This window comes from Dermacentor albipictus, chromosome 2 (assembly GCF_038994185.2).
Source record: "Dermacentor albipictus isolate Rhodes 1998 colony chromosome 2, USDA_Dalb.pri_finalv2, whole genome shotgun sequence".
Taxonomy (NCBI): Eukaryota; Metazoa; Arthropoda; class Arachnida; order Ixodida; family Ixodidae; genus Dermacentor; species Dermacentor albipictus.
The window spans coordinates 181,110,100-181,254,278 of NC_091822.1; the positions used below are offsets into that span (position 1 = coordinate 181,110,100).

At 44.3% G+C, this 144,179-nt stretch overlaps 4 protein-coding genes across 5 annotated transcripts in view; 1 reads left to right on the forward strand and 3 right to left on the reverse strand.

Annotated features, from left to right (window-relative positions):
- Nucleotides 1-7,489: 7,489 nt before the first annotated feature.
- On the reverse strand, nucleotides 7,490-12,802 carry RpLP2 (ribosomal protein LP2). Its single transcript, XM_065453092.1, has 4 exons — nucleotides 12,648-12,802; nucleotides 11,518-11,689; nucleotides 9,193-9,294; nucleotides 7,490-7,624 (listed from the first exon to the last, which is right to left on the reverse strand). Exons 2-4 carry the CDS (start codon nucleotides 11,687-11,689, stop codon nucleotides 7,551-7,553), a joined length of 348 nt encoding a protein of 115 aa, XP_065309164.1. The 5' UTR covers nucleotides 12,648-12,802; the 3' UTR covers nucleotides 7,490-7,550.
- A 5,435-nt stretch (nucleotides 12,803-18,237) lies between these two features.
- Nucleotides 18,238-63,419, reverse strand: LOC135919336 (ATP-binding cassette sub-family C member 9-like). 2 transcript variants are annotated; one of them, XM_065453089.2, is made up of 32 exons: nucleotides 62,450-63,419; nucleotides 61,716-61,898; nucleotides 59,294-59,350; nucleotides 57,742-57,930; nucleotides 54,745-54,900; nucleotides 51,484-51,621; nucleotides 51,239-51,373; nucleotides 49,536-49,698; nucleotides 48,645-48,685; nucleotides 46,773-46,910; nucleotides 46,059-46,184; nucleotides 44,165-44,357; nucleotides 43,938-44,043; nucleotides 42,881-42,976; nucleotides 41,050-41,215; nucleotides 40,463-40,600; nucleotides 38,576-38,782; nucleotides 36,121-36,502; nucleotides 34,052-34,320; nucleotides 32,308-32,468; nucleotides 31,090-31,159; nucleotides 30,360-30,517; nucleotides 28,789-28,881; nucleotides 28,580-28,682; nucleotides 28,146-28,259; nucleotides 26,939-27,062; nucleotides 24,544-24,662; nucleotides 22,848-23,035; nucleotides 21,640-21,740; nucleotides 21,511-21,560; nucleotides 20,745-20,891; nucleotides 18,238-19,451 (listed from the first exon to the last, which is right to left on the reverse strand). In XM_065453089.2, the coding sequence occupies exons 1-32, from the start codon at nucleotides 62,993-62,995 to the stop codon at nucleotides 19,311-19,313; spliced, it is 4,998 nt and encodes a 1,665-aa protein (XP_065309161.1). In that variant the 5' UTR covers nucleotides 62,996-63,419; the 3' UTR covers nucleotides 18,238-19,310. The 2 variants fall into 2 exon arrangements, with proteins under 2 accessions (XP_065309161.1, XP_065309160.1); XM_065453088.2 differs by having other exon boundaries at nucleotides 61,716-61,913.
- An 86-nt stretch (nucleotides 63,420-63,505) lies between these two features.
- On the forward strand, nucleotides 63,506-117,856 carry spt4 (Transcription elongation factor subunit spt4). The gene is made up of 4 exons (XM_065453091.1): nucleotides 63,506-63,657; nucleotides 63,981-64,087; nucleotides 68,480-68,535; nucleotides 117,623-117,856. The coding sequence occupies exons 1-4, from the start codon at nucleotides 63,583-63,585 to the stop codon at nucleotides 117,739-117,741; spliced, it is 357 nt and encodes a 118-aa protein (XP_065309163.1). The 5' UTR covers nucleotides 63,506-63,582; the 3' UTR covers nucleotides 117,742-117,856.
- A 5,999-nt stretch (nucleotides 117,857-123,855) lies between these two features.
- The window catches only part of LOC139056362 (uncharacterized), a 109,943-nt gene continuing 89,619 nt past the window's right edge, over nucleotides 123,856-144,179 (reverse strand). The window contains exon 2 of the mRNA XM_070534544.1: nucleotides 123,856-125,235. Coding sequence (XP_070390645.1) covers nucleotides 124,078-125,235 — 1,158 coding nt within the window. The 3' untranslated portion in view covers nucleotides 123,856-124,077. The remainder of the gene's footprint in view (nucleotides 125,236-144,179) is intronic.

Sequence of the window (144,179 nt, forward strand, 5' to 3'; positions counted from 1 at the left end):
AGTCCGCTTTATCACATCTTCAGTGGCTTTCATGATGAGCGACGCTCTAATGGTACGGCATACATCCGTTATGCTTGTCTTGAGCTAATCTGACGTCCGTCTCGATCATGTAAGCACGATCTTTCTCATAACCCCAAAGTAAGAAATCGAGTAGAGAGAGGTCAGGTGACCTAGCCGGCCAATTTATAGGCCCACTGCTTCCAATCTGTTGCGCATGAAAAGTCGCATCCAGCCAGTTTCGTGCTCGGCTGCTGCTGTGTGCTGGTGCTCCATTTTGCTGACACCACAGAAGCGGAAAACATGATAGCGGGACTTCGCTGAGAAACTCATCTACCACTCCTTCAAGGATTTCGTCCACGTGTGGCTTTCTAGTTTGATCGAAGAATATTGGTCTGATTATAGCACCAGCGTAAATTCCGCAACCCACATTGCACGACCACTCGTACTATAGTGCCGATTGCGCTTTACCCAGTCTGCATTGTAGTCACTCCAATAGTGTGCATTATCCAAATTTACCTGGGCGTTTCTGCGAAAATTGGCTTCATCTGTGCACATGACGTTGCTCAAAAAGTCCGGTGACTCATCGGCTTTTGTCAGGACCCAATTTGAGAAATATAGACGATTCTACAGGTCCCTATCTTCCAAGCATTGGCACTGGTTGAGGTGGTACGGGTGAAAGGCCGTCGTTTAGAATCCTCCAAGCTGATGAGTTGGAAATTGGTACCTGGGCATCCACGTCCCGCACGTTAGCATGAGGTTTTGAGGCCATGAATGCTAAAACATCCGTGCGTAGGCTAGGACTAGATGGATTACGTCCCACGCCGCTGTTTCCTGAAGCTGCCGGTTTATCTCAGGTTTTCATCATTTCTGATGATATTCGACGCGTTTGGTCTACCGCCACACTTCCATGACTGATATATATTTACGGCCATCCTCTTGTTGCCATTTGCAGCTCCCGAGGCAAGGATCATGTTTGTTTTTTTTTCTGCTCATTAGAGAGACATGGCGACTGGGGCGAAACAAAACGCACCTTTAAACATTTGCACTAGCGTTGTCAATTCGCTTGCGTGGTGATAGGTTCTGAGGCAAAAAAAAAAGAAAAAAACGAACAATCTGCGCACATCATCTACGCTAAGACAACAGCTATCACAGCTTGTTTCTTACTAACCCCAAACACGACGTGTTACTTCGGCGGCAGATCAGGCATTAGCTCGATCTCGATGTTTTACAGCGAAGTTGTATGTGGCTAGCCGATTCGTCCATCCATCCGTCTATCGTATCTACGTCGAAAACTCCTCCGGCGCAACTCCATGCGAATGCACGAAAAAAAAAAAAGCGAAAGAGAGGTGCGCGATTGGCTGCACCAATAGTGATGTCGCTGGTCTCCATCGCAGCCGAGGGCGCGCAGCAGTTTCTCTCCGGCTCCGAAATGGGTAGGCCACGCGTCATACGTACTACTGAGGAGCAGGAAACTTTCGATAAGCAACGCCGTGAGCAGAACCGAAAAAAAGCTCGTCTACGCCGTCCCGATGCTGCAGCCCGGGCACAAGAACAGGCTCGTGCAGCCGAGCGCAAACAGCAACTGCGTACCAGGGATCCGGCTGCCTGCCAAGCCGCCGTTTAATGAACCGTCGGGATTAACCCAGTGATAAACAACGAGGCCCACGTTTCAGCTTCGCTGATTAACCATCTGTACGGAGTGCTTGGGCGGTGATTTTTTTTTTTATTTCCTTCATTTCGTTCTGGCTAACTCAGAAGGACCCTGTTCTATAGGGCGCTGCTTTATTATGCGGGTGGGAGCGCAGTCACGTGGTATTCACCATATTTCGCAAGGTTTATTTATCAGTCGGAAAACAGTAGTACGCAATTAGTATGTCGCTGAAAATACCGCAGTTAGATGTCCCTTGGCTGTGCCTACAAATGCCTCATTGACACTTTGATAATTATGATAGTATATCTCGAGTTGGGTAATTAATTACGTTTACCTAGTTTACTATCAGTAACGAAAAAATTACTGGCAACTACTCCAGTGTACTGGAAACAATATGCACTATGTTTTGTTCGAGTAACGCATTGCTTTCTTTTTTAAATCTGCAAAGCTGCAAAAAAATTTTAAAATTAGAAAAACATAATACACGATAATGTTGTGTTTACCATACGAGTGTACAGATTGTCGGCCTCTAGATACAGGACAATTGTCACAATTAGGTGCGTAATTAGCGAAGTTACGGTAATTAACTTTCTAATCATCAACAGTAGGTGGCTACAGCAAATGAATACTTTGGGGCCCGTCCTCGACACTACCTACCCCAACGATCAAATTTTGAATAGCGGATTTCATGTGGGATCTACGCGAACAATTAGTTCCCCTTGGAAGGCTCCTTGAAACCGAAACTGGCTGGAAAAAGAGCGTCAGTGTCATCGATGTACAGTACAGTAGCATGTTTTTGCTCGTCTTACTTTGAGTAATTCGCCGAGATAAATGAACCATTAAATATAGCTTGAAACGTTCCGACGTCAATAGGAAAGTTGTGGAGCTTCACAAATATTGCTCAACTCAGGTACTTAGAAGAAGATAGACTTAGCGTGGCCGTTCTTATTCGGGAAAAAGGAAAGCCCGCGGAGTTTAAAAAATACCGCGTGACAGCACGATCTGTGCGCCTGAATTTGCGGCGATTACAGCGCTCTCATGAGAGATTTGTAAAAACATCGCCAGCGCCGCGCCTTCCCTTGCGAGAAAGGGCTTCAACCTTTGCTCGACTCCGACATAACCGGCAGCGGCTGGCGATGGCGCTCCGAAAAAGCGCTTCGTCAGCAGCCGCTAGCGCCTGTCGCCGAAGAACGCGCCGTCAACAGCCGTTTATTCCGATATGACGAGATGAGCAATTTCTTTTTTTCCAACGTTCAACTCGATTCGGGAAAGAAAAAATACACACAAAACATGCATCAGACACTTGGAACATGTGCGAGAGAGAGTATTTGTTACAACGCCGCTTTTCTTCCAAGCTGTGCCAGCGGCTAGATGCATGTGAGCTCGACGGTCCATTACCATTACTGTCGTGCCGCGCAACCGTTTCGAACAATTTGTTTGCAGTGCCTAAATTATGAGGAGTTACTTGACACTGAAAGAAACAGGTAGCTTCAAGAAGATGCGGCACAGAAAGGGGACCATAAGTGAAGAGGCTGAAGGAGACATTCTGGCCTTCATGACTACAAACCCTCATTCCTACGTGCGTGCTGTGAGTGGTGAGGTCGGCATTTCAAAGTGTTCAGTGTTGAGTTCTTAGGAAGTCTGAAATGCATCCGTGTCACCTCCAACTGGATCAAAAGCTACAAGAAAGGGACTCTCAATGGCGGCTTGATTTCTCAAATTGGATCTTTGTGAGCAGTGACGAAATACCGGATTTTGTAGACAAAGTGCTCTGGACAGATAAGGAAACCTCCAGAAATTCTCAAGTCAACATCCATAATGCGCATTACTGGAGCGATACGAACCCGCATTGGGTGGCGCAGACCAGACACCAGTACCAATGGTCATTCATTGTGTAGTGCGGTATCTTTGACGGAAGAACAATTGGCCCCATATATTTTGACCACATGCTCACTGCTCAGCGGTACGTGAACGACATTTTGGAAGGCCCAAGATTTTGGCTATGATCTTCCTCTTGCATTTTTAAAGCGAACTTGGTATCAGCACGACGGCGCACGAGCTCACTGCAGCAGCCTTGCCCGAGCCTGGCTTGACGAAGCCTTCAAACGCCAGTTGGTCGGGCGGCATGGACCAATGGCACGGCCTGCAAGGTCACCGGACTTGACACCTCTTGACTTCTTGTGGGGACATGTGAAAGACCGAGTGTACCGCAAACCTACAACTACATCACAAGCGCTAAAGGCAGAGATTGCCGAGGCCTGCATTGAGATACTGTCCTGCATCATCAAAAAAGCTACATCGGACGTGCTGAAAAGGTGCCAATACTGCATTATGACAGAGGGTGACTTTTTTGAACACATTCTTTAGACATACATCACAGCCAATAATCTCTACAACCGTTATCCATGAAAAGAGCCATCTGCGTGAAACTTTTGTACGACGTGGGAAAGGCACGTAAGTAATATGAAATTACAAATTCTCTGCCAGCAAGGTACGGACAGGAAGCTAAAAAGCAACCTTCCGTTTAAGTTTACAATTCTTCCTTTTGTGACAACCAGCGCAATTCACACGACGTTATCAAGCTTGTTATAATGCTCGTTTGCTTGTTGGGGTCTTGCTCCCAAATTCGAACTCATGAGCTTGTCATTATTCCTCCGCATGCATTCTGCTAGCATGAGAGTGCAATTATCGCCGCAAAAACGGGAGCTGCGCTGTATTTCATCTGCCGCCCGAGCCTACTGGCGCTTATCTCGGGAACCAAGCGCAACGCGAAACTCTGTCGTGGGCAGTACGGAAGGCGCGAAGCGAGCCTTTTTCACAAAGCACGGTCGAGAGCGCTGTAATCGTGGCGCATTCGGGCGCACAGGGCGCGCTGTCACGCGGTATTATTTAAACTTCGCGGGCTTTCGTTTTTCCCGAATAAAAACGGCCACGCTAAGTCTATCTCGTTGGAAGTGCCTGGGTTGGGCAACATTTGTGGAGCGCCACAACGTTCCTATTGACGCCTGAAAGTTTCAAGCTATACTTAAGTTAATTTATCTCGGCTAATTACTCAGAAAAAGACGAGAAAGCAAATGGTACTGTAAGTTTAAATAAACACTAACAACATCCACGCGATTTTTGTTCTGAAGAACGCATGGTTTTTTTTTTTCTTCAAAATCTTGGTCCAAGTTAGCTGGGACACCCTGTGCATATATATCCTGCCGAAACGCCAGTAAAACATATGCCATTCCGTTCGTCTTTGTATATGTCCGCATATATATATATATATATATATATATTTACACACACACATATATATGGGCCCGGAAAGCTGGTCGGGCGCCACCTCCCCTTCCCCCCAATCGGAAAAATAAAAAACTTTCCGCTTATGCATGTAATTGCTTATAGTGAATTACATTTTTTTGGCAATTAACAATCAATAGACCACTTTTACATTGCAACGTCTACTGTAATTATTTTCTTTTGGTGGCACGAGCGACATTCTTGCTTCTTACGCAGCACTTCTGGTTCACTTCCAGAGACGGCCGGGGAGGAAATTCATATCAGAAAACAGAAAAGAAAAATAGTACAGTACAAAATTCGCGGGACTCATTAGATCTGCTATCAGAGCAAAAGTTTAGTTGGAAGTTGTTATTGAAGTGTCTAATTAGAAAGAGAAATCACTGGGACAACCGGGGACGAAATTCAAAAATCAGAACACAATAGTACAGTACAAAATTTATGGGTTCACACATATATCAGAGCACTAGTTCCAAGTTGAGTTACTGAAGTGTCTGGGATAATTAGAATTAGAAATCACTGATTACTGCATACCAACGCACAGAATCGTAGACTTTAAGAGACCCGCCATGCGAGCACAACTTTGGCGAAATTCCTGGAAACCCGTAATTAGACAGCGCAAGTAATGACGTCGCACACAGGTTGGCATATTTAGCCAGCAAATTCGGTTTGCGCTTTGCATTCGCCTTAAGTTAACCTAAAGAACACCAGTTGAGGTGCGAGTGCCACTGGGAGACATCCACGTCAAAAATTAGGGTTGCCTACCATTTTGTTTTGTGAACCGATTACATGCAACCAGTTACTTCACTGACAAGACAAGCTGCAACAAACGTATTTTTGAGCACTTGAACTTGGTAGGAGCTACAGTATAGAATGCTTACTGTCGTATCACGTTGCAACTTAGCGACTAAGCACGCTCACGGCTGCGAAGAGCAAGCGCTCAGTATTTGTTTCTCCTTAAAGGTGGGTCATGCTTCCTGTATTGCCCGTGACACATTCTACTTCTTGCGATGGTTTCAAACTCCTGTGTAGCACGAGTGTCATCGCGTTGTAACATGTGCTCGGCGAGCTTAGCCTTCGTTTTTTTTTTTTCACAGTTCCCCCATCTAATATCCGTGTTCAGTGTTTGTTACACCATTCCCTCCAGCGCACACACTGAGTGACCCTTCAGTGTCACTGCCAATGTATTCAAGAAAACAAGGGAAACCACTGAAAACTTTTAAAACCAATTGTTAGAGAGGACAAAGGACATGTGAATGGCTGCACAAGACGCATTTAAAGGGACACTAAAGGCAAACAAGTCAGGCTAAAGTGATAGATAAGTGCTCGAGATTCTCTAAGGTATCATTATTTTCACGAACAGAGCCTTAATAATCGAGAAATTGAGGTATATGCAGGACATGATTAGACTCCCCAGGGTTATTCAAAGTACTTGCCCGATGAAGAAAGCACTCCTCAGTTAAATTTTGTCACTAGTACTTAACCACTTGTAGCAAAAAACATCCTCGTATTGTATTATAGGTCAAAATTAATTGCTACTTGTCCAGTTCTATTTCATTTCTAGAAAAATGAACTGATTGAAATTACCCTTGACGGGTGGTCGAAAGGTTTAATTTTCGCTTGACTCCGCGAGACCCACGTTTCAGTTGTTTCTTTGTCGCATAGTGTTGCACTGGTTTTACTGGCTCGCAAAAATTGCACAAACTGCGAGTAAGCAGCAAATTCAACATCCATGTGATGTCGCGGGTTGCCCAAATGGCCTACACCACTTGACCAAAAAGCAGCTGCAGCGGCAAGTCTACCGCACTGTCTTGGCTCGGTACAACCATCTGTCTGCCGATGTTTTACTCAACGACAGCAGCAAAGGGCGGTGATGACGTATGCAATGTAACCACTCCACCGGTTGGGTGGCAGGAGATTTGAATTTCGAAAAAGGTATTCGGACCCTTCAGAAGTAATTTTCTCATATGGCACAAAACAAGCGTTGCGAGGTTTCTGGAATGGTATTTAATGGAATGGTTGCCTTAGTATTTGCCTATAGTGTCCCTTTAAACGAGCCAAGCCAGCTTGTTTATATGTACAGCATTTGTGCAATAGTAATAAACGTTCGGATGTATGTAGCACAAAAGCTTAAATTTAAATGAAATTCTGTGGTTTTATGTGCCAAAACCACAATTTATGAGATGTGCCATTGCGAGGGACTCGAAGGTAATTTTGACAAACTGGGGCTAATGTGAACAGGTGCTTTTGCATTTTGCCCTCATCGACATGCGGTCGCCATGGCCAGGATGCTTAGCCGTGCAATGCCATTGTCACTGAGCCACCACAGCTGGTATGTAATGCAATTGTAATTTTTAAATCCTTTTCTGTACCATGTACAAGTTCAACAATGATGCAACTAAAGAATGAACCAATGGCAGTGACTTCCACTTCCTCTAGGCCTTTTCGGTTTTCAGCAACTGGTGGCTGCTGTGAAAGACTGAATGGAAGCACGACTAACTGGCTGCAGATACCACAAAACCTGCAACCTACGAGATCAAAAAACAACGACAAATGTGCAGGAGAGCAACCATGAGTTTCATTTACAATGAAAATGGCACGTTTTAATGTTGCGACATTAATCGAACAGGCCGAAACCCATGTCATCATCCTCCTCAGACTCTTCCTTCTTTTCCTCTTTCTTGGCTGCTTCTGCAAAAGCAAAAGAAATAACGTTGCAAGGTGGTGAGATATAAGACTGGGGGGCATTGGTCGTAGAAGCAATGCTTTACCACATCAGCACAGCAGACAAACAAGAGGCTGTGGAAATGTCCACTGGAGATCTCTCACTGGCAGTGCATCTTATGTTGCATATTTTACAAAACCAGTACAGAACCGACTCGACCAGGGTTTACCAGTTGTCCAGATGGTTTTCAAAAGCCCCATAATTCCTAGTAATGCTGAAGGTGCAAATGGTCAGTTAGCTAGCTATGTGTCACATTTCCCCACTGTGATGCAAGCGCAACAACCCCATGTAGGACAATAAGCCAGTATCAGCTAAGCACTGAACTTTGCAGCAAAGGATGCCTTCCTAGAGGTGCAACAGTCGTGGTTCATGTGGGGACACATAAAGGGGATAGCTCCTTGAAATTCCAGGATACTGCATTTATTCAAATCTAGGCTGATAGTTTTTTTTTCAAATAATCATATTTCAAACTCTAGGGTCGGCTTAGATTCGAGGATTTTAAAAATTGCGCCAGTTTTTCATTGAAACTGCTAAATATGGTGTATGGCTAGCGCAATCTAGAAAAGTCAGTATCGCAGCCACTCCTAGCCATGCCAGTAGCCAACCGCACACAAGCGAGGTTGCCATTTTGACCTGTGTCATGTCGGCCGTATCGGTGTGCAGCGTGGTGTTAGCGCGATGGCACCAAGCAGGAGATGCCACTTCAGTGCCAGGTACTTTGACCGTGCGCGCCTTTAAAAAGTGCAGCATATCTACTGCACTTGACGGTACCGAAGATAGTGCACTGTTTGAAGGTGACAGTGATAAGGAACACGGCGACGACGACGTTGAATGAGCTCTGCATGTTCAGATTCAATAAATGCTGTTTGCATTTTGTGAATGCTGTCCTCGCTTTTTTGTTCAGCCTACATTCGAGGTAATATATTTTTTGTTGGCTTCGGACTTTAGGGGGTCAGCTTAGAATCGGGGTCGGCCTAGATTTGAGTAAATACGGTAAGTGCAGGGTACCACCCTTCGCCCCCCCCCCCCTTCCCCTCACCTTGTCGGCTTATTGTCCCAGTGGTAAAATCAATTTCTGTGGAATGTTACTACTTCTTTATAAAATTGGTCATCACAGTTTCTGTAATTGCACATGTGCACATTTCCACTAATGTGGTAGAACATTTGTTGAGCACTCGTCGCTGTGCCTTCCGCTGAATCTGATGGAAGAGTTGCCTTCTCTAACAGCAGTGTTTAACTCTTGATAGTGTTTATACACCATTCCTCGTAAAGCATTTAAGGAATGGGCAGCAACAAAGACCCAGCAGCTGCAGCAACAGCAAGCCAGAGCTCACTTTCTGAATGAGAGGGAGCAAGCGAGTGGAAGAACATGTGTTTGCTTAAGGTGCTTTTCGCCTGTGGTTATTTTAATTATGCACGCTATTTCTGCACCTCTGTCACAACATGAGTAACACCACGGAGAGCAGAAGATGAAGAGAACGAGTTATGTTTCTGCTTAGATTCGGGCGAGAGGAAAGCCAGAATGAGCACTCACCCTTTGGAGCTGCTGCACCACCACCGCCAGCGGCCGCAGGAGCGGGCGCTGCAGCAGCAGCTGCACCACCACCAGAGGGCATTGTAGCCAGCTTTTCCTTGCCTGCAAAGGGAACACAATCTGTTATAGACACACGTCTTTTCACATTGCAACAGTTGCAGAAGCAACCAAGGCACCATGCTTCTGACACCAAATACAGTGACGATTCATAGGAGCAGGTGCCTGCTGGTTCAACTATAAAATGCCATTTTCCCAACCATAACAAGAAATCAGTTCTATAAACACACTTTAGGGAAACCCAGATAGCCAGCCTTTTTTATCAGTGGTGTCTAATTAAATTAAATTATGGGATTTTATGAGGCAAAACCTCGATCTGATTATAAGGCATGCAGTAGTGGGGGACACCGGAAATTCAGACCGCCTGAGGTAACGTGAACCTAAACCTAAGTACACAAGTGTTCTCACAGTTTGCCCCCATCAAAATGAGTCTGTCGTGGCCGGGATTCGATTCCGCGACCTCGTGCTTACCAGCGCAATACCAGAGCTGCTAAGAAACCGCGGAGGGTATCAGCGGTATTATTCAGTCGGTCTTGCAATGTTAAGGAACATTTTGTTTTGCGATAAGTACCAACATGTCAAAGTAAGCTTAATTTTGTTCATGCTAATGTTAAATAAGCAGATCTATTGGCTTTATTTAAATTCTACTAAAATTTTACGAGAGTGCAGATAATTGATCCATACATTTGTTTGTTCTATAAGGAACATTACTCACCGTGTAGTTATGCAACAATGAACCCAATTTCCCGAACGAAACACAACTTTTCAATTTATGGTTCAGTACTTTTGCTGGCCAAAATGGAAAGCACTTTTTGACAATTCCAGCGCCAATAAGTTGCGACATATCAGAACTCTTATGAATGAGGAGCATATATGTTGTGCCATACTTAAGTGTAGTATCAAGGCAAAGTGCTCTGAAGGTAACTGTGGCATTTCCAAACTTGACAAGGCACAAAAATAAAGGCATAACAGCCATTCCAAGGACCAGACACTTTATAAGGTATTTTCTCAAACTACTTAGGCATATGGGAACGTGTATGTTAAAGAAAGCATAAGTACATATGGCACCATCTGGTGCGTGTACTGCAAATGTAATTGTCACAGCTACCAAGCAATTTTCTCTTTCTAGCAGACTTAAAAGAACCCTTTATTATAAGAGGAGATAATGCACATTTTTGCAGGGTAAGCAAACAGCAAAAGGCTGAATGCAAAAAGTTTGAAAGTGACACCAGACCAAAATTTACCCCATTTTCTTTTCAAAGCTATTGACTTACTTTGTTTACAGGAACCTCCCCGAGAAATTTGACATTAATCTAAGCATTTCTGACGTGCTTTTACTCTCTCCGCCATCGGCCATTTTTGGTACCATCACTCAATGGCGACTCGAGATTTTCGCATAATGGGGCATATAATTCTTTCAGATTAAGAGCAGAAACAGGGGTGTAGGGTTCTTACACTAAACTCTGAGAACTCGCGCAGCCATACTTACAGATATATATAATTAAAGAACAATATAGTAATAATAAGTAAACAAATATATAAATAAATGTTTGCTCCTACTGAAAATAAATATTGCACTGCAGTATGGCCCCAACAAAAGAGCGAATGATGGATGATTAAGGTAGTGTAACTGGCAATGAAAAGTCGTATACATAGCTTGCACATGACTTCGCTAGGGCAGCTTCTAAGCATGATGGTTCACCAACATGGTGCTTGAGATGACATGAGTATCATATTTGATGCTGTGGGTAACCTGCTTCTATGTAGGAAGCTTAGAAGAGGCCCCTGCACTACCAGTTCTGTTGGAAGAGTGTTGGAGCAACACAAGATGCCAATAGACGGAGCGGCTGAAAGTGCTGGTTCACCAACATGGTGCCTAGAATGATGACAGTGCAAACCACCTGTACCTAATATGCATCACCTTACCCTTACCCACACTTCTTCAAAGCACAAGCGTTGGCTAACATACCGCCAACCATAGAAGTTTACGGACAGCCATAGGATTTCAGAAAATATCCAATTTCCAAGCAGCCTGCAACAGTAGTAAGTAAAACAAAACATCAGAATGTTGTTCCCATATACTGGCAGAAGCTGTAAGCGCGAATACTAGGATGCGTTATGAGGCTGCTCGGAAATTGGACGTTTTCCGAGATCTCGTGGTCCGTACGATTTTTTTGGTTGACTGTACATGCTAGTACGCCGACTTCTGCGACATTGTGCCTACATAATTGTATTAATCTTCAGATTATATATGCTGCTGCGTCTCACCCTTCGCGATGACTTCGTCGACGGTCTTTCCCTTCAGTTCGCTGATCACCTTGTTGAGTCGCTCGCTGTCGGATTCTATTCCGACGCTGCCGAGGATCTTCTCGATGTCGGCGGCGGAGGGGTCTTTGTTTCCGCCCATGGAGGCCAGGAGGTAAGCGGCGACGTAACGCATCTGGAACATCGAATTACGCTGCTATTGACACGTTCCACGCATAATTTTATGTCGCGTCGGTCAACATGGCACCAGGGACTCAGCTACAGCAGTTCATTGCAGTGAGGCAGGTAATCCCACATCGATGCCAAGCCGATCATACACACTGGTTTGACAAGGCGACGTTTGGAAGTTCATGCTCGGGGCAAGTAGCATAAACAACTTTATAAAATTACCGGAAGACCGGAATTTGTGTTTCTGATCAACTAAATTAACTGTACACACCACTCACATACGAAATTACGTGGCACTGTGAAAACGCCGGTTGAAAGCAAATGCAAGTAAACGGCAGCGGAGCCACGTGCAGCAGTAGTCATATGGTGAATGAAGCAGTTAATCTTCAGCTCTGGGATCTAGTTTATTTTATTCAACGTAAATTACTGAACAGTGCACCGTTTTTTTAAGCTACCATCTGTGAACAAACGCGAGTTAAATTAGTCCAGCGTGTCTGTCAACGTCATTCTGCCTGTACTTGTTCCCTACGCCAACATGCGCTACGCAAACGAACAAATTACAGGATAAATGAAAGAAACCACCGAAAATCGCAAAAGCAAGCAATGAGCACGTCGCTCTCACAAGGATGTGTGCATGAGCGCCGGCTTCTATTTTCTGTGAACAGGTATTCGTTGTTTGCAACAACGGCGCTAAACGTAAAGCTAAACACGCGGCCGCACCCCGAGGAAGTGAAATCGGAAAAAGTGCCCACTAAGATCGCACGTGCCCACAAGGCACTTTACGCACACTTCCACACGTGTTGATCCGCTTAGGCTTAATGACTTGCACCGCGGCTTTCTTAATTTCCGAGGCGATGCAGTCCTAAATTACTCAATTGGAATACGTTCGCTTATTTAGGAATGAAATTCCTATCGCTATGACAACCAGTGAACACGGTGACAATAGCTAACGGTAATTTACTCACTTTTAAGTCTCGAGGACACGAAACGTCTTCTACACCGCAACACAAAAACGTGGAAAAGGAGGAGGAATGGTCAATTTCGACAAGATCTTGCAACACTCGTTCTGACGCTAGGTGTCGTGCAAAATAGTTGCAAAATGAAAGAACATAATACCATTAATTGAAATCACAAAATATAAATACAGAAAATAAAAAAAGATTATTGTATATTAAGAAAACGTAATTATTTGATTCTGATACGTTTGTTAGAACACAGTTGTTCTGTGGCGCTAGTAACAAGTTAATTTCACTTACAAGGGTGTCGCACGGCGCACTTTTGATCGCGAATGAGCCTGATCCGCATTTATTTCTCGGTCGCGATTGGTTCCTTTGCGCAAGCTGCGCGAGGAAGCCAATCGCGGTCGAGAATTTCGATCCGGATCGGGCTTGATCGCGATCGAAAGTGGTCGTATGACACCGGTATTAGCAAAAATTATTTTTGTTTTGTAGTCAGTTACCTGAAACTTTTCAATGCTTTTTTGTTGACTGCTAGTCCTAATTTTCGATTATTCATTCGTAGACTCAAAAGAATAGAAAATAATCTGAGGACACGAGTTGTGAATGCTAAAGCATTAAAGACAAAGTTTATTTTCCTTAATTCTCGATTGTTTGTTTTCCAAATGTAGAAACAGTTTATCTTACAAGCGCATTGTGTTGTCGTCTTCCTTACGTCCTTGTTTGCTGGCGCTAAATATGCTTTCAATTTACCAACACGCCCAACAAATGGCAATGCTACAGTTTATCTTAATTCCAATTTAGATTTCTGGGTATCACATGTGCCGCTGAGTGGTCCTTCGAGTTGAACCTGAACTCCCGGCGGGCAAGCGAGCGCACTGAGACGCTTGGCGCGCTTTGATTTGGCCTTATCGAGGCGCAGTTAGAACATGGTTAGAACGCAGGCGAGAGCTTGCGCGAATGACGTGGCGTCGCAGCAATGCCCTCACCCCTCGCCCAACACGTGGCGCACTATCGCGGTAGCACGTGTTCGTTTTGCCCGCTCTACTCCGTCGAGGCGCGCTCGTAGGCTTTGCAGCCAATGAAAATTTACCTGCTGTGTCGCTGGTACAGGCAACAGACGCTCGCTTTTTCGCTCAATGGGCCATTTGATGCTTTCGCATCAATAAAAGCAAGAGTGGCTTCGAACTATGGCACAACTAGGCAATAACCATGGTGGTAGTGCACATAATCCGATGTTTATGACTATCGTCACGAATTGAACATAGAGCTAACATAACTAATTCTGCGAACTGAAAACTGAATGGTTTCACTGGCTTACATCAAATGCAATTTAGTTTTGTAATGGTGACACCCAGTAATGAATACTTACTCCAAATCACAACTGAGCCACGACCACCTCTAAGGAACAACTGTAAATCTCTAAGTCTGTGCTTTTACTGGCTGCGTGCGGCAGAAGCGATTCTGGGAGCCGAATACACATCACCATGGTGGGACTATAAATAGTGACACAATCTCAGAAGCCATTGTTTTTGGCACACCACTACAGTAACGCTACAGTTGCAGCAGTCGTTGCGGTTCGTGCTTTGCATCCCAAGAATTGAACGAGCTGAAAACGCACACACACAGACACACACGCAAAGTTAATCATTTCCTCACTGAGTAGTTCTGGGTATTCCGGGAGAGGACAACACAACTTTGTGTAGGGAGCCAATTGGAATCCTGAAATTTGATCGGGATTGAATGTGCCATGTCACCACAACATGAGCTGCTGCTTTAACTCAGTGTGAACACCGATTTCTCTATTCGAATGCGGAAATGCTTTTATGAGACAACCGCTGAAATGGGCTTTGAATTAAATTTGTTGCACTTGACAAAGAGAGTTAATACATGACTCTAAATGCAGAATTATAATTTCGGACTTCAAATTTTTTTAGCAACATTGCCAAAAATAGGCAATTTTTCTGCACTGAAAACACATGTCATAGTTCTGTAAACTGCATCTGTTAAAGTATCTAAAGTGGACAAAGTTTATATGTGAATTTACAAGGGCCGTATTCTGAAATGATCCCTTTCGGCGATACTATAGCCTTGGCCATGCACGCCTTCGCCATTGGCGCACGCTGATTGGCTGTTTTAGCAAAATCGTATTAGCTGATTGGCTAATTGAGCACATCATACGATTTTGTTCAATCAGTCATTCATTGCATGCCTGAAGGCGATACCAACGCCTCGGTGATAGTATCGCCTCGGTGGATCATTTCAGAATACGTCCCCAGCTTACATAAAAGTGTTTCATTGTTAAAGAAGGTTTTACAAAAGTCCTAGTCACAATTGAGTTTTTACAAATTTGCCTGCTTTAGAAGTCCTTTAAGGCACATTTTACACAATTGTGATATCACTTCTATTGCAAACTTAACAGAGCTGTGAAGTTGATACTTGAATTTCTGGCAATTTTCAATCATTATTGAAAAAAGGGATACTACCTAGATAAAAAATACACTTGCTATAGCCACTACATTTTTACTTTTTATGGTAATTGCAACAGATCTCGTAGCATTTGGAGCGGTGGTTGCTGAAAAAAATAAATAAAAAATTACTTTTTTGTTCCCACTTATTAGGAGCTCACAAGCAAAAGCTAAAATTTTGTTGATCACATGATATCTTCGATCATGACTGAATGATAGGGTTCAAATTTCTGAATCACGTTAGGCTCCCTTCAGCAGCTTGCGCAAGGGAGACAATTGTAATAAAGAAATGAGGTTCCCATTGGGCTCGAGTGCGACTGAAGGTGCATCATGTGACCAGTGTATACGGGTATGATGAGGAGTAGTCAAAGAAGGAATGTTGCTTTGAGCAAACGTTTTGACAAGGGGACTTGTCTTCGTCAAGGCAGCGACAGCAACAAGTCCCCTTGTCAAAATGTTGGCTTAAAGCGACATTCCTTCGACATGTATCCCAGTGTAACACAGGCATTTTTTATTGCGATCGAGCCTGATCAGGAATGAATTTCTAGACTGCAGTTTTCTCCCTTGTGCAAGCTGCAGAAGGGAGCCAATTGTCATAGAAACTCAAAGTCAGTTGGGCTTGATTTCGATCAAACATGCCACATGGTCTGCACATTCTACTATTCTGTTACTGTTACATATGAAACTACAGTGACGCATAGTACATTATCTGTGTATATATAGGGTCCTTCATTTTCTGGTAAAACCTGATAATTCCCGACGTTTGCACCCCAAACAAAATTTATGCAAGTCGGGTTAAACCCACATTCCCTCCAAAGTTTTCACTTTCGTTAAGGATTATGATGAATGCAGCTGTTGCAAAACTAATCAACACTTCTCACCTTTTGTGATCAAGAGGTAAAGGTGCATGTTATAAATGTTATTACTATATCACTACAGTGTGTGCCTAGATTTTTGCACTTAACACTCAAACAAAAACCAGCATATATAAAAATGTAAAATGTTCAACGCCTCCCGGCGTTGTGTGAATGAATATAGTAGGTGGATTTATATGAATATACCAATGGCATATTGCATTGGATTTCCAGCAAGTTGCCTACGTGTTATCAGTGTTCATGTGCTAGAAAGGGAATTAATGCCACACTGATGCTGCTCTGCATTGCAAACAGTAGCTGTGATGTTGAGAGAACGTTTACCTAACTATATTACATTCAAAAGGTGGGCCACTGATTCGTCTGATGGGTTCTATATCACTAATTTTGTTGCAAGAGCATATATTGGGAATAAGTAAAACAGGACAACAGACAAGGATGAAAGGCCTGACAGGTCTAGGATGGAGAGAGAGATGTTCCCAGTGCATATGATAACGTACATAAAAAAGGGCTTGTAAGATAAGAAGCACCACACCTCCTGCAAAGCAGGGCAGTGTGCAGTACACGTTGTAGTTCCTCCTTTGCTGAAAAAGTTCAGAGAACAAAGTGAAGAAGGGTTTGCCAAACCAGCCGCTATTTGTTTTCGTTACTGTGGTTTCTTCTTAATGCATTAATTATGCTTTACAACAAGTATTTCTAGAGATAAATTTTTTTACATGATTTGCGAGCAGCTCCCATTGCCATTACATGTCCCTGTGAGTGATGTTGCTGGTTTAAATAGATAGAATGTTGTTGCGACGACACAGACGCTCCTTTTCTAGCCAGTTTCAGGTTCAAGGAGCATTCCAAGGGTAACTCATTGTTCGCGTAGCTCCCACACGAAATCTGCTGTTCAAGATTTAATCATTGGGACAGTGTCGAGGACGGGCCCCAAAGTACTCATTTGCTTTAGGCACTTATTGTTGATAATTAAAACGTTAATTACCGTGACGTTGCTAATTACGCATGTAATTGCGGCAATTGCTCTGTATCTAGAGGCCGCCAATCTGTACATTCGAATGGTAAACATAACATTACCGTGATTTATATTTTTCTAATGTCAAAAACGTGGTACGTGCAGCCAAAAAAAAAATCACATACACACAAACACACACACCCAGCACATTTCCTGCCCCCGCCCTAACTCCACCACCACATCTGGGTATACAAACAGAAAACCAATCACATATCTGGGAAAAGCAGCCAATCCTATCACAGAAGCCCATTGTTATTTGCATGGTTTAGCACCAGATGAATTACAAAAGCATTGATGTTAGGTAGAAAGAAATTAGCAGCCATCCTACATCCTTTATACCAAAGAAAATTATGCATTGACAGAAGCACAAACACAGCACAATATCCTGTGTAAGTAACAGCCCACATCTCAAGTTTGTGATAAGTCAGTGCTTTACAAAGGCACATGTTTCCAGTAACTTATAACAAATTATGGGCCTTACAAGTTTACATATTTAGGCATACCAAAGCTTATAAAAATTTAGGGGTTCCTTATTCTTGTTTTTACTGACAAAGACGAGATGTTTTGGTGGCAATGCATACAAATTTCAAAATTTTCTTTTTTATAGTTTCAAAATTTTTCCTTTTATTATATTTGTGGTCGAATCCCATACATGATTTTAGGGTAATGGGGGTCTTTATGGTTAGTCGTGCAAAAGCAACTACCCCCACAATTTTTTTTTCCATAACAAAATATTTAGCTTAGAGCACTCCATGCTCTGCTGCCCTGCACACATTTCTGCATGCTGCAGACTCCTGCCTAGACTATGAGAATGAGCTGCTCTTTCTAGAGGGCATCACATGGTCTCGTGAAAGGGACCATGCCAGCCTGGAGATATTCCTGAGGAGACGGGTCCGGTGCCGTGTAGAACAGCCCCGCAAGGCTGAATGCTGCAGTGCAAAGCTCCCTGCTGTGAGCCTCTGTTGTAAATATATTACTGTGTATTTTACATGCATACTTTATGTATAGTCATGTATTGTTTTTTTCTAGTGTGCTTCTCTCCCTTTTTCACTTTTTTCTGCATCTATTACATTTTTTTCCCTCCCCTATCTTACCTCTTCCCCTCCATCTTTCCCACAGCGTCGGGATGGTTGAGGTGTCCATTGGTGAGCGAGACAGTTACGATGCCTGTGGCATTTCGTTTCCTACCTTGTTTTTCTCTTTTCTAATAAAACTAACTACCACTACTAAGAATAAGCAAGTAATACCTACAGAAAAATGTTTATTAAATAACTTTGTCAAGAACATGTGTAGAAATGACATCGGCAAAAATAGAGTATTCCATCTGTGAAATAAATATCTCCTTCCATTTAACAACCTTTTCTCCATTTCCTAGAAAATGCAGTGCAAAACAGTGCAAAATAAAGAAATAAAAATAAAAACAACAATAAATAATCATAAAAGCTGCTCAGCAGTAGGTACAATGGCAAAGAACAATGACAAAAAGAAATAGTGTGGACCCTCTGGTGGGGCAAAAGGAATGTGCAACAAGTGCATTAAATATTTACACAAGCAGGAGGCGCATGGACAGTCGGCACTAAATATGCCTGATAAAAGAACACTCGTTAAAAGAATAACCCGCAACATCCAGCACCGGTATGGAATAACGCTGTTCTTACGTTTGGCACACAGAACTCCCCTTCAAGATAAGCCGAGAGCGGAAACCATGAGACACAGGTTTTGCACGGTAGCTGCCGGTGTTGCCGAAACGATTTCACACCGTGCAATAACCATAGTGTTAATGTGGCTAAAGTGTGCATTACAAGGCATCAGGCTAACTAATCAAAACAATATTGAACACATTTTGGTCACGGTTTGGCCGTGCTGATATTGTGGTCAATATGTGTACCACAAAACATCAGCTTTTACCAATAACTACTGGCGATTGCATTTTGGCTATGGTTGTGGCCGGTTCATTGCACAGCTAAACAGACGTGCTGACAGTAAGCCAAAAATACGTCGAATATTACACATGGTGGCTGCTTAAGACCTTGCCTCACAAGTACAGTTTTTGTAGATAACACCACAGGAAACTCTACCAGCTACAGCATGTCACTTAGTCATGTGCTCTCGAAAATAATTCTACTAAATAGTTTTCTAAAGCAATGGAAGGTCATTATGAAGATGTAGCAGTGGTCGCAGTTTCAGCACCTTGTGTGCTGCTCCAAATAAAATTGAAGCTGTGAGTGGCTGGGGTATATAACATGCAAGCGGCCCTTCCTGGCCACAATGTTATCCAAATTCAAAGACAGCTAGCAACTTCTCTGTAAAAATGTTGCTACTGCTCAGCTTCCTTCAGAAGAGACATAAATATGCTTCCTCTCTTCTGCTTTAACTCTGCTGGAGAGCCGGACTCGACGATGTGACCAGCTTCAAGAACGATGATCTTGTCAAAGTTCAGCAAACCAGTCACCCGATGCTGGGAAGGAAAAAAAGAAAGGAAAGAAAAAAAGAAAATGCCATCACCGTCTGTGCAGATAAATAATGGAGGGTTGCTCTGACATTCACTGGTATGAGCTGAAGTGGATCAGTACTGTACAAACATCACTTGTGCTTGCGTCGTATTGGAGACAGTCCTAGCATATCATACAATGTTTCGCATAGTACTGCAATGTCTTTTATGAGACGCACTTAAATTACAGTTCTGAATTGTGGCAATGCGTATGTGTGTCCTTGCCAAGAATCTATGACTAATACAAATTTACATTCCAACAATCGTGAGTGCAACACCTAATGTAAACATAGCTTGAGGAAATTCATAGGTAAAAGCTTAGGTAAAATATGGTAAAAGTATTATATAACTCAACCAACAACTGAGAAACATGCATTGGAGATCATTTCGCTCCCCTTAAGGTAACTGAGAAGGTTGCGATAAAGGCCCTTCTTAAAGCACATTTATAAAAAAAAAATTTGTAGCAGAAACCATCAAAGATGGTTCAAATTCAGCAATAGCTTTCTTGTTTAACCTGCTGCATATCCCAATGCCAACTGTGAATCACAAAACCTTACAGGCACATCAGCAGACACATGAAGTAGAAATCTCACTGCCAACCACAATGCTGAATGATACCACAACAAAGCATGTCTTGATCATTGCACCCCGGTGGAAACTCCGTAGCAACCTACCCTGTCCCTAGTATCCTGGCTGCAACTTCATTGCAATGGCTATATATCAAGTGGCTGCACTGGAAACAGAGGTGTCTGTTGTGGATAGGGTGCTATCAGTTTAGTATATTCAAAGCTACATACCCCTTGTGTCCCTTTGGCACATCAATTCTGGGGGATCGGCAAAGAATGGACACATACCAATATCACATACTAGGCGGTGCCAAGGTTGTTTTGGGCACATATCTAGTGGAACATACACAGTTACCCAAACTGTCTACACCCAGTGCCCCCTGCTGTCTTCTCAGAAAGACATCAGCCAGCACATATTGAGAGTCCCAAGCTAGCAGACAATTTGGGTCACTGGATATGTGCTACGGTTTATTGTGTGAAATCGTACAAAGTAGCCAAAGTTGCTAAAGAAAGCTACTTGTTTAAAAGGCGTGTGGTGTAGTCGAAAGTGAATTTCTGGTATGTTGGTCTGTAGTGCATGGAATGTGTGGTCCCAGTCAAGCTACTCGGCTGTGTAGTGGCTTGTTGACACAGCCTTCAGCATTCTGAATGTTGTAATAAAGTTTGAATTGAAACGCATGCTCTGAGTACTTACAGCTATGGCCAGGACAGTTGAGCCGGCCCACTCATTGAGGACAGTCTCCTGTATGAGGTTGTCCAAGTTGGCATCTAAAGATGATGTTGCTTCGTCCAAGACGAGAACCTTCGAAGGCTGCAGCAGTGCTCTGGCAAAGCAAAACAGCTGAACAAGAGACAAGAACATAAGCCACAGGTTTACAGCACATGTGTTTAAAATATTAAGAATATCTATGCTGCAAATTGCATCGGGTACTACATACTGCAAACCAATGAAGCGAACGACAAAGGAACTTGAAAGGAAGCTAAGGATTGCTCAACGAGCGATAGAACGAAAAATCATATGAACAACTTCAAGAGGTAGAAAGATGGCATTATAGACTGCAAATCGAATGTGGGCAAATGATTATCCTAATTAAGACTAACAAAACAAATACGAGTTTGAGATGCTAAGGAATGTATCAAATATAAAACTGTTACTCTATTATTTAGAGAACAGAAATCACAGAAAGAAAAATGCATAGGTGAGTGTGGTAGAGAATGAATGAGATGGAGTAATTAGAATGAAAAATTTCTGCACATGCAATGTGTTTGGTTGATGCAGGAGGGGGTAACTGGAGATCTCTTGGAGAGCCTTTGTCGTGTGCTGGATTTAGATAGTTTGGTGATGATGATAACTCCATAGGTGGAGATAGCTATTACACAGCTCTATGGTAATGATCGCAAATGTTGTGTGATACAAGAAAAGTATGTGAGAGCTATTGCATGTCTTTGCAGCTTCTAACCTGTTTTTGGCCAATGCTGAAATTTGACCCTTCCTCAGATACTTCGCCATCTGGTGAGAAAAAGACAAAAGAAGAAGGTCAGAATAGGATGCATGCACACGAAAACAGCAATGAGATGACAGAACTTACCCAGTCCACCGTACAGAACAACAATCTCCTTGAGGTGCGCCTTTTCCAGCACATTCCAAAGCTCTTCATCTGTGTGCACTCTTTTGGGGTCTAAGTTTTGCCTAGAGCACAGCAGGCACACAAAGAAACATGTAACTGTGAGGCAAAGTATGTGTAAAACCATAGAGACTTGAATAAATTAACAATGCTGGAAAATTAACTAGTTCTAACTGGTTTTCACCCAGGTGCTTCCATGAAACATTGCTGAATTACCTACATGCATTTCATGAACTGGCCATGCATCAATGCACTACTCCGTTCCCTGTAACTATGTTCCTTTGCAGAAGGCTGCACTGTATCAAAGCAAAGTAACTCTCCCTGTGTGGCTCTTTGGTTAAGCGCCACAGGGAGGATTAGTGTTTTTGCACTACAATTCTTGCACTACTTTCAGGACCAAATTAAAAATATACTTCCTCACTTATAGGAAACCAGCATGCTCATTTCCATCAATATCACACGCAATCTTCTCATTCCCATTACATCCAAAGGCATGTTCTGCATGGTGACAGTCCCTTTAAAGACATAAAATTTAGCATAATTGCAGTGTGACCACGTCAAGGGCGAGGATCCTTGAAATGCTTACGATTATTGTGTGCTGCTTCCAGCAGAAAGATGAAGAGGAAGGATGTATGAGAAAGAAGGAGAGAAAGAAGAAAAAGGCATATCAGGCAGGAGTTTCAGAATTAGACTTCTTGAAATGCACAAATATTATTGTTGCTTCAAGCAACACATAGAGACTCTTCCTTTTCCAAAACTAGAAAGTGAACACACAGGAAACATGAGAGCATGCTACATTTTAGATGAACAGCTGTACTCAAGCTGTCTTCAGGTGTTATTAAGTTAGAACCACATTTAAAAAGCTGACAGCTTCTCTGGGTGTGCTTTCAACAATGAAAAAGATGTCTGATGTATTGCAGCTGTTACTGTACAACAAAATATCCTTCAAGAATTATCCCTCAAAACACGGGCAAGAAAACAATGAATATAAAAAGAGACACATGCGCTAAGCAGCTCACGAACACCATTATTTTGAGTGTGCGAATAGGAAACATGCACCTGAATGTTAAATTAATTATTTGCTTATAATATTTACTCTTAAGTTGCGCTACAAAAATAATTACACCCTAGATAACTGTCAGCTCCACGTGAAACAACTCCAGCCAACGTACCTGATTGTTCCGGAAAAGAGAATTGGCTCCTGAGGTATTATTGCGAGACGGGAGCGCAGCACATCATAAGGCACCATTGAGATGTCGATGTTATCCACAAAAATTTTTCCTTCACAGACGGGGACCATCTTGAAAAGGCCCATGACCAGAGATGACTTACCACTCCCCGTTCGTCCACAGATGCCGACCTTGGATAAAGGTGCATTTTATACGAGTCAAGGTATGTGAGAATTATATGCTATGTTTCTACAGTTACCAGATGAAGTAAGATAGACAAGGTGACAAGTCAGATAATAATGGAACAAGGAGATGAGACATTGCAGGTAATGAAGTGCCCATTCAGCTATGAAAGCTTGTAAAAAAAGCAAACAAGTACAAGCCGTTTCTACTATGGTAGCACAAGCTTGTACAGTAGACTCATTTTATGGTGAACATGAAAGGATCTTGGAACTCTGTTCACTTTACCATCAAATCAGCATAACACACTCAATAAATGTAGTGGAAGCAGAAAGCCGTAAAACTCTTCAGCTTGCCAGAAAATCTACATTCATATTCAACTTCTTCTGTGCCGTACTATTATCCCGAATTCTGGCAGAAAAATGGCCAAATTTTTTACTGTGGAATTCTTAACAAAAAACAAAGTAGACAATATTTTAAGCTCATTAACTTATAGAAAATCTAAACCATTTACAGTAAAACATTGTCAGAATGAAAATAAGGGAGAGCCGGATTTAGTTCATTATATCCATTACTTTGTTGTATCCATTATTGGATGTGCTGTACTACAAATCTCGATCAGCAGTTAAAGAATTTCACTTATTTCTATATTGCATTCCATTTTAACGAGCTTTGACTATTTCAAAAGTGAAATATGCTCAGCAGCCCTCTACAAGTAAAGGAAAGAAAATGAAAGCACTGTTGATGGGAAAATGAACATTGCAAGGAAATGACAAGTATGATCGACCCGCTGAGCTCATCCTTGGCCATCTTAACCTGAAATGTGTGGATGAACCCAGCTTGTCTGTGGCATGAAAAGGTTATGAGAGTTTGTCCTAAAGTGGAACTGGTGGTCCATTGTATATTATGTAACAGAGATAAGCAGAATCTAAAAAAGGCCAATTAAATCTCACAAGCACATCACAATTGAAGGGGCGAAATGTGCCAAAGCCACATGTTAGGCTATAAGTAAACAACAGACTGGGGAGCTGCGGATTAATTCTGACCATATAGGAGTGCATAGAATTTTCAGCACATGTTTGTTTTCGCATCCCACCTTCATCGCATTACGGCTGCCAAGGCTGGGAATTGAACCTTTGACCTTGTGTTCAGAAGCAACATGCCATGGCCACTGAGCTATCATGGATGGCATATAACACAGTAAAAGGTGAGTAACTACAAAAAAATTAAGATAATTTAGCACAGGGATATATGACAATGTTACATAGCTCAAATTACACCTGTCCGAATTACTTCAAACATCATGAAACAGGAAGTTTATAAGCATGGACACACTTTCAGGACTCATGTCACTGCTAAGCTCATTATGGGAGAATGCAGCGCATTTCTGCAACTTATGTCAGCAGATACACAACATAGAACACAGTAACAGAATGAGAAATCCAATGTCAATCCATGCTTTTGAGAACACTTGCAAAAACAAATGCAGTCATAAAAAGAAGTTGCTTCAGGGTCTCACTTTTTCACCAGGTGCAAAGGTGACTGAGACATTGCGCAGTATGGGATCAAGGCCTGCCTCGTAAGTCATTGTGACTTTTTCAAATCGCACCTCTCCTTTGCTAGGCCAGTCAAGGGGCACTACACAACAGAAAATCCAGACCATGATCAGTAAAGATACCATAACCCTCAACTAAGTTTGCAAAGCAACTGCGCATAGCAGCTTGAGCAGACAAGGTGTGGTGTTTGTCACTGATACAGGATATGGACCAAGCTAGTAATCATGCAGCAAAGTCAAGGTTGGTATGACCAGCTGTTTATTACAGTGAAGCTGCATATGGCTAGCCAATTTGTTCATTCATCCGTCCATCCATCGGTCGCCTGTATGCTGAAAACTCCTTCAGCGCAGGCGACACCCCATGTGCATGCACGGAAAAAGAGAGAGAGAGAGAGAGAGAGAGAGAGAGAGAGAGAGAGAGAGAGAGAGAGAGAGAGAGAGAGAGAGAGAGAGAGAGAGAAGCATACGATTAGTTGACACCACCTAGACAGCACAAGGCATGTTTACTCTGATCCATGATGGCATGCTACCTGACCCGAAATTTCCATTGACAAGGCTGGCGTGATGAAAGCGGTGACGTCAAAATCACTGCTGCCTACTTGGAAGCATCCCCATTAGATTCTATGGCAGTCGGGCCACGTAACATGATGTCATGGATCAGTGTAAAAAGGCCTTGTGCTATCTAGGTGGCGTTGGATATTACATATTCTGTACAGTCCAATCTATATAAAAAAAAGCCACAATTGTAGCCACAGAGACCAAGGATGACTTTGTTGATTATAGATGCATGATGGCATATCTTTAAACTCAACAGAAGTGACAAAAATACTGCAACACAGAGCATTTTTATAATAAATGAAAACATGCCACATGCAGGGGCACTGATGGTATGCTGCTGCAGTGCTTCCCGAAGTTTACGTAAAGCAAGTCATGAATCTGCATGTAGTGGCCACAGTTGCTGGGTTTGTCACCACACATTAAAATTAGTAACGTCATGAAAAGGAAATACTGTTGGCACAAAAATGACAATTTGTTCTGTGGACAGAAAGGTCAAGATTGCAGGATTCAGAGAGCTATGTGTTTCCCAGTACGCCACTCGGTCAGTCCTACCTAAAAATCATATAAAAGTGTGAAAGCGAAAACACAACAGCCTGTCTGAGAATTTCACTGGTTGAGATTAGAAGATAGAAGTTGACAGAAAGAAAATGCCCTGCGTTTACCATTTAGTCACCAGAATATGACCATTGGCATGTTGGCATGGAAGTCTGTCAATATGACTGCACCAGACCTGACTACCACTATTAAATCACTGGCTTCCTCGTTTGATCTTTAATGTGCTTCAGAGTGTCCTTATGAGGATGTACAGAAAGCACATGGAATGAATACTCATGAAATGCAAAGCCAGTAAATGACATAGTTATTTATTTATTGAATTTTTATTTATTGCATTCATCTTCATGTGAATCATTCTTGTTAAGGCTACCAAAGAATGGTGCAATGATGAAGGCTTTGTTAAACTGAGAGTATATAATGCAAAATTAGTCTGTTAGAGTGAGGAAAGTATGCGAGGGCTTCTAAAGACAACATTTCTTTCTGAAAAAGAAATTGCTAATATCATCAGATCATGGTTTGCTATAAATTGAAAGTAGTCTATCTTTCAGCAACCATACTAACGTATTTGCATGATTATAACGCACACTTTTTTTGAAGATAAGGTGTGTTCAAATTTGCGTGTGCATTACAATTGTAACTAATTCTACTTAAAATAAAACATGAAACCGATTCTTACTAATAAAAAGCTCAATGCAAGGTAGCTAGCCACACCGCCATCGAACAGGTTGTCTGAAGAAAGCGACGCTCGGAGACATCGCAAGGTGGATCCATGGTGCATGGAATGCCCTCCCGCAGACGATGGTTGCACAAGCCTCTAGAAGTGTGGCACTTCTAATGCGTTAAATGTAACTGAAGATTACTTTCTTTGGTAGGTCAACAGTGAAAAGGAGGCGTCGTCGGACTCCGATAGCCACTACCTGCTAAGATTCAGCTCTGTGCATGTCTGTGTGCCTTTGTACATTTCATAACATTTTCAACACGGTATGCATCAACTCGGGTTTTGTTGACGTGTGTGGTAGAATTGACGCCAAATTATTTCTTTCGATATTTGGGCAGTAATATAACTACGTGTTACAAACGATGGTGCGGTAAAATCGTGGAAATACAGTACTATTGTTAGAGAGCTGTGAAACATTTTGTTGTTTAATTGGTGCAACCTTATGATCAAAAATCATGTGGGTAGCAAGACTAAGGCAGTGAAAGCAAATCCTACACTGTAAAGGTAAACTGAATAAAAAATACCCACCTTCGATGGGTGAAGGCACACGCTCGATTGGTAACTGACAGTATTTGCTGACACGCTCGACCGAGCTCATGTACATCTCCACATTAGAGACCTGCCTCACAAGCCAATTTAAATAGATGGGCACCTGGAAGGCATGCGACAAAAAAGACATTGCTTAGACTAATGACATTTCATTGACGTTTCATGACAGTCAGCTGTCATACAGAAATCAGGCAGACACTCGTTCGAGTCAAACCTGTCAGTTTTTGTTTACCAGAGGGGTCACATAAAACATTTATTACAGCGAAGCTGTTAGCGTCTAGTTGGTTGGGATTTTTGTGTCCCTCAGCAAAAAAAAGAAAGAAGAAAAAGATTGAGCCGAAAAATAAGTGCATATCTCCTTTGGAATCAGGCATACAACACACAGCTCAGTACTCATTTCAATAAAGAAAAGCACAAAACAAGCGACAAAACCGCATGATGGATGATAAGGCACCTGTGAAGAATGCGAGGCACGTTCCTTCTCGCCGCATGTGTTTCCCAGTAAACATTACGGTTGCACAAGCTGCTCCAGTGGGAAAGGGGCAACAGCAGCATACGAAAATCAGTGAGTGATGTCTCCAAACTTCATATATAAAAGGGAGACCTGCCTAGCAACTCATTCAGTTCATTGGAAGACTGCTATGGGTAGACCACGCGAAGTTAAGACTTCCGAAGAGCAGCATGAATACGACGAGCATTGAAGAGTGCAAAACAGTAATGCTCAGCAATGGTGTTGTGCTAAGACTAGGCAGAACAATAAAACATTTCATATCCCCATCGACAGCATTTGAGTGGTTTACTAACAGCTTCACTGACTATCCACTTTCGCAGGATCGGGATGGCGAGTCAATTTTTTGTTTAAATCTGTACCAGCTCTATGAGTTCATCATGCGTGATGCTGCCATCTACAAACCTCTAATGAACTAAAGAATTATCAACACTACAAGACTCAAATACAGTTTATGCTATGCAGAGTTGCAGCAACAGCGAGAACAGTGTGAAGTACTTCAGAGACATCACTGCAATGGAAATTGGAAAGAAAATGTCCAATTTGAATAGATGTTTCATGTAGATATTTGAAGAGGACATCTTAAACTGCACTTGGGAGCACAGATTTTCTAGAGCGAGAATGCTACAACTTTGTCGTGTTTACCTAAGCAATGACAGATCAGAAGTGTCTGCTTACAAGTAATGTGTATGTCATGGCAATGCCCACGAAGGATGTGCTGGTCGTTCCCATAATGGCTGCTGTGAGAGATGAAACAGTTGCCAAGAAGAGAATCACGCCACCTAGATAGTCCTTGAAATAGAAGCAATGTAAAGAGACAAAAGTGAAGACACGCACAGAAAATAATAAAGCACACGTTACCACACTCAGAACAGCTGTTTACAGGTTAGCCTTTTCAAAAGAAAGCAAGCTGCCACTGGATGCTTTAAATAAAATTGGTCTTTAACTTCTAGTATGTATCCTCTGCAAAAGATAGTAACCTGCCAATTATTACGAAAATTTACACAGCGAACTACACAACTGGGTATACAGTACTTGCAACCCATGGAAGCTGTGCAACCAGCCTCATCAGCTGCCATGGAGGAAACACACTGTGTATTGCTAAACCTCACCAGTGAGACTCCAAGCCAGCAGTTAGCACAGTTGACCATAATGAAGGCCAAATTGTTGTCATTGATATGCTCATTCATCTTCTCTACAAACCTGCTCTCTTCTCTGCAAAAGATTGGGGCACAAAAACTTGTTGTGAGCAATGCAAACCTAATTATGCTTTTAAGTGCCAATATGCACAGTTCATTTTTTTTCGTTATTCTTGGCTTACCTGAAGGCTCTAATTGTGCTCAGACCTGCCAGCGTTTCAGAGAAGTGAGAAAAAACAGGGCTCTTTGTGATACTGTCAAGACGTTGTAGCTCTCTATGATGATAAAGAAAAGAAAAGAAAAGAAACAAGCAGTAAGAAACAAGATCTCAGACCATACTTCTATTCCAAAGTTCAACTTGCAATAAGGAGATGAACTGTGCAATATTAAACCTCCACAACAGTCCGGTTACTTCATGTCAAGAAGCTACCTGATTTGATTTTATGGCCACAAGTGCTAAGGAAGGTTCAAGGGTCCTTAAACCAAACTTAGATCCTGCATTATACTAAAAGTAAGAACTGCATTAGATGGGAAAAAAGGGGCAAAATCATAGTCTGCGAGCCTCACAGCACACAGCACTTCGACGTTTCAAGCAACTTAATGATTGCTGAAGAAGAAGCGCGAAGTCTAGAAGGCCACTTGGACGGTGAAGCTTCAGCGACAGTTTTTACTCAGCTACATACAATAGAAAATTAGAACTATAATCTTGGTATACTGTAACATAACACAGGTCAAGCTCAATTCAGTTTTCTGGAAATTACATATTTCGTATGTTTCAGACCTTATTCAGTTGATAAGTGAATGTTTACGCAAGTAAGGAGCCTTTGGAGCATTAATATCAGACCCTGTGCTCGTGCACGAGCACTTAATCTTCTCACCACTCTTTCCTCAATCTTGGGCTCAGCGATTTTCCTCACTGACAGATGTCCATAGCCTCCACATATTTTTTTTGTAGGAATGGCACCATGGTTTCGAGCCCCACACTAAGGCACTCTTTCAGCTTTCCGTTTTTCTTAGGCAACAAGTCAGCATTACAAGCCAAGATGTCCCCCCTATGTGGCTGCTTGCAACAAGTTTATTGTGGTCAATGGCATCTGGTTTCAAACAAACTTGACGAGAAGACATTGACGACAGTGGGCGATGGGAGTAGTAGGTTGAATTGCAAAGAAAGAAAATATGAGGTGGGGGATACAATCTGTACGCTCTCCTTTCTAAGCCTAACAAAATGTGAACTTATACTAGAACTTGTTTGTAATGCACGAAGTGCTCTTTGACAGAATCTCATCATACACTGTTCATTGCTGGTATAATGAAACTGAAATTTTATTCTGTGTGCAAATCTGGTTTAACCTGGAAATTGAAGCAAGGATCCTTCAATCCTGTTCCCAGAATTCTTTCTAGTGTGACGCAAGGTCACCAGAACCAGCATTACCTCCAGGAGTTACTTTCAGTTGTGAAGAATGAGATATGGAATGGTCTGAATTAAAGAGTTATGTGCTTTTGTGAAGTGCAACAAAGTGACCCCTCTATTGACGTAGTCCCCATTAGCCTTATATGCAACAGAACTGCAAAATTTACATGACTAAAGATGGTTTCAAAAACGGGTTGCCAACCATTCTTGAAAGATACACCACTGAGGATGCCCCAACTAAATTCTATGATGTCCAGTGTTGTTAAACTTCATCCTGTCTCCTTTGTGTAACTAAACCATAAGGGTTTAAGCAAAGCAAGAAATAAGCATAAAAGCGCTTACCTTGACGAGTGCCGGAAGAAAAACTGAATGTTATAGTAGGCTGCCACGACAAACAACACAACTATCAAGAAGTATGGGGTGACAAAGACATCTACTAAGATAGCTGACAGGCAGAGCATCAGGAACCTCAACAGAACCGGTAATGTCACGGGCAGTTTCTGTAAAATGCATACAGAAGACAGCATAAAATATGTAGGAAGACTAATTTGTACGAGCTCAAACAAGTGTTCAAAGTATGGTAAGCTGAACAGCTGCACAGTTTCTTTAGAATTAATGTATTTCTGTTAAGCTGAACTTCCTAGATACTAAAGGATCTCAAGCATTCTTTCAGGTATGTTAAGGGAGTCCATTGCATCTGAAATTAGCTTATTTTTTGATCAGTAAAAGTACTTGCGATGTGATTAACATACACTGGGTGATTCAATGTTGATCTACTCCATCATATTTACACACAGTAACAATTTAAACAAGTTAGTTAGTTACAGATTATAAAGCCAGGCCTAATTCAGCTAAAGAGTGAGCACATTTTGACACAAATGAGCAAAAAAAAAGAATATATATATATATATATATATATATATATATATATATATATATATATATATATATATATATATATATATATAAGAACAAAGAAACACGCACACAAATTCGCCAAATTCACGAAATAAAGCACCTCATGAAAACAAACAGTAAAATGAGTTTTTACTATCAGTTTGGTATGTCATACCTTATCAATAACACCCATATCACTTGAGAATCTGTTTATGATTCTTCCGATTGGATTGGAATCAAAAAATCTGCATGAAGAAAAAGAACACAAAGGTGTTATACATCAAATAGGCACATAAATAAAGAAAATTGCTGTTGACTTAATTTTGCAATTATGCACTAATAATCAGCTCAATGAAACACTTTTCAACAACAAATCTGACTAGGGGCATGAGAATACGAACCCAGATATAGCAAACATGAATAAGACAAATTATCAGTTACAAGGAAGTAAATGTAAAATTTAGTTGACCATGTTTTATTTGGTGGCTACGTTTGATGCTCCGCCCAGGGCAGAACGTCGCCTGACCACTCACAAATGCAAAAAGTGCCAAAAGGCATTAGCATTGGGAAAAGGAATCGCTGCAAAATTGCAGCCATGATTGCTTTGTTGACAAATTTCCGCTCAGGCACTTGCACACTTTAATTTTAGGTTTATGTTTCTTTTATATCATATCTTCAGGCAAATATGTAGACTTAAAAGCTACATATACACTGACAGAAAGCCTTTCTCAAAACAGGATTGATTCTTTCATGTTATCCGCTGATGCAAACCACAAATGACACAAGTGATATATTTGACAATAAGGAATCTTTACACTAAGATTTGGCACAATAAGCAAGCCTGGGGAATATTTATGCACTCCTCTGTAAAAAATATGCGAGTTAATACCAATGTTTTCAGAATCAGATATATCTTTGTTCAGTTTAAGTTCAACTGCATGAATATTCTTGAGCAGAAATGTTGAGGATAGTAAATATGCAATGACAACTAAAGTTACTGAATTTTCAGGTTCTACGGATATTATGTAAGTGGGTTGCACTGTATCACTTATGCTATTTGAAAATTAATATTCAAATTAAATATACAAATATTGCGCTTCGGGATTTCTGGTGCCTCCCGTCAGAAAAATAACAACTTCCTAGGGGTCTTCCATGCATCTAACTGAAGACAGCTTCAGTGCTGCTAACAGATGAGGCAGCTCAGCTGCAGATTATGCATGTTTTGCCTGAAGACTTGGTCACTGTTTTAAGAAAATGCAGCAACCAAAAGGCTTTTTGCTGCAAGCACTGCTGTAGATGAAATGTACCATGTGTAAAGACTTGGTATGTGTCTCCAGTAGAGCACAAAAACACAGCCAGGAGAACTTTTGCAGGATAGAAGACGTAGTACTACCTCATGGGACATTGGACAATGTTGTCAATCATGTTGTTGTGGAACACCTTGACCGACCGTAGGGACACAAGCTGGGCAGACATGTTTGTCACGAGGGAAAGGACGATGCAGAACATGGACAGGCCCAAGTATCCCATCACGTAGCCCCAGGCCAGCTCGTCCTGTGTTTTGCAAAGTTGAGTGACAGAGTTAGATGGGATAGGCTGACATTGCAAGGATGAACAGTGGCTAGTGCACACCCATAGAGAATAAAGGAAGGGTACATGACAAAGAAAATAAAAGGGGGAGGGGGCACATATGGACAAGACGGTCCACTCTGAAGAGGACGCTTTAGCTTGGGACCAACTTTGATGCCGCCTATTTGAAAACATGCAAAATGCAGAAATGCCTTTATGAGACAACTAATGGACTAATATTGTTTTTCTATCCTTCAGTTACAGGATTGTAAAGTTCATACTTGAGCATATTGAAATAGTGCAGTTTGAAGAATATTAAAAAAAAATGTCAATCTAATTAAAAGGTCTGCTTTCTACATTTCAACTTTTTCTTTGAAATAGAACAAACCTTATCAAATCTGTGCAGAAGTTGCAGAGAAAAGCGATTTCTATGTTCACAGGTATTTAGAAAGGAGCTCAAGAGCTAAAGCTTCTTCTTAAAGAAAAAAAAAATTGATCAGTATTAAACCAAACTAACTTGAACGTATCACTAACCTCATAAGAAAGAAATGGCCTATTGTAATGCATTGGTAGACCTATTATTGGTAAAAAATTATTGCCAGGGACTTAATGTCAAAATTGAGCTGCAATCAGTCTCTAAATACTAATTTAGAGTTTCCTTTAATAGTGGACCATAGTATAAACATGATTCCAAACTGTATGAGGACTCAGGTGCAGTTTAAAATGCAGACAGAGAGCTGGGATATAAACACTTATGCATGAATATTTGCAATCCTCTAAAAATGCTAAAAGGCATGCAAGTTTACTTAGACATGCATGACCCTTTGTAGTCTAAATAATCACGCACAAGATCAATGTTTATTAAACTGAGCTAAGTTTCTGCATGCCTTAGCAACATTTGGCATAAGATGTACTTAGTATGTAAGAAATTAGATGTTGACCCCTTTTTACCACTGTTCCTGCAAGAGCCAACCCAGTTCAACACATGTAGACTGTTTGTAGGAAACAAACAGAGACTACAAGACCTTGTGTCAAGTCCAATGCTAAGCCTTTCATTTCTGTGAGCCGTTCTCCTCTAAAAAATTAGTGAACTCAAAATTTTGTGAATCACAGGGCATGTAAAATTTCTGAGGTAGGAATTTTGAAGAACTGTGATGTGGTACTAAACTTCATTTTTGTCATAAGTTCAACTGACTTCACCATTTAAAACATATACGAGTCCTGTTCAAAGAAACAATGAATAGCCAAAATTTAGGTGAGTACGTTTCCGGAGGGACACTGTTGGTCTCATTAAAGGTAACAACCGATGGGGTATTCTATCCCAGACCACACACTGGGCTGTGAGGGGCGGTGTGGTGGAGGGCTGCTGATTAATATTGACACCATGGGGAAACAAAATTAAGCCCATAAGCATTTTTGCTTTCCACACTCCATCAGGATGTGGCTGCCATGGCTGGCAATTGAATCCAGAACCTTGTGTTCTGGATTCTGCAATGAAATGCACGAATTCCGCAAATCTGCAATGAAGCTGCACACTTTTTTGTGAATGACCTGATCTGTTGACCAACCTGGCTTGCTGGGAGAGTGGCATTGATGTCCCTAGATGCTTCCGACCAGCCAGTGAGCCAGAAGTCGGAGCCGAGTTTGGCCCCTTGGTTTGCCGCAAACAGAACACACACCAATGCCACCAGCAGAAGCCGGCACGACCGCATGTAGTCAAGGTACACTGAGCAGGGTATTTTGCCCTGTTCCCTCTCTTCCTCTTCGATCACCTTCCACTGGGCCTCTTCGCCGACAGTGAGCGAGTCGGGCCCCCCAAGAAGAGGGCCCGTTATTCCTGAGGGGGAAAAAAATAGACAGACAACAGCAGTGAGATTATACATTCAAAATTCTATATTCATTAACTTAACAGGAAAAAGTTGAACAAAGTTTCATTTTTCTATTTTGTGGAAGCTCTGTTGAAAACATCTGCTATATCAGAAAACAAGAGTATCAGTTACAATTGTATTAATTAATTCTTAATTATAGTGTCCCTCTCAGACTGATAAGATGGTACTACATAATTTAGATAATATAGCATACTTCTAGCCCAAATGGGATAAGAACCACAGGCTTGCATGAATACGACGAACCACATGCTTTGAAACTTTAAGGTCTTTAAGCACTGACTGTTTTTCTGATGCTAATCGTCTAAACTGCTAGCTTACCCAACGTGGTTGCTCAGTGGCTATGGTGTAGGCTGCTGAGCACGAGGTCGCGGGATCGAATCCTGGCCACGGCGGCCGCATTTCGGTGGGGGTGAAATGCGAAAACACCCGTGTACTTAGATTTAGGTGCACGCTAAAGAACCCCAGGCGGTCGAAATTTCCGGAGTCCTCCACTACGGCGTGCCTCATAATCAGAAAGTAGGTTTGGCACATAAAGCCTCAAAATTTTAAACTGCTAGCTGTTCTAAATTAAGGGAAAGCACTAGGAAAGAGAAAAACTGATTCATTGGCAATGGAAACAATGCAGAGAGATATATTTTAGGCTGAATAGTAGAAAAACTCGCTGCTGTGACACTGGTTGTATTGAATGTGTCTCCGTGCTGGTTGCACTACATACTGTCGACTCTCGTTACAGCTGACCCTGATAATCCGTCAAAAAACGTCTGCTTCATCTGAAGTCTGTAATATCCGAAATGCCTCACTTCTGAAACTTTTGTTGCGATGTCTAACAATTTCATTGCAAAAAGTGAATGATGAACGTCCAAAGTAAAAAAACAAAACAAAAAAAGTAACAGATTTTCCCGAAAGACAAAGCATTGATTGTGATAGCAACTTAACGATAAGCGCGGCAGCAGTGGCGAGCAGATTGACCTTCATGCTGTCTCTCGCTTCAACGTGAATTAAACGTTGAAAGTGCAGTGCATACAAAGCTACCGGCACTGAGTGCACTTTGTCCACATTGCAGATCACTTTCAAGATACGGTGTCCATGAGGGCGAGCTGTTTGTCCACATCCCAGATCGCTTTCAAGATACAGTGGCCATGCCGTAAGCAGCAGCGGCCAGAGTTGAACCCCCCTCTCGACACCTCCCTTCCACCGCTCCACCTGCATGCCTGACTCCCGCGCCTCGCGCGCGATAGACGGCGCATTTCTGCCCCACCCTCCTCCTGTGTGCACGCGATACTGAGTCACGATCGTTGGCTGACCCTCACAAGTCAGTTGTCAGCCCAAGTCAACACGGCAAAACTATGTTTTATACGCCCGATTTTGAAAAAGATTGCCGCTAATTTCGTCCACTGTAGCCAATAGTACGCTGTAGTGCAGTCTGTTAAAACCAAACTTCATTGCATTCATAAAGTAGGTAGAAAAAATTAATGCTTAAATATGGTCTGTTATATCCGAAAGTCTGTTGTACGAGGGTCTGTTGTAACGAGCATAGACTGTACATACAAGTAGGCTCTATGCATCATGCATGTTGAATTTCTGCAGCCCTCAAGGCACATACCCATCAGGGGGAGTTGTTCAAGTAGCCGCTGACAGACTAGAAATATTATATTGTTCTACTACTTAATTAGAAACCATATTGTTCTGGAATAAGCCAGAAACCAAGGTTGCTTAGAGAGGCTAGCAAGACGTGCCCTTATACTCACCATCGTCCCCTAACTGGTCTGTGCCGTTGGCAAGCAACTCCTGTTTCTTCTTTTCTTCACTCTCTTCATACTCCTCCTCTTCCTCAATAAAATTTTCTGCCGTGTTTGAAACCCGCGAATTCAAGCGAGACGGAGGGGCCCGCATCCACAGCCCTCGAACGAGCGAAGGAGTGTTTGAGCCCCCAGTGGAGGCCGAGTGCATGCTGTCCGTGGAGACGCTGGCCTTAAAACGGAAGCCGACCGAGGCAGGCCTTGGAGAGCAGGCGCTACGTGGTGCCGCACTGGTGTCATCATTGCTCAAGTCGTGCAGGGGAAGTGGGCTTGACGGGTCATGGGACAGCTGACGACTCAGCGTCACAGGGCGTGGCTGTGATCGCAGGTCCTGGTGAGAAACAGCCATGGTGATAAGAAATGTTGAACATAAGCAATGCTACCCACAGTTTCAAACAAGCCAAATGAAAAAAAGAAAAAGAAAAGTGGAACAGAATCAACTGTCTCAGCATTTAAATCCTGACAACATTGAATTGTGAATTGCATCACCTGCTCAACATTTTTGTGCAGCTTATTGTGTTCTTTGTGCATTTGATAATATCAGAGTATTGATAACAATATTGCGGCATTATTAAATGTAAAGCAGTGCAATGCGAGACCGTGTGACATTTGCACGCCTGTTCACGAACTTGTACAGGACATTAACTGCTTCACGCAAGTGTGTAAGCTTCATGAACTGGGTACCCTACTTTCCCAATTGAGTGCTTCCAAGTCAGTCGACTACCGTATTTTTACCGGGACTAACTATCAATGGTTCAAAACAGGGCTTCATATTGTGGACACCTGTGCAGCCTAGTCAAGACACACCTGTAAAGAGCTTGCCTTGAGCTCACTTCTCTGCTGTATTACCGTATTTACTTGCGTAGTGATTGCAACCCTGAATTTTGTCCTCAAAATTCGAATTTTTTTCTTTCCCGCGTAATGATCGCACTCTGGGCTTGCTGCAGCAATATGTCGTGTGTCAAGTCTAGCTGATGATGATCGTGCTTACCATTTGTCGAATGCTATGTGAATGACTCTTCAAGACTTACCAAGTGGCCTAAGCACACCAAACAGATTCTTAAGCAGATACCCCATATCATTCCCTTCATCACTTTCTGCACTTTCAAGAAAAAAAATATCCACAAGCAAACTTGCCTTGGCTTTATTATTCGTAGGCTTTATAATGGTCGCGTCAAGAAATACTACCTCCCCCCCAAAAAAGGGCGCCTTTCGATTCCTTTCGTCTGCACTCATGATCATGCAAATCGTGAGCGGCAACTACAGTAGCCAGGTTTATATTGATACGTTAGAAGTGTAACCTATTCCTATGCTGGTACTTGTAACATAGCTAAGTTATTCGCCTACCCTTAGCAAAAACGTACTTTATTAGGATTGTAGTGAAGTTACTTTATTAGGATTGTAGTGAAGGCATGCTGCAGTTTTCGCAGCATGCCTGCCATGTGTTTCTGTCTCACTGGCAGCTGAGTGCACTCATCTCTGTTTATGTCCCCTCGAAGTGGACATGGCTGCACTATTGCCGCAAACTTGCCACTATTAACAATATTATTCATTGGTGATATGGAAGAAACTGTTTCAATGCATGTAATGTACTTGCGAGAAGAAATAAAAATTTGGCTCGGAGCGTTTGGCTTGCTCCATGAGCCGCCATATTTTTTATATCCTGCACTGTTACAGCGGCAGCCGCCTGTTTGTTGATTTGTCATCCCGCAGCACACAAGGGATGAAAACATTCTTTGTTTTTTGGTGAAATTTACCCCGCATAATGATCACACTGCTAAATTTGTGTCAATTAAAAAAAAAGTGTGATCACTATGCGACTAAATATGGTACATTGGTGTGCTGTTGAAGTGTTGACACTATTCAGAACATGCCACAATGAAATGGCAGTCATATAGAAATAAGTGTTCCTTTGAAAAGGCCTTGCTTCTCTTTGTGTGATTAGAATCAGCTGTTATCTTCTTTTTGTCACATCTATTATAAAAAGAATGTGAAAACGAAATGTTGCACATTATGGCATCATTGCAGTAAAAACATACACCATACCTTATTTTTCCTTGTTCATTCCACAAAAAACAAAATTCCAGCAAGCAAATTTCATGACTGCAATAGTGATTGTGATTATGTCAAGTGGTTCAGCTCACTGCAGTTGAAAGGGCGAGCAGAAAATAAGTAAAAAAAAAAAGTTTCTTGTACACGAAACATTCAGCAAATACGGCAAGTCCTATTTTAATGCAGATAACTTCACTTAATTCAACTGAGAAACTGTCTAAGGAGAGCATTTCAGCTTTTTTACCATACTTGAATAGAGAAATCAGAGTAGGCCGCAAATTGAAGCTTCCTCTAAAAGCATGTCTGCGACAGCAGACCACGGTGTGAATGTGAAAATTATGCATAGGCCTGCCTGTGTAGAAGAAGAGTTGGCAAGGTAGAGGGACTGCTTGGTGATCATGCGCATAAGCTTGTGGCGCTCTTTGGTTGTGTTGTCCCGACTGGGCGGGGCCTCCCGCTTGGTGGAATGGCTCAGCACAGTCGCCAGGTCTGGCTCCAGCTTCTCAATCTCAGCCAAGTTGCCTTGGCATCTGATCTTGCCTCCTTCCAAGATGATCACCTGCAAACAGGATCAGGAGCGCAGCCAGAATTTATTCTCTAGAAAGGGGGGGATACGCACTTGACCGGAGACAGCAACGGTGAAGGAGGCAGAAGGGGGGCTGGGCAGGCTGCATGCCAACAAAGAAGTTTCAAGGGTGGGGTGGGGGGGTGGGGGGGGGGGGGTAAGTGACTCGTGTGCTATGCCCCTGAAAAATATCTTTTACAAGGGGCCTGTTTCACTCCTACACATTTAATGCAGCACCATCTAGGCTTCCTTATATTTTTTTTCACACGAGCCACTAGGCAGAATTTAAATTCAAGACCAAAACTGCAGCCCCTTACAAAAGAAAAAAGAAAGTACTTACAAGTCACACCGTTTTCTTTAAAGCACTGAAACTTGAGGAAGTCGGTATGAATTCATTGTGCCTAATGGCCCAAGGGAGCATGTGCACAGGGAAGAAGGGACAAGAGAGGGCACTCCTTCTTTAACTTGAAGCGATACTAAAAGAACTGCACTGAAGCAATGTGGAACTATACAAAGGTCCTCGAACTGCTCAGCTTATCAGGGAAATTATCTTAACACAATTCACTTTAAACAGAATCAACTCACGAGTTCTTCCCCAATATCAGCTAAGTTACCCAGGAACTTCATTTTTCTTCATTACCGAAATATCAAACTTCATGTGCAATCCTACATAAATCTGCCATTTATATCAGCAATTTATTTTTTTCTGATGTTTACAAGAACAGTTTCATAATGTATCACAAAAATGGTAAAATATTGTTTGTATGTGTATCCCTCATTTGTACAGTAACTAGTTCATTTCTTCAGTGAAAAAAGATTTGTTCAGGTGCAAAAATGTACATCTAGCTCATAAATGAGAGTTGGTTTTTCTATCTCTGTCAGAACCGTTCCAACACCTGTCTTTTCTCTTTTCTTGCATAGTCACTTGTTACCAGGAGTCCAACCTCACAACCTCCTTCGGTGTTGTAAGTTTAGGTAGCACATACCCTGAAAACAGCAGTCATCTTATTATCTATGAAAGGAAAAACAGCAGTTCCCTGGAGCAGGATGCATTTTTCTTCAACTTCAAAACTTTCTTTCAGAGAAACCTGTACAGGTTTTCTTTGTAACTTTTTGCTACAGCAGGGTAGATGACAATTTTTCCTTTTCATAAAGCTTTTGCGACCTTGCTGGCTACCACAGAACTTATTCGCCAACCTCACCAACTGTTTTGTAATAGTATTTACTAGAAAACTGCAAATATATTTCAGAAGAATAAAAAGAATTCTTTAATCCAGTGGCGGGCCCGCTTCACAATGCAAAGAGTAGATAAAGGCGCAATCAACTGCATTCATACACTTAAGGAGCATGGTCAGCAGATTGAAGACTCCAACAAATCTTATTGTGCATACACGCACACATACCAAATATAGAAAATCTAAATAACAGCATAGACTTGTTTTTACTGTGCTCACCACACATGTCATACAGGCAAAATGAACTGAAAATACAACAAACTTCGAACAAAAATAAATGCAAACACAAGTGAACGAAAACGTTTATCTTGAGCGTTCATAAATGTTTGAAGTGTGCCCTTTTGTAAAACCTAAATGGCAGAAATGAACCTGTGATGTAAGTTACCTTTGTTTATCTAAATTACTTAAACATGCAACAATACGCTAATATTGTTATTACCTTCGATGCATGAATTAGCAGGTCCTGCTTGTGAGTCACAAGGACAACAGTCCGATGTCTCCGTAGAAGAAGACTCCTGATGCCTTGCTCAAACACATGCATGCCAACATGAGTATCCAGCGCTGAGAGTGGGTCATCCTAGTCGAAGAAAAACAATTGGCGTTTAGTTCACCAATGCTCAGTGGGCAAAAAAACTCCTTTGCTTCAATATGGTGGCCTAAGCTAAGCTGATAGACAATTTACAAGTAGCCACAGCCCATATTTATGTGTTACCTGTCGCATTCAATAAGTGGCTATTTCACTGTGCTGCTTAGCGTGGGGTCGTGAGTTTGAATCCCGACTGCTGCACTCGCATTCCAATGATGGCTGAATGTAAAAATGCTTGCATACCGTGCTTTGGGTGCATGTCAAGGAAACCCAGGAGGTCAAAATTATTTTGGAGCTCTCCACTATGGTGCCCCTCATAACCTATTGTGCAGTTGCGGGTTGCTAAACCACCAATTTAATTTTAGCACATTTATGTGCTACTACTGAAGTAGGAGTTAGGTATGACCCAACGGCCTCCACTTTGCCAATGAAAGCCTTACCAAGATAACAGCTTTGGCTGGCGAGTAGAATGCTCTAGCAAGAGCGATTCTCTGACGTTGCCCCCCGCTTAGGTTGAAGCCTCGCTCGCCGATCTCTGTCATGTCACGTGCTGGCAACAGGTCGATGTCTGGCTGAAGTGCGCACGCTTGAATCACCTGGTGATATCTGCAAATAGTTTAAGGCAGAAAGCTGGGCTAGTTGGTTGCTTGAGCTGTTTGACACCCACACATGTGTGACATATTTCAGTACCCTTCCTGTATATTGCAACTTATGTAACAGTGCAAAACGTGAGGAAGGGACGATGACAGACACTGAGTGAAAAGAGCACTGCGCTGTTTTCACTCAGTCTCTATTGTCGTCCCTCCCTGATGTTTCACACTGTTACATAAGTTGCAACGAACCAACTAGCCGAGCAAGCAACCACGCCTGTATATGTTTTTCAGTTTGATATTTTGTCTTTAGCACTGTAAATATGTAACGTGATTGTTAGAAGTTAGTATTTTGGTATCCCCGTTATCATAAAGTTTCCCACAAAAAGAAATGACTCTGGCACTGCAATTGTTTAGACACCACGGGATTTGCCTAATCTTCATTTATGTGGCTTCAGATGTTCTTATGGCATTTTTTCTTACGCTCTATATTTCCAGGTTTCTTAGCAATCATAGTTTTCTAAACACAGCATAACAATATGTCTATGCGTTCATGCATGATCATTGCAAATTGTTGCATTTATAATGCACTACTTTGTTCAAAATTATCAATGCTAAGTCGCCAAGCCATTTGAAGCCAGAAAGACAATGTTTAGCCAAATCAATGTACTACTACCCATCACATCCAATGCTGGCTGAACCGCAACACTTGCAGTTTCTGTAGGCACTAGAGCCAGTTATTTATAGTAATTTTTGTAGGAAATTCTATGCCTGTTAAAGCGGGCATAGAATATCACCAAATGTTGCAAAAGTGAGCAACACTTTGCACGTGCCAGCGGTCTACAAGTGAATCAGCCGATCACGTCTTTTCCCAAATGATTAAATATTTTTCCCTGTAGTGTGACAATAGCAGGCATTGATGAAGTAGAAGAATGGCTTTTTGGGCACTGATGAAATGAGCCTAAATTTGAAGTTGTGACTTGTTGCGGCACTCATCTTCTCACCATTGAATAATACCAGCACCTCCTCCCACCTAATCTTTGTGCATCTGCCATGGCTCTGACCATGCTACAAGTGCACATTTTCAGCAAGGCTGAGATCCACAGGAATATTTAGTGCACACAGAGTTACAGGCAGAATGGCAACATCACGGTTCGTCTAGAATACCAGCTTCAACCACATATACAAAGCTGTTCTCTAATAGGAGGAATGCCTTATTGGTATTCAATTCAATACACACTTAACATTACACACCTACTTTTTATCTAATGTTAAAAAAAGTCAAACAAGATGGAAAAAATTAAGTTGTCAATACTACCTTTGATACAGGTAAGTTTAATGAAATATTTGCTTACGGCAGTTCAGAGCAAATTTAAGATGCTACTGCTGCTTGAATACAAATTAAGTGCTTGCCCTAAGAGTGCGCAAACCTGTACAGCTGCCAATAGCCTTAACCCAAACAAGGACATCATGATAAAAGAGAATTTAACAGGATAAGCTAGGCTGTAACAAGAGGCATCAATGATATTCAGAAGACTGACTAAGTGCATACTTGAAAGAACTGTATTCAAGAAAAGAGCCACTTTTGTTAAGAACATACATGAAAAGGTGCTTCAAGGCATGTTTTGATTTAAGTCTGACGGCAACTTTACGCCTTGTGTTTCAACAACTGGTGACGCACCTCCGGCCATCATACTGCTGTCCAAAGAGGATGTTCTCCTTGAAAGTGGCATTCAATAGCCATGGTTTCTGCGGCACGTAGGCAATGCAAGTGGTGCTGAAAAATAAAGAATGAACACTGCTTATGTTGAATGTATTCAAGAGATGCTTGCCCTGTAACTCAAACTCTATGAGTGCAATATGAAATTAAAACCTAATCCAGCTGGACGAACGACAGCAGCAGGGCCTGTTATACACACTATGGGACCTACATTTCAGCAGGTCTGCTTGACTAATTTAACGGAGATAAAATTTCACGCTATTTAGTACCAGGAGAGAGAGGAATCATATAATATTATGTAGTACTCTAAGCAAGCAACAGAAAGTTTTGTTTTTTGCAAATAAGCTGAAAAAATAAATGGAATTGAACCCATAATTCTCAGTGGGTTGCTAGACTGCAACCTCTGAAAAACTGCACAAATGGCTCAAATAAGTGCTAAAAACTCTAGACATGCCATCTGTCACAATTACAAGATGGCTTAGTTGAGCTTCTGCTGCAACCAGAATTTTGATTGATGCCATGGGAGTCACAAAATGCATGGCAAAAGCGCAAATAAAAGTGCAAAAGTGCAATTAAGGAGGAAAAAAAAAAGGTGGGAGAGGCACCATGTTAATGAAAGAAGCAGACAAGGATAGTACGAAGAATGCAAGACAGCATTTCTTCTAAAACGCTTGCCTGTTTTCGAGCAAGAAAGAACCACCTTTGTTTGTTTTTCATTGAGTTGTAAGAAAAATTGCTTACAAACTTGATCAACCTTCTATTCACACTTAAATTTTGCTGTATTACAGCCAGTTTATGAAGATGACAATACAGGTTTCCTCAGTAAAGAAGTTTCACAGTTGAATTTTCGTGCTACAAGTGGGTCTTAAACTGCCAAGCTTTCTTTCTGCTAAACCTGCATGAGTTTCCTTTGCAGCTTTGTGTGACTTTTAGAAAATTTTCCCTTTCCTGAATATGACAAGCAGCTAAACAAGTTTGCCGTTTCACACATGGTTACCCAGACGGGAAAGGAACGTACTTTGCCCAGTGGACAGTCCCCTTGTATGGTGTCAGTTCACCCAACATGCCAGCTAAAAGAGTTGTCTTTCCACTTCCAACTGGTCCTATTATTATTGTGAGCTTTCCTGGAGAGAGAGGCAAGCAATGGCAAATGCATTTCCGGTGGATGGAAGCAGTTTGCAATTGTATTGCTGCAAACAAACAAGGCAGAAGATGAGTTTGGCCTTATGTAAGGTGCCTGCTTACCGGTGGGTACTGTGACATTGATGTCCTGAAGGATTGGAATTTTGGTGTTGGTGTCATAGGTGAAATAGGCATGATTCATGTTTATCACAGCAGGGCTGTCGATTGGAGAGTAGGCATCTGACAGGAAGACGTCGGAGTCGTCGCCTGTAGATGCTAGGAACTTGTCTAGTAGTTCACTGTCTCTTATGTTGAGCTGAAAAGCATGACATTAAGATGAACAATGCAAGTTTTGTTGGTGACGAGCACCATTTGATACGATACGGCTTCATGCAATTCATCCCAAAATTAGACAAAAGTAGCATCACAAAGTGTATGGCAGGCATTTGTAGCAGTGACTTCTAAATGTACCTGCTGCTGAAAATGTCAATTTAGTAGTGGCTATTCACATGATCTCCACAGCACAAAAACAAATGCTTACTCAATTAAAAATATATACTGCACAATCTTCTGCCCAAAAAATCGTGCTGCAGTATTCGTATGAAACCCTAGATGATATGCCTGGAGGAAAAAAATGAACGCTTTTAAAGTGGAAGGAGAACCCTACACTTTCTAGCACAACAAAAGTGCTTAACGGGCACGCATAAATTAAGAGCTCTGATTTCTTAATAACAACATATGAGTGTGTGGCCAGCAGTACTGTTTGTGCCGTCTTGATACCATCACTGCTAGTGGAGAGTCACCAAGTGCAAGTTACGAAAACCAGATGCCTGTCTTCAGGCCATGTTCATTGTGTGAAGCACACGAGCAGAGTTTATCACATGCCTTCCTAGAGCCTGGGGTTAAGGCAGTGTACACGGAAACCACAACTTCCGTGCTTCTCTATATGAATGTAAATCAAGGGTAGGTACCGTATTTTCTGGTGCATAAGCCGCATCTTTGTCGAAGTCGCACACCCTCAAAATGGCAGCTTTTAAAAAAAAATCATATAAAAGTTGCACCGGTGTATAAGACGCACCTATTAATTTGGTAAGCGATTAAAAAAAAAAAAGGAGTGATGTTCACTTTCTGAACACAGGTCATGCGCAAGTGTATTGGTGCCAGTGCTATAGAACTGCAAAAGCAATATGTACACTCCAGGCCCATTTCTACCGTCGTGGTTGCCGCGATGTTCTGTACAAAGACCAAGGGCGATAACATGGTCCCCGCGCACCATATGCTGTATGTGCAAGTGAAAGTGTGTGACAGTGAGCCAAATCATGCACAAGAGAGGAAATCGGGTAGGCAGCGCGGGATGGAGGGGGGGTGCATTGTACTCGGGTAGCAACTGCGTAGTTTGTGCAGTACTGTATCTTGAAAGCAATCTGTAGATGCGACGACTTTGGAGTCGGTCGACTTGAGGTCGGCCTGCCACTGCCACTTCTGTTGCTGCTCTGTCCTTCTTGCACAGTGCTTGGCAACTCGATCATGAGAAGAACTCAGTACCTCCATAAAACGCACAAAACCCATAGCTGCCAGAGGATGCCAACCCAGTGTGCTTTGTGTGCCCATTGCATCCAATATGACTTTAACAGCAGCTTTTTCCAGTGTGTGTGTGGGGGGGACAGGGACGTGTATAAGTCACATCATACTATAAGACACACCAACGAAAAATTCAGAAAAAAAGAGCAACAACTTATACAGAGGAAAATACACTATATGGCTTTTTCAATCATTGCTGATAGTGCTAGCAGTTAGGTTAGCTTTGGTTTTTTTCAGAAATGCTGCAAAAAGTGCCACTGGCCACATGCTCAATGTTGCTTTGATATAGCTTGGCTCTTTATCTATAGAGCTATACAGCAGAGACAGCATGATGGTGTGCAGCAACTCAGGCACATGCCAAGGAAAGACAAAAAAATAATATGGATAATGTGTTATACGGCTTGAGCTAAAACGACACAAACAAATGTGTTCTTACCAGGACACTACCACTTTCAGGGTGAAACTCAACAATAGCTTTAGGTGTGTCATCTTTTTTTCTCCATGGAGCCTCTGTGCCAACTTCAGGCTGGCTAAGGAAATCCGACAATCTCTTTGTGCTGACCTGAAATGATATTTGCGTTTCTTTAGCTTTATGTATTCAGAAGCCCTTGCCTCTAACTGCATGTCCCACTTCAATGTCACGCCAAATAATTGCCTAGACTGCCAAATTCCGCCAAACACAACATATATGCACACACAAGTCCCATTGGTCAAAGGTTCCCATTGAGATTAATCTTATCCTATCACAAATGTAACTAGTCAGCAGTTCTACAGTCAGCCACACAAGTTTACAGGAGAGAGGCTCCACAACAAATGTAAATTTAGGCTCTGTTCCGACATGATACTTCCAATTTTATGTATCACTGTGTGGGTTGCATACCGAAACTTTGAATTTGACACCATCTGCCCAGGCTTTGAGAAAATTTATCTTTTTTGACAAATACCATGATCCGTAAATCTTTGTGGGGTAATATACATGTAACAATAACAAATAGGACTCGTCTTTGGCACAAGAACTGCCATAAAACCTTTCTTTCTTTCTCCTTCAATCTTCCAAAGAACTTGCATTCAAATTGAGCATTAAAACTGAGCTAAGTTCTCAACTAGCACCCACCTAAATAAAACACTAGTAGGAATGAAAATTACTCACAATGGCGTTGATGACAATTGGGATGACAACGGGAATAATGTAGAGTGGAACGGTGAGCTGATTGAATAGTGCGAGACCAGAGAATACTTGCGAGGGTGTGAGTGGTCTGCCTTCGATTACGGAGTAGAGAGAAAATGTCTGAAAAATGAAAGAAAACAAGCCTTACAAGCTTGAAATATGGCACCTTTGCAAAATTAACTTTAGAAAGCATTCTTCTGCGCAGGTTTTGTCACTTCTATCTTGAGCTCTGGCAGGAACAACAGACATGCAAGGCTTGTACGAAAGCTGACAGTGGCGTACAACATTCGCTGTTCAAGATCAAGTTTGTCTTATGTATACTGCAATGTGCTTGCTTGTCATTTGTATGGACAGCATGTTTCACTGTTAAAGTCAGCACCAAATAAGTGTATTGAGAATGACTACAGCTGCTTTAACATGAAGGTATCAGCCATAATGTAGTACAAATGTAGATGTAGCTAACATGCCACATAAAGTAATCTTTTTCTATGAATTTGAAACATTCAAGTTGGTTTAAACACTAGTTAGCCATCGTCTTTAAGGGCACAAGTTGGTTTAAACACTGGTTAGTCATTGCCTTTAAGGGCAGATAATACTGTGCAACAAGGTCTGCTCTTGAAGGGTAAGCCGATTTAGCATTTAACATAAGTTTCTAGAATTGTTCAAATTTTAAAGGGGCACTAACGAGAAAAAGCGATTTGACCTGCGTTAGTAGAGTACTTTTTTCACAAATACTAACACAGCAACTATTACCATGAGACGTTGCTTGTGAGGCCATAAAATATGCAAAAATGAGAGCTGGGTGGTGCCGCTGCCTTGAAATTCCCGCACCAACTAGCTGTGAAGTCATGGATTGTGATGCCGTCTGCTCCGACCAAGTCAAACATTTATTGGTAAAAATTTATTGCGGTGTATTCTAAAAGAGCCAAAGACTGAACTTCCGAAGTGTGAAAAACTTTTACTCAACTAAAAATGACCAAAATGTGAAAAATCACTTTGTCATTTGTGACATTACACTGATGTGCCGGCCCTGGAGCTGGCGTGAAATTCAAGAATGAGAACGAAAATTTTTCGTCGCAAACTAGACAAGGACAAAATAGACACATGTAAACAGGACCAGCACTGTAAATAAATCTTTGACCACCATTCTCATATTTAATAACTGACCTATTACTGCAAAATTAACAGAACTAGAGTTCTTCAATAATACTTTATCAATCTAAACTAATTCAGTGATTCTTCTTATTGAGCCTTTAAAGTGATGGCTGATATTGTTACGAAGAGGAAGGCCGATGTGCAAATGTATTTAAAATTATTTACAGGGGGAAAAGGTTACATGGGGAAAAGCTAAATCGCGCAGGCTGGTACAAAGGTCGCAGCTTTAGGAGACAGTCCATCACTTCCTCTTCGTCTCCCTCTTGTGCACACGGTCCTGTCCAAATGCACCGTAACAATATGATGCACTAGCTGTACATCTATCGCTAAAAAATTAGTCTGCATGTCCTTTTGTCAAATAAGAGCTGCAACCGGTGTCAATGCAATAAATTAGGTGTCCCTTTTAAGAGTGGACCATAATGCTTCTCATGTCTTCACCTCTTTCATCAGTCTCAAGCGAAATCATCTTCCATCTTGCCTCAATGTATCATTCGCTGCCTGTCTTCATTAAAAGGCAGATTGATCACGAAAATGAATCTTCTGGTGTCATAAAATGCTGCTCAATATTTTTTGAGAGGTCAACTAAGAAAATTGGGTGCCACAGTTCTAGGAATGGCAAGACTTTGATGTTTGTAAATGTGAAGAAACGTGTGCTAAGGTATGCAAATCACTTTTTTATTTAATACACAGTTTACTTACCACAAGGGTCAGCAAGATTGCAGAACCCTGTGTGATGAAAGCTGAAAAAGAAAAGAAAGAAAGAAGAGAAAATTAACAAATTAAATAGACATTGCGGCAGTAATTAACATGGCTCAATAGAGGAGCTACTACGTAAATCAAGTAGGATTATGGTGAGATCCGTCAAATAATATGATATAGGAACAGTTTCACGAGATTTTGATATGATTTTCGTGCACTTGATTTTGTCGAGTATAAGACGCATTTCTCCTCCTCCCCCCCCCCAATTTTTTTTTTTGTGCTTTGTATACAATGGTTCAAATTTTATGCATGAAACCATGCATGCTGGTGCAACCAATATGAGCGTTCTTTCCCTGAACACACCACGCCGCAGCGGCAAGTCGGTGACGTGCCCACAATGTTCAGAGGCCAACGACGGTGACCCAGCACTGGTTAAACTGGATGAATTTTTTTACTGTTTCAGAGGATGAGGCCTTCGATGGCTTCGAGTGTACTGTGGTGAATGTTGGTTTTCTGCTAGAATTTGTGGCTTGTAAAAATATTTTTAACAGAAATTTAGTGCCTTGAAATGGGTAAGTAAGACATTTTGCGATGAGAGTACAAGCATGTATAATTGTGTTTCCTCACGCTGCCTGAGTTAAAAACAGATGTGTCTTATACAGCGATACAACTCATAGGCCAATTGTTTCTTCGAAACTCGTGAAAAGCAGGTTGTCCGGCTTATACAAAGGTGCAACTTATTGTCTGTAAACTATGGTAATTAGATTTGTTAGACAGTGCCAGAAGAAACAAAAATTTAAAAACATGTCACTTTTAGTCACCCTATGCAGCAATATGAAGGAAGCAAATGCTCCTATCTATAAATTTGTGAGGTTCAATATGTTTACACACTATTAAGCGCAACAAATATTGCATCCTTCTTCAGAACAGCGAGTTCTTCTTTCCGTATCTGCTTGACCATGTTGGCGTACACTTTCTCCCAGCCATGGAGCTTCAGCAGTTTGATTCCTTGAAGTAATTCACTTGTGTGCTTTATACGCTTGTCTGAGATTGACTGAAAGAAAAACAGAAAAAGAAAAGAAGGGCATTAGTGCATCAAAACAGGTATCGCGGTTCTGTCAATTGAATCCAATAGAGCATCCAAAGCGGAAAAATAGAAGCAAGAAGTTTACAAATTAGTAGTTTTGCATCAGGAATAGATATCGCAGTTTTGTCAACTGAATCCAATAGAGCATCAAAAGCGGACAAGTTTGATATATAAACTTATATGTTATGTTAATTTGTTACGTTGATTAAAATGTTTTTGGAAAAGTCATACTCACATATTAGTGGTCAACGTGAGAGCCATGTATAATACATAAATTTTGTTCGATTTAGATGTAATATTAAATGTAATTTACAAAATTGTGATATCATTTTTCATTGAGGAGTTATAGTTGTAAACATGATAGTTAAGTTGCCTGAAAACTTCCAATTTTCATTCATTTTTATTAAAAAGTTTATGACCTAAATAGAAAATTCATTACCAACGGTCACTAGATTTTATCTTTACTAAGCTGCATGCATGCTATGAAAAAAAAAAAGTGTTGGAGCAGTGATAAAGGCAAGAAGAAAGCAGAAGTGAAATGTGTAAAAGACACGCTAAAGGCAACATTCAATGAAGAGTGGGTCACAGCTATCATTGCTTCCGGTAGTGCTCTTTTTTTTTTTTGTAACCACTTGAGCTATCGGGGCACATGAATACAAAAAAAGCAATGTTCACAACTCAAGCACTTAACCCGGATCTATGTCAAAGTGTTGAAGATAAGCCAGCTCTTCAAACTGCATTGTGTACACAGGCTTTTCCTGCCTATGACTGTTCTCAGCAAGCTCTTGTACTATGACTGAGTTGAGTTTCTAGAAACACTGCTTACTTTATGCATAACGCTGCTCTTATATGCTCATTTTTCAATGGCCTATGGTTGCTTAAAAAAAAAAAAGCTGGTATGTGACAAATGCATTGGCCATAATTTTCTTAAAATACTGTGCACCGTGCTTTGGGTGCACACTGATAAACCAAAGTTTATCAAAATTAACCTGGTGCCCCCCAACTACGATGTACTTAATAATCACATTGTGGTTTTGGCACAAAAAAACCCAGAATTTAATTTCCTCAATACAGCTTGAAAGAGCGAGAGGCATGCTTGGCCCCTTTTGGTTGCCTCTTCTATATTTTCCGCTTAATGTACGTGGAATGGCTTTAGGCATGAAACACCTAATTTCATCTCTCCTTGGTTGCTAAGATAAGCCAAGCCAAGCCAAGCTTGCCAAGAGTACCAAGATCAGATAAATTAACAGCTCTGTTTAAGTTGAAAAGTGTCTTGATCTAAAGAATAATACAGGGGATACACCTAAAAAAACATATGTCTGATATGTGGTGGACATAAAAAGCAAGCGCTGTTGAGATTAGGCATTTATATTAGAGGAGTTCAGTTTAGGGGACAGTTTGTAGAATGGGCGGCTTGTACACAACCAAACACAGCCCCTACATGAGATTGAAAGGAAGTCAAAAAATCTTAATAAGCAGGCATGACCAAGACAGAAGCTCACAGTACCAAAGACTCCTTCTGCAGCTCGGACAGCTTGGTGCAGATCCAATACTGCAGTGGTGCAAGGACGTAGATGGTAGCCGCACCTACAAGAGCGCTGTAGCCCAACTGCTTGTACAGTAGCACTAGAAGAATGATCAGCTGCAACACAGGGGCCGAAACAGATGGAAAAAAAATGTCAACCTGCCAGACTCAATTGAGAAACCACATGACTTGCACTTCCCTAAGAGCTTGTGGCAAAGTCATCTCACCTTGACAGGCACGGCCCAGATATAGTGGCCCATGGAGAACAGCAGCATCACATTAAAGGAGTCCACCGACATGTGATTCACAGCCATGCCCACATCAATATCACTGGCAATGGCCAGAGACTTCAGGTACACCAAGCTCTGAAATATTTGTGACATTCAGATAATTCAGCCTCTGATTTCAATCTATCCATTCTGCAATTATTTTATAGCCCTTTCCACGTTCTTCAAGCAATAAAGAAGTTTACAGAAGGATTCACAGAGGTTCACAAGGGGTGCTATGTTTTTGGCACCTTCTGGCAATATCTGGTCCTTGTTTCACAAAAAGCAACACACTATCGTCATTTCTCAGTGACTCATGAGCACAATTATACATTCTTGTTTTAGGTCATGTCTGCATTTGAAACAAGCATAGACTATTATCGTCTAGCAACAACAGTAACAAGTCTTAGAAAGCAACAAACAGGTAACATCTTTTTCCACACATGCTCCTTGGTTAAACCTGCAGTTGCTAAAAAAAAAAAAGAACTAGTTCAAGGTTATGCTTTTTGTTACGTTTGTTTCTAAGCTGCTCATAACAGGACACAATCAAAGGATGAATAATTGTACCCTCAAGAACAAAACTAAGTGAATTAGACCAGTCTAAATGTAATGTACATTGTGCCAGAGGCCATTGAGAAGTAAAAAAAAACAAGTTTGAGAGTTTCAAAAAAAGTGCACCTGTGTCTCTTCTTATGTCCATATTATATTTACCTTGCACTACCATGTTTCAAATTTTAACAAAAGGATGGTTGTTAGAACAAAAAATTACAAGATTGCATGGACAAGTTCCGAACTGATACACAATATTTCATTCACTGAAGTTGGGCTCCTGATGTGACAACCTGAACTTCTTTTAACACAGTGTTCCATGCCACAACAACAGCTTTGACTAAAAAAAAAAACTGAAGCTTAACAAAACCTACACTACACTGCAAAACCTACATTGTACAAGTGCAGCTGGTATTTGCTTACATTAGGTGCTGTTTTTTCTGCAACAGCTGAAAGGAAAGGCGATTGCTTTCACCACAATGGTCATGAAATTCCAACATCTTTGAAAGATGTCGCACCTTCAAACACATGATAAGGTACTTAAAGGGATTGACAACTGGCCAGAATGTGTTGTGAGACATTGATGGAAACGAAATTATTTATAGTGATAGAATCCAGCACACTGTTTGTGATTTAAGTAGGAATTATAATTTTAAATTGGCGATGGAAGTCTCGATTATCAGTAAGTGGCGAGGCATGGCAGTGAAATCGTAGTACTTCAGGTGTATTTTATGAGATTACTGTACGTAAGTTGACTGTTATTAAGTACAGCATAATAATTGCAGTTGGTATATTATCAGACACTGCCACTTCATACTATGCTTCGGAAATCAAAAGCTCATGCATGGCTACAACATGACGCTGAGCTCTGTATCAGGTGTTTGTTTGTTTTAAAATCATTTTGTTTTCAATCCAAATGGTTTTGATTTGAGTGTTTAAATACCAAAGCAGTTGGATGGGAAACCATCAAAACACATAGCTATTATCGCGGACATACCTTAACGATTTGGAAAACATGAATCGCAGAAACATTAAAAAATTAAATTCTGGGGTTTTACGTGCCAAAACCACTTTCTGATTATGAGGCACGCCGTAGTGGAGGACTCCAGAAATTTTGACCACCTGGGGTTCTTTAACGTGCACCTAAATCTAAGTACACGGGTGTTTTCGCATTTCGCCCCCATCGAAATGCAGCCGCCGTGGCCGGGATTCGATCCCGCGACCTCGTGCTCAGCAGCCCAACACCATCAACTTGATCAACAAAGCCATACTTTCTGACAGCTACGACCATACTTGTCATCTGCCTCCCACTAATGCTGACGTATAATCGCTATCGCACTCACCAATCAATGTTTTCAGCATGCTTTCAGTGAATGACTACATCCGCACTGCCCTTTGTAAAATTCTGATAAAAAATGTTGTACGGTGTTTTCCGCATTAGCACTTAATGATTACACACTCTGACAGGTAGGCTTTTCATTGCACTAAAAAAAAGATAGGTACCATGAAAATTGGTTTTCAGTCCCTTTAAGAGTCACACAGATTATGACTATTTCTATATAAGACAAAGAAAAGAATCTTGCAGAATGCTCAGAGGCTTTCATCAGCCAAGGCAACTGCAACCAAGCACAAAAATCTAAAATAGAAAAGAAGGCAGGCATGTCCTACGGATGTCTAATAGATCTGCACTGACCACTTGAGACAAGTCACCTGCACAGAGCTGTGGCAACAGGAATGTATGCTTCATAAAGTTTACCTCATACATACCACATTCATGACACCTCACCGCAATCATCCAGAGATAAAGAATTCTATGTGAGGTAAATGAGCTTTTTCCTTCTGCTTAATGAACAAGACGAACTGCTCCTTTTCTGCGGCCCTAGAAAATGAGTTCCTATCGAGCGAAATTACTTCTTTGTTGAAGTGTTGTCATCCAATGTGCTGCAAGATTGGGTTTCTGTACTGCATATTGTTGTCTGAGACAGCACGTAGTGAGAATCGTAGGAAATGTATGGCAAATGCCAGATGGTTGCAATGAGAAAACTGAGAAAGTGGATATGTGGTGTTAGTCGTCAACAAACTAGTTATTTGCTGCTAAAGAATTCACTTCCTTTGGAAGGAGGAGGAGGCAAGATCAAAAGCTTTGAGGACAGCTTGACAGAGGTCATGACTCTGTACATACATCGACAACACAGAAAGAACAATGGCACAGCATTGCAGGTAAAATAGAACACAAAAGAAAGCTGAGTACCATCCAAAACATGTAAACAAGCATCACATGAAATACAACCACCTAGTATTAACACCACTATGCAGTAAGAGAAATTTACAGTTGCAAAGACCTGTTACAATGACACTTTAAGGAAAATTTTGATTTTGAGATATCAAGGTGGTCGACAGTTATAAAAGTTGAGATGGTATGGCAAACTGAAGTGACTGAGTGTGCATGCTTTACTGTAGGCAGGATTTTTCTTTTAAACTACAGATGAAGTGAATGCAGAAGGCAAGGTGGCATGTTTTTGTTGGGTTCAAAACAATCTATGCATGCAGCACATGACCAAATGAGCAAAGGTGGTGTCTGCCTTGAGTTTCAGTTTCAACTGAAATGTACTCTTATGTAAATAAATCATTATTATTTTTATTAGATTACTACTTCAAGCTCATTTAACTTGCCTGGAGTGCAGACCGTACATGGATGCTTTCCATGATAGCCATGTGGTTGAAGTTGTTCGAAAATGTGCTCTGCATGAAGGTGGCTATCAGGATAACGAATGATAAGATATAGCCATTGCTCAATACTTCATCCGCTGTTGGATATGAGTCTGCACTCTGTAACAAAGCAAAGATTTACATGTGACAACGCATTATCATTCTAAACTATATTGCAAATGCTATGTCACAGGAGGCAGTAGCAAAAGGCCGTCTTTCAAGCACTATAATAGAGATCATAGGGGAGTACAAAGAATAATGTTCAAGGTTCTAATTTTCTTTTGCTCAACTGAGTTAAAACACATCGGTAATATATGTGGTGCTGTAGCGTGAAACAAGTGGCAAATTAGTATGCAGTCGATGTGCTCACTATACAATGAAATGTTGCTGCAGACATCATGTTATTTCAGGGTTGTCTCAAGCATCCTGCTGCAGATTAACGCACCACATTTTGGTGAAAAAATTGACACTGTCAACCAAGCACATCAAGTGAATTACAATGGAAATGTTTTTAACAAAAAGTTATGCAGAACTTTCTTAGACCTGTAGCTGCAGTGGCTAGTACCCAGTCCAAAAATTAAGGACACTCTCTTAATAGCTGAAGCCGCAACCTGCCATCACAGTGGTAATACAAACTGAAAATGCTTGACCTGTTTCAAATGACCTGATACACACACACACACACACACGCACGCACACACACACACGCACGCACACGCACACACACACACACACACACACACACACAGGATGTTTCAGTGAACACTTTAAAAAATTGTTAAAGGTTGCCTGTCGCAGACAGCTCAATTCTAGTTTAAGAGACGGTCTACTCGAAGCGGCAAACACTACTTGCACAAAAAATTGAAATGCAAAATAGACTAATTAACAATAATTCACAAATTAACTGTTTAGCTATTTATCTTATGACCCATATTGCAATTCACAAATTCTAGCAGTGGACTTTGCAAGCCGGATCCACTTGGAACGAATTCTCAGGACGACACCAGTTTCAAGATATAAGTTCCCGAACTTTGCGGAGAAATGCACTGGCGTTCCAGTTACTTATGTGCTTCAGTGCATGAAACGACATTTTGTTAACAAATTAACTGGAACGCCAATGCATTTCTCTGCAAAGTTAGAGAATTTACATCTCGAAACTGGTGTCATCTTGAAAATTTGTTACAAGTGGATCCGCCTTGTGAATTCCACGGCTATAATTTGTAAATTGCAATATGGGCCATCATGTAATTAGTTAAAAACATAATTAGCGACTTATTATTGATTAGTCAATTTTGCAACTCATTTTTTTTTTGCAAGTATTGTTCACCGCTTTGAGTAGACCAGGTCACGAACTAGAATTGTGATATTTGCCACAGGCAACTTTTAAAGATTTTTGAAAATGTTAACTGAAACACCCTGTGTGCATATATATATATATATATATATATATATATATATATATATATATATATATATATATATATATATATATATATATATTACTACAGTCTACTACGCTCGTAACAACAGACCCACGTACAAAGGACTTTCGAATTTAACGGACCACGCCACAACAGACTATCAGATACAGCGGACGAAATTAGCGGCAGTTGTTGTCAAAATCAAGTGCATAAAATGGAATTTTGCTGTGTCGACATGGGCTGACAACTGACTTGCGAGAGTCAGCCGACGAACGCGGTTCAATATTGCGCATGTGAGGGAGGAAGGTGGGGTGGAAGCGCACTGTCTTTCACACGCGAGGCACGCGAGGGGGGGGAGGCGGAGAGGGAACTGGGGTTCTACTCCGGCGGCTGCTACTTATGACGCGGCCGCCCGGGCGCCATATCTGGAAAGTGATCTGCGATGTGGACAAAGTACGCCCAGTGCCGGAAGCTTCGTATGCGCTGTGCTTTCGACGTTTAGTTTGCATTGAAGTGAGAGACAGCACGAAAATCAATTCGCGTGCTGCTGCTCCTGTGCTTCCTCACTCCAATGTTTTGACAGCAACTTTCCACGGTGATCCAGAGAGATGAGTTCATGTTTACCTGTGAGCACGTGACACCATGCTTGTTAATTTAGTTAGTAAGCGAATGCATACAACTTTCTACAGTCGATAAAACTACTATCCTTATTTCACATAGCTGTCTATTAACTTGCTATCATGATCAATGCTTTGCCTCTCGGGTGAAATTGCAACATTTTATATTTTTATTTTGGACATTCGTCACTCACTCTTTGCAATAACGTTGCTACACATTGCGACCAATGTTTTGGAATGAGGCATTTCAGATATTACAGACTTCGGATAAAATGGTGATCTTTTGTCGGATTATCAGGGTCTGTCGTAACGAGAGTCAACTGTATTATAGTAGTAAACTTTCGTACGCATTTATACATATTTATATTGCATTAGGTCTATATTTCTTGCTCTCACAAAGATGCAGTCACTCCCTCTTATGTATACTACTTGTGCACTCACATTTAAGGGTTTCCCTGGATGGTTTTACCTTGAGGTCTTATTCTGAGATAGATCAAACACAGTGTACAGCTAGATCAACTAAAACTTAGACTGGTGCCCCTAGTGGTTGAGTTGAAGATACAAGTGTCTTCTATGAAAAGACATACTATTCCGCAAATATCTAATCACATGGGCATCAAATTGGAATGTAGCTGAGGAAATATAACCCACAAACCTAGCCACGCGTCACAGAATGAGTGGCATTGCTTCCTGCGGCCCAATTTTCTGTTCAAATGTGCACAAAGTTTATAGGCTTATCTTGAGCCTACCATATCTCTGAAGAAGAGACAGGGAACATGTTAAGTAATACGTAATTTTCTAGTGATAATCAGCTACAAAGCTGAGTCAATAATCTTGCTTTAAGCTGTTCATAGAGCACATACAATTTACAAAAGCCTTCTAAGTAGTACAGGCTCACTGAAGTGGCACAAAGGATTACTTACCACTTTGGAGATCTTGTTCGTAGTAACATCGTCTACATACTCTAGTACCAGGCTGATGGACAGTGGACCTATCAGGCCAACAACATCTCCTATGACCTTGATGAGACCACCTGCTAGTGCTGTTCTCCAGTAGGTCTTCAAGAAACAGCACCACAGTGATACTCTGATGCCTTTTGCCTCTGCTTTGGCCTGAGAAAATAGCAGTGTCGGTTTGGTGAGCATGGGGTGGTGTTCATATGACAAACTCTAAATATTCTACTCAGACATGGAGGAAAAGCCATAATGAAAGAACGGAACAAAAAAATAAAATAAAAAAGGCTAAAGATTTCAAGCAACCTGATTTCATGTTATGCTTAATATGACTGCAATACCGCCACAATAAGCTGTCTTTTGCTAGTTACATTTGCATCCCCTTAACATTTTGTAGGCTCTTTATTTATTTATTTATTTCAAGAAACCCCTAAAGGCCCTCACAACGAGGGTATTACATAGGGGGTGACAAAAATTCTACAAGCAACCCAGAGAAGCGTATTCAAGGAATAGGCAAAGAATAATAATAATAGGCAAAGAATAATAATAATTAATACTAAAAAGACCAGAATATAAATATTTTTGCATGTAAATAGACAATTATTTTGCTGAGTACTCAAATATTCATGGCTTATTTACACACACATGAAAAAAAAGAAGCAATGGAACATACCTAAAAAAATGAGACAGTGCTAAATGTGCATAAAGTAACCAACCTGACATTAGAGCAACATACTACAGGACAATGCAACTTTTGCTTGAATAAATCAAGACGCTTCCTGAATGACCTAGCCCACATTTACATCAGCTTTCCAGGTTGCTCAAATTAAAAAGCTTTTCTTAAGATAGCTCTGCATTCAAAAGAAAAAGAGCCCAAGACCAGGTGGGCACGTTCCACAGGAGGAGACTCATTGAACTCTTAAGAAAACTGCCCAAACAAGACAAAGATCACTCTGCTGAAATGTAGTAAGTCAATACAGAACTTGTTCTAGACCATTAATTTAGTTCTCGAATGCTGCAACCACCAAGCACCAGTAAATACCAGAGCATACTGACATAGCTTCCAGGTAACATACAACATCTATTCAAAGCCCATAAAAATAAATTGCAACCCATGGTTAAGGTCAAGGTACCATATTTTCCAGACTATAGCCCGCACATACTGAATAGTTTGCAGCGACAAACTTTGAGCTGAAATAGGCTTTCTTGTTTAGATAATCTGCAACTAGTATACAGCTGGTGCACAAAAATTTATTGTGAAACTATAAGGCCTCAGGTCCTCTATTAGAAAGCATATAATTCTAATTTATTTGCTGATCTCACTATGTGCTTTAGAACTACAAAACATTCAAGGCACATCAGGCCTCTTCTTTCAAGCGTGCCTACGGTCCCCAAATATGAAACAATGCACTTAGATAAATTGTGTCATGCGAAATTTGAACTTTCAAACAAGCATTGTTCATGGACAACAGCCAAAAAATATGATAATCACAATGACAGCTATAATGAAGAAACATTTTACCTTCTCTTTTGAATACACCTCATTAAATCGTCGGTACTGGTTCTCATTTGTGTGTTTCTGGAATAAAAGAAAAAAAAAAAGCAGTGGTTTGTAAAGGAAAGTGTACTATATTGTAAAATGAACAAACAAATACGAACAAATGTGCAGCTTGGCAGGAATGCATTTGTCAAAACCTGACAAGGAAACAAATGTCTTTTTTAGGCTATCAGGTGCTTAATGATGAGAAACTGATCTAAATACTTTAACTGCGCAAACTCGCTGCTGAGGCTTTTCTTCACGTCAACTCCCTGTGTCCATAATTAAGAAAAAATAATTGCACTGGTGCTTGTATATTAATAAACATTCCGATTGGCAACCTTCTGAAAGTTTTCATAGGTGGAAAGAAAAAAACAAAAAACAGACACCATATATATATAGGAAATAGCCCAAATTCATAAACATGACACTGCTGTAATCGGAGTAGGAGCGTATTAGAGAGGCTTGAAGAAACACTGCAGCAGCCTACTCTCATCAAATGCATTAGAGGTGCTACTGTTGTGCTCACTTACTGCAATTAGATGCACCTGTAGCTACAAAGATAACATGATGCTAAGTAGTTCATGATATGTGCATAACATTCGCAAAAGGTTGCATTTTTTAAATATTATTTTTAGCGTGCTTTGTGCACACGTATCTAAAAGAAATATATGAATTTATTAAGTGCTTCCTGAATGTAGAAGCAGTGGTCAGACAAGGGATGCTGCTGGTGCAAATATTTCAACAACCTGTCTTCATTAGGGCAAGAGCTGCTTCAACAAAAGCAACTGATGCCCGGATGAAGTCCCTTTGTAGGAAATTTGGCTCCCTTGGGACCCCTTGTTCAACCTTTACTTATAGTCTTGGTCACCCGACGATCCTCTGTAATGTACAGCTACAAATCAAGCTTTCTCCAAACAGAATCCCACCTTGATGTCATCATCTTCATCATTTTTTTATGTCCACTGCAGGACGAAGGCCTCTCCCTGTGACCTACAAACCTACAGGACAGGGGTGACCTACCGGACAGGGGTGTCCTGCGCCAACTGATTCCAACTTGCACCTGTGAATTTCTTAATTTCATCACCCCATCTAGTTATCTGCTGTCCTCGATTGTGCTTCCCTTCTCTTGGCACCCATTCTGTAACTCTAATGGTCCACCAGTTAGCTATCCTAGCATTACATGGGCTGTCCAACTCCATTCTTTACTCTTAATGTCAATTAGCATATTGGCAGTCCCTTTTTGCTCTCTGATCCAAGCTGTTCTCTTCCTGTTTCTTAACATTATGCCTCACATCCTCGTTCCATTGCTCTTTGTATGGTCCTTAACTTGTTCTTGACCTTCTTTGTCAACCTCCAAATTTTTGGCTCATACGTTAGCATCGGTAGAATGCATTGTTTGTGCACCTTTTTTTTTCTCTCAATGATAGTGGTAAGCTTCTAGTCAGGATCTGGCAATGTCTGCCGTATGCACTCCAACCCATTTTTATTCTTCTGCAAATTTCCTTCTCATGATCGGGGTCCCTTGTGAGTAATTGACCTAGGTAAACATAATCCTTCACAGACTCTAGAGGTTGACTGGCAATCTTCAGCTCTTGTTCCTTTGCCAGGCTATTGAGCATTATCTTTGTCTTCTGCATATTAATCTTTCAACCCCACTCTTACGCCTTCTCTGTTAAGGTTCTCAATCATTTGTTGCGATTAGTGCCCAGTGTTGCTGAACAGGACAATGTCATCTGTAAACCAAAGGTTGCTGGGGTATTCACCTCTGATCCTCACTCCTAAGCCTTCCGACTTTAATAGCTTGAATACTTCTTCCAAATGTCTTCTTGCCTGACCCCTTCTTTTTATTCAATGCCGCAATCAATTTTTGCTTGTTAAATTTTTTGAGGTGGTGTATTTAAGAGCACTCAGGTTTAGCCAGTGCATGATGAAAATATTGTTCATTCTTTAGTATATCCATTACACTTGCTGTGCTCTCTGTGAAACTTGTAATAACAACATAAGTCCTGCCTTAATCCTGCCTTAATCAGAAAAAACTTGGGACACACAGAAAAAAAATTTGAGACAGCTAATGTTTTAAAGTTAATCTAAACTGGGGGTGAAAATACGAATATTTTAGAAGAAAATAAAAAAATAAAAGCAAGCCCACTGCATTAATAAAATTGGGAAGAAGGACTGCAGGAAACAGAAACATGAGTTAAGCACATGTTTGCATCATCAATGAAAGGAATGCACTAGAACGTTCCACTCATTCCCAAAGCATCCTGAAACACCACAGGCCACATATTTTTAAGGGTTCTCGAAAACAAACACCAGACTAAAATTAGACATACATGCTTCAGTGAACATAAACAATGGAGTCAAACTACAAAATAGCAAATGACATAAGGGGATGCGCCTTTACTTCTGGCAGAAAGCCAAGGTCAGCCAGCTCTAATGGACGGCGGTAGCCTTGTCGCAGCAGAGGCACCAGCCAGAAGAATGTGCACTTGGAGAGCAGCGATGCACGACTGTATTGATAGGTGACTTGGTCACTGTCAGACACTCCATTGGCTTCCTCTCTGAGCTCTGACTTGCAGCTGTACGCCTGTAACGAGCAGAACTGTCAAAGTAGAGCACAAGAGTTAATTAAATTAAGAAGGCTGCAGCTCCACACAAGAATAGAATCACATGATCTCAAACAACCAGGTTATGGTGCAAGAGGAAGCAAAAGAAAAAGAGGATAACAAAAATTCACATGGCCTGGCATAGCAGCTCGGTTAAGAATGGTTGCTGTGTTTAACGGTGACCATACTCAATATCGATTCTCCGAATCTCAATGTAACACAATATCTATACTCTCTTAGAAGTTCGGAGAATCAAAGGTTGTCAACGGTATATATATTCCTAGCTAATGAGATGTGCGAGTCATTTCAAAAGAAAACCACTAGGTTGCACAAGAAGTCGTAACAAAGGAAGAATACATATCATGTGCATGTAAAATTAAAAGCTTTGCACTGCATACGTAACAGAAGCGAAACTTTATCCGCATGCGAAGTAAGGAAGTATGAGAAAAGTGCAGTGCACTCCCGCGATCATCCATGCTTATCGGGAAAACAGTTATATCTAGAGTAAGAAACGAAATTTGTTTACTCTCACCTTTCGCATGAACGTCGACAGCTCGACAAGAAACATGGCAAGATAGCAGACCAACCCAAACCAAGTGCCTTCCAAAGTTGCGTGCTTGATGCCGAGTCCTTTTCCGTACAGAATCACTAGCTTGGACATCTTCAGTGCGACAACACACGGCCAGAAAAACAGCAAAACGGACAGTCTCCTCGGCTTCCCGCACTGTTCAACTTTATGGTAGTAAAAAATGCTTAAAATGACGGCCACGATCGATGTTCCAGCGCCTAGCATGGGATGAAAGTTTTGTTTGGGCTGCTCGCGCCTTAGCAGGATCAAAGCACCGTCGGCCACTTCGAACAGGTGGATAGCGATCATAGCGAACGTGAGGATCCACCGCGAGTTGTGCTCCTCGAAGAGCACATCGCGCACTCGGCGAGTTTGCTCCGAGCAGAGGAGAAGCGTTGCCACACATACCGTCACTGCTAGCACGGAGTTCAAAATACACGTTCCCAAGTTGGCGATGCACTCTCTGTCAACGGTATCTTCGAGCGTGATGCAAAAATCGGACACTGACATATCGCACGCTTTCGTCGGTGCAAGCACAAACAACCGGAGAGCACCCACGCGCTAGTAGATCAACTGGAGCAAAAACGGTTCTGGATTACCGGCCTAGCGGCGATGCGTAAACGGAGTCGCATAATTTCTCTTCTTCACGTCCTGACCAGCGTTTTTTCGGAAAGACAAGTTGTATTGGGAGCTAAACTCGGCAGGGAAGCACGCGAACACGCACAGCTGGGACTCAGCTCAATAACTCACTTGCCGCTCCTCAAGTTGTTTTCGCTTGCGTCGGTGACGTAAAACACTCGGTATTTCCCCTCGCACTTCGGCCCAAGCAAGCTATCAATCGCCAAGTTGTTTCGTGGAGACACGCAATGAACATTACGGGCTGTAGCGGCGTCACACCCACATAAACGCATTAAACTCATTCGCGGCTTCTCGGACTCTCGAATTCAAGAACAAGCGAACAAGCTCAAGAAACTTTTTAGTTTCCAAATTGACACTCAGATGGCGATACTAGTCCCATAAGACGTCATTCGGCTATCGTCTTTTCCCGACTTTGTTTTAGACTTTTGGCTTGTCGGGCTGGTACGTCGGTATGAAAAATGGCAGCCTCCTTGGAAAGTATCCCGAAAGATCTGCGGAATCTCAGAGCCTGTCTTTTGTGTTCAATGATCAAGGTGAACACGGTTTATTAATTGCTGAGAGGAGAACAACCCTGCGCATGCGAGCTTAAGTGCGCTAATGTGTCGGTCTCCCGCTTCTCGATAATGAATAGCTCTTCTAGCCGTAGCGGCTAATAAAGCTTCCTAATCAACGATGTTCTTTTGTTGTCAACATGATGGCATTTGCATGGTAGCTTCGTTTTGCTGTTTGTATTAAAATTTGTCAGGAGGGCTGTTTAAATACCTGGTTGTAATCATGCATATATAGCGTAAACGAGACCAATACGGTGTCCTTTGTACCGTCACTCGTATATCACTTTCTATTTTTATGTTTTCAGACGTTCGAACAGTTTGAATTCGACGGATGTGACAACTGCGATGAATACCTTCACATGAAGAACAACAGGGACATGGTGTATGACTGCACGAGCTCAAACTTCGACGGGTATGTCATGGCGCAAGTTTCCCTTGCGGGCGCTGGGTTTTCGTTTACTCTCACTTAGCCTTAAGTACGACAAAACGCTTATGATTTCTCTCGAATATTTAAATACACTTTCTACGTATATCATCGACGCGAAGAGAGTGTTGCCATGTTTCCCGACTTTGTAGTTCGCGTCATTAGAGAGTTTTAGAATTGGGGGCGCAAGGCTCTGGGGCCCCAAGCCGCGTTGCGTCGGTTGCTGTTGGGTCTAGGTGAGCAGCAGAGTTTGAGGATTGGGTCGAACGCAGACAGCGTTGGGTTGAGCGCACGGGGCGCCGCAGTGTGGAAAATAGAAAGGTGCTTGAAAGAAAAAAAAATGAACCTCTTTTCTTACACGTGAAAACAAACAGAATGCATTTTTGAGCAAAAAGAACAAACAATAAAATGTAAGAAACTGTGTTAGTACCGGTTAGCATTGCGAATTAAGTGTGCGATTTTAAGCCAAGCAAAGCCAATCGAAGCAAAGTACTCTTAGTTGGTGTTTTCTTGTGACGCGCTGCGAAAAAACTGCGAGTTCACCCATGTGAAATGACGAAAATCAGTCGAAGTAAATAACGTATGCTCTGCGACCATCTGCTGTACGCCATCGCTGTCACCCACGAGGGCGGCCCAAGACAGCTTGGGGGCCCACGCTAGTTTTCGATTCTTGGGTCTTGGGTTAACGCGAACGCAAGAACGCAAGACTGGCTTGGGTTCTGCGCATGCGCACTTGTGGCGCGCAATTTTCTTGGGTCCCCAAGCCGCTTGGGCCCCCAATTCTAAAACTCTCTATTAGTGTTCTACTTATGAAGCTGTCGGGTGGCGTCACACGGCCGTGAAAATATATGTGGGTGTTGATAGCCGGCAACACACTTAATAAAAATTATAAACCAAAAATATTAGCTCAGAATTCTCTCTCTGTGACGACAGCTTTAACCCTAATATTATCAACAGCAATGTAGCTCAAATAAATGCTCATCGAAAACTGCACAAACAGGACGTTGGTTGCCTGTCTTCCATATTGCTGAATTTTGTGCAACGCAATCTTCAGGATCGTGTACCGATTGGCCCAGAAGTTAGTTTGGCTAAAAAAGCAGTAACAATTGTACTGAGCACCCGCCCAGTTGTTGCATTTCTTTATAATATAGCTGGCTGAATCTTGTTGAAAGTGGGATGCCAAGGTACTGACTTCAGCAGTATTTGTGACAGCATAACAATTCAAAACTCTTGAAGTAGGTCTATTTGGTAGTACTGTTTTATTTGAGCATAACTCGAGTTTAGTGATTTTGCGCTGTCCCTTAAATATCAATATAGAAACACGAGAAGGGAGTCTTTTGTGAAAGAATGTCATGTATGCACTTTATATCAACAGTAGTTGAATAAGAAATGTCTCAAACTGAAGTGAATGTTTCAACAAGGAAACTTCGTTAGGGCAAGACAGACAAATCCCCTTACTACCCACCATGTTAGCCTAGTGGCTGTAGCTTTGTGCTGCTGAGCTCAAGGTAGCTGGTTCAATTGCGGCCACATTACGGTAAGGGTGAAATGCAAAAATGCTCGTGTACTTAGTGGTGGGTGCACATTAAAGAATCCCAAGTGGTCACAATTAATCTGGAGTCCAACACTATAGTGGACCTCATAATCAGGTCATATTTGTGCCACATAATACCGAAAAATTAATATATATATATATATTTTTACAAATCTCCTTGTTGAAACGCTGGCTCCAGCCTGGAACATCTCTTGCTCAACAATTGTTGATCAGTTCTCCATCAAGTTTCCATCTTGCACTGAACCTCTGTCCTGCTTGGCTACACTTAATATGTGACGTACATCCACATGCTCGTTTAGGTTCAGCCACATTAGCCATTACATTTCAGAAAGTGTCAGAAAGGATGTCACCATTATATCTTGATGCTGCTACTCCGTATAGTGTAAATTTCATTAGCCATTGCTGCATGAGTCACAATTACTTGCAAATGCCACATTGTGCACTAATACATGAAAATTGGGTTGTATTGAATTTATGACTTCGAAGAGGCATGCATTAAGGCTGGCATTTGGGTGAGTTGGCATGAATCTATTTAGAAGGAGGGTAGTGCAGTAGGTAATGAAGAAGAGATTCTTATGGTAACTTCCCACTTTACTCTTGTCTGTTGTGCCACTCTCATACAACCTGTAGGGGTGCATAATGTTGACAGGAAGGCCATTGTAGTTATTTGGTGTTTGAGAGGAAAGAAATAATTGTTATTGATGATGAAAAGAAAATGAATGAAGACGACAGAAGAATGATGATGAAAAAGGAGAACGCGGGGGAGGGAGAGTTTGCAGTGATATGTGCCAAAGATGACTCATAAAAGGAGGTGGGCAGTGGGCTGGTTTGACGGCAGAGCTAGCCTGTGGATCACTATACAATATGTGGGAAAGTCTGATTGTGCTGTCTTCTTTATGAGTTGTATTACACAACCTTCAAAGTGCTGGGTGTTATATAACAGTGTAGCAGCTGGTTGGATTGCATCCTTAAAAGGACACTGCAGTGGTCTTTAAATGTCATAGACAGACTAACCCACAAAGAAGACATCATTGGCAGCAAATGCATAAGAAATATGTTACTCCTTTAAGACAGCAGGGAACCTACAATTTTTCTGGAAGGATAACATGTCTCCTTGTGATAGCAATGTTTACCATACAGTGCAAAAATGCACACGCAGCATTTTACAGTGGGAACAAAGAACATGCACACCATGATAGAGTGGCTTATATGTATATGCAGTTAAACATAATTTAGTTATTGAGGCCAAATAACTATAAAAAACTGGGAAAATATAATGTGTAATTTTGGCTTATCATGAGAAGGAGCACTATTTCATTTTGGCGGAATGTGAAGTCTACAAATGAAATACCTCTGTCTATCAACACTGACTGAAAGTCTGCATTAATGTGCAGATGCCAAGATATGCAATGAAAACAAGCAACTGAAAGGGGAAAGCATCATTCACCTAAGAGCAGTTCGAAACTATAGAGGAAATCCATACATATTTCTCAAAGAAAGCTTTGCAGTTAAAAAAAAAAAATTTAATATGGTCCAGAAATTGAACCCAGCACATGAATCTTCCTCCACCTTGCAGACTTCTGCAGATCTGATTTGCCAAACATGCAAATGATGCCATAGATGTGTGGTGGTCATGAGTATATTGCATAACAGGCAAGCAAGCGTGATGACATTAACTACTCATTGATCTTAATTGAATGCTGTTTGCAACAAAGGGCATTAAAATTTTGCGCTCGGTTTCTATTGGCCTCAGGGGTCTGAATTTGGTAATCTTGGTGGGGCGATCATGTTGACATCATGGGTTCGGCCTGATGGGGCAGATGTTGGATATGGGAACAGCTCGAGGGTTGTCTGAAAAAGCCTCGTGTTCATGACGCATTGCTCAGGCCAGCAAGCCGAATGTCAGAAAAATACGCACATATAAGGAGATTCATTTTACAAGCAAATGCTTAAATTAAGAATTGTTTCATTTGTGAAGAATGTCATTGGTGGGGATTTATCAGCTTTAGGATAGTAATTTGCCACGATCAACACCAGTTTGCAGCTTTGTCAAGCTTTTGTTGATGAGTGATATAGTAAAGGGGTGAACAAAATTGTGTGGTAAATGGCACAGCCATTAGGAAATTGATAATGGTTTATGTAATTCTAATTTGTAAGTTTGGTGAATGTTAATAACTAATTATGGACCTGAGACAGTTTCTCACTGGTAGCCTGCCCATGGTGGTGAACTGTTCGGGATGTGGCAGAAGGTTGCTTACCCAGGACATCATCAAGAGATTTAATTTTAGATTCGTTAACTTAACTATTTTGCAGCCTTGGGTGATGCCAGGAACCACTCTGGAAAACTCACTGAATGTGCAACCAGCCTGAAAAGCATTGTCAGTTTCTTGAATAGTTAGTAAGGACTAAAATGAGCGAGCTGTGTTATGCATGAAATGTCATTCCTTCTGTGTATTAATATTGTTAAATCATTATCCTGTAAAAGCTTTGTAAGGTCACGGACAGTTAAACGTCGAGGTCGAGGTCGGGAACGTCATCTTCTGTTTATTCAGTTTTTGTGATGATGCTTTTTCCTTGCGATTTTAGCGGCCAGAAGTTGGCGCTCCATTCAAGCCAACCTCTTGGCTTTCCTCCAAATCAGCGTTCCTTAAATTTCATCTAAATTCTTTCAGCGCCATTGTATGCATTCAGGTTACCACACCACTGTTCCTCAGACACTAAAGCATTAACAGTGCAAAAGAAGTGTTTGATTCACGTTCAGCCATGCAGAGAACTTCAAAGGGGCCTGAACGTTTGCATTGAGTTTTTTGTTTGACTTGTTTCAGCATGATTGCTCTGATGAATCCCGAGGACAGCTGGGTGGCCAAGTGGCAAAGAATCAGTGAGTTCCAAGCTTAGATGTTATATGTTATTCTATTATATGTTATAGTAGATCATACTAAGAGACCACAATTCCTGTAAGACCAAAATGGCTCTCACATTGAGCATACATTTACCTTGCCTGTGACTTGTGCGTGTGCACTCTTGAGCATAGAGTACCTGTACAAACGGCTGTACATACGATATAGGATGTGCTGTACCCTTAAAAATTGAATTTAGGCCATTAATAAATTACCTATAGAGTTCAGTAGAATGCCCCAACTTCGTATAGACTTGTTCGTTTGTCAGTAGAATGTATACGAAATTCTCTACAGACAAAAGCCGTTAATTATAATTGCCTTATGAAGGGCCTGTCTGCTGAAGCTGTGTGGATATTAGTTGACAGAGAGTTCATTAATGTCCACAGGAAACGACGACGATTATGATGTCTTTATTTGATTACATCTAATGCTGTGGGGTACAGTCAGAAATCCAATATGTGGTTTGACAGAACCTGTACACCGCATAGCTGACAGTTTCACCATAACTTTAGGTAAGCATAGTGTAGTTAATTAATGTATAGCATGAATAGTAACAGGATGCCTTACATATGCAACCTATATGTAGATGCACATATACTGACAACTCCAGAATCCATTACTTCTGCTGGTAACACTGTACAAATAAACAAAGATAGCTACGACATCCAGGTTCATGGTGGCTCTTTCCCTTGGTGACATGCTCACGTTTGTCTTTTGTGGCATCGAATCAAAGTATTTCATGGAAGCCAGAAGGGTCCTTGCTGCGAATCACTTTATTTAAATTGGTGTCCAGCACTTGTTCATGGCGTTACTCCAGTGCTACAGATACGATACTCGACTGTTTTCGAGCTTCATAGGCAACTCAGCACTGCAACTTGTGTTGCAGAATATAACATATAGCATCACACAGTATATAGGCCGTAACATCTGTCATGCTTTCAGAAGGTAAATAGGTATTTTCGATATTGATAACATGCAGCTGAAAATTGTGAAGTTACCTGGTCAGTGTGTCTTGAGATAAAAACAAAGGAGACTTCCATTTGTGAGTCAGACTGCGACTTCTTTTTATAATTAGCTGATATGTGTGATAAGGTAGTCTGCAACCAATGAGTGGCACTTGTTCATGCTTGCAGTATGCTGTGTTCGAGGTAGGGCCTGATGCTGGGAACACAGCAGACACCTACCGCCTGTAGAAATTCTCAAACCCAATGAAATGTGAGAAGTGAATAACAACCAATCGGGGCCAGTTGAGCTTCTTCCAACAGATTTACATAATTTAGCGAGGGTTTTATTTTGGCAAAGTCAGTTGTATTAGTGTGACTGCATGACTTAGAAACAAACTGAACCAATCATAATGGAATTTAGCAGTGTGCACAGTGTCAAAAAGCTAACTAGCAATGCTGTGCACAAGTCGAATGCTCCAAAGCTGGAACGAGTGATGTTTGCAATTGCTTCTAAATTTTTTGCAAGCAAATAAACTGACAATTCACCGCTTTCAATGAGAAAACAGCACCTTGCGCTTGCACTGCTAAGCTAAAGTATGCTATGAAAACGATAAGTCACGTTGTGGCATAGCACGTGTCTTGATCAACTTCAGACTTTCCGAGGTAGTTATCATTCCTCCTACCGTGCCTGTAGACAAAAGTACATTAGTGAGAACATTCCTGCTGCTTAAAGCATTAGTAATGCCAATGCTGGCGCAAAAAACTATAACTTAACAAAAGAAAGGATGCGTAAAGGGACACAAAGGCAAAGTCATCGTGGACTGTTTACCGTTCCAGAAACTTTGCAACGCATGTTTCGTGCAAAGACTTAGTTTACGAGAGAATTTAATCTGAAGGGTCTAAGTACCTTTATCGCAGTTCAAGTCCCCCGCCACCCAACCGGGTAGTGATAACGTTGCATACGCCATCAACGCCTTTTGCTGCCGTCGGTGAGTAAAACGGCGCTCGACAGACGGCGCTGCGGTTTTTTGCACAAAACACAAACGCACGGCCATGGAGAAAGCGAGCCAAGACAGCGTTGGATTCGCCGCTGCAGCTGCTTTTGTTCGAGTGGCGTGGAGTGTTCGGGTATCCTGCGACATTGCGTGGAAGTGCAATTTATGCTACTTGTAGTTTGTGCGAGATTCGTGAGCCAGCAAAGCCAGCGTAGCACTACGCGATAAAAGAACTACTGAAACGCGAAAGCGCGGGCGGCGCTGAGTCAAGCGAAAACGCAACCTGTCGACCGCCCGCGACGTTGTCAAGGGTAATGCCAATGAGTTAAAAAAAAAAATTGAAATAGAACTGGACAAGTAGCATTTTCTTTAATCCTATAAAGCAATACAGTGATGTTCTTATAACGAGTGGTTGAGTACTAGTGATATAATTTAAATGAGTGCCTTCGTCATCGAGCAAGTACTTGAATGTCCCGGGGGAGACTAATCATGTCCTGAATTTACCTCGATTGCTCGTTTACTAAGCTCTGTTCACGATAATATTAATGCCTTAGATTCTCGAGCGCTAATCCATCACCTTAGCTTGGCTTAATATTTGCCTTTAGTGTACGTAGTTATAATCTATCAAAGCGCCTTCCTAAGCAAAGTACAATACGCGCTTTGAAACGCCAGCAAGGTACTTAAAATAAATGAAAAGAAAGCAATGGGGTCTACTCGCCAGAAAGAAAAGTCGTTCCGGGTTAAGTGTTTCGAACAAACCAGTATATTAGTCAGCCTTTCCCAAGGTGGAAGTTTTTTATTGAACTCGCCCACCGAAGCGCGTCGTCTGCTTTCTGGAAACGATGAACTCATAAATTGCTGTCTTTCTACCGCGATTACACGCATAGTGGTACACAACAAAAGTCACCCGACATCCGTCGTGTCTTTTGTTTTCATTTTCGGGCTTGTGCGTGGCGGCATCGCGATGATTTGCGAACCACGAGGCTTTCAGCGCATGCCGTGACGAGACACACTCTTTTACTTCAAGCCCGAGTCTGGATCGGCTGTTTCTCGGCGCGGCCGAAAGGTTTAGCTTCCGAAATATTAGCTTTAGAAAGCGTTAGCTCCAGCCTTCATAGCAAGACATCTGTGAACATACTATAAAATGGCCAAAATATTAATAAGAGACCGCAGGAATTGTGACCTCTTAATACAATGTATTGATTTGGCAAATTATCTGTAACATCATTATGGCGCGTTTACAGTATTAACACAAATTTAGTGACCGCTCTTATACGTACAAGTCGCAAGCACTTTCGGACTCGGTGAGCTGCTTGGATTCAGTACTGTGTGGGCATGCATGCGCTATGGGAGAAGAGGGGGGGGGGGGGGAGATGATAATCATAAGGGTCGCGCAACGACGTGAGGCGACTGGTATTGCACGTCGCGCGATGCCTGCGCAAACAAAGCACGGCCGAGGCGCATTCCACGTGGTTACACGGGAGATAGCAAGCACGAAGAACGCGCATCGGCCGCAATTTCGGTGCGTGGCCGACATCACGCGGTGTGTGGAGTATAGGCGCGGCTGAGATACGGCCGAGGTATGCTGCACATGTGGCGCCACTTTAGAAGTAAAGAGAACACGATACTACGCCTGGAACCTCCGAATGTTTATCGTGTGGCTGGACGAAGGATGGGCCCTGCCTTTCTCCGCGTACCGAACCACTGACGACAACAACATTCTTTTGCCCCAAGGACGCGCACCGTTAGGGCCCGTACATGGTCGCTCCGCCCGTCCGTTCCGCCCTCGTCCGGTCGCGAGCGGAAGCCCGAAAGGCGGAAGGTGTCGCAAAATTCGATGCACGCTCAATCCGCACGAGCGGAACGCACGCGCACTCCTATTGGGCGACGCGGCCTGTTGACAGCTGGCAACCGTTCGGCGGAGCAAAGGTGTTCAAGGTTGGCAACGACCTTTGACAGCAGACGACACTGGCATATTTTTGCAGATGTGATTTCAATTTTCCGCGTTCCGGCGAAAATGCGACTCTAGGCTGCCACATTCTGTTCTGCAGCCGTATGTGTTGCATTGGCACCGTCATCCTTCTTCGAAACATTGCACAGTCGTCTTATCTGCGCCACCTTTTACAGATGTATTGCAATCGCATCACGTCGCAGCACGCGACGTATTCTCGGATGATTACTTTCAGTCCACGCTGCCTTGGCTGGTTGAACAACACCTCTCTAATTATCCAACGTGATCCGTTCTGCGACACGCGAAACTGATATTGTCGCCGGAAGCGCGGTGGCGCGGTTTCTATAGTGTTAGTGACAGCTTGCAAGAATACAGAACACACGCACATCTGTCGCGGAATGCATTTGCGTAGGTCGCCAAGACGCACATTTCTACCACTGAGCACGCGTGTGAGGCCCCGAGTACAGCTTGCTGATACGCTTGCTCGTGCTTTTTTTTTTCACTCTGCCAATTTTAAGAGGGTGCTTAAAGCAGTTGGATGCATGGAATGCCTTTTCCTTAAATGATATGCTCAGCGATGACTGAAGTTCTCACCGTGTGCAGAAAAAGTTGTGCATGAGTGGTTAACTTCATGCAGCAAGGAATTGAAGGTTAAGCAGTGAGTGTACAATTCATTATGACTGGCTTAAAGCAATGTGTATGTATTGCGGTGACCTTATGCAGATATATGCATACTCATGAGATATGTTTCCAAGGGGAGTACTTATTTGAAAGCATATAATTTAAATTGCTGATAAGAAAACTTATTTTGAGTGAAATCAAACAATTGCATTCTTTCTTGCCAGCCTGGCTACCCAATATGTTGCCACCTTACTACGCCTGAACTATACGGTGCCATTGGACAATGCTGTATCCCTGCAGGCACGCTAGAACAGCTTGGATATGCACAAACAATCCTTTACATCGCACTTAAATTAAGGTGGTGTAGATTTGCTGTCACAATGTGCTTGTAAGCATAACTGCCGAGCATTCAAAAAAGTGTTTGAAATGTAAGGGTGGATGCTCAGGTTTGCAGGTGTGACATTTTACATTTATAGTGCAAGGACACACCGATGAACAGGAAGGATACCACACAAATCCTCGTGTTGTGACCTTGCAGTCACAATGCAAGTAGTTTTCAGTGGTGTTTAGCTATAAACATGTGAAGCAATCTGTAAATTCAAAACTGTATTAAGTAAACTGAGACACCATGAAAAGCAACATAACACTACGGTGTACACATTTTTTGTCACATCAGCTCTTTGTGGTGAAGGTCATATATGTATACAAGGTATTTGTAGGAAGTAGGAAGCCTATCCAATATAAACAAGAAACTTGCAGGCAAGGTAATCACAACAAAGCAGCTGAGACGTTGGTACTATTCTACTTGTGCTTGTACTTCTACTATGCGCTGCTGGATGGTTGCGACTGATATGCTCGCGAAGGTTTGGGTCATTCACATTTTAAGGGATGAGTAACTGTTACATATGTAAATCATCCTCCTCTGCATGCAGCCGCTGTGGCTGGCAGTCGATGCCGTAGCCTCATGCTTAGCAGCCCAACACCACAACCACTAAGCAATCACGGCGGGTAACTGCTCCTCAGGTTGTGCAATCTGTGTGGCTGTATCAAAGCACTGATGTAACACGTGTTTCAGTGGGGTCTAACTACCGCACAGAAGTTGTGGTGCAGCACTTCCTAATGGCAACATGTGTTGCAGCTGGGATACAAAGAGTTGAGCCTTTGTATCCGATGAGCATACAGTAACTGGAAACTTTGTTTCCACTTCTAAAAATTTTTGAGTATGTTCTAAATGACATGAGCCCATGTTGTAATGATATTTTAATTTTTAAAATAGCTGTACACGTTTGTGTACATCAAGTACACCATGAAATAACAGTCATCGGGGTATGCTTGAAAGGCACCTTCAGCATCTGCACTTCAAACCGCAGCCATGTCATAGCCATTGTAGGTGAAACAGCAGTAGTCAACGCGAAATTGACCGCCACTTTAGCAGTTTGCATGCAAACACACATTCATGTGGTGGCATTGTTTATTTTGGTTACCTGGCCCAGGCAAGTAATGTGAATAAGAGAACAATTATGAAACATCATTAGCTTAGTGAGGCCCAAAATACTAATTCAGGTAACTATTAATAGCAGTAGTCGAGGGCACGCTTGAAAGGCATCATTAGCAGTCTGCACGTCAAAGCGCAGTCAAGTCGTCGCCACTGTTGGTGAAACGACAGCACTCAATGCGAAAATGACAGCCACTGTTGGCAGCTTGCATGCAAACACACGTTCATGTGGTGGCATTGTTTATTTTGGTTACCTGGCCCAGGCAAGTAATGCGAATAGGAGAACAATTATCAAACATCATTAGCTTAGTTAGGCCCAAAATACTCAGTCAGGTAACTATTCATAGCAGTAGTCGAGGGCACGCTTGAAAGGCACCATTAGCAGTCTGCACGTCAAAGCGCAGTCAAGTCGTCGCCACTGTTGGTGAAACGGCAGCACTCAATGTGAAAATGACAGCCACTGTTGGCAGCTTGCATGCAAGCACACATTCATGTGGTGGCATTGTTTATTTTGGTTACCTGGCCCAGGCAAGTAATGCGAACAGGAGAACAATTATCAAACATCATTAGCTTAGTTAGGCCCAAAATACTCAGTCGGGTAACTATTCATAGCAGTAGTCGAGGGCACGCTTGAAAGGCACCATTAGCAGTCTGCACGTCAAAGCGCAGTCAAGTCGTCGCCACTGTTTGTGAAACGGCAGCACTCAATGAGAAAATGACAGCCACTGTTGGCAGCTTGCATGCAAACACACATTCATGTGGTGGCATTGTTTATTTTGGTTACCTGGCCCAGGCAAGTAATGCGAACAGGAGAACAATTATCAAACATCATTAGCTTAGTTAGGCCCAAAATACTCAGTCGGGTAACTATTCATAGCAGTAGTCGAGGGCACGCTTGAAAGGCACCATTAGCAGTCTGCACGTCAAAGCGCAGTCAAGTCGTCGCCACTGTTTGTGAAACGGCAGCACTCAATGAGAAAATGACAGCCACTGTTGGCAGCTTGCATGCAAATACACATTCATGTGGTGGCATTGTTTATTTTGGTTACCTGGCCCAGGCAAGTAATGTGAATAGGAGAACAATTATCAAACATCATTAGCTTAGTTAGGCGCAAAATACTCAGTCGGGCAGCTATTAATAGCAGTAGTCGAGGGCACGCTTGAAATGCACCATTAGCAGTCTGCACGTCAAATCACAGTCATGTCGCAGCCATTGTTGTATTTGTTTATCTCACGGCAAGTAACGCCAATGTAAGCACAATTATTCACCCTGAATAGCTTTGCTAGCATTGTTTGTACTAAAAAATTCTGAGTGAAGTTGAATGTGTTTTATTGAGGCAATTATTTAATTCACAAGCCATCGGCATAGTGATCGACGGCCAGGTTCAAACAATGACATTTGTGAGGTAATAAATGGTGAAAGTTGCAAAAGCTATCAGTGCACTGCTTTGCTGGGCTCCATTTACTGAAAAATTTCTTTGCAACGACAAAAGCATCAGACAGGAAATGACACCCCACTGCACAGTGTTATTCGTGTTGAACTTTTTTGCCATCATATGTGATTGGCAGCGAAACCATCCGTTTACTAAGACTGATTGCATGAAAAATGCAACAGCATAGCAAGGTGTAGTTTCACAATATGGCACCCTTTCATGTGCACTTCTGACGAGCTGCCACATGCACTGATGCATAAACATGAACTGAGGTAAGAGGCTAAGTTGCTGTGCAACCCCCATGACGCTTTTAAGAAAATCTATCTCTAAACCTTTCTGTTTTCATAGGCGATGAAAATCTGTTTTGAGCAAGTTGGTTAATCACACTGCAGCAACAACACAAGAAGCAAGGACAGAAAACACAGCGAGTAGGCAGACTGAGAAGACGAGGTAGACCAGTGAGAAAGGTTTTAATGAGATGGAAGAGGCCTGCCCTGCCGTGTACATGAGTTAGTGCTTTGAATGAGATTGGTTTATGAAAATGTGTAATGACTTTCCTGAAAGAAAACTAGCAAAAGCAAATGCTAATATAATATAAAAGGACAGAAATAATGGTAAGCGCAAGCACGCATGGAAACAGGCACGTATTCACACACAAATGCGAGAACTAAGAAGAACTCCAACGTAAAGAAATCTGGGAAATAGAAAAAAAATTGACAAACGCAAGAAAACATACATTTACAAACAGACGCGGGTCGAGGTATTATAGGAACGGGTTCACAAGCTGCTGTGCTTACCTTCTCATATGTTTTCTTTTTTAACCGTTCTCTTAATACTGTCTCGGGAAATTTTAATTGCATTCATGACATTAGTGCTCTCAGGCGCGTCCACATTTCACGACAGCGCTGAACGTCTTGACGTATGCAATTATAATGTTGTTCCCTAATTTCCCCCCACCGATAGAAGCATCTTTAACCGTGCAGTAACAACTTTTGAAACAAACGATAGATGTACGAAGCAGAAAAGGCCGGTGTGATAGGGCTTCTCTATGGGGCTACTACATAAGAAAACGCAATCGGCAACACTTATGCTCAGCTCAGTTCTGAGCACACGAACATCGCGTAGTACGACCACTTCTACACCCAGTAACGCTGCAACACATCGCACATATATATCACGATTTGTAGCTCGCAAACGCACTTCATAACGGCAAGAGCACAGCTCGAACGTCGCGATCACCACGGCGCATCGCAGCCGGCAAAACGGCTCATACGCAGTATAGCACACGCAGAATGGCAGCGATAACTAGGCGATAAAAACTTATCGCTACTGATCGTATCGTTACTTTTGGTAAGTTGCGAAGGGCTGGCGTTCACCACACCGCGGCAACGATCGGCATACACAGAGCAGAAACCAAACGTGTACGCTGGGTGCGCCAATCGGACGCTACTTATTTCAACACGCCTTGAACAGGTGTGCTGCTCAGAATGCACGTGTATGTGATGGAGTTCTCGTCTGCGACGCACACGCGAAGCATGGCACAAGAAATCACGAAGTCGACGGCTTGAAATATTTCCTCCGACGCTCTCGTAAACACAACACACACTTCCTGCGCTCCGTCTGTTTCTGTTGGCGATCGCACGCACTGATGAGGTCTGGAAGCGTACACCGGCTTGCTTCTTCCGATGACTATCTCCGTGGGTGCCACATATCTCTGGTAAAAATCACAAACAGGAGAAAAAAATAGACTGTTTCTGACGCGGCTGTAGCCTAGGCCTTGCGTCCCTGCTTCGCTTCGCTTCGAGCACGCGCCATGTTTGCTGTGACGACAGCCAAACCGTCCGCCTCGGACCAGCCAATGAGAGACGAGCAGGCGGCCGGACGGGAAACTTGCGTCCGCTCCTCGCTCACCAGTAGAGAGCTATCCGCACGCGACCGGGCGAGGGCGGAACGGACGTGCGGAGCGACCATGTACGGGCCCTTAACGCTCGCGCGTAACTCAGAAAACGAGCGTCGAGTCAGGCCCTGATCGGCCATGGTCAAGCTCAAGGGAGATATAGAGAGACAAAATACAGGAGAAAGTAGATAAGACGCTGTCACGTGGTAGTGTTTGTCTTGCGTTAATTCTTTTCGATTGAGCGGGAGCTCTGGCTAATTGTATTCGTGATCATGTAGTAACAATGCGTAAAACGAGGAACTTAACATATATAGAAGAGCGCTGTGTGCATCTCGTCAATGTCAAGTTCTTCGTTTCACGCGTTGCTATTAGATGGTCGGTTATTGAACGTGTGAGTAAGCGGGGGAAAGTTAGTAGAACGGACAGACGGTAACAGAAATCGGTTTAGTGGGAGCCATGTCTACTGCAGCCTGGCCCAAAGGAGATGGACATTCGAAGAGTACAAAAAAAAATTGTAAAACGGGAAACCCCTACTTTGAAATGACGTTGGCAACGTTGTTCTCATTTCGCACAAAAAGTAGAGAAAAAAGAAGCGTGCAGCTATGAGGATCAGTTTTTGAGAATAGCAGCGTCGGAGTCCATAGACATTCATTCAAGCTGTCCGCGAACGACTATATCAAACAAACGAAAGAATTAGACATCGAACAAAGGAAACAGAATACTGCGATGCCTGCCGGCCCGCATACAGACCAGGGTGGGGCGAACGAATTTTCTGCCACTTTCAACGGCAGTGGAGCAGCGGCCTACATGTCTGGTCTCGTCCTGCCCATTTTTCTTTTTTGGGGGCACTTTATGATTACTTCTTTTTTTTCTTTGCGCATCCATTAGTTGTCTGTTCTCCTCTACTCCCCGTTTCCATTCCGTTCCTTCAGTGTGCCCTCGGTTATTACGCAATCCCGAACAACGGCTTCTCTCTCTTTTCTCTCCCGTTCCCGCACGACCTGCGGGCAACGCCCGGGCTCCCGAAAAATTGAGGGCGTCGCCGGCGCGCGTCCGTGACCGTGAAAGAGAGAGGAAGGTTGGAAGGAGATAAAGACGCGCAGATGGGGGAAGGAGAAACTGCAGCCGTGTCCGCACGCGCACACGCTGGCAGCTGATGCGTTCCGGTGACGGCGCTTGCCGACGCAGAGGGTGTTGAACAAAACGTAAACACGGTGATATATATATATATATATATATAGTCTCTTTTCTCCCGTCGTGGCTCATATTTGTTTCTTTTATAGCCATATTCCTTTTCTTTTTCGCCTCTACTTTACGAAGAAAACTGCCTTTGCAGGCAGAATGTCGATCGAAGTTTCCTTCGAGCCCCGAAAAAGCTCGAACAGACAGAAAATGCTGGGATCCGGAACGACGTTCAGTGTTTGTGGGCGAAGGCCGCCGCCGACCGACATATTGGCCGGAGACGTTTACACACGCCACGCGATTCTCTCGTTTGTTCCCGATAACGGTGCGTCGTCGCATATTACGCCGCCCGAAAGCGCACAAAAGGCGAGCCAATCACACGCACTTCCGGAGGATTCGCCGAAGATTTTTTTTTTTTCGCCTCTCTTCTTTCCTTTCGGCAGTTGTCGTCGTCGCCCTGCTGTCGTAGTGGCTTCGCTTCTTCGCCCTCCTTTCCGAGTGGGTAAGAAGACCACCTACCGCGTGGGTGATGGCTCGCCGAACGACCGGTCGTGCTTACAATGGCTGTAGGTCCGCCGTGAGGCGGTTAATGGCGCGGTCGCACCCTCCGCGACGAGGTCAGTGTCCAACTGTAGCACTGAAAGCCAACCTAATGTTTGGTCAACGGAGCCCAGTGTAAGGCCAGTATAGCTTTTGCGTCCAGCTTACATTGACCTTGCCTGCGAAGAGTGTGCGGGCTCTCTCGGTCGCGGAGTGCGTGTACATGCGATATAGAATGCGCCGTGTACCCTTATAAAGATGAATTTAGATTTTTAATAAATTGTCTCTAGACTCCCTATCTGCATCAGAGACTTGTTCTTTTTATCAATAGAATGCATTCGAAATTGGCCATGGCGGCCGCACGTCGATGGGGGCGAAATGCGAAAACACCCGTGGTACTTAGATTTAGGTGCACGTTAAAGAACTTCACGTGGTCCAAATTATTCCAGACACCGCCACTACGCCGTACCTCATAATCAGATCGTGGTTTTTGCACGTAAAACCCCATGGTATGGTATGGTATATGGTATGATAAACTTTATTCACGTCCTGCAGATCACCCCTTAGGTTGATTCACGCGGCTCCCACGTCGGGACAGCAAGGTTTAACGTTACCGCCGTATCGTGGGCCTTCTGGATGGCCTCTTTTGCATTCAAATTTCTCTATGGACCAGGGTGTCTACCAACCGAGAAAACCGGGAATTCTCGAGGATTTTGAGTAGTCTGGAAAAACTCAGGGAAAGCTCAGTGAATTTGTGCTTGTATCAGGGAAAATTAGCGCTAATTTTGTTGGAAGGGTCGAAAGTCGCGGTAATGGTGGCTCTAGTAATAGACAGGAATCGTAATGGGTCGTCTTTGACGCCCTGTCGTCGGCTGGAGGAGTTGCCAATGTACAGTCAACGACCGACTTTCCGGATGCCCGATAATTCGGATGGTTTCGCGCCACCACCACGTACCCCATAGAATCACTGTATCAGAACGTCTGAAATTTCGCATGCAAGAACCCTTCGCTGTCCGATTTTCTGGGCTTTTTGCCGTGACCTCAGGTCCGAAACGGCATTAATCAAAGCCACCACCGCTGCCGTTTTGATTACCTCGCCACCTGGAACAGGCGCTCTCGCACGCAGATCCGCTGGAAGCCGTATCCGCAACTGAGGCAACGCTAGGCCTAACTGCTTAGACCTTCGCTCTTAAGCTTCTTACCCTTGGGCGGCGTGTTTTTCATTGAGCGAATTCGCCTTGGTCAGCAATGGCATTGACTCCGCCTCTGTGGTGCTCGCAATTGGCTTCGAAGCTGGGAAAGCACTGTGCGTTGCATAACGCCGGTTCCTGAAAGTCAGCTTCGCCTCTGTACAGAAATATTACTTGGTGAGGCATACACAGAAGTATTGCGATGAAGCATAACAAGCGTGGGAAGCGGCAATTGTCATGGGACACAGTATGTATTCCTTAATTATACGCACGTGCACCCGGTATCTCCTACAGTACGAGCACCAATGTGCCTAATAAGTGTACCGAGAGGCCTTCAGAGCTTTTTCGAATGTGCCTGTGGCGGTTTGAGCCCTTAAGGGCAGTAAAATGCATCCATACATGTTTTCCAACTGGCCGATTTTTCGGACGTTATCGCGGCCCCTATAGAGTTCGAAATATCGGATGCGGACTGTGCAACTGACCAAGAAGATGCTTCAAATGGTCCGTGGGGCGAACGAGTGGCGGCAGGAAAACAAGAACAGAAAGGACTTACGCATTGAGGAATTAATGGGAAAGGAAGCGTGCTGCGGCCGCTTTGAAGGAGCTTGAGCTCAAAATACAAAGTTTTGGCTGACGCCTAGATGCAGGTGACCCTCATACAAACCAAAATAAACTCTTTATAGCAGTGAGGCACAACACTGGGGCGTCATACGCGGGCTGAGAGTATGTCAGGACAGTTGAGGTTGACTTACGAGTTGTTGCGAGAGAATCTCAATTATGACAAAGTTTGGGCCTCATGCCACTGAGCTTGCTATCAGTTGATGGAAATAGCTCATATTCGAAAATACTTGCTTCTGTGTGGGTCTCCTTTTTATTCGTATTTCAGTATGTCCGACTTGATTTGCAATTTTTTTCGAAGACATTTTATTTGCTGTGCATTTTACTAACCCCTCCCTTCTATTCTCATTTTTAATAAAGTAAACACTACTCCTTAGTATTCAAACTGGATTAAGTCATTTTTAAAATTTTTTTCACATGCTTGCCAGAGAGGGATAGCATCGGCCGACATGGTTACCCGTCTTGACATAGAACATAGTTCTGCGTCACTCAGGGAAACTTGTAAAGGCACTCAGGGAAAACCTGAAAAACTGAGGGAATTTGGAAGTGTCAACTTGGTAGACACCCTGCGAACAAAAGCCATTAAATATGATCGATTCTTTTTTTAGCCTATTTGCTGGTGACATACTTACGCAGGGCCTGCCTGCTGAGTCTTTGTATTATTCCGATACAGATAGTCCGATACAGTAAGTCCACAGGCCATGATGATTGGGATGTATTTATTTCTTCATATCGAGATGCTGAAGGGCAAAGCCAATATGTGGCATGAAGTGAACCGTGCAGTGCGTAGTTGACAGCTTCAGCACAACTTTAGGTGAACGCAGTGTAGTTAATTTGGTAGCTGGAACATTAACAGAATACCTTAACATACAACCTGTAAGTAGACGCGTATATATGCTATAGCTCTCGAATGTGTTAGCTCCAGTCTTCATAGCAAATCTTCCATGAACGCCCTTATAAAATCGTCAGCTTAAGTTCTTGAGTGTGGGTGTTTAATACTCACTGGTGTAGTTGCTCCTTCCGCTACGGGGTCACTGTGCTCCTGCGCATGCATAAAGCACATGCTCGCTCCGTACACTAAATACACGCAGCCCGCCGATGTAGGCGGCGAAGCAATATGTGGATTACTGGTATTGCGTGTGATTTGACCTGAGTGCACGCATTACCAAGGCAGTGGCCCCACAGTGGATCTATAATTGTCTAACGCTAATCAGAGACTTGTCCTGCATGGGTCCGACGCTGGTTTGAGTTCTTGGTTTTCTTTCGTCTTATATTAAGCGATTTAAGCAAATTTCAAAGCTCGACTGCATTGTATAACTGGACTCTATCGTGATTGCGTATCCATGCGCCCCTTTCGAAACGGCTCGCGCAGACGCCAAAGAGCGTTTCATATAAATAAAGGAAAAACGGCACGGCCAGCCACTGCGATTGCTATATGTATATCACTCTTAACAATAGGCTGTTAATTAGCTAACTAAACAGGTAGGCTGTTGGTTGTTGAAACGCCGAGTTAGCGTTCGTGGAGCTCCTGAAGGTACGTGTGTTCTGTTACTCGTGGATTTCCAATAGCAGCCTTCTTCAGGCTGTGGAATAAACAAGCAAGCTGGTGGCACTAATAGGGCATAGTTAAAGCCGTCTGCTCGTCGGTGTTGTCGATTTCAACTTGGCTGCGTCAGTTTCGTGATGCTGGAGGCGTTTCCGAGTGCTTTCGTATAAAGGTCAGCCTGCCCAACAGAAATATTTTATTGCCTGCTATTGCCGTTTTATCAGAATGTGAGGCTTGAATTTCATAGTTTATTATTATTATTATTATTATTATTATTGAAAATTGCGTATCGAAATGTAACTATAGTGTTTCAACGCGGTTAATTTCTGCGAATGCCGTCTGCTTGTTCGATTACGTTGCTCTTGCACATGGCCATGGCGCTGTCAAAAACAAGTGTAAGACGCGCGTCATGGTATGAGTAGACCCATGTGGGAAATATCTTTGCCGACGGCCTCGGCAATCAGCTAGCTAATTTGTTTACGGGACGTAGCGAAACGACTCGTATATAGCTGGCATGTACGCGTGGTTTCAAGTTTCTGCCGTTCTGTGTCTGAAACATACAGAGCGCGGGGGGGGGGGGCGTAAGATTTAGGGGAACGCGGCCAGTAATTTAGCCAAAATATATATATATATATAAATTGGGGAGCTAGGAGCTAAGCCGGAGAGGTGCGAGATGTAGAGCCAACTATTTAGACAACAATTTTGCAGACAACGATTGCTGTCGTAGTGACAGTGAAGGAGATCACATGCGAGGGGCCATTCGTATATGGCCTTCGGAATAAAATGGTGCCAGACATGCTTAGAGATGTTCGTGATGTGCTGTTGTAATTAGCGCTAAAAAGCGAGAAAAACGAATCCGTCGTAGTAGGAATTTAGAAAAACTTTACGAATTTATCAGCGGAAAAGAAATAACTATATCACACTCCTTAAAGGGCCCCCTCACCGGGTCACGTAGCACGTCTTGGTTATGCGCTGGAAGTTGTTACGCGTCCTCGAGAAAGCGTTCTACCGCAAGATTTTTTTAGATCGGTTGTTTAATGGCCGAGGTAGAAGTATTTCAAGTGCCGCGAACCCACAATTTCAGGAGGCGTGCGTCATCGTCAACATATATATTCTCTCTCCTAGCCTCCTCCGCAAGCGAAATTAATTTCCTGCGTTCTCCCATACCAGAGCTAGCGAAACGCGTGAGGCATACATCGCAGGCCCACCTTATTATCTTTTTCTCGCTTTTTTTTTTTTTTGCTACGCGGCGCGCGAGCTGTGGCGTTTGTCTCGTTTCGCGCCTACAGCACGCGATTTTGCGCGTTCTCCACTAGAACGCCTGATTAGCGGTAAAGTCAGTGCCACAATCACGAGCACTGAGGCAGGCGCGAGGGGCCGATAAGGCATGATCGCGACGCTGGAACACAATAGAAAATGACAGTCTCGTTCTTTGCGTGCGCGACTGCACGACATAGGAAGAAACAAACGAAGCTGGAAGTACAGCTCACTTTCTAAGGTACGAAGAAAAAAGAAGTGCAGCCATTCGGTTTGTTGGTTTTATTATTTGTCTAAACTTTAATGGCCTCTATTGAAGCAACAGATCACACAAATAACTGCTGTTACCTTGAAACAGTTCTCAAAGTCACATGCTACTGCGAGTGACGCCAATGCACGGCGAACTACGTATAAGGCGCACTTGCGTGATTGATGTCGCCTCTGCGGCTCGCAGCGCTGCGCCCACGGGGAGGACAAATGTCGTTTGGATTGGCATTAAAGCGCCTTCCGCGGTGCGTGGCAGTGTAATGCTTTGCAGGCACGATCGTTAGTGCGCATTGTATGCACTGTGCTTGTCGGTTCAAAATGGCCAGACCTGGTGAGGGGCCCTTTAAGAGAAGCCTAGTGAAATTGCGGTCGCCATTTCGTACGGAATATACTTAATACAACGGCAACGCTGGTCGAAGTTACTTGTTTGAAATGCTAGTTAGGTTACTAACGGCTGATGTAGCTGATATAGCGGTCGACAGCAGGCGAGTTAACCAATTAGATTGAGTACGGAGGGGCGAAGTAATGTGATAAAAAGGCGGGGAAGGAAAAAGAAAAAAAATATATAGGGGGAGAAATATCTTGTGTGGAGCATGAAACACCGCCACGTCACGTTTCCCACTACGTCAAATATGAGGTGATCACTTTTAAGTTTTACTCAATTATTAAAGATCACCTGTTGCAAAGAATATCATTCTAGTCCTGGAGCTGCATTATTCACAGAGGCGGACATGCACGAGAAATCGAAACACGTATTCAACGAATTAACGACGACAACAACAACAAATAACTTGCTGAGTTATTGCTTGACGGCACATATTGCAATTTAACAAGTGTAGTCGGTGAGTTTGCAAGGCCTCTTCACTTGGCTGAATTTTCATAATGACACCAGTTTAAAGATATTCGCCATCAATCTCGCCATAAAAAATGCACTGCTGTTCCACTTACTTTTCTAACTTTTCTAACTTTTCTTACTTTTATTGAAACACATATGTGAATGGAACGCCCACATATTTATTCCCGCACTTCGGGAAATATCTCGAAACTGGTGTCATCCTGGAGATTAATTTCAAATGGACGCGTCTTGCAATATCACCGGCCACAATTGGTAAATTGCAATATGTGCCTTAAATAATCAACTTAATTAGTAAGTTTTTGTTAATTAATTGGATATTGTTTAGACTTCTCGGGCAAGTAATGTCCGCCTCTCCGAATAATAGAATTCAGGGACTCGAATTACATCATCCTGCAATAGGCGATTTTTAATTATTCCGTACAACTTAAAAATGATCACTCCCGTATCGCGTCGCATTCATAGATGGATATCAACTCTATATGGCAGGTGGAGAAAGGAGCGACACGATGCCGAAAGGGCCCTCTCGATAGGTGTCGCTTAAACACTCGTATCTGTAGGAACACTACGTATCTGCTGCCTCGCATCGCGTGATGTTGCTATGAGAGCGGGGGATCGCGTGCCTTGCGTAAATTCATACTTATTTGTCTTACGCATATTTGTGAAGCATGCTATCTTCGATGTGCTTGAATGGCGCATCATCGTGTGTAGCCTCAGCTGCCGAGGATTCCGCACCGCGCGCGTACTTGCTGCGTGAAGGTTGTTCGATGCGGCCCATCGGGCCTACGCTGCTCGAATTTTAATTACGTGGGTATACCGAAACAAATTTTCGAAGTTGTAAAGCTCCACCAAGCGTTTCTCGTGCGTAAAGGCGCCACACTTAGCAAGCATGAATGTTGCGAAATGTCTGCAAGGTGTGTTAACTTAAAGGCGTACTGACGTGATATTTTCGATTAGTTTTTTTTTTTTTTACGTAAGGTGGAGGTCCGGTGATTCTAAATCCTTGAAAGAAAGCTCGCAAGCCTCGGAGTGGTCCAAATAATTTAACACGTCGGCTTTTCCGCAGCCATTTTCCGTTTCGCTTGTACTGTGTCGTAACGTCATGACGCCGAAGGTGGTCACGTGCGACCAGTACATAGCGACTTTTCGGCACTCGCTTCGACTCGCTCAGTCAATTGCTATGCTGCTACATCGGCCTTCACGACGCGCACCAGCATACGAGGCGACCGAGCGAGCTGCAGCGAGTGTCAAAACGTCGCTGCCTTCTGGGCCTCACGTGACGACATTGGGCGTCATGACGTCACAACACAGTAAGCTCGTGGGAAACAAAACCGAGACCGACTGCGAGAAAATCACATTACATTAAATTATTTAGGACGCGCCGAGATCTTCATTTAACCCAAGCGAAACTAAGAGTCGAATATACCATGGTAGTACTCGTTTAGTACTAAAGTTGTCTCGAAAAGCCGGGCCTCGCGTCATCGACGTTCTGATGACGTCATGGCGCATATAGAAATTTGTTGACGTCGTGAAGTATACAGCACTATAGAGCTAGGTAGGTTGCGGTGTTTCTCGCGAAAAAGAATCAATCCTGATGCGCGCGTTTCTTTTCGCTGTACTCAGGCGTGGCAGCTGCAGCGAACACAGGAACGGTGCGAGCGACTGTATCGTGACGTCATGGCGAATTAACCTTCAGGTCTCTGAAACCGAGACTGGTTCGTAGAAGCAAGTGCAACTGCAAATGACTTGTGGCTCGGCGATAGCGCTTGCCAGTGTTCTTTTTTTATTTGTTTTGTTGGTCTAAGGTTTAGAGAGCTCTAGAAGAGCGAACTGCTGGGCTAGTTGCTAATCCGATATAATGAACGAGGTTTGCGTCAAAACTACAGATACAAGAAAGCGCCCGTGTTGTCTCCTTTCTTGTGTTTGTGGTTCTGGCGCAAAACTTGTTTATTTTTTAGAGTTTGGATCTTCATTCGACTCAAAAATTTGTCGAAACGAAAACTTAACTTTGACCTTTGAATTTTTCTTTCTTGCAACTGCGTCTGGTGGCTCTGGTATTAGGAGCTAAACATGCTTGGCGAGTGCTTGCTACGAATGTATCTGTCAGTGCAGTCTAGTTTTTCACAACACCAGGTTTTCTGCGACTACGAAATATGTGGAACCTGTGGTTGAAAACCGCCGAAACACTGTTGACAAAAGAGGCTGTGTTACGTAGTGATGGGCTGCAATGCAGAACCTGCACAGAAAGGTTAAGCTTGAGGACAACCACCGTTTTGAAAGAAGGCTTTATGCCACCCTAAGTCCATTAATTATTGGTATTTAGTGTCCCTTTAACGAGCTTTATGTGTGGACAATCAGCGGCGGCCATGGCATCAAAAAACCACGTCTCCTTCGCTGCGATAGCTACACACCCAAGTTACAGGTCACATACACACACTGTGTGTGACCTGTCTGAGTAGAGCTTGGCGGCCACATGGTTTTGGGGAAGGGGAAAAGAACCGTTATAATTTCTCTCTCTCGTCAGCGAGCGCTTTGACCGCCGAGACCACCACTGTCGAGGCGCCGCATATGGACCGTATCCACCCATCTGCCTTTTCATCTTGTTCGCTGGCCCCCTGCGTTACGTGGAACTTCGGCGTGCAGAAGGCGCAGTCAAAAAACGAATAGGTAAAAAAGAAAAAGTAGAATAGTATATAGGAGAGGTAGGTGATCTTTGAGGCGTTTGCTTTCACTTTCTAAAGCTGGTGCCCTTAATCTCTCTCTCTCTCTCTTTTAATACTTTATCGAGTGCCCCCCCCCCCCCCCCCCTTGCTAGTGCGTCTTGCGTACCGCCGGTCTTTTACGTCACACGGTGAAAGTTTTCACTAAAGGGAAGGGGGGACGAAAGGAGAAAAAGAATATATACAATAAAATGACGTTGGCGACTCGCAGCGCCACATCAAAAATGGGGATAAAGAACGAAAATTTCGGGGTCTGTTCTCCCCCGGCCGCTTTCTCCCTCAAACTTTTCAAAAACCTTCCCCGTGTTCTCCCGTGTTTTTTGTTGCGTTTTATCGGCGCGTCCGCTTTCTCCGTCTCGTGTTTGTTGCGTCCGGGGGTGGAGGCTGAAAATTTTTGGAAAAGGGATTGGCCGCCGTGACATAAGAGCTGCGGAAGTAGTAGAGAGAGGGATGTAGAGTGGCGAGGGTGGGCAACGGGCCAGCAGTGTGTCGGTGGTGGTTGGCCGGTCAGGTATACGTGGATCTTTCTCGCCGGCCTCGGCTTCTGCAAACGTCACCCCCCCCCCCCCCCCCACTTTTCTTTCCCTGGAGGAGGCGGGTGAGAAAAAGGGAAAGGGAGATGAAAGAGAAAGCCAGGGCGGGGTCCGGGGTACGGCACGTTGGTCGAGGACTTCTGCGGCATAGGCTGATGATCGTCGGTAGCGACCGTTCCTTGGCCCACCGCGGGCTGGTTGCCTTCTTCCGTAGCGACACGCGGCCGGTTTTGCTTGCTCTTCTGTTTAGCCTTTGCCCCCCTCACTCTCGTTTCTTGTTCTTTAGTATAAGCTTTAGTGGAAGAGGTTTAGTCTGACGGCATCGTAGCCTCCACGACCATCATACCGCTGCTGACGGACGGTCGTTTGCAGCTACTGCATATATAAGAGGAGGGGGATAGGGAGGAAGGGGGGGCGGGGGGGTCCTAGCTTTTTTTTTTCCGAGAATGATGACAGTACGTCAAAAAAGAAAAGTGCCGCTATGCGATCCCGTCGTATGTGTGTCTGTGTGTACGCTCACTGAGACCGGCCCGGAGGACCGCGGGAACAGATGTTGCGTCGACATCATGCTCGCCGCCGTAGTCGTACTCGCCGCTTCGTAGGAAACTTTTTAGGCGCCGCGACGAGAGCTTGCTGGCGTTGCCTGCGTGCGCGTCTTTTCTTTCTTTCTTTTTTTTTTGTTGTTCCCTCTTTCCCTCTATCGCATCCGCCGGACCACCAAAAATAGCGCGGAACGCCTTTTGTCCGGGTAATGGACGGTTCGATAAAGAACGAACCACGAATTCTGCCGCCGGCCTAACGTTTCGGTTTCGGGGGCTGCGTAAGCGCGAACACGGCTGGTTGTACTCTGCTGGTCTGCAATTAGCAACCGCGGACATCTGCGCAACCACCGCTCTTGTGGCACGATCTCCCCGTCACGTTTTTTCCTCTAACCGACGCGATTGCGGAGCAATAGAATAAGAAAGAAAGAAAGAAAGAAAGAAAGAAAGAAAGAAAGAAAGAAAGAAAGAAAGAAAGAAAGAAAGAAAGAAAGAAAGATAACGCCGTAGCTAACTTTACGGTAGTGGGGTACGTCCTAAAAAATAATTATTGGGTTTTACATGCTAATACCACGATCTCATTAAAGCGCGCCATATTGGGTGTATGAGGGGATCCAAGACTGCATTGCAGCTCATATTGAACGTGACTGTACATTTGTTGCGCGCTCTCTAACTCTGTTACCATGCGCTCTATGCGCGTAAGATTTTTAAATAGTCTTTTTAGGGGAGCCAATTGTTTCCTCTGAGGCTTATGTATGTTGTCAGCAAACGGCTCTCGGCTTTGAACATTGCTTGCATGCGCTACACAGGGTGTTTGGCAAACTGCATCCTAAATTTCTTGAAAAACAGGTAAAATGTGATATTTAAGGTATAATTAAGCGATCTCATAGGGAACGCTTTTACCACGGAAGCATACAGCTTCAAATGACTGGCGGTATAGTAAACCGTCGAGCGAGTATGAAGGGAACGGGCTTATCCAACGGCGACCTCTCTTGTTTCGTACAAAGCTCACCCGACGATGAGGCCTGAGCAGTCGCTCATGGGCTCACTGCTTGACAGTGGCGTTCTGCGGCAGTTCGGTGTTTGGGTGAAGTTGGACGGAATTCAGTGCGCTGCAGATATTGGCAGCGTGAGCGTATTGCATGTCTGGAACTGGTTATGAACTCCTTCGATGACGGACTTCGTTGAACTATTGCATTAGAACAAATCGTGACTCCTGCAAATAAATTCCTCTTGTTTTTGTGATTGCTACTTCGAGTAATTTTAACCTGTATGCCTCGGACGTAATAGCGATCACTGGAAAAATCGATCAACTCTGAGAGAGAGAAAGAGAAACACGAGTCGGAAATATACAAAATATACGTCATGCTCCTAGTTCCCAACTTTCCTAGGTTAGATCACGCAACATATATATATATATATATATATATATATATATATATATATATATATATATATGCAGATTTAGTGGCGTGAATAGCCATATCGATGCCCATGCTATGCGGGAAAGCCGTGGTCTCGCAAACGTAAAAACGCGTAAGGGCCAATATCATTTGTATTTACTCATTGCGGGCGGCTCCTGGTTCTTCTTTACTAAGTTATTTACGCTCTCAAAGCAATGTTTGCCAGGTTAGGGAGCACCCAAAGCGTCTTCAAACTTGAATATTGTTTGATCGGCTTTTCTGTGCAGAGCTGGTCTAGTCGTGCCCCTTGAACTGGCGCTGGAGCCTTCACGTGGTTTGTACATTGTTCAGCACTGTACAGTAATGTACAATCTTGCACAGTATTAACGAGTAAGGGCAGTTGTACAGGCGGCGTTCAAGAAGAAAGATATTAGACCGTTACTCAAGCTTGTGCCGAAGACAGACAGACAGACAAAGAACTTTAATAGCAAGGTCCTGAGACGCTTTGCCCTAGGGCAGAGCTGCGGGCCGCTCCCACGTGGGGACTGGTAGGCCGAGCCTAACCGCCGCATCGTGGGCTCTCTGGACAGCCCAAGTTTGATGTGCATATTCCGAGCTCCGGATGGCAGAGCTCCACTCTTGTTCTGTGATGCGATTGGGTCCCTGTAACGAGGGGCATCGCCAGAGCATGTGTTCGAGATTGCTAACAGCCCCACAGTCGGGGCAAGTAGAGCTGAAAGCCTCTGGAGTGATCATGTGAAAAAGGGCCAGGTTCGGATAGCACTGCGTCTGAAGCATGCGTAAAGTGGACGCCAGAGGTCTAGCCAGTTTGCAGTGAGGGGGAGGATAAGTCCTCCTACCCAGGTGATAGTGCATAGTAATTTCGCTGAAAGTAGTGAGAGTGTCCCGAAACTCGAGAACCCCAGAGTCTGAGCTCAATCTTGCTCCCGCGCGGTGGGTTAGTGCGCGCGCTTGGGAGTGGGCAATGTCATTAAGATTGGGAAACGAGTCAAGCTGGGGGTCGAGGTGAGCCGGAAACCACGTGATGGTGTGCGGAGAGATTATCTTGTTCTTGAGAATCTTGTGAGCCTCCTCAGCGATGGATTCTGAAGCGAAAGCCCTGATCGCCGATCTCGAATCAGTGAAGATTTGTGATCTGCTGTTGTCTAGGAGTGCTATAGCAACTGCGACCTGCTCCGCTCTGGTTGGTGTTGAGCACTTCAGGGAAGCCGCATTCACTATCTGTCCGTTGTGATCAACGAGGGCAATGGCGAAGTTAGACGACTGTCCATATTGGGCTGCGTCGACAAAACATGCCGAGTAAGGATCGTCTTTGGTACGCTTGAGGAGGGCGAGGGCTCTTGCCCTGCGTCTGCCTACGTTGTGTCGAGGATGAACATTACGGGGAAACGGTGCAACTCGTATGTTGTTCCTTTGATTGTCTGATATTTCATATTTCCGCTCTTCCATGAGGATAGGGTTGATCCCTAGAACTGCCAGGATCTTCTTTCCAGCCGGGGTACAGGATAGACGGGCCAGTTGGGCTGACTCCTGGGCCTCGATTATCTCGTCCAAGGTGTTGTGCACTCCTAGTTGCATAAGGAGGTCCGTGCTCGCCCGTAACGGAATGCCTAGTACTTTTTTAATACTTTTTCTGATGAGAGTGTTTAATCGTTTTTTCTCGGAGTTATACCAGTTGTGCATGGCGGCCACATAAACAATATGACTCATGAGGAAGGCGTGGAACAACCGGAGGAGGTTGTCTTCCTTTAAGCCTCCACGCCTATTCGAGACTCTGTTGATGAGTCTCATCATGTTCTCAGTCTTGGCTGTCAGCTTGTTGAGCGTAGTATTATTACTGCCATTCGATTCGATGAACATGCCAAGGACCCGAATGGTGTCTACTCTGGGGATGGTACAGCCGCTTTTAGTGTGGAGTTTGATGTTTATTTCAGACAACGGTTTCCATCCTCTAGGTTTGGGGCCTCTCCTGACTGGCCTGTAGAGGAGGAGCTCAGACTTGCTCGGGGAGCATCTAAGCCCCGTATTTTCCAGGTACATCTCTGTTTGATCTACAGCCTCCTGTAAGCCTAATTCAACAGCTCCCTCGCTTCCTCCGGTGCACCAGATTGTGATGTCATCAGCGTAGAGCGTATGATTGATCCCTTCTATGTTGGAGAGTCTTTGCGATAATTTCGTCATGGCGATGTTAAAAAGCAGTGGTGAGACTACCGCACCTTGTGGCGTGCCTCTGGGGCCCAAACTGAAATTGTCGGACTTGAGGTCACCGATTTTGAGCGTGGCCTTGCGATCCCGTAGGAACGAGCTGATGTATCTGTGGAAGGCGTCTCCCAAATTGAGCTCTGAGATGGAGTTCAGAATGTGAGCATGGGATACATTATCAAAGGCTTTCTCTAGGTCTAAGCCTAGGATGCCTCTTATATCTCTTGTGGTGTTGTCAATGATTTGACATTTGATGAGTTTCATGACGTCTTGCGTTGACAGGGCCGGACGAAAGCCGATCATGTTGTACGGAAACAATCCTTGTTTCTCGATGTGCTTAGAAATTCGATTGTGTATGACATGTTCCGCTACTTTCCCCACGCAGGACGTGAGGGAAATGGGTCTGAGGTTTGAGAGACTCGGGGGTCTTCCAGGCTTTGGAATGAGGATGACCGAGGCCATTTTCCAGGACTCCGGGACAACCCCTCGTTCCCATATTCCATTAATCTCCTCTGTCAACCATTCTATAGAGCAGTCGTCCAGGTTTCGGAGGGCGCGGTTGGGGATGCCATCAGGACCAGGGGCAGACCTGCCATTTAGATGCTGGAGAGCTTCCCTTACCTCGCATGTCTTGAAGGGGTTATCTAGCTCGGGGCAAGATGAGCCTTTGTAGGGGGGATAGTCTTCGTCACTCGAGTTGCCCAGTGGCAAATACTTGCGAGCTAATCTGTCGAGTACGGTCTGCAATGTCTCTGATTGTGATGCCTGGTGTAGAACCTTCGCTATCACTTGTCTTTGGTTTGACTTGGTATTGGTATCATCCAGCAGATGCTTGAGTAGGTTCCATTTAGCTCCAACTCTCATCTGGCCATCCACAGAATTGCAGACCTCATCCCACTGTTGTCTGCTCAAGGTTTGGCAGTGATCTTCTATAGTTCTGTTGAGCTCCGCGATCTTTTTTCGGAGCCTTCGGTTGAGTTTCTGCCCTTTCCATCGTTTCAAAAGTGACGTCTTCGCTTCTAGAAGATGAGCGAGGCGGCTGTCCATCCTGTCCACCTCCAGTTCAGTCTGGATTTTCTTTGTCGCCGCGCTGATGTCCTCCTTTAACTGTTCAGCCCACTGCTCGAGGCTAAGTGCTGAGTCATTCGTTTGTGCTCGCTCTTCCCGAATCTTGCGAAAGTAATCCCAATCTGTAATAATGAACTCTTTGAGGTCCCCGCTTTTCACGTTGACGCAGGTGGCCAGGATGTTGTGATCACTGCCAAGGTCAACTTGGAGGTTGGACCAAGATGCCGATTCCACATTCCGTATGAAAAAGAGATCGGGTGTGGTATCCCTAGAGCAGGAGTTGCCAATCCTGGTCGAAAAAGCCGGATCTGTTATAAGCGTGAGGTGATTATTGACTGTAGTTTGCCATAGGTCAACGCCCTTGCGGTTAGCTTGTTGGTACCCCCATGCTGGATGCGGAGCGTTGAAGTCTCCGGCCACCAGGAGTGGAAATGTCTTGGCCTTGCTTGTAGCCCTGTTAATAATTGCCGCGAATCTTTGCCTGAGGTCTTTGGGAGTACTGTATATGTTAAGTATAAAGATACTTGTCTTGAATGGTCCGCTGGGGATTATTTCAACAAGCGAGTGTTCAACCTTATTGGATTGCAGATTCAGATCGTGGGCTATGAACGCACATTTGTTCGAGACTAATGTGCTTATTCCCCTCTTCCCATCAGCATATTGGGTATGCGATTTATAGCCTGGAAGGGTGACCTTATCCGTGAGCGTTTCTTGTAATAATATTACATGTGGCTTTTCCGAGTGGGTCCGAATGAACTGTTGGAGGACGTTCCTTTTGCGATGGAATCCCCTACAGTTCCACTGCCAGATGTTAATTACTTTGTGATGTGCCGCCATGGTGGGACGTAGTAGATAGCTAGTATTAGAAAATGCTGCGGAGCGCAGCCGCTGCCGACCTTTCAGTGTCGGTGTCATTCACTTTTTCCAACGGTGTAACTGAAGCCATTGTAGAAACGTGGTGTTCCAGATTATCGCATCTGATTCCTAGTGCTTTGACCGCCTCCGCAAGTTTGTCAATAGCAATTTGGACTTTTTCGAGGGATTCATCAATTTTATCTATCGTTTTTTCCAATTTTCGAACGCTGGCGCTCTTGTCTGAGGCATGAACTGCCAGCGCCCTCTTTTTGGGTAAACCATTGGCAGTCGGTTCCGCTACGGGGATCTCCATGGGCGTTTCTACAGCAGAGGCCTGACTGGGTTGAACTGACTCTCGCTTGCTGGCTTGCTTGCTGGCAGTCGGTTCCGCTACGGGGATCTCCATGGGCGTTTCTACTGCAGGGGCCTGACTGGGTTGAACTGACTCTCGCTTGCTGGCTTTCTTTAGCTCTGCAATTTCTGCTTTGAGCTGCTCCATAGCGTATTTTAACGAAGCGTTTTCTCTTTCTAATTGTGCAATCCTGTCCTGCTCTGGCGATTGACCCCCCGTTACCTTTTTCGGTGATTCCTTGACCCGGTCAGCCCATGTGGTACCACGATGAGCAGGCTCCTGAATCTGAACTGCAGGCCCCCTGGAACGAGAGTGGCCTCTGTAGCGGGAGCGGGTCCCGGGGACCTTGCGGCCTCTGGAAGACGAGCGTTCCGTCGAGCGACCCCTAGAAGGGACACGGTCCTGGTATCCGCTATCCTCGCCATCAGGGTCTCGGGATCGGCTCCTGGATCTGTGCGAGCTGCTGAGGGCCGGCTTGAGAGGCATTGGCGACCCAGTTGGTTGTTTGGATTGGTCGCGGTTGCGCCGTTCTCTTCTCCGTTGCCTAACTACAAACGGAATTTGGAACCTTTGCTTGCAGGATCTGTCAGCCGTGAGATGAGGGCCTCCGCAAAGGGTGCACTTCGGTGTACATTCGTGCTTATCGTCCGGGTTGCTCGCACCACAGCCGCGGCAGATGGCATTTTCAGGGGCTGGGCAAACGTCAGCTCTATGGCCAAGCTTTCCACATGCATAGCAAACGTCAGTTTGTCTGCGATAGAGTGAGCATTTGATTAAACTGGGACCGCATTTTACGTAGTCCGGGACTTTGAGTCCATCAAACAGGATGACTACAGTGCTTGTGTTCTTGATTCGTCTCACCTCGAGGGCGCTTGGGTTCTTGGGTTGAATGATAAGGCGTTTGAGCTCCTCTCGATCGATGGTGGGATCAATGTCACGAATAACTCCCTTGCATGAGTTTTCGGGGGCTGCGATATATGTACTAACTTCGTAGCTTGCTTGTCCAATGAGTAAAGCTTTCACATCGGCGTAGGCCACGGCGTTGCGTTTTGATGGCGTGCTTGCCACCAATATGTTTTGCACCACGTTCGGACAGATAATATCCTCCGCCGTATCCGCCTCCGTAAGTCTAGCAGCGGTAGTGAGGGCTTGGGCAACTCTGAAGTGGCCCATCTTCTTGATGTCCAGTCCTCCACGGGGACGGATTATGATTCGAACATGCTCTTTCGGTAGGCGAGGCAATCTCGAAGCAGTCGTTAGCCGTGTCTTGACACTCGCCGTAGCCTGGCTTTTATTCCCGCCACGTCGCATGTCGGTGACTCGGCCGAAGGATGGTCTGAAATCTACTGTATGCTTTTGTGTGACTGAAAACTTCACACGACGGGAAACACTGCTCGCAATAAGTTGTGCACACGATTTTGTACAAACGAGGTTTTACAAACACCAATGGATGCAAGGAACCCACGGAGGAAAAACTAAACTTGCGCTTAATATTAGTCGATTTAGTAAAGCAACGAAGGGGGCTAGTTGGTGAACGTTCATGGTTATATTGCGCTCAGTTTTACACAGACGATGTTAAGGAAGGACAGGTTCATGGTTATAGTTCATGGTTATATTGGACAGGTTCATGGTTCATGGTTATATTGCGCTACGTCCGTCCACGTCCTGTCCTTCCTTAACATCGTCTGTGTAAAACTGAGCGCAATATAACCATGAATATTAGTCGAACGCGATCATCAAAACAGCACGCACTTTTCACCATGTACCGATGTCTGAGACATCGTTAAAACAGCGTAGACGTCGGATCGGAAAATTGGACAACCCGACAGAAAGTTCTGTCTTCACTCCTGCTGTCGTCTAAAAATTATATTACCGATTCCACGAAAGCACTAATGTTGCATTGTTTGATTTGGGAATCGCTAGGAGCAGTGGAGGCTAGTTTTGACGATACTTGTCGAATTTTTGTTTTTCTAGACTCAACAATGTGCTGAAAATTGCCAAACCTAAACATTAGTTGAGTCGTCATTTCATCGGGTGCGCATCTTGCTCGTGGAAGAGTTCCAACGTTCCGAAAAAAAAAAAAAGTCAGTGGCTGTGGTGTTGGGCTGCTGAGCACGAGGTCGCGGGATCGAATCCCTACCACGGTGGCAGCATTTCGATGGGGGTGAAATGCGAAAACACCCGTGGTACTTAGATTTAGGTGCCCGTTAAGGAACCGCAGGTGGTCAAAATTTCTGGAGTCCTTCACTACAGCGTGCCTGATAATCAGAAAGTGGTTTTGATGCGTAAAACCCCATAATTTATTTTTTTAAAAAACGTCGACCATATTGATTGACTTCATCGGGCCCGGTAAGGGAGGAATTAGTTATCTCGTCTTGCCTACGTTTAAAAAATCTCGAGCGCATCTTCTAAAACGCGCTGTTTTCTGTTCGACACAAGTCCGTCCGAAGTCCCCTCGTGTTGTTGTGGGCCTAACTATACTTAAAGATTGCTTTTCTTTTTTTTTTGCGTTCGAGGCATCATTTACTCGAATAATTTCGCAACACGGCAATTCCTCAACCGAGAAAGCAACGCTATATAGGCTGTCTGGCTCAAGCATCTGCGTTCGCTGCAGTGAGATGACAAAATCAGTATCATAACTGCTATGGGCACGTTTGCACCATTGTTAAGTTCCCCCATGGTCGCTCATATACGCAGCCACCGACCGGTCTGGCGAATGCGCGCCTTGCAAATACGCCGACAGTATCGTAAACGCGACACAAGTCTCTCAGCTCGTGCACGTGCGGAAACAACTGCAGTGTCGCACCCGGTATATATACGCGAAATCCGCCCGGCATCGCGCCTACCTCAACGACTGAGAAAATAACTGATTCAAGACTTACGATTGCCGCTACAGGGACTCGCACGTAAACACAGACAGGAAGGAAAAACATCCGCGAAGACACGGTCGACACTTTCAACTGATTTATTTCGGGTCCAGGTCAATGAATTATTGCTAACTGGATGTATGAGTAATTTCAGAATCATACGTACGGTTCGACGTTTCACATTATGCATGCACTGTAAGCTTCTTATTTAACAATTTTAGAGAATTAGATTCCTTAACTACTGGTTATCCCGTTAGGTCGGATTGATGTTTTCTGCGCGTGCGACAGTACTAGATGTTTTGCGAAGATTTTAAGTATTCAAAAGAAAAAAAAAGTAGGCTGTGGAAGATAGAACGATTCTAGTCCTTGAGCTGGTCTACTCGAAGAGGCGGACGTTACGTGAACGAGAAACCGTAATGCATCATCGACAAGTTAACATAAATACGGTAATTAATTTTTCAACTAATTACCTTACGGCACATATTGTAACTTAAAATTGTAGCCACGGAGTGAGACTGCAAGGCAAGTCAACTTGCAATGAATTCTGTGGATGACAAAATTTTCGAAATATAATATGCGTCACCAAACTTGCGATAAACATGCACCGTTGTTCCACCTACATTGTTAACAAAACGCCGTTTTATGCATTGAAGCGCGACAGCAGCTCAACCGCCAATGTTCGAGAATTAGTAACTCTGTCATCCTGAGAATTCATTCCAATTGGATCTGCCTTGCCAACAAATGGCAAATTTCGATATGTGCCGCAAAGCGATTAGTTAAAACCTAATTAGTGCATTTTTGGTTAATTATTCAATTATACATTTTGATTTCTCGGGCAAATAATGTCCGCCTGTTTGAGTAAGCAGTCCAGCTCGAGGATTGGAATTGGGCCGTCTGCCACAGGTGATTTTTAAAAATTAGTCCAAGTTCAACGCCACATTCCACTGTTCCGACAACGAGACGTTAGACGCTCGGTTCATTCGAGAAATGACCCTCTCTCAGCTCTTGACGAGGTAATTGTTGCAATCGTGATCGCTCACACGTAACAAGCGCTGGGGTTACCCGCGGCCGAGTATAGCCGGAACCCTGTTGGAGGCTTCATTTCGATAGACGAGGCTTCGAAGAAAACCGTAAGTGCTTTAAACTGGGGAGTTATTACACCGATTACGTAATGTGGCGCGTAGATCGGCGCACGATACACTTTTTCTTTTTTTCGTTTCTTCTCTACATTTTTTTTTTCCTGCGCACAGGGTTTTCCCGCCCATCGAGTTCCAGGGTCAGGGATATGTGTGACGTACAGGTTGGCTTCGTGCCATTCGTTGTGCTCGAATGTGAAGTCGCACAATGTGCGTCGGAGTCTCTCACTGCTTCGGGGACAATCGCGCCGTCGACACCTATTATAGGTTGCACTTCCGCACTGACGGACACCGTGGCAAACTCGAGGATTCGGCGACAGATGGCGCCACCACCTCATCGCTCGGCGGCCCCGGTGAAGTCGCGAAGCGCGGGACGCTCGTAAATCTGCTGTGGCAGAATAAAGTGGGTCTTTGATTTTCGCCGAAAGACGATACGCTGCGACCATTCCTGAAAGTCTGACAGATCAATTACGCGGAAGTAGGCAAGGTGGAAAACGTTTTCGTGAAAGAAAGAGAAAGAGAGAAAAAGAAAACAATTTACGTGGGAACAGCACGAAGCTGCAAAGGAAACCAATGCCTGAGTTTAGCACCAAAGTGTTAAATAATTCTGCCCATAAGCTCTGAAGCCTAAGAAAGCGAATGTCTTTGTCCTGGGATAGAACCAGGGACCTAAGTTTTCGTCATGAAATTTTTTGGGAGTCGTACATTGGTTAAGGTGACTAGGAGTTATAAAAATTATGGCAGATTCAACGCTCTTGTTGGAATCTGTATTGAGCTAAGTTTTCTTGTATCGTTTCAGTTAAATGCTGTGCAGACAGACAGATGATGTCTGCAGTTGTGTTACAGCGATATCTGCCACGGGATGTCCGCCATCGGCGTCAGTGTCTTCTGACAGTGCGAGAACGAACTGAAGTAATTTGAGCGAAGTTCGTAAAATAATAATAATTAAAAATAATAAAAATAAGCAGAATACGCAGTTTCCCCACGTGAAATGGAACTCCGGTCTCACAGAGGGGCTGTGAGAAGCTCCGCCGATGTGACAGCATAGGAAAGCGATGAGCCTGAATGAATGAATAGAATTTATTGATAGGAAAGACAGAGAGGTCGACCTGAGCTAGTGCGCTCTAGTCTGCTACTCTGTATTGGGGAAGAGGGAAGGGGAGTGAAAGTATTGGGATGGATGATGATGATGATAAGAGAAGAGGTGAGTGCTTATGTACATGAGACAGTTGCCTCGCTAGAGCCGCTCGTCGAGCTTGGTGTCCTGCAGGAACTTCAACAATACTTTTGTGGCACGCATTGATGAGCCTGGAGTACGCGGTCATGCTGCTAGCTGCAGTGATTGGCTGACGCCATGCTCAGCAGCTTAACCTGTAAACCAGCACCGACATGGAGAGAACTTAAACGACGCCTGTGGTAAAATACGAAAGGCAGGATAGGGAGAAAAAGAATGAAGTGGCCGCGTGTCTCTACGTCACCACCAGGGAGCGCAACCTCCGCGATGAAGTTTTCTTTTTTTTTTTCCCCTCTCGTCCGGGTGATCGCTACGCGCGCATCTGAGTCTCTACTTGAACCAGTCAGAATGGCCATGTGGTCCCGTCTTTTCATTTTTCCTGCTGAATAACAACAAACTATATTTCCCATTTAAGATGTATGACAATTCGGTTGCACATTCCTCTATTTCGTCTTCTGTTGCATCGTCGTAAACATAAGTGCAGTTTCGTTTTGGTCGTGGTTCTACTTATATCGTAGTCCCTAATCGTTTACAGCTTGTATCTTCTTGGTGGTCTTGTAACAAGACGGACATTTACTGTGCCTTTCTTGTAAATCGTGGCATATGGAAGGAATGAAAGAAAATGGTACACACTCAGACTCGGGGCTTCTGGCACTGACAGGGTCGGCCACCGCCAACCGACCACTCTCCGGAACTGCGTCCCCTCTCTCCAGACTTCGTCCACTCGACAGTTGGCCACCGTAGCCTTGTTCTGGATCTGGTCTACAATAAACCAGCATCGAACTTAACAAACTTGGGCATAGCCAGCAGTGAGAAAGAAGCGGAGGGCGTTACAGAAAAGACGAGGAAGATGTGCCATGTCTCCTCACTTCTCCACCACCGGGGGACCCCGAACCTCCACAAACGAAGAAGACATGGTCGAGAGTGAACATTGAATCCTTCTGGAAAGCAGATCGTTCGCACGCATCTGCGGATGTTTACTCCAACCAATACCAGACGAAGCTGTCCAAGACTTATTGCACATAACATCGCGCCAGATGTCGCGTCCCTGCTTCGCTTTATGAACGAAACCGTTCCTTTCTTGTTTCTTTCATGCTTACGTAATTGTCTGCATCTTCTGCTTAAATCAAAACACTGGTTCACGCGGCACGTGAACCCAGTGTTCTGCGGGTGGCGAAGGGGGCCTTGTAGAGTTTCAGCTTGTCCGTATACGTATTGCTCTTTGAAGGGACACTAGAGGGAAATACCAAGTCAAGCTAAAGGGATAGGTTAGGGTTTCAGCTTGTCCGTATACGTATTGCTCTTTAAAGGGACACTAAAGGGAAATACCAAGTCAAGCTAAAGGGATAGGTTAGGGTTTCAGCTTGTCCGTATACGTATTGCTCTTTAAAGGGACACTAAAGGGAAATACCAAGTCAAGCTAAAGGGATAGATTAGGGTTTCAGCTTGTCCGTATACGTATTGCTCTTTAAAGGGACACTAAAGGGAAATACTAAGTCAAGCTAAAGGGATAGATTAGGGCTCGAGAATCCCTAAGGCATCAATATTATCGCGAACAAGGCCTTAATACTCGAGAAGTCAAGGTAAATGCAGGACATGAATTAGAGACTCCCCCGGGACGCTGAAGCACTTGCCCGATGAGGAAAGCACTCCCCAGTTAAATTCTGTCACTAGTACTCAACTACTAGTTGCAAAAAAAAAACATCCTCGTATTGTATTATAAGATGAAATAAAATGCTACTTGTCCAGTTCCATTTCATGTTTAGAAAAAAGAACTCATTGAGATTGCCGTTGACAACGACGCGGTCGGTCGAAAGGTTTCGTTTTCGCTCGATTCTGCGCCGCCCACGCTTTCGCGTCTCAGTACTTTCCTGATCGCGTAGTGCTGCGCTGGTTTTGCTGGCTCGCGAAACTCGCACAAACTCCAAGTAGAATAGAATTGAACTTCCATGTGATGTCGCGGGATGCCCGAACGGTCTACAGCATTTGACCAAAAAGAAGCTGCAGTGTCGAATCCGTTGCTCTGTCTTGGCTCGTTGCCGCCGTCTATCGGGCGTCGATTTACCACCGACAGCATCAAATGGCGCTGATGGAGTATGCGACGTCACCACTCTCCCGGTTGAAGGGCGGTAGGCTTGAATTAAAAAAAAAAAGGTATTCGGACCCTTTAGATACGATTTTCTCGTAAAACGAGTCTTTTCTTGGCACGAAACAAGCATTGCGAGGTTTGTGGAATAGTACTTAAACAGTCCACGTCGACTTCGTGTTTGCCTTTAGTGTCCCTTTAAGGAAGTAATGCAGTATACGGTAAACGTGGACGGTCACAGCGACGTCCGCTTGTAGCAACATGTGACGCTTTGTCCAACAACAACGCGTCAATCGATTCTTTTTTGCGTTAAATGTGTGTTCTCGTTAAAACATTATGAAAGAAGAGGCACTGTATGTTGATTGCATCGCTACGGATACTTTACAGCGTCATGTGGATAGTATACTGAAGTACTCGTGGAAACTTGTGGCAGATGCCTCAGGGTCACTTGGTTACCTAAAGAGAACACTATCCCTTTCCTTCCTGCAATTAGAAAAAGATAGCATGGAAGATTGGAAGAATGGAACACTCTTCCCGAAACTGCCGTTCTTGAGCATTATCCAGCTAATGTTAGGGAGTCTTTAACAGCATTCCTTGTTTGATCATTTATGTAAAACACTGTTTGATTAACGTCTTGCACGTTCTCTATTTTATTCTTGGTACTGCTGTTGTAGATGCGTACACTGTCGGGTAAAAATGATTTTAAGTTAGTTCTTTATTATGCAGCTTTCGTACTTCATTTTCTGGTTGACTGTCAGTATGTTACCGTATTTGCACGATTCTAATGCGCACCTTTCTTGGCTAAAAAAAATTCAAAGTTTAAGTTTGTATGCGCGTTACAATCGTAACTAATTATACTCAACATCAAAAACGAAACCGATTATTAATTTTAAAAAAGTTCTATGCAAGGTAGCTAGCCGCACTGCCGTCAAACGGACGTTAATTCTTTTTTTTTTTTTCTGCCATAATTTGCGCTCGCCATTTTCCAGTTTTGTGTACGTGTGACATTTCTGTTGCATTAGATGGAACTGAAGGTGACTTTGTGGTCAGTATAGACAGCGAAAAGGAGGTGTCGTCGGACTCCCGATTGCGACTAGCCGTTAAGATTGAGCTGTGTGCGAGTCTGTGTGGCTTTGTATGTTCCATTAGATTGTTTCAACACGGTACGCGTCGACTCAGGTTTTGTTACTTGATGTACGTGGTAGCATCGGCACCAAGTTGTTTCTTCATTCTTTTTTTATATGTTGGCGGTATACGTATAACTGCGCGTTACAATCAAGGGCGCGGTAGAATCTTGCAAATACGTTAATTGCTGCTAATAATTATTTTTGTTTTGCATATTTTTCTGGTTTTCTCTATTTTGCGACTCCTCCTTTATGTATCGACAGTTTGTGTTTGCTTTAATTTCCCACTCCTGGTATTGCTATACCCAACATTAACGATAGAAATGTTGGCGTTTATTGTTCTCGCCTCGTACTTGTTTGTTTGGAAAACGGCTGCCATTCTTTTAATTACTACACCCGTTTTATGACGTCTTTTCTCGTTATCACAGCCCCCCCCCCCCCCCCTATGTAATGTCCTGTAAAGGACCCTAAGGGTAAAAGAAATGATGACGATACAATAAGTGTGTCCTCTCTGGTTAAACTCTGCGCCAATAGATGGCGCCACCGACCCGGCCGCTCCCGTTTACGTCTTGAGTAACCGAGCATTCCGGAAATGGTAATTATGTATACGGACAAGCTAAAACGGCAAAAACTCTAAATTGTGAGCGAAGCTATCGAACATATACAGTGTTTCACGTAACTTGCGCCAAGGATTTAAAAAAAATAATAATGTGGTTAGCCACAGCTGAATGAAACCAACGGCGTATGGTTTGCCGTCATGTGGCGCTCCTTAGAATTATTTTTTATATTCCGCCTAATCAGTCACTTAAGATGAATTAAGCAAACCTTTTAATATTTACTTTAGGGCCAAGTGCATTTTGTTGCGTTGTAGGAGGGGTTCAGAAACGACCGATCCATCTTTTTTTTTTTTTTTGGTAACGTACATTCTGCATGGTGATATTTTTCGGCGTTTGAAGAAAGCCCGCGATGTATGAAATAAAACCGCGTGACTGCGCTCGTGCGCTGTCGTATTGCAGCGCTCTCAATCGCGGTTCGTGCGAAAGAACCGCGCGCGCAGACCGTGGCGGAGTAAGCGGCCGCGGCTCTAGGCATCGACTTCACAGTGCGTCATTGGCGGTGGCACACGGAAAGGAAGCGCCGTCGTCCCTGATAAGCGATAGGCTCGTAGTACGGTTGAGAGCGTTGCAATATGATAGCGCACGTACGCAGCCACGTGGTTTTATTTCTTATTTCGCGGGCTTTCTTTGAACGCTGAAGAATATCACCACGCAGCATGTATGTTGCCACAAAAAATTGGATCGGTCGTTTCAGAACCACCTCTACACCACAACGAAACGCATTTGGTCCTTCAGTGAAGGTTAAAAATTTAGCAAAATTAATCTTAGCTAATGAAGTAGACATACTCTAAGGAGCGCCACATGACGGCAAACCATATGCCTTTGCTTTCATTCAGCTGCGGCTAAACACTTTTTTTTTCATCCTTGGCACAAGTTACGTGAAACACCCTGCATAGCGATGCACGTTTGATGCTTCAACACCTCTGACGAACACTTGGTCAGTCCCCTACTACCTCGCGAGCGCGGAGAGTTCTTTTGCTGCCGAGTCTGTCCGGCGAGCTGACCTTTGTAAATGATCTTTCTCCTGTAAACCTTATTCGTGCTTTCGCTCTCAGCCCTGCAGCTACCCCTGCATTGACGCCAAACCACGAAAAGGGGCAAACGAGCTATAGGTGCACACGCTACACCTGAGCGACTAATAACTTTAATGCGATATCGTTACGAGGTTTGCGCTCCCTGGAGGAATCGGCCTGCGTTACGAACCACATTCAAACCCTTGCGAGGGCGCACGTCTTGCTCGGATGTAAGGATCGGCCCACAGGGTCACCACCTTTGATTATTACACTCTCTCCGGCGTCGCTCAGGTTTTAATAACGCCACTAGCGTGACCTACCTCTCTCTTACTCCGCATCCCCTACTATTCCGGCGAGGAGCAACACGCTTTGCAGGCCGGGTTCTCTTTCCTTTCTCCTCCTGCTGCTCTTCCGTGATCTGCCAAATTTGCTAGTTCATCGCCTCCGGGATCGGTCCGGTTTACTCGATCAGCGAGAAATCGACGGAGAAACAGAAAGCCAAAGGGAAGGAAGCTAGGCAAACAAAGCCTTGCGGGAAAAATTACATCCGAGAGGTTCTGGACCTGAAGTATGCGCGAAGACAACGCGCGGAGCCACTGGTGTGAAAGCAAGCCCGCGCCGGTACGTGCGTCCAGCGCGGATTTCACCTCAGGTGCCACGGCAGCAGAGCCTGTTCTCGGTTCACCGCATCGTAGTTTGATTTTCGTTGTGGCGAACTTTGGCACGTGTTACTGGTTACTTTTGTTTTTTGCATTGGTTACTTTTTTTTTTTTGTGAGGTGACTCTTCGATCCGTTAAAGCGCACATTGTCTTTCGACGCTGTCTAGACGCTGACTATGTCTAGAACGCCGTTCGCACTAGACATAGTCCGGAGAGTAACACTTCTCCGTGTTTTCACATCAAAGCGCCGCTGATTTAATGAGCTCGGTAAGTATTCGCACCTTCCTCCCCTCCTCTGGTAATCACTGACGTCTCCAAGTTAAAATGGTGTGTAACAACCTGGCATCGCGCTTCGGCAAAGACGCCTGAATTCGGTCAACACTCCATTTCCTACGGACTTCCGATAGTTAAGGTTCGGTTGCACTTCGGCCCTAGTGATTTTTCTTATTTTCCTTCTTTCTTTAGTTCCCCGCTTTTGCCCACGCCGGGTCATTGGCATTGGAATCTATGCGACGGGACGCAGATGTTCGGTGCATCTTGCTGATGTCACATTTCCAATCTGTAGAGGGTATGCGCTTACGAGGAGATGCCGCTCGAAATATCCGTTATTCGTGCGCGTGACCAAAGCTTTGCCTTCTGTGTCTTGCGCCGCGTACTTCACACACTCCGGATGGGAGGGGGTTCGAACAAACCGCAGGCATAAGGGCGACAGGAAAAGGAATATCAAGGGGGGAAAGAGATAGAGGGGTGGTGGGTGGGTGTGTGCCTACGAAGAGGTGAACACGTTATGCGTTTTTTTTTTCTTTCAAATTAAATTTTCTCCTAGCTTTCACTCTCGGTCCCGTCTTTAGCTTACCCGATGCCGCGTTCGTTCACCGCGGTCGCTTCATTTCGCTGGAAGAATTGTGTTCGCGCAACCGAACACGGGCGGCAGTGTGCACGCCTGTGTGGTTCGCTCGCTCAGCACCATTGCCCGCGCCCTCCCCGCCTCATATTCTTGGGTCCCGAACCTCGGTTCCCGGAATCGTAACTTTTTTTTTGGCCCCTCGGCTTTTACGCGGCTCGCGACCCGCGCGAAGGTCACGATATCCCGGAGACCGGCAGCCTGGCCAGGCACATTCTTCACCGGCCGTGGTGCACGCATGAAATCAGCTACTGATCTTCTCTTGCTTTCTCTTTTTAAATTTTTTTTTCATCGTATACCTATGTGTTGGTCTTAGCAGCGATGTCTACGCAAGCACCGCGCACGTGAGACCGGCCCCTTTTCTATCCACCAGTCGAGTTTAGCGCGGCTAGATCGTCGTCACACCTCGAGAATATTTTACGTTTCCTCTCGGGATTAAAAAAAGAAATCGACGTAGAGCGAAATCTGTCTCACTTTTTACTCCCTGCAAGTAGCGTCTGCCTCCGTTCTCTCAGCATTCATTGGGGGGGGGGGGGGGGAGAGAAATCTGTTTTATACGCCGAGAGGCAGGGTCGGAATTTACGATGTCCCTTTCATCGGACAAGATGCTCGGCAAACATGGTCAGGGGGTCACACCGTGCGAGCTCCGGCGCGTTTTATTTTCTATTCAAGCTCGAACGGAGGGAGGGGTCAAGAGATAAAAGAAAGGAAGTGTTACTGAGCGGCACACTGTCTGGGGGGCTGGCGCTTACGCATGACGTGCAGTAGCGGCCTCTACGTTTTCAGCCCTCACGGGCAAATATACGGTCGCCGAGGTACCGTATGCCGTTTAGGCTGCTCGGGGTGTCCACCTGTTGATGTGACCGTTTCTTTCTTTTCTTTCTTTCCTGCGTGCTCCTTTCCCGCTTGCGTTGTTATCAGCCGCTCGCCTCTGGGCTTGTTACGTCTTACGGACAACACGTTCCGGTCGCAAGTCTTCCCTAGTTATCGCGCATTGTCGTCCTTGCGGCGGCAGTGTCATCGAACGCGTCAAACGTGCGTAAGCTCTTGCGTTGTCGCACCGAAGGTGTCGCAACTGGGCGCTAGCTGGCGTAGTACATGGATATTCCATGCGTCGATATGAGTGTAGCTCGTGTATATATATAGCTCCGGGCCTGAGCACGAAGCGGGCGCAGCGCGCCTGAGAATTCTTTTCCGTTCTTTATGTGACACCGCGATCGAGTGGACCGCCGGGCTGTGCCCGGCAGGGAGTAGTCGGGGCGTCTCTCGGCCCTCTAGCAGCCTGTCGTAATAAATTCCAGAAACACGTTCACTGCGCGAAAGCAGATGTTTTTTGTTCGGTCCGAAGGCGGGCATCGAAGGGCGTTCGCGTGTGTCCGGTTCCCGTGCGTGTAACTTGGCCGCTGTTCTCCGGAGATGTAGCCTTTGAGGCGTTTGCTCTGTATCCGTCCTTCGCAATGGTATCGCGTATATGGATCGCTTTCGCTTGAAAAAAAAAGTTATTCGTTCAGGCGTCCTTCGCGAGAACCTTTTGTCGCAGAACATAGACGCGTTGTCGCGCGGTGTTAGCATGTGGCATAAGTTTGGAGACGTGTCCACCACATCGGCGTGGACTGGCGCGTCACATCGCGGACACCTGTTGCGACGGCTGCAAGGAAGCAAGCGCTCCGTCATTTTTCATTAAAGCGAAACTTCGTTAGCTTAACTCCTCGAGTTTGTAATATCGTCGTCGTGAACCTCGGCGTGGAAAATGGGCCGGATACGGAGTACTGTGGTCGTTTCCCGGAGACTGTGTAATCAAAGCCTTTTGGCCGAACCCTGCACCAGTGCACGGTATGTCTCCTCGAAAGGATTTTAGTGTGACCTTCAACCTGGGTCGAACCTGGAGGCAGTGCTATGAAAGGCGTGAGTGGGCTCATCCTGATAACGCATTCCAGCCGCTTAGGTGTAGCAGGTGTGCTTTTTATTCTTTGGCTCTTTTTTTTTTCTCAGTTAGGCGTCGGTGTCTTGCCGGGTAGACGCAGAAGGGGGGGGGGGGGGGGGAGGGGCTTTCTCATGCAGCTGAGGCGCGGAAAGGGAGAACACGGAGAACAACTGCGGCCGCTCTGCGACGGAGAACAACACGGAGAACAAGCGCAGCCGCTCTGCGACGTGCGGCCGCGCACGTCGCAGAGCGATTTTCGCTGACAGCTTTCACATGCGTTTGCGGCAGCGCGGTATCCGTCGCAGCGATGCGCAAGGTTGCCTCCTGCTCAGAAGTGTCCATGTATGCGCCGTTAAATAAAAACAAAATAGAAACTGGTCAAATATTCGAATTTTCCTATTTTTATTCAGTAATAGAAGAGGTACACCATTTTTAACGTTCAAAAGCGTTGAGACAATGACAGCTTGCAGGTGCGGTGAGTGCGGCGCTGCACAACGCACAACACCGCGAATATGAGCGCGCGGCTTGTGCGGCGTCGGTGGGGTGGTTCCGTTTAGTACACTCTAGTTTTGTTGTTACTATGGAGGCCACACCTTCTTTCCTGGATGAGTATTTGCTTTTGCAGAAGAACAAGCTACTATGGAGTGTGCATGTATAAGCAGCTGGCCCAATTTGTAGCGATGAAGAGGTTGACGTCGGTGGCGATCAAGTGGGTACGTGCCTTATGTTGAAGCGGCGTCCTTCTCCCGACCTGGATAGCGCGCGGCTTCACCTTTGAAACGAATTGTGTAAGCGGAAGAGAAGAAAAAATGTTTATGAAGCTCCTAAGCCGCAAACGCTGGTGGGTACCCACGCCCTAAACGTAGCTAAAGCTGGCGCGCGACAATGCTCCACAGAGCTACCAACGCGCGGCAAAACAGGAAAGCTCCTATTTCGATGGCGCTTTGTTTCGTCACACACGTTGCCCCTCCCACATCGCACCGATCGCTGCGACTGGGCGACGGCGCGACCAACTTGCTGGAATCCAGTCGCGGAGAGCCCACGACGTCGCGGCGGTCGCTGAGCGACGGAATTCGCTGTGTCGCCGACCGAAAATCGCGCCATGTGAAACAGCCTAGAGGGTTTTGGAGAACCAGCTGCATAGTGCCGCTGGCTTATACGTTGAAAATGGTGTTCCTACGGCTCAATGCCGCCTTGAAGGACAGTCACCAAAGCCTCAATGGGTAGTTGCGATTGATCACGTCTCTGCAAGAGATGCAAGACGCGTTAAACGCGAAGCGTTACGTCTTGTGCTTCTTTGTACATACACTCGTACTCGCAATTCTACCAGCCCCGCAAGACCACCAGCGTCTCATTATTCATATTGTGATGGAAGCCGTCGTGAAGCTTCGTTTCAGCCTTTTGGGATCCGCATAAATGAATGAATGAATGAATGAATGAATGAATGAATGAATGAATGAATGAATGAATGAATGAATGAATGAATGAACGAACAAAACATTTGAATATAGGATGGCTCAATCTTTTCCCGATCTTTGATACTCTATAAATACACGCTTGCTTGTACGCGTGATTGAGGGAAGCGGCAAGTTTTCTGCCTGAAAAAGGGCGTGAAACGCAGCCGTTATTGTCTTGCGAAAGTCGTGAATTGAGATTGCCACCCGTCGTTCAATCGCATTATAGCACTTGGCCCGCCATCATTTGCGGTTTCTCTCCGGCCTCTGAGCATTTGTTCATGTCGGGATTGCGTGCGCGTATGTGTGGAGCCAGGTCGGGCGCGCGCACATTCCATATGTCGACTTATGATTCACTGTTTTCGAGATATGTCTGCGATCGAATGGCACTGTTTTGCGGTAGCCAATACTTACTGCAATTATCATCGTTGGACTGAATGACCACAGGATGACGGCTGCTCCCATTCGAGTCTTCTTGTTTGTGAGCCACTGCTGAGAAGTGTGGGCTTAAATTAATTGTACATGTTCGGTCGTGTTAATCGTTCCTTTCTGTGACAGACTACCACTGCATATAACTTTTGCTTTGATTCCTCCGTGCGCGCCTATTTGAAGCACACGTGTACACGCGCTAGTGACTTTTTTCTGCTCCCCTGTGTGTCGTCGCCGACTCTTAGCAAATTTTGTGATGTCCTTTAATTAATATCCTGGCCGGTTCATTGGTGAAGATGGTAGCGCTTTGCGGTTTTAGTCACGCGCGGTTGATTTCCATCTTATGCGCCGCTTTTCTATGCTATTTAGTGACAATTTCTTTGTCTGCTGGTTTCCAGCCGCATTGCTTCGTTTTATTCAACTGTAACTTTATATTTTGATAGTTACTGGCATTTACTATTTTATTCCCCTTCTTTTTTTTCTTGTTTAGGTACTTTTGCGTTGAAGATGCAATGAAGTTTTGAAACAACTGGTAGACGACGTAGCGGTAGTTGTTTTCTTCTTCTTGTTTGTTTTGTTTTCCTAAGTCAAACACACCCTTCACAACTCTTGGTGCCCATTTGGGTATCTTGACTTTAATCCTCTTCAAAAGTTGACTCTCAGGTGATCGCGTAAGATGTTGATCTCGGATACAAAGTCAGACGCATGCGGAACTAAATGTGGAAGTATAGATTAAGTGCAGTTCGACGTAAGCTTTTGCGAATATTGACACCAATCCGATCTAGAGCACTACGTCGAGCACTACGTCGTCACAGACGAAAAAAGCGTCCGAGAAGTGCATATCTGACACCGCGAGTTGACATGAAAATCCACGCAGGATCTGTATAGCGTCAGCATACCAAACGACCACAGATTGTGGCATCTTCATATCCGTGTTTAGGCCAATGAATACGGTTTTTTACCAGGGAACACGAGCAAACGGTTACTCTCACCTCTTATAGCGATGCTGTCTCCAGCGTCTATAGCGGTGGTATTTAAACAAAAGACGAGCTTATCGCGTTTTTTACATACCGATCGGTAATAAGAGGCGTATCAAGAGCAGCTCCGTCGCTCGGCTGCACTTTTTTTTTTTGTTCTGAGGAGGACATGTACCGGCATTCAAAAGAAATAGATCTGCCTCGTGGAGTACTTTTCTCGGAATTGATCGTCGGTGCTTACGCCTGCATGATCGTGCTCTCTCTCCTCCGACTACGAAGGCGGAAATGATTCGTCGCCTCCCGTTGCTGCTGGGCGCATTGATGGACGTCGGTGCGTGACGATGGTGGTGTACAGGGTTTCTTGAATGCCTGCAAAGAATTCAGATGGCCGCGGTGACTATTCGGCACATACATCGAAGTGTGTGAGTCAGTCCTCGAACGCGCGTGGTTTTGGAAAATTGTCGAACACGCCGTCGGACCGTGTAACGAGTGATGGAACGAAAAAAAAAAAATACAGCCGCGACGTTAAGAAAGAGGAAGACGTCGTTGTGGTTAAGGAGAGCAAACTGGTGTGACCGATCAAGGCAGAAAGCTGGGCTAGTTGGTGTGACATCATTAATCAAAAGACTAGCGCAAATAACAGGGGCACAGATGGATTAGCTCTCGTCCTATCGCTTCCTCCGTCTGTGTCCCTGTTATTTTTGCTAGTCTTTTGATTAATGGTGTGACCGATATCCCGCAGTGATTTAAGATGAGAAAAGGTAGCTGGGCAGGTAGCGCAATAACCGGTAATAACAGCAGGATAGGTGGATCTCGGGAAGGGAAGACGCAGAGGAATAATTGCTGTGATGAGATGGAAACAGTTGCAGGCATATTTATAAATAAAACGCGTATAGTGAAACGTCCCAGTAAGAGCGTAAGCAGGCCGTGTATACGCCACTTGGGTTGATGACGCGGAATTTACTTTTCTTGACTGCTGAATAGTTTTCGAACTCCCGCATGGACGATGGTATGCTTACGGAATCTTGTTGTTTGCTTTCGGTGACTTGAGCATCCTGTCCTGAAACTCTCACATGTGTTCTTGTACATGGATATATACAAGCATATATATATATATATATATATATATATATATATATATATATATATATATATATATATATATATATATATATATATATATATATATATATATCCAAGATGGTAGGGGTAATTGGAAATCGCGGCCGAGAGGCCTTTGTCCCGAAGGAAACATAAAGTTGGCTGTTGACGACGACTCGAGCGCTAGTCCCGTCCCGAGGCAACCTACTGTTCTTAAATAATTAACTGTACCTGGAATAAAAAGAAAAAAAAATTAAATGTCAGAGCAAGAAAAATGGGAAGGCTAGACTTGACGATAGTGTACGTGTTGGTCTGTTTGATTAGAACGTCTACGTGCGGTGCTCAGTTATTACCTCCTCCTTTCCGCTCAGGACCAGCCAGTGCTTCGTTTCTAGTGTCATGGCCGCTCGATCAAGAAGCAGCCGTGAGAATATGCTATAGCGAAAGCACCTACACTTTCCGTGTTCATTGCGGTGGCATGTTCTCGCTTCGGTTGTCCGCTGATGGTATGCGCACAAACCACGTGGCAGTGAGGGAACTGGATGCAAATGCTACCATCTCGCTTTCTAAACGTGCAGGCAGTCGTCCACCTACTAACAGCGCACATTCGATTGCCCCTTTTAAAGGGACACTGGAACGGAAACACAGCTCAAGGTTTGTTGGGGAATTGGTGTTTTAATATACCATAAACGTCACTTCTATACCGTGAGAAGATGCACGTTAAATCTGTGAAAATCACGAAATCCGTCATGTAATCCTGCTCACGCGCGCGCCGCGATGCATGAGTAGAGCAGACGCTCTTTTTTCCCCTTGCTGTGTTCAAAAGCAGCTCAAGACTGAACTCGGCAAGTTTCAAGAACTTTTGCTGATGCCAGAGTGGCTTCTTGTACGAAAAAAGAAAAAGCGGTTTGAAATCCGTGACGTCACACTGACGTTCCTATCTATACGCAATTAAAGGGGCAAAAAAAGTTAACTTTTTCTCTGCTAATAATCTGAGGGAGAGACCATCAGCCTGGTTCACGCATTCGTAATTAGCCGACTCACATACGCCCTTCCATATCAGGCCTTGACAAACCAAGAGATTAAAAAGGCAAACGCAATAATAAGAAAAGCCTTCAAAGCCGCCCTTGGTCTTCCCGAATGCGCTAGCACAGAGAGATTCGAGGGACTGGGCCTGCACAATGCTTTCGACGAGTACGCAGTCGCGACGTTATATGCCCAGAAAGAACGACTTTGTTCTTCAACTCAGGGCAGGGAAGTATTGGCGAGGTTAGGCTTTCCTCTGAGACCCCAGTATTGCGGAGAGGAAACGGCACAGATAGACCGCAATGTTCGATCGTACATCGCGGTGGCCCCAATTCCCAAAAACATGCACCCCAAGTACCATCCCGGACGACGCAGAGCAAGGGCAAAGACCCTTCACAAACGTTTCGGCATGGGACCGGGGGTGTATTATACGGGTGCCAGTCGAGCCAGCTCAGACACTTTCACCATAGTTTCTACATGCAACAACAACATAACAACGGCATCCTTCAAAACCGCCTCGGCATGCGTGGCAGAGGCTGCAGCCATCCCCTTGGCCATTCAGGATGCCGAGCGCCAAACCAATTCGGCTGTCATATTATCCGACTCACAAGCGGCTTGCCGCCTGTTTTTACAAGGAACGGCACCCAAATCAATAATCAAAATTTTAGGCACTCAACTAGAGGGGCACCACACTATCGTCTGGTGTCCGGCACACGAGCGACTGGCAGGACACGCTAGGGCAGACCGTATTGCTCGAGGTTTGAACGTCCGAGCAACGGCATGGCCTAGCGATGACCTTCCACCGAATTCTCGTGACATCCTCCTACAGCAAAGGCAGGAGCGGAGACGTTTTGGACATCCTCACTCCGATTTAAACAGCCAACAGGAGAGGGACTGGCGTCGTATTCAGACGAATACATACCCCAACCTGCACCACCTACACAGAATACACCCCACGAGGTTCACTGACGAGTGCCCGTGGTGCACAGACACACCCACACTAAAACACATCACATGGGAGTGTCCCAGGAGGCCTCCGCACATAGACAGTCCCATATTACACGAACATCCACTAATGAGGAATAGGCAGTGGGAGGCATGGCTTGCGTACGAGGGTCGGGAGAGCCAGTGGGGCCCTGGAATAGGGGCTCCAACCATCGTGCCTTGTTTTATTTACATTTAATAAAGTTTTACTCTCTCTCTCTCTCTGCTAATAATCAACATATTAACGAGAGAAAATAAAAATAGAGTTCTTATGTAACATTATCGTTCTAAATTGCTCAAGTGTTTTTTTTTTTCCTCTAGCGTCTTTGTAACCACGTGTTTGTTGCACGTGCAAAAGGCCCACGCAATGTAAGAGAAATCCTCGCCCTTGGGATCGCCGGCGCGCCTCTACGAACTTCCCCACGTGGCTTCACCTTGAAAATCTCGTTCTCTCCCCATCTCTCATAACACCGGCTCCACGATGTCTCCCGAAGGGACGCGCTAAACACCCTTCATTGTGCGCCGCCGCGTCCGACTCCTTGAAGGTTGCGTTCGGACTCGAGTGTGGTACTTGCGTCCTTGCCACCTCCCCGCGTGTCGGCGGTGGTCGTCCGAAGGTTACGTCGGCGGGGATCGGAGGTACTTGCTGCAATGTGTAGAGTCATCGCACCCCCCCCCCCCCCTCCTCCCTCCCTCCCTCCCGTCTCCAGGGTCGAACGGTCAGTGTGAAACGAAGACCTTGTAAATGCTCCACACGTTCTCCGTGGCGGTGCTTATTTCTCGCCGGCTACTAAGCAGATCCGTCAGCGCTGTTGCTTCTCAAGCCCAACCCCCGCACATGCGTGCCTGTTGTGTGCGTACATGTGTGCTTGTTATGTGCGTTTGTCGCAGTAAACGCAGACGCCCCCCCCCCCCCCCCCCCCACACACACACGCATACACACAGCCACCTTGCCGACACTCCCCTCTCCATTGTGAAAATATCGGGCAGAGAATGCGCTTCCTATTTTGCACTCTTCTTCCGCGAGTTGTGTTTGTGTGGGAGAGGCCGGTCGCTGCCAAGGTCAGTCGGCGTTGGTCAGTGCCGCGCGCTGTGAGCAGAAGGGGCCAGTGGGTCACAAGGAAGCGAGTTTCCGTTTCACGTGGCCGTCGCCGCCACCACCTTCTTTCGTTTTCTTTTTTTTCTCTGGAACTTTGCGCCAGTTGGGAAACGTGTAAAAAAGTGGCGGTAGTGAGACGACGAGGCCTCCTCTTTGGGAACGGAGCTCCTCTCTATGGACTGGAAGCATCGGGTTCATATTTCTGGAAGTGTTTCCTGGACGCTTGTCCTTGAAAGCTGCGGCCAGCGGGTGCCACTTAAGATTGTGCTGATTTCCGAGATTCGCGCGACAGTTCTGGAATCACCTTCTAAGTGTTGTTAGCTTCGAAATAATTACCCGGGCATAGGATACACTCACTACGATACGTGCGCTTGGCCCCATCACCGACGTTTAATATGAATTTGCGCCAGTTTTTTTTCCGTCGTAGCTTTTCCACGAGCTATAGGCTCACCGAAAAAGCTAAATCAATTCTTAATTTAGACGCATAAATTGAAGTTGACGAGTAAACTAGAAACATTGGCAGTGTCAAGCGTGGACTACAGTCCTGAATTTCAATTTGCATTCTTAGGCAGAGAAGTCGGCTTTATCGCGAACTCCTTGGTTCATATACTTTTGCTCAAGGGAGTACATGCGTCTGGATTCTCTCTCTTTCTCTCCTTTATTTTTTCTACGGTGAGTACAAAGCGCCACCTAAGTTCGCCATGCCAGCCAGCCTCACTTACTTTTATCTCGAATTTGTTGCTCATCCCGTGTTTTGGACTTCAGTGCGCCGAAAAAAAAAAAAACCTAGTTCGTTTGATGTCCTTGCTAATAACCGATGTTTTGCATAAATTGTCATCGTACTAGGTAGACCAAGGCCTACAGCATCAGCGGAACTTGCCACTTTTTCTGTGCTTATCAACGACGAACATCATTCAGTCTCAAATTTTCTGCAAACGCCCCTCGTGAAGTCTCACCGAAGTCGCTTCGCAGCCCCGCGTCGAAGTGCGCGTACATCCCCTCCGTCGAGAGCCGTGATGCGTGGCTCCCAGCTCGACCGTTGCTATGCGCATGGCACGACGCCTTGCACTGGCGTTCGCACAGCGACAGCAGCACTGCATAGGAGATAGCCCTCCCTCCCTTCGGTGGGCGGCGGATGGGCGTTCGGGGCCGACCTTGAAATAAAAAAGAAAGTTGATCGCATATTCCGCTTAGTGTGGCTATATTCACGTGGGAGTTGGAGGGGGGGGGGGTCGCTCTGTGCATTGCTCGCTTGGCTGCGTGCTTGTGCTGCTCAAAAGAGCGCGCATAGTGAAGACGTTCGTCTGGATCTTGTATCAAGCCTCCTCTCGTATGCCGGCGTTGATCCGCCCCTGCATCGGACCTTCACTACCCTCCCCTCACACCCCAACGATCTCTGCATTTCGCTTTGTCCGTACCGCTTCTTTCCACCGAGCCCGTCCGTATCCGACAGCGTCTCATGCATTGGCGGGAGCATAACTTATGAACTCGGGCGTGTTACGCAAGACGAGACGGCTGCTGGATGGCTTGTTGTATCTAAGGGAGGAAGCCGTTCTGCTTCCGAAGATTTACGTGCGTACGTCTGGCGCAGTTTCCAGACGCGTGTGAGCTTGCGTGACGAAGTGAGTGGGGAAGGGGGGGGGGGGCGTAGAGAAAGAAGAAGAATGAAATTCCGCCCTGTGCTAAAGTAAAGATAGTGGAAGAACAATCGTTTTCGCGTTGACGTGTTCCCCTGAAGAGGTGAAAAAAAAATAGTCTACATTCTCTACATCTCTACATTCTGCCTCAACAGGACACGCACATATTCCAACAGGTTGCGTCGTTCGGTATTCTTGTGTAGCGTATTTTGACGCCTCATCCTAATGGGCCCTTGTGTGTGTGTAGTACACGAATGCCAAATCGTAATGCGGGTTCCTTAACAAAAATATCTCTTGTTTTTTTTTTCTTGCAGGCCGCAAGGCTAAGGGCATCTACGCCATTTCGGTGTCGGGCCGACTTCCGATGGCGACAGTGCGTGAGTTGAAGAGCAGGGGCATCACCTACAAGTCTCGTGACACCAGCACGGTCTGATTGCCCTGACGGAGGGAACAACCAAGACAGGCCAGCTGCGGCGTCACCCCCGCGCGTCGTCTCTGCGCCCTCAGCCGCGGGTTTTACTGTAAATAAAAGTGTGCATATAAACTTTTGTCGCCTGTCTGCGCAATTCGCAGCATAAGTGCTGACACACTGGCACACTTTTCTTTATTCAGGTACCACAAAGAGCCCAGAGGGCGTTGCGTGAGGGGGGAGGGGGGATTACAATGAATGGGACAAAAATACCCAAAATACACTAGAAAGTATGAATTAGAACAACAAGAATCAGTAAACACGAATCTGTGCAAAGACAATTACTTATTACAGTGTATATACAATATGTGAAAAAAGTGTGTTAATCACAAGGTTCAAGGTTCCTAAAATGCTTCAAACACTTACACGAATCTGTGCAAAGACAATTACTTATTACAGTGTATATACAATGTGTGAAAAAAAGTGTGTTAATCACAAGGTTCAAGGTTCCTAAAATGCTTCAAACACTTATCATAATGAGCGGTATTACATGTATGTGATAAAACATCCCTAAGTAAAACAAGGAGGAAATTGATTGTTGATTACTAAACATGAAAGCAAAGTACCAGATTAAACCAGAGCCTCATTTCATAACATCATCAGAGCGTCGTTTTTACAGCCAAGCTGTATATGGCTAGGGTTCCATGCCTTTTTGTTCTCCGTGAACAAAAGCTATCATCAATGGCTAATACCCTCGTAAGCATTCATCCTCCCGTAAGCAAGCAAAAAATGCAATGGCTCATAGTCCCGTAAGGCAGAGGGTACAAGCACTCGGCAAAATGAAGCGAACAGTGCTTAAATTCTTTCTAATCAGGCATACAACATACAGAACAGCATGTCGAAAACTCATCAGTGGCTCATACCCCCGTGAGCAATGGCTCATACCACCGTAAGCAAGCAAAAAACGCAATGACTCGTAGTACCGTAAGGTTCGTGGCTAGTCAATTTGCGTGAACTAGCTGCGATGACACTACCTCTGTTGTCGTTGTCGGCGATTTCAGTATGGACGTGTCGGTATCGAGAAGGGAGCGGTTTAGGCGTTCCGTGTTGCAGACATATCCCTTGCGATGCCACACCCGATCCGGCCTATCGACCACCCAGTGGCGTACGCGCATCGATTTGACATTATCAAAGAATGTGATCGCAGTTGCGAGTGAAGTAATGACCATCAATCAAGACAATACATGAGTGTGCGCGCCTTTCGTCACGTTGACCACGCATCGAAACAATAAGTGAGTTGGTACCTTTGTTCAAAATTATGTGTCACCTCCGTGTCGTGTGCTAAACAACTTCGCTGGTCAACCACATTCACAGAGTGGAATGACTCGTGATTTTTTTATTTTTATCCTTCTTTTATTTTTTCCCCTTCCCCTTTTTCGAGAGAGGGGAGGGGGCAAGAATTACTGATAACCATTAATTCAGATTTCTAGGAGCAACTTCAAACTATTTACAAATGAGTCATGATTAACTATGCATGTGATGTCAGCATTAAGCAGATTCCATTGACCGATGGCGAGGAGGAGAGGTGAGTGGAAAAACGGATTAGTGCGGGCGAAGATAGGTTCAATTTTCAGTTGGGGATCAAGTCGCGAAGAGTCATGGCGAGTTGGCCTGATATTTAGGGTAACGTGGACGATTGATTGTGGTAAAGTTAATGAAAGAACGACAGTAGTGTCAGTAGCCTGCGCTTTTCGAGAGGAGCTAGATTAATTGAAGAATAGATTTCCGAAACACTTGTTGTGCAGTGTGGTCTACTATTAAAGGGAACACTATAATGTGCGGCTCTCACTCTGTTGGTGCTGCATCTGTAAGTACATGCTGAAGTTGTGTCAATGCACTGCATCAGTGTGTAGAAAGGTGCCAGCGCCGCCAATCGGAAGTCATCTGCTGTAAAGCGGAGTTATTGTACAGTTGCCAGAGGGGAAAATTCGCACGGTATTGACATTCCTGTGTTCCCTTTAACAGTGGACCGCACTGTACGTGAGTAGTTTCTTGTGATGAAGTGAGCAGCCTTATTTTGCAGAAACTCCACTTTGTGTTTAATGTAGTCCTGGTGTGGATTCCAAATGAAGGAGGCGTATTCGATTCTAGAGCGTATTTGGTAGCCACTGGTATCAGCCAAAAAGTTCGTTCGGGGGTGTGGGGGCAGGTTGGCTCACGTTGCAGCTCAGCCTCCTCCGTATAAAGTTTGTGAAGGGATCAAATACATGAATAATAACCGCATTGCCATTCCCAAAGATGCTGCAAATGAATTATTAAACCCTACGAACTGTCAAGACAAGTAAAATATGTATTTTTCATAAAAGAATATACTTGTTTATCCCAAAAGTTGCGCCCGAAATAACTGATATCAATGTTTCCATGTTTTTTGTCTATTTAATAAGTAAAGATAATGTCACACGAACTTTAGAGCTATATCAGTTCGAAACCAGCAAAGCAGTGCATGCCGCTGATATGAAGAATGTAAAGGCCATGAAATGGAACAAGTTGAGGACAAATATTTTAATGAAACTTTGTCAGTCAAGAACCTTGTTTACGTTTTTGTACATATGCACCCGCCAGGGAAAAATCTCAATCACACTGTGCTTTGTTCCAAGGTATTGCGCAGGAGCAGCTGTCACCGGTCGTGTATTGTAATTGCACTGAAATTATAGTCGCAACAGAGAGCACATATAAAAAGCAGGAGTTCTGCAAAATATACGAGGGCGAGTCAAAAGAAAGTGAGAAAATGCGAATATATGACAAACGAGGTGCTTTATTTAACAGTAGTCTCCACGAGCATTTAGACATTTGTCCCACTGAATAACGAGTCGCGTGATTCCCTTCTCATAAAACTCCTTGGGTTGCTGCTTCAAAAAGTTTGTCCCTTACTCTTTCACGTCATCGTCCGACGCGGATCTGGTTCCCTTGAGCTGTTTATTCAGTTGCCCCAAAATGTCTCAAGGCGACAGATTTGGGCTGTATGGCGGATGCTGCAGCGTTTCCCATTTGAACTTTGCCAATTTTGTGTTAACCACATCAGCGACGTGGGGATGGGCATTGTCGTGGAGCAAGGTGACCCCATTCGTCAATTTTCCACGTCGTTTGTTCTTGATTGCGACACGCAGCCGATCCGGCCTTTCACAATATCGGAAACGATTGATATTCTTTCCAGGTTTAGCAAATTCCATCAGTAATGGCCCCCGACGAGCGAAAAAAAAATATTCAACAACACCTTTCCGGCAAAAATGACAGCCTTTGCTTTCTTTGGGGGTGGTGAATTCGAATGTTTCCACTGCAAGCCTTGCCATCGTGTCTCAGGCTCGTAGTAGTGACATTTTTATTTTTATTTTCACAATACTGCGGACATCTGTCCAAGCAGGAGGGGGCTACGTGAGCAGATACAAAAATAAGCAAACATACAATATATACAAGGGTTACAGTCAACAAGATTCATTAAGTGGGTGGCTGTAACCAGTGGGAATTTCCAGGTAGGAAACCCCCACTGGTTACGCAGCAAACATACGCAAACATACAATATATACAAGGGTTACAGTCAACAAGATTCATCAAGTGGGTGGCTGTAACCAGTGGGAATTTCCAGGTAGGGCATTCCAATCATTGATTGTTTTCGGAAAGAATGAGTTTTTGAAAAGGTTTGTTCGTGCGAAGATCGGTTTTAAATACTGGCTGTGTTTGTGGCGGGAAATTCGAGATGTGTCCTTAATAATATAGTCACGCGGTTGTATTCCTAGTTTCCCGTAATAAAGCTGGCGAAGGAAGTTTAATCTGGCAGTTTTTCTTCGATCAGTTAGTGGTTCCACGTTTGCGGCTTCCAGCATACTCGTTGAAGAATCACGTCGTTTGAAGCGCTTATAAATGAAGCGCGCGGCTAACCTTTGAATTCTTTCTAATTTTTTAATACCTACCACTGTGTGTGGATCCCAAACGATACTCGAATATTCTAAGAGAGGCTTAACGTACGTTTTATAAGCTTTTAATCTTAATGAGGATGTGGAGTCACCTAACTTAAACTTTAGAAATCCTAATCTTTTTCGGGCTGCACAGGTTATATTGTCTGTGTGAGGCACCCAGGATAGTCGTGAAGTTAAAGTTATCCCCAAGTATTTGCAGTTTTCTACTTTCCTAATCTTATTATCCTTTATTTTGTACAAGTATTCTAGCTTTCTTAACTTATTTGTAATACACATATGCACTGTTTTGTCATAATTAATAATCATATCCCATTCATTGCACCATTCTGCCAACCTATCCAAGGTTTTTTCCAGAAAAAGCTGATCAGAAACAGTTCGAATGTTGCTAAATATAATACAATCATCTGCAAACAATTTGACGCGAACAGGTGATTCCACAATTTTAACTAGGTCATTAATATAAATATTAAACAGTACTGGACCCAGCACTGATCCCTGAGGTACGCCTGAAGTTACCCCCAAAAACCGGGAGCATGATCCATTTATTTCCACATACTGCTTACGACCAGTCAGGTATGAATTTACCCAGTTTATGATCTGTAGGGGTATTCCGAGAAGTTTCATTTTATATATTAGTTTCGAATGAGGGACTCTGTCGAAACCCTTAGAATAATCTAAGAAAATAGCGTCAACTTGACCGCCCCCATCAAGCACGGAAGCGAGTTCATGGACAGTGACTACTAACTGTGTGGTTGTGGAGTAACCTTGTCTAAAACCATGCTGATTAGCCGTGAGTATATTATTTCTCTCCAAAAAATTATTCAGGTAAGTGACTATGATGTGTTCTAAAGTTTTGCAGCAGCAACAGGTGAGTGATATTGGTCTGTAATTACTTACAGAAGATCGGAGACCTTTCTTAAAAACTGGTATTACTCGTGCCAAACGCCAATCGTCGGGAACAGTACCACAGGCTAAAGATTTAGAAAAAATAATGACCAAAAATCGAGCTAATACTTCGGAATATCTTTTAAGAAAAGCAGGAGGAATGTTATCTGGCCCTGTAGCTTTCTTTGCGTCTAACCGTAGAAGGAGCTCAGTCACACCCTCAATTGTTACACTGATCACGTCTTGGCTGTCAATTATCTTCATCTCGGCAACACAAGTGCTCGCAGTGGAATAAACACTTTGGAAAAACGCATTAAATGCTTCAGCTATTTTCTTTGCATCTGTAATTGTTACATCACCATCGCATATTTCCCACGAAAGTTGGGAATCTTTGTTAGATAGGTATTGCCAAAATTTTGGGGAGTTCTGAGAGGCAAATTGACCAAGTGTTTCCGTAAAATAATGTTCCTTTGCCTCTCAGTTTTAGAGCCAGGTCATTTGCCATCGTGCCAACAATTGTCCTGTCGTAATCTTTAGATTTTCGGTATCGTTTTATTTTACGTTTGAGATGAATGATGGCTCTGTTTATCCAAGGGTTCTGTCTACCGATCATTTTTGTTTTATCTGGAATGAATTTTCTGATACAAAAGTTGCACAAGGACTTAAACTTGTTCCACAAAGAATTCACGTCATCGTCAGTATCAAGCTGTACAAGTGCTTCTTCCAAACAATGCACAATTTGAAGGTCGTCAGCAGAATCATAATTTTTAACAGTGATATACCTGGGAGTACGTAACTGCGATCGAGTAGTAAGCGCGCATGTGAAGTACACTATTTTGTGGTCAGAGATCCCTTCGTTCACTTCAGCTTTATAGTCAGAGATGCTAGCAGAGCATAGTACAAGATCGAGAATTGAAGTCGCTGAATCTGTAATTTTTGTAGGCAGGTAAACAGTTTGGGTAAGGTTGTGCGCTAGTAATATATCTAGCAGGGTTTCAGAACTTTTAGTGTCCGTTGAGCCACATGACATTGAATACCAGTCAATATGAGGTAAGTTGAAGTCCCCGGCAATAATAACATTTTGATTTTGATAACTGTCAAGGTAATCATACAATTCTAATAAAAAATCTGGATGAGTCCCTGGTGGTCTGTAAACGCCCCCGACGACAACTTGGTTACCCGACAACGTCACCTTACAGAAAACACTTTCATGCACCGTGCTAACAGCAGGCAAAAGGAAAGACACCAAAGTTTTTTTAACTAAAACAACCACGCCTCCGCCGCGTGTCAGACGGTCCTTGCGATAGCAGTGATATGTTGGCGGAAAAACACAATCGTTTGTTATTTCTGGTCGCAGCCAGGTCTCGGTAATTACCGCAACATGAGGATCATACAACAGGAGCACTCGTTCTAGTTGGTCATATTTGTTGCATAAGCTTTGTGCGTTCAGGCAAAGTAGTCGAAAAAGTTTCTTTTCGGCGTTTGCGGTGTTAATATTACGTCAGTCTTCATTCCTGTTTCCAGACTTGGCATTTCGGACTTTCTGCGCTGGACTATTGGCCCTGCGCAAGAGCACTCTACAATTTTTGCCTTCATCCCACGTGTAAGCTTCGTTGTTTACGAACAGCTTATCATGCACCAGTCTGACCCTGTCCCCAGCCTTTCTATCGGTGCCGATAGACTGCCACAGCTTTTTTCTGATAGCAAGGGTTCTTTGTGAGTAATCATGTGATATCGATACCCCTGTATCTTTTAGTTTAAAGCAAACCTTCATGATAGAATCTTTTTCTCTGAAGTTGTACAGACGAAGAATTATGGGCCTGGGTTTGTTATTCCGTAACCTGCCGATCCTATGTATGCGCTCCAATGATTTGACTACGATCCCCAGTCTATCATGACAAATCTGCCGGACCACCATATCCTCGAGCATGTCACTAGTTTCGTCAGGCTTTTCAGGAATTCCAAACACCACCAAGTTATTTCTACGTGCTCTGTCTTCGTAATCGTTAAGCTTTTTATCCTGAGCAGCCAAAACCTTTTCGAAATGCTTCACCGATTTCTCCAGGACAGATATTTTCTGTTCATTCGCTTTTGATATTCGTAGCACTTCGTCCAGCCTTGACAGCTGAGAATTCATTTGCGACAGTGTGTCATCACGCTTTTTCTCGGATTCTTGAAGTTCCTTCAGAGCAGCAAAGATAGCATTCAGCATTTCTTGACCTTCAGGGCCAGGATTTTCCTCCACATCTCCACACAAAGTGATAAGTACAGCAAGCCAACAATCAGCAATCATATGAAAACACTGTTGGGGGCACGGCAGCACAAAAAGACCATAACAGCTTGTACGTACATTAGAATAGGGATTATAAAAACTGACCTGCAACACAAGCCACGCATGGTTAGGCATGCTCTCGGAAAAGCTGCCGTGCCCTCTGAAGGTCTCGGGTGAAGCAGCTGCCTTTATAGCTGAAGGCCGTGACGTCACGGTTACACTGGTTCCACTGGACCATCCAGCGTTGACTTCGCCGATGCAATCGATGACTTGATAATCTTGCAGAAACTTGGCAGCTTGCGATGCGTTGGGCGGTGCAAGATGCGGCGGGACATGCTTCGGGGTGCTTAGAAACCCCGCACTTGAGACCATACGAAGAAAAAGCACCTGCAACACAAGCCACGCATGGTTAGGCATGCTCTCGGAAAAGCTGCCGTGCCCATTGTGATCGGGAGGATTCGTCCCCGATCACAATTGCAGACAAGAAGTTCTCATCCTCATTGTTGTGATACCGGATTAGATGAGTCATGGCAGCGCCGAACCTCTCCGCCGTCTGGCGGTGGTTTCAAAATCTTGGGCATCCACTGCGCACACAAGAGCCGATGACCGAGGTGTTCACGAATTATGGTGTGAACCGAACCGTGACTGATGTTCACACGCTGTGCCAGTTCATCGATGCTTATCCCCCTTTCTTGTCTAATCAGCTCATCAACCTTTGCAATTGTGTTGGGGGTGATTTCACGGTGGCTTTCGCCCGGTCTTCGACCGTCTTTGAAACTTTCACGTCCTTCTTTCAACAGTTTGCTCCGACCTTTCACAGTGGCCAATGAAATGCAATGTTCAGCGTACACGGCAGCCATACGGCGACTAATTTATTTTTAGGAAACAGCTTCAGCTGTCAAACACCTCACGGCACCACGATGGTCAACTTTCGGAGTGTCCATTATGTCAGGAAACCATGTTAAACCCAGTGTATGAGAGCATTAAAGAACATTTATCGTCACGCCTGCGTGTCACTTTTGTAAACGAGAGATGCTTTTGTGCTACGCGCATGCCTCGCAGATAAATAACCGAACCATTATTGCGCGAGGTGGGTTGGCTCACTTTCATTTGAATCGTCCTCGTGCATTAGATATGAGAAGGTACAATGAAATATACAAATGTGAAGATACAGCTTGATAAAGGTTAAAAAAAGTGTCACTGGAAACAAAGTTCACTGCACGTATACAGAAAACCTCGCAACAAGATACTGTATTTAAATATACGCATAAGTCCCTAATAAATCTACGTGTCTAAAAAAGTCACTTTATGTAAAGCGTCACACAAGGCAAATAGACATGTTGCACAATCACAGATTCACAGATCACTGAATCCTAAGACCCCCCCCCCCCCTCCCTCCACTTCTCCTGACGTATCGCGCGCGACGGAAGGCGGCGCGCTTCCTCCCCGCTTTTCTCCCTTGCGTACACAAAACTGAGCCACCATCGTCGGTTCATCCATGCCACCACCACACCCCTACGCTTTCACTCGCACATACAGCATGCGGCGCGGTCACGATGTTATCACATAGGACTTAATTTATACGGAACCTGAGGTCAATGGCGACGGTAGCAATGCGCCTGGAGTGTCCATATAATTGCTATATGAGCAATTATATGAGCAGCAACTAATGAACGACGTGCGTGTCAATTTCTTGGGTGCCAAAGTGACGGGTGTAAATATGGTTGAATCAACTCCAATTCCTGGAGTGACAATGAAGTAATTAATGCTCAATCACTTTGTACCAGTGCGGTGACACTTATTGTGTTGTAAAAAAAAGTACGTAATACAATAACAATTTAAGAGCCTGATGGAAACCAGTTTTATCAATACATGAGCTATGTAGAAACAAGCACTGTAAGTGCAATTCTTCGGTCGCCTATTGGCGATCAGTTTGTTCCGGCTGTGCGCGCGCAGACGTCGTGAGAGAGTCCCTGTATCTTTGAGAACTAGTATTTGAGTTGAACAGGCGCCACATGCGGTTTGAAATAAGGGAGAAGGAAGCGGATTTCATGAATCAAGATGATGAAACCAAACGCTGATTCCGACTCATTTCTCGCGTGGCGGCAGTCTATTCGACGCTGAGGCTCAATCGGCATCTGCTTAGCGTTGGACAGAGTTCGATGAGCGCTGGTTCAGAAACGAAGACGTTTAAGCTCGGATAAAACAGGCCAGTGCCGCTATACTACGCATTTATAAAGAAGTTCCTGCAATCGTTCACTCCAGATTCTATTTATTGCCCACAGAAAATTCAAGGCGTTCCGCAACCGTTTTAACTCTGCAAGTTCAGAACCCAGAACAGTCACACAGGGCCCCCTGAGTACGTATGTGCAAGTCGCTTGTTTGAGGGCTTTCATCAAACTCTTTCACGAGAGTTATCTGGATTTGATACTAAATAGTCTTCCCTGTTCAAGTTCATTTGCCGCCGTATATTCGTCGCCATCATCAACACATTTATGTCTTTCTCTTTTTACTCCCAATAGCCTTCTTTCTCCTTCAGTAGTAGGTCAGAACTTTGGTTCAGGCCGACCTCTTACATTTATGGCGTAATAGATTTATCACTCTCATCACTTGACCGCCGAATGCCGAGTTGCTACCAGCACTGGCGGGATGCAAATTTCCGTCCATAGACAGATCCGGGGCCAGTGCGCAGCCGGTAGCCCCATTTCTTAAACATACTTAGAGTGACAGCTGTCCAGTTTTAATATAGCAGATTTCTGTCTGTAGCCTATATGAGCCATTACTGGCAATAAGAGTAAAGGCATGGCAGCGGGAAGTTTCTATATGTGCCCGGCAGACGCGCAGAGTTTCGATACGGCAAAAGTATTCACGCGTGAACGTGTAAGGTGCGATAGATATGCCCGAGTAGCCGATCGTTTATTGTCCGGGAATTTTCACGTAGTGTAACTCATGTGTCACATAAAACGAGAGGAACCTTCTGTACATGCTACAGTATTTGTCAAAGAAAACACGTCAGAGAGGCCGCTACGTGTTGATAAAAGCACTAGGACATTCAAATAAATCCTCTAGAGTGGCGTGTCGGGTCTGCTTATCGGGCTGAAATACGCCTGTCGAGCTCATTAAACGGCATTAAAGCGGTGAGTACTTACATCTTGTCTGAATATCCACACAAAAGTTAGTCAGAAAGTATTTACAGTGGCGTGAAAGCTACGCGTCATAAACTATCACGTTGACAGGTCAAAGAACATAATACCGGTGTCACACGGTGACTTTCGATTGCGATCAAGCCCGATCTGGATCAAAATTCTCGATCGCGATTTGCTACCCCCGCAGGTTGGGCAAAGGAGCCAGTCGTGACCGAGAAATTTGATCCCGATCGTGCTCAATCGCAATCGAAAGTGCGCCGTCTGACACCGGTATAATATATACGTACCCAGAAACTAATAATAGAACCTATCAACTGAAAGAATCCGTAACCTAGCGCTGTACAAAACTTTGTCAGACTTCTTCATTTGGACTGTGTGTAAAATTGTGTTCCCAGGACCACACGTAATAGTAGCGTACACGATCGGGTACAGCCGGCATTTAATCGATTTGGTTGCTTCTACCGCACCTGATGAACACGATGTATATGCAATACCTTTGCCTCAGACCATTTGCGCACATGTGCAATAGCGTTTGAGGAGTCCCATGGTAGAGGAAGCATCAATGGAAGCAGGCACAGAAGGAATCGCATTCGTCGGTTGCGCGAGGGTAAAGTGCCGATGGTCTCCTAAACAAACACTAAAGTGGAAGGATAAGTTAACCTGGATAATAGTAAAGTATCCATTGCTTTCGCAAAGCGACTGCTGTTACCCTGACCGGAAGCCTGAGGAAGGCAAAAAAAAAAGTACACGCAAGAATTAAAGGCCGGTGGTGACACCGCCCATTTAATTCCCGCGCCAACTGTCCGGGACGTCATGGATTTAGACACGCAAACTGTTACATTGCATATAAGATAACCATATACTCAACCTAGTAAGTTTCAACAATTAGCACGTAAACGGTTCCAATACGAGAGATACTTTAAATCTGAGACATCAGCGGCGCCAACGAAGTATGGGCGCGTAACTAGACGAATAGTAAGGTGAAATGCTCGACCTTCATTTTGTTCAGTAGTTGTCAACACTTTCCCGCGAAATGAATACAGGAAAAAGTAGCTTCGGCGAATGACCTACCAATCTAAATTAATTGAGTGCTCATCCTTAGTCTCCACCTTTAAAGTGACCGTTCTGAGAGATTCGAGACACGGCAGCGACCACGCACAAAAGGCTGCCGACGTTGTCTTGGTGTGGGCAATGGCCCGCTAAGTTGTCTTCCACGGCGGGCCATCTGCGAAGTCGCGCGTAAGCGGCACGCGCCATGCGCTCTACTTTCTCCCCGAGAGTGCACGTGGCCACCGACTCCCTTGCAGCAGCACCTGGTCAAGGCAAGACAATGGACCCGGGTGCCCGCCGTGGAGCGAAAGGGAAAACCCCTGGTCTCGCACCCTTTGTGCGTGCACCGTCTACACCGAGGCGCGTCTGCATCGCGACCGATGCCTCTGCCCAGGGCGCTCTACATACCCACTCCTCGTACCAAGCTGTGGCCACCCTATTCGCAACTTTCACGTACGGTGGCGTCCTCGTGCGGCGACGGCTGGAAACAATCGAAAGATTATACCCGCCGCTGGCTGCCGCCCGTTCGGGTAGCGTATTGTTGTTGTGTACGCATTTCCTTCACTTTTGCTTGATGTTTTAACGCGTTCAAAGCTGCCGTGATATCCTGAAAGACACTTAATATGCTCAGAATGAGCAAACATAGAAGTAACCGCATTTGCTGCATGCCGCAATGGGTGCCGAGCGGTAGTTATGCGGTAGGTGATGTGAGCATTCACTCATTCCCACGGGCTGCGTCCATGATGAAGAAATTTCTTATGAAACTGCGGATTGGCAAAGCTGTCACAGAAGCGATGAAGGTTTGCAGTGCGCACTTCATGCCGGAGGACTTTTTTGGAATACGACAGATGAGTGACGATACCGAGCACTTGAAATCGCGAATACACGCACCTCCATAAAGACGCAGGGATAGCTCTATATTACGTGCAGGGAAAGAAATAATGCGCCATCTTAACTCAAATGTGTTGTAGGATGATTGATGCTTGCGTTCTTGCAACTCATGCCTTTGTGGCTACGTTGGAGCGCAAACATTCTCCGTGAAGCCTTGTACCTGCTTCAAAATTTCTTGTTCTCGTTCATGCATTCGTGCTCTGCAACGCCCGCTTGACTTTCCATCATGTTGGAAGAGAGAGATGAGTTTCTCATTTGTGCATCGAAGCAAAGTGACGCAGGCGTATACAGGAACCTGGAATTCGTACCTCGTCTGCCACTTCGATGCACGGCTGAAACGTGTGCAGAGGTGCGCATGACTGCGCTCGTAAGGTAACAAATCCTAGTCCAACAAACGTTAAACTACTGTGCAGTGTTCGCGTAGCGAACCCTCAACTGATCTGCGTGCATATTATTTTATAAAGATAACTGGAAGAATGAAGCGAGCATTGCCGCGGACCGGTAAATATTGGCTATGTATCGCTCAAGACGCGGTAGAACTCACGCAGGCTGTAAAACTACCGCAAGACTGTAGCTTGCACAGCACGCATAAAGCGCAATAACCAAATTACAAGGGTGAACAGTTATCGTATTAGCTCGCAAAAGCGGTCAGATATGGCTTTTCGTTTACTTCTAGTGTTCAGCATTCAGCTATGTGAACACAGGCAAGGATAACTAGACAAGAAATTTTCGCACACAAAACGCTGCTTTTCACACCGTCGACCTAAAGGACTTCAGTCGCGCGATACCGGGAAGGTTTTCTTTTTTCTGGGCACGGCGGCTTATTCAAGTGGTCTACGTAACTACTTGCAGAGAGCACCACACCGTATAAAAGTTCATGGTACCCGTTCACAGAGGTCAAATTAATAGAATAGCAAATAGAAAGCACGCTAACTTCTCTTAATAACAGCGTCGCGGCAAAACTGAAACCACAGCTCATGTGGTTTGCTTCGGAGCCGCGAAGTTTGTTTGCAAAGGCCTTCAACAGTTACGGACGTCGACGTGCACGCTTTTATGCCGCAACACACAAGATGAACAGTGTTTAGAACTTCCTCGCCTTCAAGCAGGCTTCGAATCCTACGTTCTGCTCGCCCAATATGAGCCATTACGCAGGCTGACGACAGCGGGCGTGTAAATTGAAGAGACATTTCAACATGACGACGCGAAACAACATGTCACTGAGCAAGACGACCGCAGCACAGCACCGACTGCTCTAGTTCTTAATCTCTCGGACAGCCATGTTGGATTTAAGGTGGCGCCCCCTATAGGCCGTGAAAGTTGCGAATACCCTAACTTCCCGTCGCCCGATCCGTGCATCCTGTTTCCATTGAATGTCTCGTCTCACCAGCACCCGGCGCTGCGGCAGCCGTAAGCAAATTTTCGACCAAGAAAGAGAGTGACAAAAAAATCGTCTCCCCTTTTCCCCCGCCAGACAGCTTGGACTGTCGTCTTTACCCTTCTTTCCCTCACTTCCCTTAGCGCCGGTTGTCAATGAAACGCCGTGTCGCTCGCTTATACGGCCTCGGAGGTGGTCCCTCGTCTGCTAGTAAACAGCGTCGAAGACATCACAACCTTCTCGAAACTTTCTTTTTCCTTGGCCCGAGCGCCGTGTTTACCATTCTGGCTGGCCTCAACTTGTTTGTTTCGCAGCGCTGAGGGGAGAGCACGTGCACGAGTGAAGAAAGGGGAGAAACATCCAGAAGGCGGGGAGAGGGGCACCCCGCAGCCTCGAGATCCAGGGCAGACCAGGGCGCGCGGACCAGGTGGACAATGGTGCGAGCAGCCGGGAGTGTTCTGCAATCCTTTCTTCTGGACCTCAGAGGGCGGCAGACGCTTCTGTTCTCGTGCGTCTGCTGCTTTGAGGAATGGACGGAGGAGAAAGAGGTATGCACGGCGTGGACGCGAGTAGAGGGGGCCTCCCCAGCAAAAGGGGGAAGTACAAAAAAAAAGTGCCGGTGCGTAAAGTATTACACGCACACACAAGCGCAGAAACGCAGTTTTCGATTTCCAGAGCACGACCCTTTCGACGTCTACGGCCTCGCAGAAGTAAGGGTCATCGTCTGGGTCTTCGACCCAGACGCGCTGACGCACGTCCGTACTACGTACACTGAGGACAGCGGGGGTCGAAGCGGATAGGAAGGATGTCGGGCGGCTTCTGAAGGGGGTAGCCCCGATGTTGGCGACTGTTCTGAATCGGTTTTTATTCGGCGCACTTTCCCCGGACTTTTTGGGAAGGCCCCCGGCGCTTTTGTCCCACATCCGGCCGGCGCGTGGACACTGAGATAAGACGTCGTAAATAATTCCTTTTTATTTTATTTTGTGCTCCCTCTCAAGCTTTCTTCGGCCCCAACTGGGGCTGGAGTCGTGATGGTCGGTCTGTCACGGTCGCTCGCTCGATTCGGGGCACGATATCCGCTGGGCCTTCCCCTTTCCATTGCGTTCAATCTTCTTTGCGTCTCGGTTGCCGGCCCAGTTGGAAGACGACACTCATGCAAAGAGTTGCCTTCTGTGCCTCGTGCAGATTCTGCGAGACTGTAGCTGCGATATTTGGAGCGGCCTTTCACTTTCCGGGGCGTTTTCGCCTCCAAACAAGCACTTATTCGTCTTCGTTTGCGCTCTCGTCTGGCGCGCTCCTTTTGCCTATGTACTTCCCCTCCGCCGGCGACGTCCACCCTACAGTCCCGGGGGCACCTTGGTAATGCGCCCGACTTCAGCGCACAGCTTGTCCGAGCAGCTTTTCAGGAAAAGCGGCTCATACACAAAGGTGGTGTCGGTGCGCTGTACAATTCCACTTTTGCGGTCACCTGGTCCAGATGATAAACGAGACCTTGAAAGACTGATTTCCTTCGTATTGAGTGTGCGCATGGGGCTCATTTCATTTCGCTTCATTCTACCAGCTTAACGACTGCATCGGCTGAGAAAATAGCATAAGGCTATGTTCTGCCCCTCGTTTCCTTGCGAAATCGTCATGCAGCTAAAATAGAATCAGGTTCTTACCTGGAATACTGTATACCGATATCCCAGTTTCTTCTCTGTCAGTTTGTTCTCTTTCAATCCCTTTCTAGTCTTGATTATTTTCCCGCTTTCCCTTAATTGTTCCGCTGCTCTTACTTTATAAGTTATTCGCTGCCTCCGGTTGTTCTCTGGCATGGGTTGAGCCTTTATAACTAGAGTGACTCCTCCTTCTATAGTAGTGCACATGGTCAATTCAAAGGAGTCAGTCCGTTGCACTTGTGACGGGGGACACAGGATGTGGACGTGAGTGGTATACTATCCACACTGCGTTGCTGGGCTGCGCAGCTCGTTGTTTATTCACAGCCCATGCTCGTCAGAGGGCTGGTTACGGCAAGTTGCTAAGGTGTCTATACCGAATAGTAAGATTTAAGTAGACAATTAGGAGCAACACTATATATAGTGTTGCTTTATATATATATATAAAGCTTTAGTTCAGTACTCTCACAGAACGTCCACGCTAAAGATCTTATTCGCGTTATTAAGGTTCCTGCGGTCTGCGGGGCTTTACGATAGACTTTAAGAACGCTGCCCACTACCGCTCTGTAGTGTACGCGGTTTGTTCGTGCTTGTCTCTGTTTCTCTCTGTCTCCCCCTTCCGCTCTCTTTCTCTGAGCATCTGAGATGAGATGGTGCTGAATTCTCCGTTTAATTTGACGATTAAGCAGAACAGCACAAAAAGCAAATTGTCAATTCGGCAGCAAAGCGCCAACTTGGTTGATTGGTTCAAGCTCAGCTGAAGAATAAAAAGAATACCAGCGTGGAAAACTTTCCTTTGCCTCTACACGTTCGTGCTATACTTTATGGGCGTCTACGCAGTAACATGTCATTCATTTTTTACGAAACTCTTGACCACTTATTGTGCCACTGTCCTCAATTTCAAGCACAAAGACACTCTTTGTCCAACACATTGAGGAAATTAGATGATCGTCCTCTGAGTGAACAGACACTACTAGAGCACCACCCCCAAAGATCATCGGCTCAGAAGGCAGTGAAGGCACTTTTGTGCTTTCTCAGAACGTCTGGCTTGCGCGAGTGGCTTTAACTCAAGTACTGTCTGTACACGTCTCTACACCGTCTCTCTCCCTTCTCTCTCTTCCCCTTCTCCCTTCCGCAGCGTAGGGTAGCAAACCAGACTTTTGACTGGTTAGCATCCCTGCCTTCCTATATTTCTCTCTCTCTTGAGTGGCTCGAAGTTCTTTGCTGAAGATCTGAGGTGAAATCTCGTCGTAAGAATGTGACTGAAGTGGCGGGTAACTATAGTAGTAGCTTATGCATATAATAGGCACTTTGCATATTGCAATACTCAGCGTAAGTCGGAGCCACGCGATACCTTTGATATAATTAAACGAAAAACAAGCCGCGTTAGCATTAAATCTTTATTAACGAGAATGGAAGGTCTTGCAAAATCTTTATTAACGAGAAGCGTGTCATAAACAAGCTACCTGAAAACAGTGACATGCTCACAATACCGTGGTTACGAAGAACGCAGAAGTAACGCCTTTTGATTCACAGTGCAAGAGGTACAATTGTTTGAGGCTGAAACATTGTCGTGAATCTACCTAAGATGGTAGACGACAGCAGTGCGCGAAGAATTGAGAAAACGCACAGTACCCGTAGCACTCACAACGGAGCACGAGCAAGTTACTTAGCAGCGCGTGAGCGTTACTTGAGTAGGTTACAAAGTGGTCAACTGCAGATTACCATTACGACAGGGCCCTTCAGTGCTAAGTGTCAAAGGATCGGCATTTCGAAACTATACTGCATGCCAGAACTTTGTCACTGCAAGGACGACCATCAGACAAATATAAAGCCCGTAGCTCTAGCCCAGTGGCTGTGGCGATCTCGCGCTGCTGAGCACGAAATCGTGAGTATGATTGCCATTCGTGACGAACGCACTCTTTTGTTGGCGGGATATCTATCTGGAGCACTCAACCGCAGCCTCAGTCACGGCTCGCATCCTCTATAGAAACAGCTCGCACGTCGGGTTAAAAACCGGGCGGTCACTTTCCGCAGCTCCCAAAGTGTCTCGTTTCCACTGCACTCCTCTAGCGTTGGTCGGCGAGCTACGGAGTGTCGCAAGACCGTGTCCCAAGCGCCGCCGGCGGCCGCTGCGGCCGCGGTAAGCGTGGAAGTGGCCGCGCCGTGATGACGAAACGGCCCTCGATGGGAGGTCGGGCCGTCCGACAGCCGCCACCTGTGGCGGCTTCGCCAAGTGACTGGGTCATGGCTGGCGGTTCCGGGAGGAGCCCGGCTGGTCCGTTGACATCGCTGCGTGCTCGCGCGCGGAGGGACGTTCAACCCCCGCGTGCGACCACGTTCGTCGTCCAGGAAGCGCCGCTTATCTGAGAAGCAGCACTTTCTTCTCTCTGCGCCGCGGCGCGGACGGGTCTCGCGCGCAGTTAACGGAACGGGAAAGTGGTCTCGAGCCCCGCGGCAAAGAGCAATCGATCGAGCCGATCGGTCGGGGCGGTGATGAGGGCGGCGAGCAGATTCCGTCGCCGTAGGTCGGTTCAATGCCACGGGACAGAAATCTCCCTCCGGGAACCAACCGGTTGCGGCGCCGGCCGCCGTCTTCCAGGGCTCATCGAGTCCGGTCCAGGATTGTTCGTCGCCTCGGCTCCTGGCTGCGCACGCTGTCGGCAGACTCAGCGCCCACAGCAACAAGAGCAGGACGAGATGTGGAAGCAAGGGGGAAAGAAAGAACAAGAGAATGAAAGAAAAAAACGAAAAGAATAGACAAAAAAAGGAAGCCGAATTACGTCGTACCGCGTTCGTGGTGTAACCAAGGGATGGATATCGGCGGCACTCTTTTGCATTGCTTGGCTTCTCACGGCGTCGTGGCTCCGGGCGAGCTACGATAAAGAGAGGAGAGAAAGTTCCTCCCGGCGAAGCGCTTGTAACTCTCTGCCGGCGCTAGTGCGTCGCTTACCTCGGGCTGCTTTCGGGTTTCCGGGGTTATTTCACCGAACGGCCGTAGCGAAGCCACCCGGGCAGGCTACTTACTGGCGTGCTTCTCTCGAAACAGGCGCCTAAGCAACAACCTCTCTGCGCCACCACGCCTGCAAGACAGGGTTCTTGTGCAAGCATCGGCAACGAGAAGAACACGCTCTCCGGCACGCGCTGTAGTGACGTGGTCAGGTCGCTGCGGCAACGGCTTCGCTGACGATTTCGTCTTCAGAGGCCGAATTCTCGAAGCTTTGCGTCCGTACGTGCGCTTTGTCATTGACCGACTGCGTTCGCCAATAATATTTCCAGCGTCGGCAGTGACTGGAATTTCCTCTCACAAACAATTCTAGCTTAAGAGGCTTTAGGGAATTCAGTTCCAACTTCGGAACCCGGAAAGTGCAGCATCACCACACTCATCATTGCTTTTCTTCGATCCCCGGATGTTATCCCTGGAGATGCGAGTTAGCAAGCTAATATGCAGCGTACTGATTTCTAAAGTTTTACGGAATTTTGGAAAATGGCCTTTTAACAATAACATAATTCTAGTTCATGAGCTGGAGCATTCGGAGAGGCGGACATTATTTGCACGAGAAATCGAAACACATCTTCAACTAATTAACAAACAAATGCTAATTGACTTCGGAATAATTAATTCATGGCACACATAGCAATTTATGAATTGTAGCCGATGAGCTTGCAAGGCTTAGGCATTTAGAATGGATTTCCGGAATGAGACCAGTTTGGAGATATGCACCATCAAACTCGCCATAACAATGCACTGTTGTTCCACTTACTTTTTGAACAAAACTCTCATTTATGCATTGGACAACAAAAGTAACTGGAACACCTTTGTATTTCGTCGCACATGTTGGGAATACCTCAAAACTGTCGCCAGCCTGCAGATTCGTTTCAAGTGATTACGTCTTGCAAACTCACTGGCTACAATTATGTGCCCCAAAACAATTAAATAGGCAGTTAATTAGTGATTTTTGTTAATTATGTGGACATGCGCTTTCATTTATATTGCTACTGATGTCCGCCTCTTTGAATAATACAGCTCATGGGCAAGAATTATGCTATTTGCTACAGGCGATTTCTAAAAAAAATTCGGAAAACTTAGAAAATGATCACCCTGCATTACGTTAATGTACCTAAAAGTATGGGTTTCATAATGTCTCCCGTAAAAAGGCAGCAGCCCGATTCTCGGTCCATTTCATACAATAATCGCATACAATTCTTCTTCCTTCCCCGCCCCAGAAGTGCGGTGGCCAAGTACATAACTGAACGTTGCTGCCGGGCTGCCTCTTCCATGGTGTGTTGAGCACATGCTGCCAGGTTGATTTAGGGGCTAATGCGAACAAAAATTGCTGGTTTTTTGAGCTTCAGTCTTGTTGTGAGCTAGCGCCTGTGCTTGGCGCAACCTGCTAAATAAAGTTTCACTAGTGATTACACGACGCGGTGCGCTTCTTCGACCCTTGAATTGCCCTTCGTTGGACTTTGTGAGCAATGGTTCTGCAGTCGCAAAGGTACAATTTTTCATTCGATAATTGGATTACGATTAGTAGTGTACTTTCACGCCCTTTTCGGGGGATTGCCTGTCTGGCGATGTCTCTGACCGCTTTCCCGCCAACTTGAGTCACTAGCTAAGAACATGGTCTGGGGGTTAGATGATTACGCTGCTGTGATGAGGGAGCCGGGTTCGAACTTGGGTCACGGATATGTGGCATTCAATATGTGCCACTCATCAGTTAACCCGTTTCACCCCAACCTGTGTAACTGGGAGTTCATGGTTTAATAGGCAGCGCATCGGGCTGATGCGCTTGTGGAACAGGGTTCAAAATCGAAACCAACCGTCAGAACAACTTAGTTAACAGGGTATGTGGCACTGGGTATGTGCCACTGTTCATTGAACCTATTTGATGCCAGCTTGAAGCACTGGACACGTGCGAGTTCTTTCTGTGCCGCTCTTCAATGAGCATGATGCCAAATTGGGCTACTGAGTATGTGCCGCTCATCTATGGATCTCTCTGAGGCCAGCTCGCGTCACTAGGCATAAACCGCTCGGCATTTTCCTGCTCTTCAGTGAACCTCCTTGACATCTGGTTGGGTCATTCGGTATGTGCCAACTGGTATGCGCCGCCGGATAAGCACCGCGCTTCGGTGGGTCTCTTTGACGCCGGTTCCCTGGCTATGGTGAGCTTCCCTTTCGCGTATGATATTTTTTTAAATTCCGAGGAGAAAAATCGGGTGTTACATTTGAAGACCGGGTAGGGTTTTCTTGTCTGGCAACCCAATATTCAGGATTTTTTTGGTAACCTTTAGAAACAATTAACAGAAGCAATTTGTCTCCTTTTGAACACAAGCGTTTTATTTAAACGGGCGAAACCACTCGCCGGAAGATGTAATGGCCAAAAGAGCTGCTCCCAAATTATGTGACGAACTCTACTCTAAAAATCCTGGTTGCCAGGCATTATTGGGCCCTATAACGTAAAGCTATTCCAATAAGTTTTATTCCAATCTTTTGACGTCAAATCTGCGTAACCGCCGACGCAGGCATCGGTCGGTCACCCGCAGGGTTGTCTCAACAGACCAATCAAACGCTCTCCTCGTTTATAGGAGGTCACTTTTGTTCGCTTGAAAAATGAATAACATTGCCTATACTGAGCGGCTTGTCTGATCTAATTGGCTCACAAGAGGCGAGGAACAGGCTCAAGTGGAGAGGAATTCGATGGGGCCGAGTCACTGCAGCTAAACAAGATAACCAGATGAAGAGGGAGGTGCCGGCGTCTTTGATTGGTTCGCTTTCCCTTACTTAACTTACGGTGGCTCGTCGACAATCGCGGCGGCATGCAACGGAAGCTTAAAAATGAAGAATTCGCAGTACGAGGTCGTAAACGTGCCGAAAGTACTCGGAAATGTTACACGACCACGCAAAAAGTTTCATTACATGCCAATAAACCCATGCTCTCCGGCAGGTACGAGTAGCCAGTGCCTGAGCGATTGGCGGCCGCCACCTTTTATTCCTTTCGGAACGGGGCAGCCTGTGACTATTCAGAAAAAAATTGAGTTGTGTTCGGCATATTAATGCCTCTTGAACGCGTGCACGTCACTTTGACGCGATGACTTTTTGCAGTTTTGTGACGTCGTGAAAGAGGCAGGGGAAGTGGGTGCAGCACGAAAACTTTTGACCAATAGCCGAGGGCTAATGGCGAAAAGGCGTCGAATAAAAAATAACTATTTTTCTTTCGTTCGGTCAAATCATGTATAATCAGTGTGCACACGTCATATGAGATGGGGAGCTATCGCGGTTTTCGTGACGTCGCGTGACAGACAGGTGAAGTGGGGGTGGTCCGAAAAATTTTTTTCACCAAACTCGGAGGGCTGATTCCAGAATTCGAATAGAAAAGTTTGGAATAGCTTTACATTATCGCGCCCATTATTACATCAAAAAAAAGCAAATGAACAAAAAGAACAAATAACGAAGGTTTCGGTGATGCCTTCTTTGCTCTCTGCACTTTTTTACCAAAAAAGAAAAGTAGCGTGCATGGACATACTTCGCAGGAGCCGCGTTGCTTTTCCTCATCTTACAAGGCTTTGTTGACGTATACATTATCATATGCATTCGAAGCATTTCTGTGTCCATCCTGTAGGGCCGTTCGCCCTTGTCCATTGTCGTCCTGTCTTACTCGTACCCAGCGTATGGTCTTGATAAAAAATTAATGGGATACCAACTAGACAAATCAGTCATCCATTATTGAAAGTAACCGCAGTTCCGTTAAAACCCCATCAATCTGCACTGCGATCTACTGTTCGCAGTGCAGAGCTACGTCAGCGCTGCGTTATTTCGCTTCCCTGGCCATTCCGCCGTTTACATGTATGCGACATGCACGCGGGAAATGCGATGCAATGCGCTATTTTCGTATCCAAAAAAACGCTGCTTAAAAGCGACAACCATTACTCAAGGCCGCAGATACTGAATATATTTGAATGTATTATACATTTATATATGCCGGTGCTCACTTGCGTGTTAAGCGAAAGTGAGGCATATTCCATATGTGTATATTAATGATGTTAATATTACTATAAATGTATGTTGTTCAATAAAGATGGAGACTGGTGCTCTGAAACGTTTATTTCTGTAAATTAATATTCGGTACTTTTATGCCTTTCTATGTGATTTGCAAGAGCAAGAAGTCCAATGCGCGCGTCCCATAGTTTTTTTTTTCGCGCCTGATAACATATATGAGTCGAGCCATATTTTCACACCTACTTTTTATTGATATGATGCAAGGAGTTGTTGATGCACAGCTTAAAGCGCCGGCTACTCCTTAGCTCTTCAATGGGTCTAACCTACAGCATACAGGGTTCAAGGTTACATATCAAACAGCCTTCTCATACTAGCACCAGAACTTGTAAAGCAGCGTTTTCACAGTAACGCTATGACGTAAAAAACATATGATACATACAATATGCAAGTTAAGTAACTACACAGCACTGTAGACGAAAGTCTCAAGAATACAAATGGTACTTTCACCTAATAACACAGTGTCTGGTTAGCACGTGGTACATACATCGCGTAAATGCATTATCACATATAGTCACAACATAACAGTCAACATAACGTAATCCGCAAAGACATACATATATACAGTGACGCTGAAATAAAGGAACATTAAAAGCGTTAAATAACGGCCAACAATGCCGCTGTCTACTAGAAAACCTTTTAATGCTCTTAAAGTGCTCTTATGCCAGGCTGTTCGTGGCCAAGGGCCCAAAAGTTTCTTTAAACTGAAAGGTCTGCGGTCTAATGTCATTAAAGTTGATTTAAGTTAAGTCGGCGTCTTGGAGTGTCGTGATGTGGGCAATCTAGAAGGAGGTGATGTATATCTTCATCTGCAAATCCACAATCACATTCGGGGGTTTTCGCACGGCCAGTTCTATGTAAGAAATGTTTTGTGTAGCTGATGAATAAGGGTTTCTATATTTCTCTCGAATGACAGTGGAAAATTGAATTCAGTGTATGGATCAATACGATACAAATCCCAGCTCTTAGAATCCTGGTCAAACCACGTATTTCTACACATTTTGAAAGAAATTGTCCTTATAATGCAGTTTAAATCATTCTTTGATAATGGGAGAGGAACCCCATAATCTTTGAGGAGTGCTTGTTGTGCTGCTTCATCGGCTGCTCTGTTGCCAGGAATGTTGCAATGTCATAGTATCCACTGGAATGCTATCTCATGCTTCGCTTGGCTTGCCTTTGTCAGGTCTTTAAGCGTTTCGTATATTATACTATCACTGATTGTTTTTCCTTTTGTGATGCAGAGTGATATTAGTGCCGCCTGTGAATCGACAACAATTACGAATTTTCGCGCACCTCTTACTGATGTTATAAATTTCATAGCACATAGGATTGCGACTAGTTCAGCCGTTGTGGACGAAGTCATACGAGATAACTTATACGATTCTTGTTTACTGAGGTGTGGTGTAATGAATACTGAAGTTGAAAAGGTTGCTGTACTGGAGTCCTCTGCATAGACGTGTCTGTATCCTGAATACCACATTTATATCTGGTAAAGTGCTCTTGTTGAGCATATCGAATGAGTATGTCTCTTTTGCTGAATTCGATTTTTGGAAATGTAAGCAGCCATGAAGGATATTTGACATGTGAGTTACAAAATAATTTCGTGGCAGTATATGGAGATTTTCTTGAACTTCTTTATGAACATAACTTTTGTCACGTATCATCATGTTTAGAGTCAATGGGTACCTTTTATGATGTGTTTGAAGGCGAAAATAATGTCGGCACATTTCTGTAGTTCTCATAAATGGAAACGGTGATTGGCGAGCCTCAGCTATTACAAGATAGCTAGGAGTCGCTCGTGGAACTCCTAGACATATGCGTACTCTTCTAGCTAAATGTCTTTGAAGTCGCTCTTCTGACGTATGGGGAAGTCCGTGTAAGATGTGCGCGGAATACACAATTTTTGTCGTAATAATGCAATATAAACACTCAGCATCGACGATACTGATCCGCCTCATGATGTGCCTACAGGTCTGCGAAGTGCAGTCACTATCGCATTGACCTCGTTTTCGAGTTCTTTCTTTTTTATGTCGGATGCCCAGGATAGCTTCCTATCAAATATTATACTAAGAAATCGATGCTGTGTTATAATGATTAGAGGTTGTCCTTCCACATTAAGAGTGAAACTGCCTACAAGTGAAGGGAAATACAGCTATCTTTGCGTGTGATGGAACCATTGCTCTCGCTCTAAAAAATCGGTTAGTGATATCTGAAGTAATTTAACATTAGACCCAGATGTATAAATGCACACATCATCTTCATACAGTGAAAACCTTAACTGTGATGCCAGTCTTTTTGTTAAAGCAGTCATGACACACTTAAATAGAAAAGGGCTGAGTATGCTTCCCTGAGGTGCTCCCTGTTTGACAACATGTTCAGCACTTTTTCCTTCACCCGTGTGATCAAATATTTTGCGACCTGAGAAAATTTTTGAAATCCATCGCAAGGACATGTCAGACATTCCGAGTTCTAAAATACTTATCAGAGCATGAACGTGACTAACAGTATCAAATGCCCTCTTGATGTCTAGGGATACTGCTATCATCGAGTTTCCACATGCACGTTCGTTTTCCACACATATTACTATATCCAATATTGCATCCATGGTGCATCTGTTTTCTAAAACCTGCTAAATAGTTGGACAACACATCCGTTTCGTTACACCCCCATTGAAGTCGCGCGTCAATCATTTTCTCCATTACTTTGCATAAACAACTTGTCAAACTAACTGAGCGGAAGGCTTCAAGGCACAAGGATCTCTTACCCGGTTTTAAAATTGCGAGGATTCGAGCGGCTTTCCAAGAGTTAGGTACAGTTTCTTCTATCCATAGACTGTTATAGATGTCCAAGAGAGCTTTTGTACTTGTCGGCTCCAGGTTTCATAGCATATCATGCGTAATGCCGTCCGGCCCAGCAGCAGACTTTTGGCGACATGATGCAATTGCACATTTAAGGTCGCTTAATCTGAAATCAGGATGTGATTGAGAATGTTGTGCCCAATAGCAAGCATTAACTTTCTGCTTAGCTAACACTACTGAATTATGATATTCTGCACATTATGATGAAATAGCAGGTCTAGAAAAAAGCTCACAAAATTGACCTGCAAATATTATATCACGCTTGTTCCAGGCTACAGAGAGAGCACGAAATGGGAAGCTCTGTGTTACAGGTGCGCTTAAAGAACGAATTACTAGAAAAATTCGTGGGACGGACGTGTGAGGAGACATCGTGCCGCAGAAATCGCGCCAACGCCGTTTGCCTAAATTTTTCATGCGTCTGCGCATTACATTGTGAATTTTCTGAGCGTTTTTGTACGCTTCTCAACTTTCGCTCCGTCGGTACGCTCCTTCAGATTGGCGTCTGATGGCTCTCAGGTGTTCATACTCTCCGTCGATTGCAGCATAATCTTTTCAAATTAACACCTTTTTTGTGCATATGTTCACATTATCCTGCAAAAATTCAGTAAATCTTTCAACCGTCGTACGTTGATTTATTTGATCCGTTAGGAGGTACCGAAAAAATTTCCAGTTGGTTTGTCTGCTGTAACGCCTGACATCGTTGTGCATGCTAGGGATGGGAAAATGATCCCTTCCGCGCGTTTCCATATCCGTTGTCCATCCCACACCATTCCCTAGATCTTGTGAAAACAGAGTAACATCTATGCAGCTTGAATATTTTTATCCACAAAGAAATGTTGGTGATCGATCGTTTGAAACAGTCCAGTTGCATTTGTCTATGGGACGCTCGATAGCATTACCCCGTGCATCACAATGATCACTGCCACAGGTCATGTTGTGTGCATTGAAGTATCCCCATATAAATACATTAGAATGATCTATTTCGAAGATATCCACTAGTGCCTCAACTGAAATACGGTCAGAACGTTGTAGATATAGAGTAATCACTGTTATGCACAGCTTACCCAAGGATACTTCACATGCAGTGAATTTCGGAAAGTCTGCATCACTGGACTGAATTTGATAAGATTTTAAGTCCTTTCGGACGCACAGGAGCACTTTTCAAACAGCACATTGACGGGACGTCTTACATATAAGATAATTCGAGAGGCTAAAATCGTCAGATTCCTGTCTCTCGAATGCAAGGTACTGGAAAGGTGTATTGTATAAGCAGTTTACGAAAGTCAAAAGACTTCCTTTGAA

Bases quoted from the DNA above. Each gene is read 5' to 3' on its own strand.
- RpLP2 (XM_065453092.1), bottom strand. From the start codon at position 11,689: ATGCGTTACGTCGCCGCTTACCTCCTGGCCTCCATGGGCGGAAACAAA. The intron at 9,295-11,517 runs GTGAGACGCAGC...TTCCCTTTGCAG, and splicing joins CGACGAAGTCATCGCGAAGG to GCAAGGAAAAGCTGGCTACA. The intron at 7,625-9,192 runs GTGAGTGCTCAT...TTGCTTTTGCAG, and splicing joins TGGTGCAGCAGCTCCAAAGG to AAGCAGCCAAGAAAGAGGAA.
- LOC135919336 (XM_065453088.2), bottom strand. From the start codon at position 62,995: ATGTCAGTGTCCGATTTTTGCATCACGCTCGAAGATACCGTTGACAGA. The intron at 54,901-57,741 runs GTAAGTAATCCT...GCTTTGTTACAG, and splicing joins CGAACAAGATCTCCAAAGTG to AGTGCAGACTCATATCCAAC. The intron at 21,561-21,639 runs GTAAGTTCTGTC...TTTTCTCACCAG, and splicing joins TGTTCTGTACGGTGGACTGG to ATGGCGAAGTATCTGAGGAA.
- spt4 (XM_065453091.1), top strand. From the start codon at position 63,583: ATGGCAGCCTCCTTGGAAAGTATCCCGAAAGATCTGCGGAATCTCAGA. The intron at 63,658-63,980 runs GTGAACACGGTT...TTATGTTTTCAG, and splicing joins TTTTGTGTTCAATGATCAAG to ACGTTCGAACAGTTTGAATT. The intron at 68,536-117,622 runs GTGAGTTCCAAG...TTTTTCTTGCAG, and splicing joins GGCCAAGTGGCAAAGAATCA to GCCGCAAGGCTAAGGGCATC.